At 41.6% G+C, this 144179-nt stretch overlaps 6 protein-coding genes and 1 long non-coding RNA gene across 15 annotated transcripts; 2 read left to right on the top strand and 5 right to left on the bottom strand.

The window, feature by feature from the left end:
* Positions 1-24224: 24224 nt before the first annotated feature.
* On the bottom strand, positions 24225-28833 carry LOC146392092 (uncharacterized). Of its 2 annotated transcripts, none has more exons than XR_014801472.1 (7): positions 28207-28833; positions 26519-26634; positions 25088-25297; positions 24871-24970; positions 24693-24752; positions 24505-24595; positions 24225-24338 (listed from the first exon to the last, which is right to left on the bottom strand). It is a non-coding gene; the product is annotated as an uncharacterized LOC146392092 (long non-coding RNA). The 2 variants fall into 2 exon arrangements; XR_014801473.1 differs by having other exon boundaries at positions 28212-28833.
* Positions 28834-29516: 683 nt separating this feature from the next.
* Positions 29517-39779, bottom strand: LOC146392091 (progesterone receptor-like). Of its 2 annotated transcripts, none has more exons than XM_084941356.1 (9): positions 38735-39779; positions 37604-37740; positions 37261-37377; positions 36970-37113; positions 36634-36840; positions 35899-36043; positions 34849-34979; positions 34548-34699; positions 29517-30739 (listed from the first exon to the last, which is right to left on the bottom strand). In XM_084941356.1, exons 1-9 carry the CDS (start codon positions 39604-39606, stop codon positions 30575-30577), a joined length of 2070 nt encoding a protein of 689 aa, XP_084797482.1. In that variant the 5' UTR covers positions 39607-39779; the 3' UTR covers positions 29517-30574. The 2 variants fall into 2 exon arrangements, with proteins under 2 accessions (XP_084797482.1, XP_084797473.1); XM_084941347.1 differs by having other exon boundaries at positions 36967-37113; positions 38735-39778.
* A 1847-nt stretch (positions 39780-41626) lies between these two features.
* Positions 41627-51997, bottom strand: LOC146392090 (moesin a-like). 2 transcript variants are annotated; one of them, XM_084941380.1, is made up of 13 exons: positions 51914-51997; positions 51739-51834; positions 51513-51635; positions 50706-50857; positions 50519-50602; positions 50268-50414; positions 49735-49831; positions 49015-49178; positions 48708-48838; positions 48350-48510; positions 48005-48097; positions 46968-47201; positions 41627-42306 (listed from the first exon to the last, which is right to left on the bottom strand). In XM_084941380.1, exons 1-13 carry the CDS (start codon positions 51974-51976, stop codon positions 42142-42144), a joined length of 1710 nt encoding a protein of 569 aa, XP_084797506.1. In that variant the 5' UTR covers positions 51977-51997; the 3' UTR covers positions 41627-42141. The 2 variants fall into 2 exon arrangements, with proteins under 2 accessions (XP_084797506.1, XP_084797497.1); XM_084941371.1 differs by having other exon boundaries at positions 46968-47126; positions 51914-51991.
* Positions 51998-55467: 3470 nt separating this feature from the next.
* Positions 55468-67971, top strand: zc4h2 (zinc finger, C4H2 domain containing). Its single transcript, XM_084941321.1, has 5 exons — positions 55468-55637; positions 56286-56457; positions 56669-56841; positions 64299-64461; positions 67271-67971. The coding sequence occupies exons 1-5, from the start codon at positions 55585-55587 to the stop codon at positions 67382-67384; spliced, it is 675 nt and encodes a 224-aa protein (XP_084797447.1). The 5' UTR covers positions 55468-55584; the 3' UTR covers positions 67385-67971.
* On the bottom strand, positions 67270-69500 carry LOC146392088 (uncharacterized). Its single transcript, XM_084941332.1, has 3 exons — positions 68777-69500; positions 68542-68686; positions 67270-68430 (listed from the first exon to the last, which is right to left on the bottom strand). The coding sequence occupies exons 1-3, from the start codon at positions 69050-69052 to the stop codon at positions 68300-68302; spliced, it is 552 nt and encodes a 183-aa protein (XP_084797458.1). The 5' UTR covers positions 69053-69500; the 3' UTR covers positions 67270-68299.
* Positions 69501-70474: 974 nt separating this feature from the next.
* On the top strand, positions 70475-74097 carry LOC146392087 (ankyrin repeat and SOCS box protein 12-like). The gene is made up of 4 exons (XM_084941312.1): positions 70475-70701; positions 70898-71221; positions 72004-72532; positions 73247-74097. Exons 2-4 carry the CDS (start codon positions 70937-70939, stop codon positions 73390-73392), a joined length of 960 nt encoding a protein of 319 aa, XP_084797438.1. The 5' UTR covers positions 70475-70701; positions 70898-70936; the 3' UTR covers positions 73393-74097.
* Positions 74098-74189: 92 nt separating this feature from the next.
* Positions 74190-125162, bottom strand: LOC146392086 (rho guanine nucleotide exchange factor 9). 6 transcript variants are annotated; one of them, XM_084941279.1, is made up of 16 exons: positions 124873-125162; positions 121848-123529; positions 119504-119842; positions 118565-118691; positions 118368-118477; positions 98026-98205; positions 96873-96962; positions 95668-95868; positions 93499-93678; positions 93045-93277; positions 90250-90379; positions 88295-88426; positions 86146-86389; positions 83687-83755; positions 80558-80625; positions 79534-79645 (listed from the first exon to the last, which is right to left on the bottom strand). In XM_084941279.1, the coding sequence occupies exons 2-16, from the start codon at positions 123453-123455 to the stop codon at positions 79640-79642; spliced, it is 3717 nt and encodes a 1238-aa protein (XP_084797405.1). In that variant the 5' UTR covers positions 123456-123529; positions 124873-125162; the 3' UTR covers positions 79534-79639. The 6 variants fall into 6 exon arrangements, with proteins under 6 accessions (XP_084797388.1, XP_084797397.1, XP_084797418.1 ...); XM_084941262.1 differs by lacking the exon at positions 80558-80625 and having other exon boundaries at positions 74190-79645; positions 124873-125160; XM_084941285.1 differs by lacking the exon at positions 80558-80625 and having other exon boundaries at positions 83664-83755; positions 124873-125160.
* Between the last annotated feature and the right edge of the window lie 19017 nt (positions 125163-144179).

Raw genomic sequence — 144179 nt, 5'->3', positions numbered from 1 at the left:
ATGTCTTTTAACAGTTTGGCTTCAGGACCCGGGGTTGGCCAGAGCTGTGCTAAAGCCAGAGCTGGGCCTGATCATCTGTGACGGCAAGAAAAAAACCTCAGGCAAAGTGTGTGTGTGTGTATCCTCTCCATCTCTCTTCCTTCATTTTCTCTGTTTCAGTCTCAGTGTCTGCATGTGTGCGCATGAAGTGTGTGGACGCTACGGGGGACAGAATTACCCCGGACAAAGCCATTGACAGAGGCATTAAAGTGACAATAGAATATTTACAGCGCACAGCACTGATTCACTCGGCTCCCTAATATGCAGCACATCAATATCCCGGAGAATGCTCGTAACACACTGCAGTGCACGGCGGTAGAAATTAGCCCGGCGCGCGGTCTCGCATACACATGTTCACGCGCGTGCACACACTGAAGGAACTGCTAACTGGTGCTGACTTGAAGGCAAACGGGGAGGGATCAGGGGCAGAGCAGAGTGGGGAAATAACTGCTGCTCTGCTTGAGTAAGTTCCTCTCAGTACTGAGGAGAATAGATTGCTGTGTCCCCCTTGCAGAGCCCTACCTCTCAGGTGGCCCACAGGACACCAAGTCACCTTGTCATTTAATATCAGACACAGTAGAACAGCTGTACCTCATGAGTGTTTATGCTGGTGGGGATTGTGTGTGGCTGTGTGTGCGTGTGCGCTCATGCATTTTCGGAAATGATTGGAAGTTCATAGCCCCAAGGCCCGGGGTTACGCAGTCCTACAGAGCACCTCTGCAAAATCTGCATCAGATCACAAAAACATGTCAGTCAGTTTGCTAGCTTTTCTCCTCAACCGCTAACCGCTGGTCCATTTGCCCCGTATTCACAGCCAGTTAGATCATGCTCACATGTTCGACAGACCTCTCTCCTCCTGTCTCAGTTTCACAGTCCATAGCTGCCGAAATAGCCAACATATGTTTGGAAAATAAATGTGCAGCGTAGAGGTCAGACAGTTAGACTGTGCACAGCTCTGGGCTCATTTAGGTAAGTACAGACCACATGCATACCCGACTGATCGAGAAGCTCTTTCTACTGTTGCTCTGTGCTGTTTTTTTTTAAAATATTTTATATCATTCATAATTCACAAGCTCTGGAAATATACGACCGACTACAACAGTTGTAATCTGAGAAAAGAAACAAGTCGGTGGGGTGCTGAATGCTGACAGTGATGTATACACAGCACTGATTAGAAATGTACAAACTGCTACATTACATGCATTAGAGGAGAAATAGAGACTGATGGATTGCTGTTTGGCTTACGAACTACAGTGAAGCACTGTAAATACAACGAGCTGCGGTCCAGAAGAAACAGGGCTATTTTTTAAAGACTATTTCTTTACTTTTTTGGCACCAAACATACCCTACAAGAAGATAGTGGGAAAAGATCTGCAGGCTTTACACAGTGGAACAAGATATCTTAAGCCAGGACTTCCTATAGAGTCATGTAACACTATCTAAAGGGGAATAAGTGTTTTTGTTATCATATGCAGCGCACAAAAAAATCCGTGTATTGCATAGATTACGAAAATAAAACAACTTCCTGACCCCATATTCACCCATGACCCTGATGAAAAACATTTGCAGGCTTCCAAGTAGAACAAACAAAGTGCTGTAAGCTTAACTAACACTTACAGCCTCTGACTCAGTGTTACCTGGGATTTGTGTGCTTGGCGTGGCACTGCGGCATTATGGGTCACTACTCAACAACTTGGTTGAAGCTCCCATTTGTTGGGTTGGTTGAAATGCACATTTTCCTGACAGGCATCCTGCCTCATGACTGCTCCCTCTCTCAGAGGCAGAGGTGGAAATAGTGTGACGAAGCAAAAATTGGACTTTGCACCAAAAATTGCTATTTCCTGTCCGCTACCAACAATCCGTGTCGGTGTCTGTTTAACACTGAGCACAGCCTCGGAACGCTTGTTGTGTTTAAACCTGGCCAATTCTTTATAAATGATAATCTCACAGAGGTGACGGATCAGAAAACACAAATAGGCCGTGAATGTTTTTAAAAGGGAAGAAAAAACAATTTTGGAGATGTTGGAAAGTGATGCTAATGGGATGGGAGCGCTATCTGAAAAGGCAAAGTGAGAAAAATCACACGTACCCCAGAATTCAATACCAAGGGTGCCGGATCAGGAAAATAGCAGATGTAAGAACATGTCGAGCCACACTCCAAACAGCTACCTGATCAGCCTTTTTTCTTCCTTTTTTTTTTTTTTAGCTGTACAGTGCTTACAGTACAATACCCTGCATCAGACTTCTGGAGGTATACACTGAGTATCGTAGCCTCTCAGGGTCTTAATGAGGACTCTGACATTACACCATTTTTCGTAACTGAATACTTCATGACATGTTTCCAACAGTAACACTGGTTTTATGTCTGTGGAAGTCTGTGTGTTTCACTTTTGTACGCTTCATTTTTTGCCTATTGTGTTACGCCTTAAATCCCCTATCAACCTCTGTAGGCTACACAGCCTACAGAGGCTTTTTACAGAGCACAAAGCATTTGGGAAACACGATTTTTATATATATGTATATATGTGCACCTTGTCTATAAAATATTACTGGGGTACATTTATTTATACGCTTACATATTTCACGTGTTTTCTTGTGCTTGTCCTCCAAACTTTACACAGCTAATAAAATCCTTCTATTGGAGCTGTTTGGTGAGGCACCGTCTGAAAGCTTATGGAAGTAATTTTGGACAGATGACAAGATTATACAAGCACCAAATACCTTTGTATTACATTCTAATTGTTTAGGTATATTAAAATTTTGATCCAGTTATGATATATATATAAATCATAGGACTTTAAAGAGCAATTTTAAATGCTCAACAGATAAAGTACAGTTTTACTTTATGTCTAATAAGTGTAATTTGTGTAGTGCAGACTGGGGTTTTTAATGGTTTAATCATAGGGAAAGCAACCCAACTCAAGAGTGACGACAGTACGTTTTTAACGCTATTGTCATAAATAAATAAATAAGTAATAATAAATAAAGAATAAACCACAGATAGACAAAGTCAGGCTGGCTGTATTATATCCACCAGTGAAGAAGGTAAAAAAGAGGACAAAAGAGAATTAATCAACCTAACATAACAAGTTTTTCATTTGAAAACTTTATAATCCATCACAAAATCGCCCTTTGCTTGACAAGTGGAAAAGAAAGCAGGCGCTGAAGAAATACGACCCCTGTCACCGCGCGATGTTTAATTCTCTCCTCCAAGTCGGAGCAGAGCGGCACAGACACCGGTGGTCCAGAGGTGTGGATATTGACCAACAACAGCAGACAGATGAAAGAGTCCAGCTCGTCTGCTGTCCTTCATTAGGACTTGTCCGGGATGCAGCTGGATGTACTTACCTTTAATAGTGCTGATAATTAGCCCTGCCATTCTAACATTCCCCCCTCGACATAAACACACCGCCACTCACACACTCGCTCACACAGCAGAGTTTATTACTTGGACGGGAATCATTATCAGGGATAATTTGAAAGCAATTTTGAGGCTCACCTATTACCTCTGTTTTGGTTCCTTCTGGTCATTAGCAGAGCTGTCAGGAAGATTGAATATTACACATTTAGAGGGGGGTCCCTGACTCCAGGTGTCAGGAGAGGTTAGGCAGAGCAAACGCAATGACACACAAAACCGCTGCACCGTCCCGTGAACTCCACCTACGTTTGGGCTTGGAGCTGAAAAATGAGTTTGGTTAGTAATTTTGCTAGTTTGTGTATTTATCGCGTGGGGATCGGGGGATGAGGGGGGTGTATTATGATTCTGGTCGAGATAATTCAGGATTCTGCTCGGTTAAGCCAGTCGTACAGGAGGAAGTTAAGCACGTCTCGTTTTTTTCTTACCGCGAAAGATTAATCACTGTTTCAGGTGATGTGCCAGAGAGGCTGTGGAATATCAATAAAGGGCCTAATTATGAATCTGAGGTGCGGCCATTGTCTGCAGAAGACTTCCTCTTTGCTGGATTAATTATGAGGCCGCGTTTTACCTGCTGATTTTATTAAACCTTTTCATGTCTCAACTTCCATCTACTCTTTGGGCATTAATATGCAGATCAAAAAGAGAGACAGACTTTCTCTGGCAAACAGTGAGGTCATGCTTCAAATTAGCATATAACTAATCTACATAAAATATCTCCAAAGACAGAGCCTTGTTAGAGACACAGCTCTGGGTGCAGTTTCGCGTCGACCGAACCATGACAAGGTTGAGCGGGCTTGTTATTCTAAATGTAACTCTATTAACTTTACACTGGTACATTCCATGCTGTGCGCTTGCATATATTTCGCTTTAATGGCGACGCATCCACGGTATGTTATTTCCAGCTTTTGCGTTGGGTATCGGTGTGTTTTAAACTTCGCTCACTCTACTGTTTCATCCGAGTGAAATTAAAGACAGAGAGAGATGTCTTTGGCAATGTCTGGAGGATTAGTGAGAGACACTTGTGGAACAGGAAAGTCTAAACCTATGAATAATCTGCCTGAGTGTTGTTGATATTTACAAGCTGAATGCAAATGTCATCGTCTCTATAGATCATCTTTTTACACCCCCCGCCCGTGCCTGGTGCTTTGGTCTGTTTTGTATTCTCTCAGCACTTTAAGGTAAAGCCAGAGAAAATTAAATCATGAAATCATTACTGAGAAAGGTCAGAACATAAATATTTCATAATCTGATATTTTCTGTGTAAGATTGAGTTTATGCATGGCGACGTTAAGGCTGGGAGAATACCGAAATATCAGGCTACTGTGTCTTAATCTCGGGTAAGCAGCTTCGTGGAGTAATGGAGGCAAATATTTTTGGACAACGATAGGCGGAAACCATAGTGGCAGTGCTTCTTTGTAGTCGCTGCTCCAGCTGCCTTGCATAAGTTGGTTCTTTTTACCACTTCAGGCAGATCAATAGGGCTATACCTGCTGGGCGGACTAATAAAATGGTCGAGTAACCCAAGTCTCCGCAGCCTGTCCTGGAGTGTCGAGGCCCACAAGGCGCGCTCTGGCTTCCACACACCCTTTCCTTTCTTAATGATCAGGATTAGAGAGGCTGGGGCCTCTACTGTAGGAGGAAGCAGCTGCTTCCATGCTCATTATAACCTCACAACTCCGGAGAGTGGTAACAGCTGGAACACACGTTTTGGAAGGAGAGGGCTGGGATACTGAGAAGATCTCATGTGGCAAGGAGCATTCCACATCGAGCGGCGAGCTGAGGCGTCGCACGACAAGATGACAAGGCAAACAGAAGTGAGGCTGACTGATGCATTCGCTTGAGCATTTGTTTGGAGATTCTGCTCAACTTCCCATTATGTTCATGCCGTATCATAATCGCCCAAATTTCTGTATAGATGAAGAGATGGCAAAATAACAACAGTGTGTCAGTTAATGGAGCACTTTAATCAAGGGCTGCGGCGCGGTTAAATGACAACCGTTATCTGCAGCAGACGATATCTGCTGCTGATGATAATAACAAGACGAGGTGGGCTAATGAAAGGGACGGTGGAATACGCCGATAAGGCTGCATATCCACGGTCCAGGCTCAAACATTACTTTAATGACTTGATCATCCTTTGCATTTATAATGGGATGGAGCTCGTCTGCGCTGGATTGATAAAACAGTTACAGTTGGCAACAGTGACAGGCCATTTGCTGCACGTAAAGCCTCACAGCCGTACCTGCAGGGAATGCAGACGTATGAGTGCAGCTGGAGGAGGAAAAAAAAGGAGTCAGACATTAGGTTTGATGTGCACACTTCTCACAGTAATGTTTAAGATTTTGAAAGGCAGGAGCCGCCTCACTCGACATCTCCTAAATACCTGTAGAAATGGAGTTTGCTCCCATTTAAGTACTCTGAGAGCATCCATTTTCTTTCTCCTGCCAGCGACTTTGCAATCTCCCCGCTGTGCAAAATGTGTAATATCCTTGCATGGATGGCAAGGCCAAGGCTGGGGCAGAGGCGAGACGGACTCTGTAAATTACCCAACGTCTCCCCTGCTATAATTCTCCGCTAATTGTCTGGAAGGCTCTGCATTCAGGTGTGGAATAATACTGGCCGAGTGGCGTATTGAAATTCCGCTGCTCTGCTCCCCGGGGTCACGTTCACAATATCCAGCCCTACAGAGCTGTGAATCTGGAGTTTAGCCTTTCTGCATGAGGTAATGAATAGCAGCATGCATTCAGAGGAGTTCCTCATCCGCCACGATGAGGCAGTGGCACCAATGGGCCTATTATCGCAGCACCGCTATGACAGGTACGTACGCCTCACACCCAGACACCCTGAACTTTCATTACAGAGAGACTCAGAAGAGGTGCGGGAATCATAACAAGGACTTTTATGTTCCTACATTCATCGAATCAAGCCCGGGATAGAGAGCTCTAATAATAGGATGACACAGAAGGAGAAGAGAAGAGAAGAGAAGAGAAGAGAAGAGAAGAGAAGAGAAGAGAAGAGAAGAGAAAAATAAGCAAGACAATAACAGAGAAGTGGGGAAAAAAAGATTTTGCATAATAAAGTAGCTCGTAACAAAGGCTCCACAGCAGACCTAAAGCAAGCCTCCTTTCTATTGTAACCCTGCCATTCAATGCATGGGCACCATGTGGGTATGCATACATCCTCCACCACCAACTCCCCCGTGATGACTAATGAAGTTGACACAGGGCTTTCAACTATTCATGACTTGAGGCCTGAATTATTTGTTGGGTTGATGTAAGAAGGCAAACTGTGTTTCCAGCGATCAGACCCTGGAAAAAAAAAAGAAAAGAGAAAAAAGGGGGAGAAAAAAACTGTCCCCCTCTGTGGGAATCTTCTGACTAGGCGTGCCTTTGATTTCAAAAACACTGTCTCTGTTTCCTACATCAGCCCCTCACAGTTTACAGCAGCTCCTTGGGGGTGGACGTTCTGTGCAGCTGTGGGCATAAGAGAGAGAGAGTGAGGGAGATGGAGAGAAAGATAAAAAAGAAGGAGAAGAGGCAGAGCTAAAGCTCATTATGCATCTTGCTTACAGGCGTTGTGTGGATATTCTATTAGCCATATCTAAAGTGTAATTGTACCATTGGGGGGGACAGTGTTGTAGGGGTGCCAGGCTTTCTCTCAGCGACTAGCGAAGTGTGGTAATCTCACACACCATCTCATTACAGTTTAAACCCCCAGCAGCTGCTCGCATTAGACTTTTATTACACGCTGCCGCTCACAGCTGTGCTGGCATAGCCCTGGACAGGATGGTGAGAGACAGGAACAAAGACAGACAGACACAGGGATTCCAGCACAACATTTGGCTCCCATCAAAAAAAGGGAAAAAAATTGAAATATCGAAGCAGAGGGGTTGTAATGACCCTAACAGCCTCTCAGTGTGATAACTCTACACCCCTCCCTTCTACCCCAAAACTCTAAACCAAGGCCAAGGACAGTCGCACAGATGGACCAAGTCAAACTCAGTCAGATTGGGATTCAATCAAAACTGCCAGAGTGGTGGTCACGCAAAAGCTTCACGCAGGGACAGCTTTCATAAGCATTTGTCTCATTCTGAAAACAGTATGCGGCATCGCTGCTCTGTTATCTCAGCACATCACATCTGTTTTACGCGAAAGTGTGCATGATTAATGCGTCGCTGTCCTTCCGCACAGGCCACGTTCACGGAAACAAGAGAAACTCGGTAACATGCTGGTTTAGCAAAAAAATACTTCATGTTCTGAGACTGAGATCCTTGAAAACACTGCTAATTCAATTTTCTTTTTGGATGATTATGGGATTTCCCAATATGAGGTAGAGCTCTAGATTTATACAAGTCAGATATGGGTGAGGGTGGTATGATCAGCCTGTTTTTCCTTCTATTTATCCAACAATTTGTGAAGATTGGTGAATATCAATCAGAGTGCCTGGACATTGTTTGTGGAGTTCCACAGGGGTCAGTATTGGGACCAAAGCTGTTTATCCTGTACATCAACGATATATGTAAAACATCTGATATATTACAGTTTATTTTATTTGCAGATGATACAAATATTTTTTGTGCTGGAAAGAATTCACAGCAGCTTTTGGAAATTGTCACACAAGAAATGATTAAACTGAAAACATGGTTTGACAGAAACAAGTTATCACTAAATTTGAAAAAAACTACATTTATGTTATTTGGAAATTGTAAAAAAAGATGCTGGAGCAAAATTGTTAATAAATAATGTTGAAGTAGAGCAAGTTTCTCATACAAAATTTCTGGGTGTGATAATAGATAACAAAATCTGCTGGAAACCTCACATAAAGCATATACAAGCTAAACTGTCAAGAAGCATCTCTGTACTGAGTAAAGCTAAACATTTTTTGCCTTCCAAATCACTCCGGGTACTTTACTGTTCACTTATATTGCCATATTTGGAATACTGTGTGGAAATCTGGGGAAATACATACAAAACTTCACTTCAACCATTATGTAAAATTCAGTAAAAAGCAATCAGGATGATTACTAAAGCAGGATTTAGAGACCACACCAACATTATGTTCTTGAAATTAAAAATTCTGAAGTTTATGGATCTTATAAAATATAAAACTGCAAAAATTATGTACAAAGCCAGATACAATATGTTACCAGGAAATGTACAGAGGATGTTTTTTGACAGAGAAGGGGACTATGAATTGAGGGGGAAATTAAATCTGAAGACTCTTAAAGCACGGAAAAAGGTTAAAACCTTTTGTGTTACTATTTGTGGGGTAAAACTGTTGAACAGTTTTACTGTGGACCTACAGCAATGTTCAAGCATTAGTCAGTTCATAAAGATGTTTCGAAAACTGCTTTTTGAACAATATGAAACTGATAAAGTTGATCACCCATTGTATATATAACTATGCTAAATTGTATCTAAATTATATCTATCACTGTAGCTATGTTTATACATGTCCTCCTTGTTTATTGTGTGGGGTAAGTGATGATGGGAATTAGGGGTAACAATGAATAGTGGGATTCAATAGAATGTTGAGCATGGGGTAGGGATTAATAAGTATGTTATACTTCTTCCTACTCCATTTCAGACTTAATAATTGTCATTTCATGTCATTTAGACTCTGTTTTATTTTATTTATTTTTTTATTTTGTTTTGTCTGAACACATACGTGTGTGTATTTACATATATATTCGTATTTGTAAATGCAAGTATGTGTACTTGTGTATATATTGTTATTTCTGTATGTCTGAAATAAAGATACAATAACAAATAACAAATAATAACAACTCTGTGAAATCCAACTACTCAGTTTTACAGCATTAATACTAGGTGAGCTATTTAAAGTAGACCGAATTTAATTCAACCTTTATTTTAAAAACTTGGGTACCACGGCAACAGGCTGCAAAAAGGACCGGTAAAGGACACCTGGATGAGATAACTGACCATGTTTTTGGTACACTTAGAGCAATGCTGGTGTTTCTGGCTCTTCTTAAAAAGATGGAGACATAACCGTGGAAATGGTTTCTCTGATAAAAATGACAGCCTTTTATCCTGACATACTTTCACTTGTGTTTCTGTAGTAATGCAATCTAGTCTCCTCAACTTTAGCTGGTTGGTTGTGGCAGATGGCTGCTGCTGGAAGTTTCTTCCTGTTTAAAGGGAGTTTTTCCTTCCCACTGTTGCCATCTGCTTGTTCATTGGAGTTCGTTTGATTGTTGGGCTTTTCTCTGCAGTATTGTAGGGTCTTATAGGACCTAGATAGGGCCATGCAGTATAAGGCAACTTGAGGTGACTGTTGTTGCGATTTTGTGTTATATAAATGAAACTGAAATGAATTAAAGCACAAAAACATACAAGTTTTTTGGATAGTTCCACTTGTCACATCCTTCTCCCTGTATATTTAATTTGAAATGAAATAATTTCAGCATTAATTTGAGTGGGTTTGTGTCAGTGATGAAAAAAAAACTGTGTGGGAGATATAGCTATTTTAACCACATGGTGCCCAGACGGCAAGATTCAAAAGTAATTGGAAACTGCCACAATATCCCTTTGAGCCAGGTGTGTGTTTATTCAAAGTTTCCTTCATGCATAAAAGAGCTCCGAAGTGGCTCAGAGAGAGAGGGAGCGAGAGTAAGATGAGATAACATGGCAGAATCTGTCAGAGAGAGATATCAAAGGTAAAATCAACAGTTGGTTTCCTTCTAAAAAAAAAAAAAGCCTGTGCACACAAGAAACTTGAAAATGGCAACCCATTTGAATAGTGCAGAAAAAAAACATTTATGGCTGCATAAGTCCTCGATGGTCTCCAGGATGAAGGCATGCAACATCTGGTAAGACTCAGAAACAGATAGGCCAAGCATCAGTTCACAAAAATGTACAAAAGTGAGGCAGTGTTGTGGAACAAAGTTCTTTGGTCTGATGAAACAAAACTTCACCTCTGTCAGGCAGATGAAAAAGAACAGCAATATGATTAAAGCACCCCCGTCATCATTACGGCTGCCACTAGCGCCGGTACGCTGGTATTCGTTGATGATTTCACTGACGCTGCAAGCAGCAGGATAAATGCAGAGGTTTGCAGGGGGGTTTCTGTGCGCTCAGGTTGAGCCAAACGCATCAAAACATATTGGACGTTTCACAATTCAGCGGGACAACAATGCTGAAGCACACAACGGAATCGGCCTTAAACGTATAGGCGGGAAATCCTCGTCTGCTGATCTCAACCTGATCGAGCTGCATTCCACTTTCTTGGAGCAGACTAAAGGTGGAGAGCGCCCACAAAAAAAAGCAAAAGCTGAAAACGTGTGTGCAGTAGAGAAGGTGGATTGAAAGGATCTGCAGATGTCTTTGGGTCAAAGACTCCAGGCGGTCACTGACTGCAGAGGAAGTTACACAAACTTCCAAATATTATTTTAGTTCATCTGGTATAACTTTGGCCACACTTGTTTATATTGACATAACACTCCTCTAAGTGCAATTTGATGTAAAAACTGGGTTTTTATAATTCAAATTGACTGGGCCTGCAGAACAATGCCAGCTTCTGCAAGCTAAATTAAACCTTTGTCCCAAATGGAATTCATGCTACTTTGTCTCTCTTCTTCTATGCAGGGGAGATTCTCTCTGTGTGGATTTGAATGAGCCCCAGCACCGGCTCTGTGTGTGGGTACACTCATCTTTGTGTCTCACCTTGACTTCGCTGAAGGTGGCATACTTGCAGAGGACACTGGGACACAGAGCCCAGCTGGGGAGGGAGATGAAGCACAGCTGGGAATAATTAAACCCAGCACTGTCTCCATGAAGGGGCCGGGCAGCCAGGCTGGCTTGGTGTCCCCCCAGACAGAGCAGCTTGTACAGAGACTGCATACACAACAGTCTCTCTTACTTTATTCCCCAGTGAGGTGAAAAAAAGGCACAAATCTGACAGTGACTCAGTGGTGGAATCCCAGTCACACAGCCAAGACACAACTTGACTTTAATGTTATTTCCCTAAAAGAAAAATACTCCTACATACTTATTGGCTCTCATCTGTGTCCCTGGAGTGATAGACAAGCGCACAAGTGGAGGAATCTGTACAGATAATTGGCCGGAGCTGTGATAACGCAGAGGTTCTCTGTAACAGACCTGGCCAACTTTATCAGCTCTAAATTTGCCTTGGCTCTAGAATGCAAGCTGGCCATATCACACAGCCAGGGTTTGCCGGCATCAAGCTGGGGCTGGGGTTTGTCTCATTTGAGGAATGCTTTCTTCCTCTTTCTCCTCCACAAACCTGATTAATTTACAATGGCACGGCTCTCTGTCTGTGCCGCGCTGATCCACTATCATTGGAAGTGAAAAAGGTTTACTTTGGATGTTGCGTTAGAAAAGTGAAACTCTCCCCAGATCACTAAATATCTTTTTAAAAACCTGCGCCGCATGCCAACTCAAACACTTTTAGGATGAATGAATTGACTTGTGCTACATTAAAAAAAAAAAGCCTGCTCTTGGTGCGATGATAAACAGAGCTTTTTCCAAGAGCCATCCAACTCCTTCTCAGTGCCAGAACTGCTGAGGTGAATGACCCAGCGTGCAAAAATTCTAGCGCGATTAATCAGGAAAGGCTTGGGAGGAACGCACTGCCGGCTGTGGCTGTGCTATCACCGCTCTTTTCACTCCCCGCTGTTTGTTTGAATAAGTTAAGCCGTTGAATGGATTCATTTGATTACAAAGGCATTGAGTTGGCTCATTAATGATGCTGTTAATGGCATCCTCCATCATTCTGGAATCACTATGTTGTTGCACAGGCAGTCAATGCACCATGCATTTCACCGCCTTTATTAAGTTACACTTTACTGGTCTGTAAAATTTGACTGCAGACATTTTATTTGCCACTTCTTGATAGCTGTGTGTGAAATATGGGCCGTGTGGAGCATGTAGGGGCATCTCTTCAGCCCGTCTTACACCAACTAAGTTGTAAATAATGCTTGGCTGGTTGTCTCCCATCTCGCTTTACCAACTAATGGCTGCTTCATTGCAACCTTCACCTGTGTGCAACTTTGTTGCCTTGGCTGTAAAAAGAGAAGAAAAAACTAGTCCAGTGGGAGATTATTAACTGTGGCTTGGTCAGTCATTTTCCTGATCAGAGCCTCAGCAGTTAGCATGAGAACATGCAATATATCTCCCATACAGAAATCATTGTAATGTATTCCTCTGTAGTGGAGAGCCTGATCTCAACACTTGTAAGCGAACAGCTAAAGGATTTTTGATTAAATCCCAGGGTGCAGACTTAGACGAAATGAGCTTCATTGGCAGCAATATTACCGCTTATTGCCCGAGCTTTCACAAGAAATTAAATTTATAACAAAGCACAGCTCTTTTTACGTTGCAGTCAATTCCACCAATGCGAACAGCTCTCATTGGAAAATACATCAGTAGCTCTGCTGTAATCAACACACACAGACAGACACAAAGACACGTGCACATACCATGACCAGTCAGGCACGGGTTGCAAAATAGACTCTGGATTCATTATCAGGCCGATTAGAAACAATACTGATAAACCCTGTGAGCAGAGCAGTTCACAAACAACTCATCTGTTTGTTCATTTGGCCTTCATGTTTACTCCGGTCTCTGTAACGGGGAGTGAATGAGTACAACACTCATTTCATATTTGGTAACTACAGAGATTAGCAAACACGCTCTCTGGCTTCACTTGCAGTCGTAGCGGTGATAACAGGGCTCCTCGCCTCAGTTTTACACACAACACAGCGCAAACCAAACATTTTAATTTAAGTGCATCTCCATGTCCACGGAGGGATCATTAAACTAAGTCCTAATAAATGTGTATAACCATGATGGATGGCTGAACAACACCGTAGTCCTTCCCCCCCCCCCCGCTTCGATGGAGATAAGTTGTTGCTGCGCTGCTTCGTGTATTGTGACGTCTCCTTCGGGGTTCTTGCAATGAGGAGAACTCACTCCACCCATCGAATCCATCAGGCTTTGGAGGGAGGCTTTATTCAGCTTGTTAGAGTAACACGTATGACCATGTAGGAGCTCTAATGAGTGGGGAGCTAGCCGGGAGAACCGTGTCTGGACGACAGAGAACATAAATCTCCTGTCCTGCTCAGCGCCCTGGGGACTGCACGAACACCAAAATTGTATGAGCCCACAGAATGTGTGTGTGCATGTGCGTGTCTAGGTGGATGTGGATGCATTATGTGTGAGCATGCAAGCACACACATAATGCAGATGACTACAACAGTACCCTCCTGGGAGACTCATCCACCATAGTTGAAAGAAGCAGGTTGTCTGAATTATGATCTAACAATAGTGCTCCACTCCCACTCTATAAAAGAATCCAATACGGGCATATCTATCATTACTGCAGCCCTTGCGCTCAACTCGCTTCTTGTTATTTGGAATGAGTTTTGGAAATCAATCCAGCCAAACTTTGCTTTGCACAAACCACCCTGCAGGTTATGATAATTCTTTCACTCTGTTTTTTAGATTCCCTATACATAAACTGCAGTCTGTGGTACAGATCAGACTCGGTGCGTCTGACTCACTTCCTTCCTGCTTCCTGACAGAGAGAGCTGTGTCTGATATGCTTATCAGCTGTATCCAGTGATATTGAGTAACATATACACTGGTATGCTCTTCCTGAGGCATGCCTTTCTTCACCTTGTGGGACAATTAGCTGCAGCAAGAGGTGTGTAATGAAAGTACGAAACTCCATCAGAGTATTGATTTGTTGGCGACATTTATCTTCCCATGGCGGGATGTGAACTCAAATGCAGTTTTAAATAAAAGTGTGTGCTCATGCCTGGATTTTTTCCCCCTATTAATCCCCCTCGGGGAAATTGATTCTATGTATTTAACCCATCCTAACTGTGAGCAGTGATGCCTCTCTTCTGCAACTGCTCCCACACAATTCAATTCAGTTTTATTTATATAGAGCCAAAAATCACAACAAGTCGCCTCAAAGCCCTTTATATTATAAGGTAAAGACCCTACAATAATAAAGAGAAAACAACAACAATCAAATGACCTCTTTGAGCAAGCACTTGGCGACAGCGGGAAGGAAAAACTCCCTTTTAACAGGAAGAAGCCTCCAATAGAACCAGGCTCAAGGAGGGGCAGACAAGAGACACACTGTGGAAGACAGAGATTAATAATAACTAATGATGAAATGCAGAGTGATGTAAGGATTGTCACGGCGGGGTGCGCCGATAAGTTTAGTTTACAGGACCCAGAAGCAGACACTGAAAGGCGGAGTTGCTGGCTGAACAGAAGACGATCCTTTATTTGGATGTTGGCACATGAAAAAGCATGAAGCTAGGAAAACTGTGAACACTCAGAAAACTAAAGGACTAAGAAACTCAGTGAAAATGCTATGACAAACTATGAACACTGAGTAAACTATGACGAAACACTATGGGGATGCAAACAGACGACCTGACAACGAAACATAGAAAACAGAGGACTTAAATACACACATGAGGTGATCAGGGGAAGTCGAGACACATGAGGAAACAGCTGACAAGGATGAACATAACGATGCACAGGAAATGTAAACTCAAACACAATGACATGAAAACTGGACTTTCAAAATAAACAGAAAAACATGACAAGACAGGCATGACAGCATCAACCAGAAACATGGCACAATATATCATGAACTCAAAATGCTGGGTCACAGACCCAGCCCATGACAAGGATTTTCTGGACTGATATGATGATGTTTTTGTATGGAAAATGTATTAGCATCACTTTACAGGACAGCTTTATACTATTTGACATTTGACAAGTGTTCCCAAGAACAATAGTTTGCATGCTGTTAAATGATTGTCTGTTTATATAACTCCCACCATCATATTTGTACTTTTTGTGCCTCTTTTCTGTAAATTATTTAGAACAAAATAAAGATTATTCAAAAAAGAGTTTAAAGAGCAACAGACAACCACCACGAAGTGCCAAAACTCCAGCTGTAAGCCAGAGCCTTAGTTAAGCAAATACAGAGAAAATATTGATCTTGGCTTAATTATGGCGGAAATGGAGCCCCCAGATGAATCCGCACCAGTGCTAGGTTCAAACCCAGGGCTGACGTGCTGTGAGGTAACAGTGCTAACAGCCGCTGAGCCACAGTGCAGCTTGGGTCTACAGAATGTGCTATTAGAGAAAGAGAGTGAGACAGAAGTATGGACAGTGCGTTCCCATGTGTGCCACAGGAATGTATACCAGTGTGTGTGTGTGTGTGTGAGAGAAAGAGAGAGGGAGAGAGACGGTTTATGTAGCCTCAGGGAGCTGCTATGGTCATATTTTAATAAGTTGCAGTATGTTGGATTAAGTACTGCGAGCTTGTAATATCACACCGTCAGGGGCAAAGCCATAACAGATTCTCTGTTAGCTGGTCCTTAGCACAAAAAAACAAACACACACACACAGATATATATATATATATATATATCAGGGGACTCTCAAAAACATTGTTTTCTGTTCTGCAGCACTTGTGAAAATGTGAGCTCCCACATGATTCCAGTTCAAAGGTACGCCTTTGCCGTTTTGTCTGCCTCAGCATGCAGTGCTCTCTCTCCCAGCCACGATGAACAGAGCTCCAGGTTTAATAGGCCTTAAGTAGCACACCCCTTTGCTGCCTTTGAAGAGCAAACACTTTGCTGCTCTCTCACACACACACACACACACACACACACACACACACACACACACACACAGTCATATATGTACACGCACATTGCTGTGTGAGCAATAAAAAAAACAGTGGAACAGTGGCTCGTTCTCTCTCTGACACATCAAAAGGGGAGCTGAAGGGAGTAATGTGTGGAATGATGTGTGTGTGGACCAAGGCTGGGATGCCATTCATGGTTGTAGTGTTGTGGTTTTAACTGCCTGAGGAGACTTTAAGGCTGTGACTGGCAAGTTCTTTACAGTAGTTTTAACACATGGCCTGTCGCAATCTCAAACGCTGTTTGCATTTAAAAAAAAATGCTGCTTGCTTCAGAATCTTTTTTAAAAAAAACAAAATTTTATTTGAGCAAAGTGCAGAAGATATAACTATATGACTATCATGTGCTTGACAAAATAGCTGCAGTGTCACTTACCCTCATTAAAGCCATGTGCCTCTCTCTATAAAGCAATAAAGACCATAAACAACCTTGGGAATTGTCCCCGTTTTTGAGAAACTGAAAGTGAAGCTCGGTCGGGTGCACACGCACAGCATGGGTGCGTACGTGCGCGTTTAGGAGCACATATGCGTGTTTTCTGGGTCTCGAAGTGAGCGATTGCATAACTCAGGCACTGAAGGAGAAGGGCAAAGTTACAATTAGCCTGCTGCCAAGAGCGTAGCCTCATTGTATGTGGCATGTTTATGCTTTGCTCATGCTGTAATTACATATGTCTTCTTTTGTTTTCTATTCCCATAAAATGAGGAGCATAATGAGGGAAAAAGCTCATTTCTACACAGAACCGTGTAACGCTACACAGTGCTCTTTTTGTCTTCAAGCTCATTTAGGCCTCGGAGAATGTCTATGGGGTTTGAAATGGGAGGAGAAGGGAGGAAGAGAGGACTGTAAACAGCGACATTGCTTCTCCAGATGGGAAACTTCTGTTAAGCTGTAATGAGAATGCATAATGACACAAACGAGCTTGATTAAGCTAGACATGCCTGCGCCTTTGTTGGGGAACATGAAACCAAGAAACCTATTACAACTTTTTCTTTTTCTTTTCTTCTATTATTCTCTGTGATATCCTTTTTCGAGCCATAAGAGGAAGAGAGATGCCTTCATTAAATGTTTGGGAACATGTTTCATTTCTCTCTTTTTTAAAAATTAAAAAAAAAACAAAACAACCCACAGCCATACCCAATAGGGAGAGACGATGAAAAGGCAAGTACAAATGATTAAAAAACAAAGCATAGGAGTGACTGCTCCTAATGGGACTGTTTTCAACAGCTGCATTAACAAGCCTGCTTGATTTCCTTTGCCTAAGTGAAGTTGTCAGCCCATGTGTCCAGTGTGCTATGTTTAGGATGTCTAAAAGAGTTGTGTTTTCTGGCACCAGCAGATAATAAATGCGAAATGGTTGACCTAACGTCTCTTTCCCCCGTGTTGCTTTACGGTCATTCTCAAAACAGACCCGAGAAATCCTCCTGAGTCGAGGTCAAGAATCCATCACCATCCCCCCCTCCCCTTTTCCCTACATGAACATGCATTTCCATACCGGCTCTGTGTGAGAAGCAGGCTCGAGGGAAAATGATAAGAAGTGCTTCTACTTGCACTGAGCCCCTCTCAAAACATCATAAATCCAACATATTGCTTCCAATTGAATCTCTTGTGCTTCAAATTAGGTTAAAATACTTGTACCTCTCAGAGTGTGGATCTTTACATATGCAAATGCAGGAATACCGAATTGTCTGCCTTCATTTCCATAATGTGAATCATGAATAGGCCTTAGATTTGCTTGGTTGATTTCCAGCTATGCTCAGAAACAAAATCCATATTTGGCACCGCAAAAAGGAACAAAGATTAGAGTTTTTTGAAGGAATGCTAGATTATGCACCCTCATACTGTATTAGACCCAGTGTATGCACAAAAACATACACTTTTCATAGAGCAGCATGTTGTGAAAGAGTCCTACGTCACAGATTACTTTACCATGACTCCTTTGATGAAAATGTATTGCTTTAACCTTGGAAACATGGCACGGCAGTCGATATGGTTTGAGAGACTTGGAAATACTCGTGCCTGTGGATTCAACAGACTAAAGACGCTCTTCGACTGATGAAACAATAGCAGGAGGAGGAGGGGAAACATTCTTCTGCCGAGTCGGCATTATTGGATTTGGATTGTAACATAGTAAGTCAGGCTGAGAGGGGGCCTGTGAATATCACGTTGGAATCATAATAGACAAGGGCCGATTGTTATTGCACCACACTTCCATTAATAATTCAATCATTTGACCCGTGACATGATTTCCCGTAAAACAATCTGATCCTCTGAGGGCTGATGGAGATATTCGAAATCTATGAGTGTGTGTGTGTGTGTCTGTTTTTGACCTTCCCAGTATGACACAGAACTGATGCCGGGGGCGGCCACTCTTAGTCTAAAATTCAGAGGGAAGAAAAGACAAGATACCAGAAAGTGTGCACGCCAACTGAAGTGTGCTGCAGCATACCCCCCCCCCGAACTAGATATGTGCCCGCCCCAAGGGTGCGCCAATAAGCACGCCACAGGAATGGAGGGTCTCGCACGAAGCGTGCACTTAAAACTGAGCAGCGCTCTGAAAGTTAAGCACAAAATCAGAACAACGTATGCAGAGTGCATTAGATATAAAAACACTGCGTGTGAGTAAGTGGAAGCAAAGCCCGGTAATATCATAACACATTGTTTCAGCGATTACTACTGACAGGGCAAACGTTGCTGTTCTAAGTCAGGCCTGCTGCAAACACAAAGACTAACACAGGTGCAGACGTAGATGAATGTAGGGATGCAAAAGCACACACAACTGTGTGCACGCCCACAAAATAACAACACTGGAGCATGCACGCGCAAGAAAAAAGCAGGGGTACCATCTATCAGGCTGCAGATGGGAGCCTTGGAAGGGGAAATCTGTCCTGTGATGGCCCTAAATGAGGGCTTTGGCGGCGCTGTCACATTGCATTTGGCTGGGACATAGGCGGTATGAGGGCCTACAAGAGATGGCCTGTGTGTACAGATATAATGAACTTGGGAGGTGTGTGGAGCATGGGCAGGCAGTGTGATTCTGTCACAGCTAGCGGTGCTCCATGCCTGCTGTGAGGATGGAGGGAGGGAGAGATAGAGAGAGCGGCGGAGAGAGACGAGACATAAATTGAATGCGGAGAGGGAAAGAGTGAGGAAGAGGCGAAAGCAATGATCAAGACAGAAAAAAAACATCAGAATGAGAGATGGAGAGGGGCCGGGAATGAATAAGCAGCCCTGCAGAAAAACAGAGCTAATCGCTGCCGGATTGGTGAGGCAATACCGCTGTTATACCAGAAGAATATTTACTCTAATTAGAACCAGCTAATGTGCCTCCAGGTATAAAAGCTGTTGGCGTTTTCCTGAGAATAATGAGAAACACAAAGCTCGCAGTGTCCTGGAGAGAGGTGCAAAACTCCCTTTGTACATCATTAACAGTTCACTGACAACAAAAGTGGTCTTAATAGAATGTAATGTGGTCTCCTCACCTATCTATTTGTTCAAATGTCCATTAGGGGAATGCAGAATAATTCTCTCCTTCTGTGCTTCAACCACAACCCATTTTGTTTCCAAAGTTCTGCCTCAATTTGCTTCTCTCACCTCTGTCCTCCACATTAAGATAATAAATATGATTTCACGGAGCACTACAATCATCAGTCTTTGTAAAACACGCCAAAATCCTCGATAAAAGAATTAAGCTCGCTTTGGAGAGACGGGGCCAAACGTATAGATTTACAATTCCACACTCAAGTTCCCCGCCATGTTTTAATGCATCATAAACACTTGGTGTTTTTTGGTCTCCGTTCCAATAAAAACAGGAGCGCGCGGGGGTGTAATATCTGGAGCTGGGGGAAATTAAAGCCGAAGTTCCTCTCGTCTCCTCCTCCGGTGCAACTCCCGGCTCGCGCGCTCACACTCGAGAACGCGCGCACGCAAACACGTACGCACGGCTAATCAGCAGCCCGGAGAGAAATCTAAGACCACATCTACACCCAGTGGAGGAACCTGATACAACCACGTCTCCTCCTCCGCCCTGCAGCCCCCCTCCGCCACCTTCCCACATACCCCTTTTTCTCTTAATCATCAGCTCACACACACTAAACGCTCCCGCTGATAAATTAGACGCGAGGTTCAGTATGATTAACTAAAGTTAATGAAGACTGAAAGCGATCGCAGGCGATGTAACCATAGAAGGGAGAAGCATTTGAGAAAACATCAAGACTACATTAGAAAACCAGCAGACATTCTTTTTTCCCCATTTCTGCTTCTATTTCCAAAAGTCCTTTCAGTGCGCGGTGACAAACATAACCCTTCTGACTGCTGGAAAAATAAATCATACTTTCAAGTGAAGACAAATGCCTTATCCGTTGGGAGTAGCTGCAGGCTATAGTCATAATGGCCTTTCTCTCTCTCTCTCTCGCTTTCCTCTTCTCTGAAGGCAGGGAGTTTCCCTGAACTAGTTTGAAATGTCCACAAAAACCAGCGTTACGCAGCATAAAGCAAGTTTAGGGCTGATCGGTAGCAGGAATGTTGCTCTTTAAGACTTATTTTACGATGAACCCCGTGATGGTGAGAAGCACTTATGGTCCTGGAAGCAAAACTGCTACTCAGCCTTTTTTTTTTCTTCTCTTCTTTTTTGACCAAACAGCAAAAACGCTCATCGCTGACATCTTTAACCGTTAAAACACGCTTACGCTCAAGATCATTACTCATCATGTCTGATGTGGTGTCACAGTCTCAAAATTCGTGGATTTCCTATCACTGCAACCCCCCTCTGTACGTTTGGCCCTGCTCAGGCTTGGCTCGGCTCGGGGCAGACCAGCTGCAGAAGTCTGTCTCCTCTCCTCTCTCCCCTCCTCTGCTCTCAGTGCTATCAGGTTGCCACTCCTCCTCCTCCAGCCCATTACACAGGCCTCTTTATGCTGCGCTAAAAGCTGCTCATGTTCAAACACTCCTGGGAAAAGCTCCTTAAAAACATGTCAGGATGAGAGGCCCTGTCTGGTAAAATATTAATAGGAAGTTAATTGGTTGTTAATGGACTGGTGCTTGGGTAGGAATCACCCTCCATTAGATAGGCCACTGAAACACCCCATTCAGGGGTGTCATCTTACCACCTCCACAATCTAATTGGTTTCCGGTCACCGTAGCAGTTGAGTTGCGGTAACCCGGTGTTAAAGACATTATCGCTTGAGTTTTATATAAGCTCTGGCAAAGAAAGTATTGTACCAAGCGCAAAGCGCGTTTCCCCACCACTCTGGTATTGTGGGTGTTCAGTTACTTTGGGGTCAAGCTCGGCGCGCCCTTTCTCTTTTAATTGGGCGCCCTTTTTGTCTTTCCTCGTGTTAATCTTTCCTTCTTCTACACATAAGGAAATAGTTTTAACTTTTGTTGTTTGTGGTCAGACTCACTGCGCTTTCTGTGGTCGTCCTTACCCGAAAGGAAAAAAAAAATCCCCTCCTCTCGCAGAGCAGACATGTAATATTGATGCGGAACAGACTCGGAGAAACACAAAAAATCAAATGGAATCCAAACTAAGTTCAAATGTCGACATCAGCGCATACATTTTTGATCATTGCAAACCTACCAGATGCAATTCCCTTCAAGGGAAGCCACAGGGGCACGCCGAGCAAGGGACGTATTTAGAAATAAGTGATATTTCAGCGTGTCTTTCAATCCCGACTTCGTTCAGCTCCGATTCATTTATGAGAGGGACAAATACTTGCTGAAAGAGGTGGTTCAGGAAATGGGACTAAAAATGGCGGCAGAGGTTACCCAGACAGCTCGTTTTTATGGATGAGGCTTTCAAATGTACCACGTAACTAAAATGAGCCAGCTCTTAAAGTAATCTCATTGTTTATCTAGACTTACAGACGTTATGTAAATGCTTTATATATACTGTTTATAGTGTCTCATACCTGAGTCTTTCTCTGGAAAAGGAAAGAAAAACATTTTTTAAATCAGTGATTTCAACATCACAGCCTGGTTAAATGTGAAGGTCCTACACTCAACATTTATATTAAGTTTTTCAATCCTGAATCATGCTTTTCATGCAGCCTTTACTTGCTGTTACCCTTTAATGCACTCACGTCCACTCTCGTGCCTCGGTCTATTTAATGGTAACCTCACTCAAACATTGAGTGAACCCGTGTCCAATTACATTACGAAGCAAATGTCAATGGATCCAACAGATGTTGTGCTACTACACAACTGCCAAGTTTCATTTCACTGGTGCAGGTTATCGCAGCCGCCACTAGATGGTAGCGAAAGGCTGGAGTTACTGATTGGCAGACAGGCTCAACTTATGAAAGAAATCCTCCAGTCCTGTTATTGACTATCCAGCTCTGTGCCGTGTTCTGCTGTAATGTATTACCTGACTGGATGGAGAATGTGTGATAATCCCGACTGTGGGTAATGCAGTACACTGTAAAAAAAAAAAAAAAAAAAAAAAAAAAAAACTGTCAAATTTACGGTAAAATACCGGCAGCTGTGGTTGCCAGGAATACACCGTAAAAAAAAAAGTGGAATCTGTAAAAGACAATACGGTATACTGGTTTTGTAACCCTAAATTTTAAGGTAGACAACGTATTATTTTACCAAAATCATGATAGAAAAAAACAAATATATTTGTCAATTATACAGAAATTTAATGTAAAAAATGCAACTTTCCATAGCTTTTTATGGATATTTGCAGTAAAAAAAAAGTTATAATATAATATTTACAGTAATTTGTTGTTAATTTAACAGTAATAGGATAGACCCTATTATTGTAAATAACTGTAAAAATAACAGAAATATGTTAAACCTTATTAAAACCTTTGACAGTAAAAAACACAGTGAAATTGTATAACAAATTACAGCATTTTATTTTGACCAGATACATTTTACGGTAAATTCCTGGCAACCACAGCTGCCAGTATTTTACCGCTAAAAATACAGTACAATATGAGGAACATAAATGGTTTACCGTACATTTTACATTTGCAACCGCTAAATATAGAAAAATCTAAAGATGCTCATATATAACCAAGGTAGTGAATATTACTGATAAACAATGAGAAAATTTGACATACCATTTGAAAACAGACTAAACATATCATTTTCTCTATTCCTACAAAACAGCATAGATCTTGAGAATACAGCATGTGTCCATATATATGGCTGGTAATCCATGGAGGAATGAATAAACATGAAACAAAATATTACCTGCCCCTGACCTATCAACAGTAATGAGTCACTGGGTCCTGCCTTGGTGAAGGAAAGGACTCAGAGGAGTTTCTAATGCGCATGGTGTCAAAGATACAAGCTCTGCAGGAGTACTTCAATGTCCATCAGGAGTTCACTTTGGACTGGCAGGATCCCTTCTGCAGCAAAAAATGGACAAAGTTTGATCAGTGCTTGAGCAAAATGCACAGAAATGAACAAAACGTGCTGCCAAAAACAGATCTAATGATAAATGATTTCTTAAGTGTAAAATATACAGTTCGTAAAGGATAGCTATTGTCAAAATGCAACCTGGGCTGTTTTTTTGTTTTGTTTTTTTACTGTAAACGAGACAAACATATATCTAAAAGCATAATTACGACAAACGAGCCGTTTCTGAGATTGACCGTGGTTTTGTTTTGTGGTCAATAGCCAGTGAATGGGAATACTAGGGGGCCGGGGCATAAATTTGAGCGCATCAAAATCGATACAGTAAAAAAAACAAAAAAAAAAACAGCCCAGGTTGCGTTTTGGCAATAGTTATCCTTTAAATCTACTTATGTAAAAGTGATACATAGACAACGCAGCCCTAATCACAATCATAATTTGTTGGAAAACGTATTTAAGTTTCCTATTGATTTATCATAGAACTTGAAGTTAATGGCTGAATGCATGGTGATGAGACCTATCATTCAATCTACATTTTATAGCGTATGAAACTGCTCACCTGGACATGAACCTGAGCTCGGCTGATTAAGATTAGTGTTTCCTGTCCATCTTTCTTTAGCAAAACTTGAATAATACCACTGCTTACCTCTTATTGAATCTTTGGGTGCAGACTTAATTGAAGAGCCTCATATAAACAGGCAGGGTGTGATGTTTAGGGAAACCAAAGAATACAGGCGCCATCATTTCTGCCAGAAGACTCATGGGGTGCAACGAAGCTTTCATTGTGGACTGGCTAGATACCTTCTGCATTCAGAAAGAAAACAAGAAGGGCATACACCATAAACAATAATAACTGACAAAAATAATGAGACAAGAAATGAAAGTAACAAAATAAGTGCAAATCAAGTTTCCCTGTGTTGCAGTGTAGCTGAATGTTTTTCAACAATTTGATTTACGGTAAAACACATACCAAATATTTCCAGCCAAGGTTTGTTTCAATCTTCAGCATGTTTTTGCTGCCATTGTCTTGAAACTGTTTCATCTGTCCCTCTCATTTGATGCTGTTTACAAAAACAAAACAGCAATATTGTAAAGGGAAAAAGGAAAATGAATTTAATGGGGAAAAAAAGAAAAAAAGATTATGACCTGAAATCTCACCATTTCCTGAGAGTCACAGGTCCTTTGAGTATCCTTATGGTTTCTGCTCAAATTCAGTGTCTGAAAAGGGCAGGAACAAAACAAACCTTTTTAATCATAATAAAGACAAAATAAGATTTAGAGACAGACAACAAAGAAATGTGTAAAATATCTTCTTGAATCTGTTTACTTTACTAACCTTGAAAGAGACTCTTGGGTCTTAGCTGTGCCACCACCCTTAAACCTTAAAACAGATGGAGACGATATGCTGGCCTGGCTTGAAATTTCCATATTTGGTGCTGTAAAACAATATCACAAACAATAGATTAATTGTACTTTTTGGACCTTGGCCAAAGCATAATAGAAAAAACAGAAAGCCCTTCATGGCTATTGTGCAATGAAATCATAATACTTACTGGTTTGTTTCCAGGCAGCCAGCAGTTTTCTTGCCTGAACTGGTCTCAGGACAGAGTTCAGATCAGTCTCACTGATGAACTGCAAATCCTCAGATGTCTCCACTCCTAATGATTGTAGTGCCTCCAGTACAATTTCAAGGATTGAGGCAGACAGGTCCGGCAGCACCTTAGTAATGGAACTCCTTATGCTGTCCCCCATTTCTGAGATGTCTGATAAAAGAATGTGAATAAAGGTCAATTTACACCAAGTGGTACCTTTGGTCTTAAAATATGAAGCTGATCTTGCTTGATACTACACTTTTATACAGTGTTTCGTAAGTACCAAACTAACAGCACCATTATTGTGACAGCACACTGTGTTTCAATGGAACCATTTGGTACCCATACTTCATGTAAGATGTTAATGGATAGAAATCAATTAAGTCAATGATGTTCACACACTGCATTTTTTCTTTTTCCTTTCTCACTGAGTGCAGATGATACTGAGAATGGTATTCTGTCACGTGCACCGACACCAGAAAATAAACACTGTCATTCTTAATCAAAATGAGAACTACTTCACCAAACTCAACAGAGTCAGAGCCCCCTGTGACAAGGAAGTGTCCTTTCTTGTACTGTGTTCCCTTGTACATCATTTCTACTGTGACCTTTGTATTGGTTTCAGTAAAGTCAAACATTTGAACTGCTTCTTGAATGGCTTTACTGTACAGCACTGAGGAAAATGGAGAACCATCTTTGACTTTCAAGACAGATTGACACAATGACCCTGCTGCAAGATAGGCTTGAAACATCTGATGTCTTTCAGAGAGTGTATGGCAGAGGTTTTTGAAATTTTTCAGATTTCTGGCACACCTCTTGAAATAACTGTGCTTACTTTCAAAGCGCATTGTCCATAATCTTATCAGTGGGCCAAATTTCAGAATCAGTGCTGGGTAATGGCGTAGAAAATGGTGTTTTGGTCTCAGGTTGCATTCTGGGAACAGAGCTTTTCTTGACTCTAAATATTCTTGAATAAGAATATCAAGATATGCTACCTGAGCCACTGAAATTTTCTGAGCACACACCATGTCTACAATATCTTTCAGCTGCAGAGTTAAGTTCCACACATCATCTGTGGGGTCTGTCACTATGTCACCAACTATGAGAGGCAGCAATCGGAGGGAGTTCCAGTTCTGTACAACCTGTCCTGAGAGTTTAGTTGCTTGAGGACTGACCTCAGATGGCTTTGTAGAAGCATCAGAGGCATGGTAACTAAACTGTTTGATGCGTCGGTTCAGAGTGGAGTAAGTGAACCATGCTTTTTTCTTTATGAAGTATTTCAGATACAGTGCCACATCATAAGCCAAAACTCCCTCAAAGATATCATGACCTAGACATGGTGGCAAGCCTGGCATACAAACATTGAAGTATTTCAGTGAATTGAACACTGACCTGAACTTCACTCCTTCGACGTCTGGTGTATTGTCAATCTGGAGGCGATCAACAGCAGAGTTGTAGTTCTCTTTCTCTTTGGTACGTTCTGGTCCACACAGATTTGGGTCAGCACCCTGAAATTCAGATTTCGTTATCAGGCAGTACCTGCAGAAGTACTTTGAAGAACTAAAGTTTTCAGTGAAGCCACCAATACAGTGAGAACTCAGATTATCACCAGCAATGCAAAACAAAGTTCCTTTGACTCTAGTTTCATCTGATGCAACAATCCCACTGTCCTCCAATTCTTTCAAGTCTGCCAGTAATTCAGAGAACACATTAGCATGACCAAACTCTTTAAAATCTTTCTCCCTGCACAGTAAGACAAGAGACATGTGATCTGTGTCTGAGCGTACATGAAGTGGCAAGTTTGCCACTGATGCATATACAGCTAATATCTTGTGTTTTGTCCTTGCAGAGCCTAAAGCAGGGGTGCCCAATCCTAGTCCTCGAGAGCTACTGTCCTGCAGTTTTTAGATGCATCCTTAATGGTTTGATTACCTCTTCAGCATGCCATCAAGTTTGGCAAAGGCCTGATAACAAGCCATTCATTTGATTCAGGTGTGTCAAAACAAGGATGCATCTAAAACCTGCAGGACGGTAGCTCTCGAGGACTGGGATTGGACACCCCTGGCCTAAAGGGTTAACGACTTCAAAGGCATCCTGGTAGAGTACTAGCTTGAGACATGATGGGTTTTGACCAAAAAAATCATTTGATTTAAACAGCTTACTATCACTTATGTCACACAGAACATCAGCAGGAGGCTCAGTAGAGGGCTCTTCTGATTTCTGCCACAGATCAGACTCTAGCAGACATCTCAAAGTCTCTCTTAAAGGCACATAATAGGCAAACCTATCTTTTCTGTTTTCATCTCTCCCTAAAAATATTTTCTTTGGTTCCACATAGTTGAAGGCTTTTTTAAAGGTCTGAGCTCTGGAGTGCACTGTCCTCAATGGCCCGGTATGACATGCAGAAAAAAGATCATAGCTTTTGACAGACTCGCAGACTTTGTTGATGTCCTCCTCTGATAATGATGTGTCATCTTTTAACAGTGATGCAAGTTTACCCAAACTGTATGTCTGTCCCAACTCATGTATGTTCTGCATTTCCTCCACAATGTTCTGTATGGTTGAAGCAGGCAGTAGAAACTGACCCTGCAATTTTAAGTAGAATAGTGAATTAACATGCAGACTCTCTATATAAATCACCAATGCTGCTGTCTGAAAACTGTGTTTACGTGACATGTGAGCAGTAAAAGATGATTTAACTCTAAAGGTATTTGTGCATCCTCTTACTGGACAAGTGACCACGTGCCTGCTTCAATACACCGAAAGAAACAACGTGGCTCATTCCGATGCAGTTTACAATGAAGCACGTAGCCCCCTGATGACTGAACTACCTTACCACAGAAATTACAGGTTAACATAACTCCATGTACTTTGGTAATTCCTCCCTAGCGAATTAAGCACGCCAAACACAGAAACTAATCCAGAGCAATGCTTCCCTCGCGACAGTAATGCTAACTCAACTCACAAATGCTAACTAAATTCACAACCTCACTCATAAAAAACGAACTGCTAAAATTATCTATAAACGCTGGGCTGGTGGATTTTTATAACAGAGATAACTTGAAGTTGCATGTACTCACCTCACCTCGAACTAATTGTAAGCTGCCAGGATGTCTACAAATTCCGAAGATGCTGTGGTCCAAGCAGCAATAAATGGCGCTAATATACGAGTTCAAAACTGTGTCCGTTAGCGAAGCCAACTTGAGTCTCCTGCATGAAAAAAAGAGCGGTTGGCACACAGCTCAGCAGCGCGCCGCGCTATTGGTCATTTTCAGGTGACGTCATCCCGCAATGTAAAGTCGCTCTTTGTTTCTTTAGGAGGAGGTTCGAATTTGATCAGAAGTCATGTCTGCAGACCGCTGCAGCCACGTCTTGCCTTGCTTCCCCTTTTTTTGGTGAAATGGTTCGCTCATACTGCACAATGTTGCTACCAGAATTTTTTTTCTCTGCAATTCGAACGTAAAACGCCTGTACACAGTTTACCAGCAGTTTAGCTACCAATCAACAGCGATCACACAAACTCAAAATTTAAGGCGGACCCACTTAAGGTGGTCTGATAATATGGCGTGAAACACAACAACATAAAGTTGTTTTAAAATAATAATTAAAAAAGATTATTGAAATCAATTTTATTCACAACCATGAACTTTATTTTTAACATCTTCTTTTGCTGTTGATTTTTTTTTATCAGAAGGTTAACAATGATATACTGCAGGCCTAACTTTTAATCTGTATATCAGTATCTGAATTTAAAAAAAAAAAAAAATACTATCAATTTTATTGTCTTTCACTGCTGATATTTGCTTCTTTTTTTTTTTTTTAAATGTATTTACTGGTTGTATTATTACGGTGGACCCTATTTTTTAACATCTTGCTTCTGTAAAAATGAATGTTTTTGTTTGCTTAAAAATCTACAGCTTTATACTGTGAATTCCAATGTGCACAACCCCAAAAGATGTAGTTTTACTCAAATAATACCGTAAAATCTAAGTTTTTCAGACATTTTCAACATTACAATATTTAATTGTAAAATGTATGCATATTTATTTGTTTTCACAGAAAATATTTATAATTTCAACATTTTATTACAGTAAAAAACAAAGTTTTATCCAGTCTCACAATTAACGGTTATTCAATCTATTTAATACAGTAATAGGAAGTTTTTGGTTTTACGCTCCATTACCGTTGGAATTTGACGGTGTTTTGCTGTATATTTTACTGACTTTTGTTACAGTGTAGTAGAAATGTCTGCCTGATGTTTCGTTCGCCCTGCTCAGCCAGTTAAACTCCTCGCGGGCTTGAATTGAATGAGGCGGAGGAGAAAAACTGGAATATTCACCCGTATAATCATCAAGACAATGAGATTAGTAAAAAAGAAAAACCCAGCAGGTATGCACTCAGACTTTGGCTTTATTTTGTTTTATTACATGTCAAGCTGTAAATGTTGCAACAATAGAGCGGGTTCTTGGCTGGACCTTTAGCAAAAACTGTCATAAGCTACGAGGATTACATGGTAATACACAACAAAGCATTTGCAAAGAACACTTTAGGAAACTGTAGAAAAGTTACAACAGTATGAAACGTCCACTGTGGAAAAACTTTACTTTAATAATATTTGGCACTGAAACCCCTTTTTTTTTCCTGATAAAAAAAAAAAAAGTCACCCGTGGTGTTTCTCGACTAATGGAGTCATTTTGTCCAATTACGTCCTTCACTGTGACTGCTGTGACCTTTTTGGCATCAAAAATGGATAAATATACATTTGAAATTGGTGACGCTGCAGTCGCACCTTGAAAGTGCTTTCATTTTGACAAAACAGAAATCTAATAGTCCGATATTTTTCTCAATAGATGATGACAGCTGTCAAAAAAAAAAAAAGTTTTTATATGCCTCCGGGCGAGATAGCTTTGCTTCCAAGCATGAACGTCACAACCACTTATTAACTGTCAGTCACTGATTTATTTATTTTTTTTCTTTTTCGTTTTTTCATCTCAGGTGCACACAGTAACATTCATTGTGAAAAAAAGCTAGTTCAAAATGTCATGCTAATGCACACAGACAAGCTACCGGGATGTGCTGCCTTCAAACTTGTCCCCCTGCACCGGACGCCCCAGAAGAGTTTGTGATTATCCACATGAAGAGCCGAAGAGGTTCACATGCCATGAGGTTCACCGTTAGTATGTGGACAGAAATGAATGCAAGTATTTTAATCAGCCCCCAAAAAGCATTTGTGTATGTGCGGGATACATTCAAACAGGCAATAAGAAGAAGAAGTGAGAAGATGAAATCAGACTACATTAGACTGGAAGAATGTGCTGTCTGCCCTTCTGTTAGCATCTGCTTACACCTTGACTGCGCCCTACTCTCAGGACAGAAGCGTAAAAATCATTGAGAACTCTTTCCGGTCGGTGTGGCTGATGAAAAGACAGTCTTTTAGACTCTCATTCACTAGGCCGCGTTGTGGAAAAGGATGGGCTTGACCATCCCAGAGAGGATTTTGGGCACGTGGACGCGCACAATCTCCGAGATCATCTCTGGGAAGCTGACATGCATTTGCATGGACTGAGCTTGGATGAACAGATCGTAGGTGAACTGGTGTAATTTCTTCACAACCTAAGTCAAGAGACAAAAACATGATACATACATGTGGTGGGGTTATCAGAAACAAAGATAAATAAATATGTAATGTGGAAAACATGTAGATGCTGTCTATTGTCCCTGTATAATAAAGACTAAAAATGCCCAAATAATAATACGAATGAACAAAAACAAACAAGACTTTCATGGCACAGCTTAAAAGGCGGTTTTAGGAGATAACACTTATTGTGACACTAAGCTCCACAGACAGGGCAAAGCTGAAGGAGTCCTCATCAACTCTGATCTTCTTCCTAAAGGGCCCTTCCAGACAATCTCTGGCTGCCCTCCAGCTCAAAAGCCACAAAGCTGAGCATTTAAAGGTAAATCCACAGTGAAAGACAGGAGGCTCAAACTGTTGTGGCTCCTCTCCACATAGCGCTTTAACTCTTCTGGTCATACTCATATAATGATGTAAGGGGTTTTTCCTTTGACAGCTAATTGTTCTCATCATTGAGATAAAAGTACAAAAAGAAAAAAAAATCCTAAAAAGGGTTAAAAGTAGTGCATTTACGCCCCCTAGTGGTTGCACATCTACATCAACACACTTGCCCCTCCTAAACCTCAGTAAGGATGAGATGAGTGATTAGTGTGTATTACAACAACAAAAGAAAGTTAACCAAATAAAAAGAATATAAAAATGCAAGAAATGCACATCGAGAAGTTGGAACAGGAAAACTACATATGTTTTTAAGTAGATACACCTGCGTACCTACAATATCACATCAGTCTTTTACGGCTTAGAGGTAAAAAGGAACAAATATTATTAACAAAATAAACAGAATATAAATCTAGAAACATTAAATACACCGATGGCTATCAGCGTGTGCCTTATTTAGGGTGAATTTAAACTAAATTAAAAACCTTTTATTAGTCATTCGATTCTACCTCAAATGCCTGGACTTGGACTTTTATGCCTTTTTTTGGTTCATAATCTTTCCATTTTCTTTTTTTACTGAAGGTCACAGCACAACTTGACCTTTCTATATTTTGTTAAAATATAATAAAAAGCGCTTTTTAAAATTCTTTTCAGGTGTTGCTGATTTTGCTGGTATTGGGTATATATGTGAACAAATGTTTGACAGAAATAACAATGAAACTCGTTAATCAACCTTCTGCATGGTCGTGCATATGAAGGCAAATTTTATGAACCTGCTTTTTTTTGCTTATTCATTTGTTTCGAGGTTTAACACTACTATGACATCAAGTCAAAATTATGGCCACAGATTAAAGTGTTTTGCATGTGAATAGGTACATGTGGCTTGTAGTGAAAAGTGTTTTGAGTGAGAGTAGAAAAAGCAGTCAGATGCAGTCAAATTCAGTCAGAGGTTGGAAGTAAGGAAGTACAAATACTTTTTATACTTAATACTTTTTCTAGCAACTTTTTACTTTTACTCACTAGATTTTTAAACAAATATCTGAACTTTCTACTCCTTACATTTTCAAAACAGGCTCGTTACTTTTGTTTTAAAATGATCATTTATAGTGTTTATACTCGGGGTTAAAGTGGACCGATAGAAGTGCAGGTTCACGGTACGCGGTACAGCATCTAGCTAGCGCTGCAGAGGAGGACAAAGCAGGAAGGAAGCGACATGTTTTTTGGTTTTCTGGTGGTTAAAAGGTGGTGATTTCAAATTCAACGTTTCTATCAGCTAAGATAAGAAAGACAGGACAGGAAGAAGAGAGGTTTGAAGGTAAGGACTGCTCAGTAATGCTTGATAAACTGCAAATTTAAAGCTTCATTTTAATCACATATTGGATTTGCATATGATATGTTTTGATAAATTATGTGTTTTCATGTTGGGAAATGTCCTGCAACACAAACTAAGCTAAACTCATTTTGTGTTGCATGAAAATATTAGGTAGTTTCGACCAGAATAAAGCTTTGTGTTGGACTTTTGCACCGTGGCTGTGGTGCTCATGGTCAGTGTTAGGTTACATCAAGTGTAACAGAGATGAATTTGAAGTTAAGATGATGATGTTTAGATTCATTGACTGAATTCCAACTTTATACCAAATGTATACTGTGTAGTAGAAAGTATAAACAGTATAGTGTCAGTGTAGGGGATACTCATCAGTGAAGATAGCTTGTGAAACTGTTTACATCTTGTTGAATTCAGTTGTGTAAATCTACAAAGAGCAGCAGGTCAGCTGATCACAGACATAGCACTTACAGCAGGTCTGATTCTTCGTCCTATGCTGACACACTGCACAGATCTGCTGAATCTCACTTTAACCCCTGACTGTTCTCATTTCACTGTTTAGATATGGAGGCAAAGTAACCCTCTACAATGTTTGCAACCAAAAAGTTATTATTATTTTTAATTCCCTTTCACTGCACAACAGATTGAAACTGAGTGGATTTCTTAAAGTTAGACTCTAGATTCAATAGCATTGGTATTCTCATGTACTAACATTATTTTATTATATTATTATAGTGCAAAGTTCAGTTGCCTTTGTCCAAAAATGCTTTTTCACGTTTACTTGAGTAAAGTTGTTTCAGTGCTTCAACTTTTACTGTTTTTTTAACAAATGTATCTGTGCTTCTACTTAAGTAAAGAAAGTCTGTACTTCTGCCACCTCTGTATTCAGTCATGTGAAAACAGCCCATAATTTGGTAGCTTGTAAAACCACAGTAAGCAGCAATAACTCAAAATAATAATTTTCTGTATGACCTTTATCAGCCTCTCACATAATTCTGGAGGAATTTTGGCCCTCTGTTCTTTGCAGCATTGCTTCAGTTCTTTGAGGTTTGCAGGCAATTGTTTAAGCACAGCTTGCTTAGGTCCTGCCACACCATCTCTGTCAGGTTAACATCTATACTTTGGCTGGGCCTTTGCAACACCTTGATTATTTTCTTTGTGAGCCATTCTGTTGCAGATTTGTTGCTGTGCTTGACTCTAGAAAGCTTTGGTATACTGAAGAGTTCATGTTGAACTCAATCACTGCAATGTGTCCAGGTCCTCTGACTGCAAAACAAGCCCAAATGAGTACTATGCATTATGACCAAACATCTCCAGTTGAATTTGTTTGACGTTGAAAACATTGTTTCCAAAAATCTCCAGAAGCCAAATATTCAGTTGCACCTTTTCGAATTAAGCTATTCTGCCATGTTCTTTTTAGAGAGAAGACTTTCTCCTGGCACCCCTTCCAAACAAGCTATACCTTTTCAGTCTTTCTCTAATTGTGCTGCCATGAACTTTAACATTTAACATTCTCACTGAGGTTTGAAAATTTGCTGGGACGTCCACTCCTGGGAAGACTGTGGCATTGTGTTAACACACATGAACGCTTTCACAGAGCTACTCACAAAGGCCTCTTTAAACTTTATTTTTCACATGACTGTAATTAGCAGTTCATTTACTGTGTCTGGGTTATTCTTGAGTCCATATAAATCATCTACAAATGGAAATCATCTTATTGGCTTTAATACAGCAGCATCTGGCACCACTATTCTTTTAAAGAGATACAGATACACAGTAGCTATAAGAGAATAAAAAAATAACAGGCTTAAACCTGTGGAGAAAACAAGGGCTTAGATATTAAATGCAATGTCTGACAGACTCGGTTGAATTAATCCAGCCGTGAAATTTTAAAACAATAAAAATCTTGCTTGTGCGTTCATAATAAGTTTACAGTTGTATTGCAAGCCTGTATAGTGTTGTGTCTGTCATTTTGTGCGAGAGGAAGGAGCATTATTTTGCGCTCACTCTAAAAAAATGACATGTGCATCCATGTCCAGTGTCACAGCATGGTGCATTTTTTGGAATGCGGTTGTGTGTATTACCGACTGGAGGTAGTCCAGCAGCTGCGTGAGCTGAAACAGTCTCTGCATGCGGGTGGTCTCTCCGTGGTGGCTGGCCAAACGGTCTAGCTCCTTGATGTAGGAGGTCCGCAGTTTGTCAAAACAACTCTGGCTCTTCAGGCCCTGCACTGGCACTGTGACCACAAAGCCAGAACACAACAGTAACTCTCACAGACTTTATCCATCCCATCAATTCTCTAAAGTATGGCTGTACTCTATTGCAGTTGTATTTCACATGTTGAGTTGACATTCGCGTCATTACTCATGGTCCCGGGTGACTCACTGATGCTGAGGAGGACCAGGGCCTTCATGCAGAGGAACTCCTCCTGGGTAACCTTGAGCATGCACAGCCTTTGGGATAGTAGCTTCATCCTCACACAGTGTTCATACATGCTGGACACTTGCATCCGCTGGCTGTGAGGAGGGATAAAAAAGAAAAAAGGGGAAAAAAAGCGTGACGCAGGAGGAGGGTCACGTAGTGAGAAATGTAGAAAGGAGTAGTTATTGGGGACATGAAGGGAAAAAAAGGAGAGAAAAAAGGCACCAGAGGTGAGAAAAAACGAGTTAGATGGATAATGGAAAATAGAGAACGACAGTGAGGCACTGAAAAATGAGGGTCAGCAACAAGGGCAGGCGTATCCATTATTATGCAGGTCAGAAACAGCCTAATAGAGTGACAGGGGTGTAACACAGACAGAATGAGTGTTTTGCTAATGTCACGCAAAACACTGACCAAATCAGAGCTGCCACGAGGGTTGGCGAACATCGTCATACCTTCTTTCTTTTTGACACAACAATTTACTGATAACAGCCTGGGGGGGGGGGGGACTCATGTGCAGCGATTTTTCTGACACAAACTCTGGTGTCGGGGTTGCTTTTGGGAGTAGAAAGAAAAAGACAAAGGCTGGAGTTGAGGTGTCAGAAACATTTTGATAATCCCGAGGGGGTGAGGTTGGAGTGTAAATTAAAACTTGTCAGAGTGGAAGTTCTTGGACACTGATGAATGGTTGTGCGATGATGAAAAAGAGCAAAGCATTTGAGGCGATTTCCTCCGCCAGCGGCATTTATCAAATGCAAAGTGACGGGTTTGCTGGCGTGCCCGGAGAGACATTCGCTGTTTGTTTTCCACCTGCCGAAAAACACCAGAAAAGTGTCGCGCCGTGCCTTTCATCGCATTTCACGATGACAAGTGAAGTCTCATGGCATTCCAGCAAACCCCATGCCACAGTGATAATTTCTCGTTTCTTAGTTTGATAAAGATTTTGTGTCTCCTTTTTTTCCGTTTTTGTGAATTTGTTGTTTGATGTTAAATTGAATATTTGATGAAACTCACTCATTGAAAACCAGGTCTGGAGCAAAGTAGAGCATAGAGCTGTTAGTCAGCGTGTAGGATCTCCAGCCTAAGGCAAACACCATCACCCCCATCCATGACAGCTGAATCACTGACATCTGGTCATCCACATGCAGGTCCCGAAACCCTGTTAACAAAAGTCGCTGTTATCAAGCTCTCCTCGGGGTTAAGCATTAACAGTTTTATTATTTTTAAAAAAAATCAGCTGATTTGGCTCAATTAAATAACTGTTGAGGCAAACATGGATACAATGATGGCCATTTTCAGCCTTCCTCTATTTTTTCTTTTTTGCTTAAATGGGAAACATCCCCCTCTAGTGGCTAATATTTGAACAACTTTGTTTGTTTTGCACGGACACTAAACCAGCGCAAACTTCTGGAAAGGTCTCTCATCTTTTGACCTAGATACTGAGGCCTTGCTCAGTGCTGGCAGATTAAATACATTTCCTAACAGTGGTACTGCTCATCCAAACCGCAGGGAATTCTAATGTCATTTTTGATTGAATTACGCTTATTTCTTCTCAAACTGCCCATTTACCATCCACTCTCTTAGTCAAAATTGTTTACAAGTCTGATCTTTCAGGGTTTTGCTTAACAAGGAATGCAAGTGGTATGTTTGAATAGAAACCAAAATGGAAGCAGCCATAGAAATGTGCTCCCTACCGGATTCTCTGGAAGAGCTACTTGGAATTAATTACCTTGGCTCAGATTAGTTTACCTGGTATTGCCTTGGCCCAGTGGACCACGGTTACCAGCTGCCGTTCCCCCAGCTCGTTCAGGCTGGTGAGCAAGGACATAGGGCTGTCTGGCTGGGCAGGATCATGCCCGGCATTGACCAGAGCTGGTTCAATAGCCTGTAGGATGCTGAGCAGGGACAGGCAGGAGTGCAGGGGTGGGGGGATGGCCGCAACCAGGGCCTGGGAAGCTGCTCGAGATATGTAGATAAAAACGACATGAAGCAGAAAGTGTGGCAAGATCGAGTCTTTTCTGGCAAAAGTAAATTTAGCGTTGAATAAATCTGACATTTGAGCTCTGTGCAACTAATCCTTACCACCTTGAGCCCTGACAGCTGCATTTCTAGACTCCAAGACTGCATCTTTCTTCGCTGCCCTCTCTTCTTTTTCTCCGTGTCCCCAGCTAGCTGGCTGTTGCTCCTCTTCTCCATTACTCGCCTGCCCGGTTCCCTTCAGCCTGCGACCTGGAGAGATGATTCTGTTAGAATTCAGCTGGAGGGCTTCTAATCTAATAAATGTAAGGAATCTGACCACGCTGACCTATTTTTTTAAAACTGCAAAATACTTTCCTTTATTTATGTCTCATTATTTCCTCATCTCTGGCAGCTCACCTTTAAGGCTCATTCCTGACATGAAGCATCTCTTTAAGCGACAGGACGCGCAGTTTTTCCGCCTCAGTTTGTCGATGGTGCAGTCGTTTCGGCTGGCACACAAGTGGTTCTGCTTACCTGGAGGCACACAAGAGTGCTGGTGGATGAGGAGTGCAAGTTCAACAATGCCTAGGCTTCCACTCATAGCAACGATATGTGGGCGTTTACTGATAACAAATAACTCGACCTCATAATGTCAGGGTCACTGTGCCCTGTCTACAGGAGAGAGCAAGTGGGTGTAAGAAATTAAAATCAGTGAGTGAGTAATTGTGTGTGTGTGTGTGTGTGTGTGTGTTGCACCCACCTGCAGCGGCCCTCTTGAAGAATACTTTGCAGCTGCCGCAGGTGACTGCTCCATAGTGACAACCCGAGGCGTCATCTCCGCACACTTGACACACTCTCCTTTCTGACAGATACACACCTGGAAAAAAATCCTCATGCCTGGGCGCGCGCGCACGCACACACACACACACACACGATGGTGTTGTTTTAGTGTCTTCCCTCAGTTTTTAAACCCTTTTAAAAACTGAGGGAAGACACTGATGAAGAATTGCAGCAGACATTAAAAAGCACTCACACAGACATTATCAGTTTTGGGTTAGTAGGTCTGCCTTCACTGAGCGTTATCATGCCAATTCCCTAAAATCCAATCAAATTAATTTTTTTCCATCATGTGGTTGACAATTTGTCAGGAAAGGGAGTCAGTTTGCTCCAAAGTAAAAGTTGTGATTAACACATGCCAGAGTGAAGTTTTTTTTAATGAATCCGTAACTTGTAATAAAATAAAAGGCTTTCTTTCTAGAAGCAGAAACAGCAACAGGTGCTGTATCTCTTCTTTATAGGGACACTGATACATTTCCTACTGCTGCAGTCCCAGGGCTTATAAGGACATTTCTGGAAAATCTTAAGAATAGGATAAACTTTAAGTTGCTGTAGCTGCATGCTATAACATGATTTAGAGAAAGCCAAAACAAAACAAAAAAAAGCACACCATGCTGTTGGAGGACAAGGGGTTCAGTGCTGCTGAACAGAGTATCAATAGAAGTCATGGCTGATAGCGATACATAATAATCGTGTTTGCTGCCTTTGATTTATTTGTGCTGACACTTATCCAATTAGCTTATGCTCTGTGGCTCTCACAGAAACGTCAAGAAACTAAGCATGAAATCCGGAAAGACAGTGCACCGTTAAACATCTGCGAACTTACGCCTAAACTCATTACAGCACTCCTTTTAGAAGACAAAATGACCAAAGCCCGACTGCAAAGCGGGTTGATTGAAGCGCAGTTACTGGCACGATGCTCATGCTGTGTGTTTCTCATTAAAGAAACGTGTGAGAGATGGGAGGGATCGGTAGTACTGAATGTACTGTACTCAGTATGAATGGCCTTTTGACCTGACGCACACAAAACAAATCATTCGAATCCGATCTTTACCTTAAACTGCGATCTGTGCAATTCATCCACACCGAAGGCTCGCTCTTGATAGTGGAGAAAGTGCTCTGCCCCTGAGGAATCGCACTTGGGTAACTTTCCATTTGGCCACATTCTTGTGCCGTCGCTCGCATGCCACCTTTGCCACCCTTCTCATCTCTACCGTACCAGATACAGCGGCATTCCTGTCTGTTTCCGCGAGGAGCTTGCCCACAATTACAGTATTTGCACAAAAAATTATGTTCCCCTGATTCTCCCCTCTGTGGCTGTGGCTGAGGCTGGGATCGGTCGATGTATGCGCGCTCATTTGCGCACCACATTTGCGGTGGGAAATCCCTATATAGGTCTGAACTGGCATAGTAAGACGAAGGTGGTTTTAAGGGTACGACCTCGGCCACCTGAGGGGTCGCGGGCAGCTCCAGCGTGGGGTTCATAAAAACATTTGACTCCCTGCAGACGTATCTGGATATCACCGAGCCACGCGTCACAGTTTGCGCACCGTCCATTTCGCCCGATCCGAACAGATCCATACAGCTCACCTGCTGTATGCCCTGGCACACTTCTCCAAAGTCGTCCTCTCTAAGGCTGCTGTCACCCAGGACAAGGAGGCTGCTGTCGGAGTTCATATTTCCAGTCCTTCTCAACTCTGGCACTCCCCGAGAAGTATCCGCCACAGTGGAGTCGCATTCTGCGAAGGCGCTGCTGGAGCTCTGGTTCATATTATTGGGCGGAGAAGACACCGAATCCAAACCCAAAGACACCGACACCGCTTTACTGAGCTCATAAGCCGGACACGCATAGATGGTAGTATCCAACCGATCCCCTTCATTCATCGTTAAAGAGTTTGTTTCTTCCAAAACCGAATGAAAGGACATTTTCGGCTCCGGTTCTCGGAGTTAGAGTGCACTGGGTGCGCGGCGAACAAACAAAACAACACTTTCCAGGATAGAAAACGCCTACCCAGTGACACTACTCTCGTGCGTCTAGGCGGATGGGAAATGCACATCAGTCGTCGACGTAAGTTACGAAAGGGAAGGGACGTCCCGCCGGTCTGATTTACAAATGACAGGGGCTTTTCGACACTTTAATAGTAACTTCCTTTCTTTCTTTCTTTTTTCTTTTTTTCAACGCAGGATTAAAATTCACCTCACGAATTACCGGGAAACCAAAAAGAAAGAAAGAGAAACACCAGCATAGTGAGAATTGGTTTTGGCACAGACTCTTCTTCATACAGCGATTAATGAACCCAGTGTAGGTTAACTTTTAGCAATTTTAAAACCCAGCTGCGTGCCTCTCACTATTTTACGTGCAAGTCTAATGGCGTCTCAAGAGCATAGCCGCGATTAATCATTACATGTATTGGTACGTTTCATGTGTAGCTCAGGCTCAGCGTCGGGTTTCTCTGCAAGCACTCTGTGCAGTAGTTTGTTTTCCTACTTAGAGTTATATAAGCTTGCTTGTGTTTGTCGGTCTGATTCACACAGACAATCAGGTTAAGAACAAACCAGACTGCACAATCATTGATGTGTTTAAACCATATTAAAATAACAACTAAAAAGAATGGGGTGGTCAGTGGAGGCTCTGATAGGTAGTCACGCAGTGCTTTCAACTATTTATTTTTGGATAGCTTGTGATGACTCAGCACACGACAGGAGCTGGCGACTACAAATTAATTTTACCCAGTATATAGAAAAGGTCTGGATTGGGTTGTGGAAAGCTTCCTTTTTGGATTGCAGGAGGAGAAGAAGTTGGGCAGACCCTTTTTTAATGGGGTGACACAAGAGGGAGTGAGTGGCGCACACTCACATTCAGGGTGGGCACATGGGAAATGAGAAAATCCTATCAAAAATGTTGTGCTTTGCAAGACAAGACAAAAAAATTCTGTCCGGTTTTAATCAGAAATATGGTTTATCGTACTGAGTTGGCGAAATTAAAAAAAATCTGTGCACTCATCTTTTTTTTAGGTTCCTCTTTGCAGAGTGAAAGACTTAATGAACACTGTAAGAAAAACCCTGTAAAATTTAGAGTAAAAATATTGGCAGCAGGGTTGCCTGCCCTGTAGTTTTTGTAAACGTTTTTTTTACAGGATGATGCTGTATTTGTTTTACAGGACAATTATGTAAAAACCTAAAGATGCTGTTAAAATAAATATAATGAAAATGTTTGGTATTACTTGCTGAGCACATCAACTTTTATTAATTTAACCATAAACTAAATTCCTGATTTGCAAAATTATGATTCATGCTGAAAGCTGACCTTCTGTATCAGTGCCAACAGCTCCTCTTTAGTCACTTATGATTACATCAGCAACAATCAAGCTAACCTTAACCTTGTTAGCAGACAATGAGCGGTGATATAACATTACTTTCAAAAATGTCGAATTTAAAGCTGCTAAACACAAAGAGTGAAATATTAAAATAACAAATGAATTAACTAAGTCACTTACCACCACTAGAAATCCCTCCACGCATTGCTGAAAATTATCACGACTATTTTAAATCCCACAATGCATCTGTAAATATGGAATTTTACAGTATAGACTGTATCCAAGCTCCCAGAATGCATTGCTGTTTACAGAATATTACTGTATTTTTTTGAAATACTGTAAAATTATATTGTAAGGTTTTTATTTTTACAGCAATTTGTTTTCATTTCTCATATCATAAAAATCAAAATCATCAAATAAAGTTTTTTTTTTGTTTTTTTTTTTATAAATATGCTTACAAAGGTGCATTTATACCAAAAAGGTTCATTTCTACCCTTGTTTTCATTGACAGGGCCAGTTGAATTTATGCCCCCCTCAGTCACATCCCTGCTCCACAGTGGCAAGTTAACTTCGCCTATATCACATTATATTACACAAACATGCATTTAAAATTGATAACCAGCAGCAGATTTACTCATTAGACACCCAATATTGCTCATGTGGAAAATAATGCACCCAACCCACATCAGTTGTGTCTCTCTCTATTTTATTTTTTACTTCTATTTCCAAGATAAAGAAAAGATGATTTCACATTTTGCTAGAATAAAAACATTTGCCTTAAATGTCATTGCTTCAATTAATCAACATTAATAAGGTTTTCAATAGGACATATTGGAAGTGCAGTAGGATGTAATCAGACTGATAAGGGCAACAGCAAACCTGTTTATAAATGAGAAGTGGGAATGTGGGTGTGTGCAAAATTAAAAATGCATCTAGAAGAACAGCTGCTACATTCTCACTGACTTGCTTACTAAAGAAATCGTCAACATTGTCTAATTTGTTTTTGGGTTCAAACTGTCATTCTTAAGCTTAATTTACGATTAACGTGATAATGTTTCCCCTACACTTCTAAAGTCTCTGTGTGTGTCCAGCTCATCCGAACTTAGTCTCTCCTGCAGGCTGAGCTGGCCGACAGCACTTCCGCTCACATGGACTCAAACTCATCGATGCGTTGTTTAGTGTTGCCCTGACGAATCTGACGCAGGGTCTTGTATTTGTCACGGCCCGCCCTCACATTCTCAGCGTGGATCAGGTCATTGGGGGTCTTTTTGCTCTCGTCTACAGCTCGAGCCAGTTCGGTGCTCAGGAACTGGGGAAAAAAAAGAACACAAACACAAAGTGAATAAAATCCTCTTACCTGAAAGTACAAGACTATTCACAAGCCTTACCCCACTCCCCTAGACTCCCCCCTCAATCCCATCTAAAAAACACTCTATTGTGCCCAGTTATAAAGTCTATTTTTGTGTTGCGTTGTCTATGCAGCATCAATTCTCGTCACGTCTGTGAGATAGGGGCACAGACGGGATTTGCAACTTGAATAAAAACAAAAGAATGATAATGTACCGACCCACCAATGTTTAATTATGTAAAGTGCACTTAGCTCTGGTGAAACACAATTTGTGGCAGTAATTATGTGGCCCGTCTTTACAGCAGAGTCAAAACCTCCATACGAATGTGTCAACAAAATGTACAGAAGATTTAACAAACTAGTTTAAATGTTTGTGACAGCACAACAGGACAGCGGGAACTAAAGATGCGATTTTCAGACTGTAGGAAAGAACAATCAGCTGGTTGTCGGAGTAGGTAAGAGTTCACAACCCCAAACAAGATTGCAATGGTTATTTAAAATGAACATGACTGCTAGGTGAAGAGCAACAATCTACACTAGAGGATGAGGCTCACTGAGGATTGGCTTGATATCTATCGAAAAGCATGACTAAGAGAGAATTTGGGAGGGAAGGTGGAACATGGAAACGAGAAAAAAATGGCTGTGGTGGACAGGTATGCATTCGCTGCTGGAAAGGGACGGTTTGAGGTGTGGTCCCACTGTTAAATGTCAAATAAATAATCTCTAAAAATGTAACTCAGCCACTTACTACAAAGTATGTAACACCAATAAAAATTTAATAACAGATTAGAATTCGTTTTTTCACAAAGTTAATAGTTGGAGCTGGATCGGGTGGCCATGAAACCTCACTTAGTTATGCTGCCATGGGTGTAAGCTCTGGAGAGTTCCCATGATGCAATGAGTGTTTTTTCTTCACTCACCTTTTTTAACTCTCTGTGTGCTTTCACACCACTCTGCGTTTACTCATTAGTTATTATTAATCTCTGGCTCTCTTCCACATCTTGTCTTTGTGTTGTCCCCTAACCAACAACTTGCAGCTGCAGATGGCCCCGCCCCTCCCAGAGCCTGGTTCTGCTGGAGGTTTCTTCCTCTTTAAAGGGAGTTTTTCCTTCCCACTGTCGCCAGGAGTTGTACGATTGATGGTGTTTTCTCTATTTTCTGTATTATTGCAGGGTCTTGACCTCACAATATAAAATTGTGATTTGGGTCAATATAAATAAACCTGTATTTATTATATTATATTATATTCACCAAGTGGCACTTACAAGTTTGCAGTTTTTCTCAATCGCTTTCACACATTTCTTGAAACATGTTTGAAAATATTATAACTGATACACAAATTAGTTAAACTACAAAAGCCATAACTTGCTTAAAAGCTTATTTTCATGCTTCAGAATCTAAAGTTGTGTCAACAAATAGAGCAACAGGGCAAGTAACTTTAACATGACACCAAAGTGGTAAAACAATTGCTGATATTCTACGATAATGACAGTGTACTCCTATCCTTCCACTCTTGTCCTACACTGACATTGAGCGCTGTGTATCAAAGGAAATACTGATGGTTTGAGATGCATATGATTTTACATTGTGTTTTGTAAAGCAAAGGAGCACTTTGCATATAATGAGAGGAACAAAGTGTTTATTTTGGAGGCACACAATGCAATGGCCACTCAACATATTGCGATGCAGTAAAGAAAAAACATAAAAAAACAAAATAAAATGTGCAAAAAAAGTGGACAGAACAAAAACATTTAAACTATTGAGACTAAAAAGCAAATAAATAATAATCGGCACACTCTGTGCTACACTACAGCCGCTTGTTTCGGTCACAGAGTCCCAGTGACCTCACCTCTAAAGCTGTCCATTGCAAGGTTATAGTTGGTTAAGTAGAAACTAAAACTAGATGTGAAAAATATTTGAGGGACGTTAGAATGAAAATAAAAACTAACAGAAGTTATTTTGTAAAACTTGTAAAATTAACTAAAATAAAATAAATGTATGTATTCAAAAATGTATGATTTTATTGCTATATCTTGCCTCTGCCTCATGCTTTTATAAAATAATAACTACAAAAGCTAAAAGTAACACAAAACTAAACTAAAACTAAACATCCTGAAAGGTTGATTTTGTTCATCTGGACGTAGCGTTTTCAGAGGGAGAAACGTTTCATCACTCGTCCAAGTGACTTCTTCAGTCTCAGCTGACTGCAGGTTTCTCCAGCCTTATAAACAGTACATTTGCACAATGACTGAAACTAGCACCGAATGAATGAACAATGAGGTCAGTTCCTTGATTATTAATATGCAAACTGTCATGTCCATTGATAAACAACATCAGATCAAAGCTGATTGATCATTGCTCATAAGCTGCTAAAAGTGAACACCCTTAATGTTCCTGTACGTGTCAGGAGTATCGAAACGGCTGAGACACATTTTTTCTAAAAACAGCGTTTCCGTGGCTTTTAAACCCCAAAACCTGCTCCACCAAAAACTGTTCCAGCCCAAGGATCGGGTCCCCCGACACAAACAGAGTAACATAGTGTACGCTGTTAAGTGCCAGGAGGATTGCCAGGATTTATACATCGCGGAAACCAAACAACTTCTGGCGAAGCGGATGGCACAACACAGAAGAGCTACCTCGTCAGGCCAGGACTCTGCAGTCTATTTACACCTACAGGCCAGTGGACACTCTGAGCGTACACATCTTGGACAGGGAGGAACGCTGGCTTTAGCGCGGACTCAAGGAGGCCATTTATGTGAAAAGAGAAAGACCATGTCTGAATCGAGGAGGGGGCCTAAGGGTACATATTTCACCATTGTACAATGCTGTGATTGGAGCCATTCCCAAACTCTCTGTGAATGGATCTCATGGGTTTTGATCAGTGGGCTTTGATCAATGGTCATGACAATTTGCATATTAATAATCAAGGAACTGACCTCACAGCCCATCGTTCATTCAGTGGGCTGGTCACTCATTGTGCAAATGTACTGTTTATAAGATTGGGGAAACCTGCAATCAGCTGACTGAAGAAGTCACTTGCATGAGTGACGAAATGTTTCTCCCACTGAAAACACTACATCCAGATGAACACCACTAATCATTAACTGTGTGGAGAGGGTGGCAGACTTTCGCTTCTTGGGAGTTAATATAGAGGAGAACCCTTCCAGGAGTGTGAACACCTATGAGTTGCTGAAAAAGGCCCAGTACAGACTGCACTTCCTGAGAATTCTCAGAAGGAATTACATCAAACAGAAACTGCTGGTGTCCTTCTACAGAGCCTCCATCGAAAGCATACTAACCTACTGCATATGCACCTGGTACACTGGCTGCACAGTGGCTTAGAGAAAAGGACTCCAGAGGGTCATTAACACCGCCCAAAGGATCACTGGCTGCCCTCTCCCCACACTGGAAGACCTACACAGCACCTGCTGTCTTAAAAAAAGCCCAGAACATTACAAGAGATACTACTCACTACTCACTATGGCCACTCCCTGTTTGAACTGTTGCCCTCTGGCAGACGGTACAGAACAATCAATGTAAGGACAGACATGGATGATTGAGCATCCATCAAGCCTAAAACTAAACATTTTTAACCTGTAAAAGGTAACCTGAAACCCCCTGTGGAAACTAACTGAAACAAAACTGAACTAAAATAGAATGTCAAAAGGAAATTATAAAAACTAATTAAAAACTACTAAACTGTAATAACTGCTCACATGCAGTCTAACAGGAGGATGGCCACCTGCATGTCTCTGCGTCTTCACATGCGCTGTTGTCTTCCCCTTTCTTCACTGTCACACCCTTTTACTCCTCTTCCTTTTCTTTGGGCAATCTGTTTCCCTCCTAAAATCTTCATCTGAGCAGTCCGTGCATGGTCCCACACTGCGACCATGCTCTCTGTTGTGCATATGCTCTGTAAATATGTTTACTTTGGGGCAGATTTTGACTGTTCAGTAGGATTGCTCTGAATGTGATGTCTAACACTGTGTACATACACCATTACATAATACCAGCATATTTGAGAGTAAAGACATTAAACTGAGAAAAAGTACATAATCTATTTCGATCACAAAGGTTTATACAACCGACAGTTTTTCACCCTGTAAACAATTACGCTGAGTCTTTTACTTAAATGTGCTAAAATTTGCAAACGGTAACAAAGAATGAGAAATGCTTTAGGTTGTGCAGAGGACAAAGGGCTTTGAAAGACTTCAAATCCTGTTGTGTCAACAAGAAAAACTGTAACATTTGGATTTACTAATTAATGCAAAAGGTATTAGAATTGATTGCATATGTGTGTTTGTGTGAATTGTTCCCACATTGGTAGAATGGGCTCATTTTAATCCAGACTCATTTTGCAGGAACTGGCCATTTACTCATTGTCACATTAGTCTCAGCATTCAGCTTGAGTGGTTTCTAATTTACAGAATATTATTCAGAGAACCTAAAGCTTTTCAATTAAAAACAACAACAACAACAACAAAAATCGAGGGTATTTTGTGAATAATTTGTCCGCTCTCTTAAACAATCCATGACTGCTAACCTGTAGCTGAATAGGACCTCTGACCAGACTAGATGATGTGTTACTTGACAGACATTTGACTGTGTTCAGCTGACCTCACCTTTAGGTTTTTCTGTAGTCTCTGGTTCTTCTGGGCCTCTGTGACTCTTTCCTCCTCGCTGCGATCTCGGACCATCCCCGGAGAAGTCAGCTCAGCGCTCGCTTCTGCGCTGCTCTCATCCGTCTCATCGTGGTCGAGGATGTTAGAATGGACCGAATCCTGGATGTGGACACCCATGAGTTTAGTCTTCAGCTCTTCTTTTGTTTGCTCCAAATCAGCTTCTACCATCACTGCCTGTTAACAGACATGACTCGTACTGAAGTGCTGGGGTTGGATGTTACATTAAAAGTAACTGAATAATTGATGTAATTATTCACTATTATAATATCACTAACATGGGAGTCCCATTCTTAAAAAAGGCCTTGTGGAAGTACAATCACTGAAATAGCTGACCATGACATCTATTTATTATTTTGCTTGACATTTATGATTATTTTTATTAATGATATATAAGGGGGTAATGACTGATAATTGTTAATGCTTCAGATTCCCTCATCAAACACAAAACACTTGGACTATTTGACATCTATGTTGTTGTTTTTGCTACATTAAATCAACAAATAAATTAATACCTACACATCTAGTATAAATGATTTATAAACGGTATAAACTATAAATGATTTATACTGTAAATCATTTATGTTATAAACATAGCAACATATTTTTTAGTATTAAGGCATGGGTGCTATGTGATAGTAGACTATGTGGACTCACAGCTAGTTTAAAAGGTTTTTCATAGAAGCTCTTAGGTGATCAAAGAAGCCAGACCTTAGCAGAATAAATAAAGAACTATGATGATGTACAGTTTATGGTTTGGATTATCTGTTTCATGTTTTCGTGTTTCATGCAATTACATTATAGTATTTGCAGTATAGCATTTATAGCTAGATAGAGAAATAGATAGATATACTGTATATGATAACGCAGTGACGTGGGCAACACTGTATTTGTCTTTTGTACTCAGGTCTGTTGACAGATATGTGTGTAAGCTTGAAGCCCTTCTTGATTTCTCTCATGATTCTTTGATTTACCCTCACCCTTTTCTGCCATCTTTTCACCTCTTCATCCTTTTTCTTCTTTGCATCTTCCAGCTGAGAGATCTTAGAAGTAAGGTCTGCCAGCTCAGTGGCCTATACAACAATGGTTAGGAATGGACAGAGAGTTAAGAGCCCTCCTGGTATTAGGTCATTGTGCTCTTTTAGTGCAATTTGTAGGAGAGAACGTATGCTTGCATGCACTTTGCATTTAACTGAAATTGAAATTAAAAATCAGATTTTATAAAACAATCTCTTTCCTAGCTTCACCGATTGAATCAGTATGTAGGTTCGTCAATATATGATTCTGACTGAAAATGAATGAAAGGCAGCTGTGTGCAGTTGTACCAGGTTTTCCTGATTTTTGATCTGGGTCTCAGAGTGGTGCAGCAGGGCTGCTTTAGCCTCTACTGCAGCTCTGCGGTCTTTGTCCAGGCGCTCAGCCTCCTCCAGAGCAATTTTTCTTTCCTTCTCTAACTCAAGCGCCCTACGAGTTTGCTCCTCCAGCTCTGAAACAAGCGTGCACGTTCACACAGACACATCCAACACACATCCGTCCCAGCACACCCAAACATGCCCGTTTAAGCTTTACAATCACAAAATATAAAATGTTTAAATTCGCACAGCCGTTCTTCAGTGTTTTGTTTTTTTAACAGAAAAATAAAACCAAAGTTAAGAAATATTTGCATTCAGAAAGTCGTCAGACCATCTTGAGCTCGCTTTGTCTGTTCCTCAATCTGTCTCAATCTCTCCATCAGCTCCATGGTCTCCCGAGCAATCTTCTCTGTTTCCTTCTCAGCATTTTCTCGCTTTTTTTTCTCACTCTCGAGCAGAGCCCTGACAGGAGAATTGTGCATAAATACACATCCAAAGAAAAAAAACATCATCTCCTGACAGTCCTTTCTTAAAGCAGAGAGAACACACTGTAAACTGTAAAAATAAACTTTCATTATTCACTCCCCGCCCCCCCCCCCCCCCCAACACCACCACCATCACCACCACCACTTTCTTACCTCTCCATTTGTCGCTTGCTCTTCTCCTCACGAGCTTGGGCCTTCATCTGCTGCACCTCGATGGTGTCGGGCTTGCGTCTGCGCATGTACAGGTCATGATTCCCCATGCACAATGCCAGGATGCGTTTGTTGATGCGAAGACGAGGTACATAGAAGACAAAGTCCTATACCAAACAGAACGCAGCAATCGTTGAATGTCCAAGGATCGGTTTGTGATAGGCCCCTAGCACATCAAATTCATTTTACCATCAAGGATGGGTTTAAATATTCAAAAAGGATAGTTTTGTTTTTGAGGAAACCATTAGTTTGTCTAAACTCTTGGGCACTTTCCAAGTCTCTGCATGCAGTCAGAAGGCAAATTGGACTGAGGGTCTAAACTCATGTTTGTAAATGAGATCAAGCAGAAGCTCATTACACTACTTGCTGTAATTTATGCGTTTGCAAATTTTTTATTTTGGCAGTAATAAAAATATGGGATTTGCTCACACCTCCTGTTTACAGTCACAGCGAATTATCATGAAAAAAGCCTATGTTTGAATACTAACAGATTATGTACCCTCACTGGTACACAAGGAAAGACTATTTAATACCGTCCATGAGCATCTATGAAGTGAGTTACGATAAGCACACCATCAAGCTGAACAGAGAGGTTGTTGCCAGATTTTAGTTTAGCTTCATGGAAGGCGATGTTGCCACCGTTAACGATACCGTTTCGCATACCGGAGCTTTCCTGTCGATGGGCTTGATGACAAATTTCTTGTCGTTGAAGGAAATATTTCTGATCTCACTCCAGGGAAAGCCAATCTTTGGAGTCAGCCTGCAAAAAAAATGGTGTATGGTTTTTCATTATACTGTGTTGTACAGGAAATGTAACAGATGTTAGCATGTTGAAAATACAAAACAGACGGAAACTGATTGCCTGCTGATAGGAGCTCTGTGACTTTAGCACTAACATCAGCATGCAAATATCTTCACAATCACTTTAACATATTAGCATGATAGAATTTGATAATCAAACAAGAACCAAAATACATGGTAGAGGCTTTTTCAGGCACTTGATTATATGGATAGAAAAATCGACAAAAAGTAGCTCATTTCATTCAAATGAAGAAAAAAAAAATGGTGTCTCTAGAATAAAGAAAAGTCATCTGGCCACCATGAATGCCAGTGGTTGTGATGGACCAGTGAACAGAAAGATTAACAGACTGTGACGTATGTAAATGTCTCAGAGGCATTCATGAATTATGACTCACTTGTCCTTTTTGTCATAGATGTTAAGCCCCAGTGCGTCCACCCCTAACCACAGCTCTGAGCCTTTCTTGTTCTTGATGTTGAAATAGTTGACCCCATACATCTCCAGATCCTGTGCTATCTTCAGGTACTCTAACATTGCATCTTCTCTGTGTGGAAGAAAGTATCATTATGAACAAAACACCAGAGTGCAAAAAAAGTGTATTCAAACCTTTTGTTTTGTTTTGTTTTTTTTGCAGTAAAACTGTAGTACCTGAGTATCCCTTTATGCTCTTTATGCCACACCTGGATTCTTTCCTCCCACTGACTCTTGTTCAGCTTGTGCTGCTCCAAAACCCTGGTTCAGTCAGTAGAGTAGGTATGCCAGTTAGAGTTAAGGTCGCAGAAACTCGAAATTAAGGTGAACTCTGGCTAATGCTAATATTCACAGGATGTTCTACCTCTGTGGCAGCAGCTTCTCTTTTGCGAGATATCCCGGTACGTGATAATCGTCCCTGTAGTCTCCGAGCTTGACCTGAACAGCGTATGAGGCCAAGAGCACCGCAGTCTCAGGTGGACAGTATATATCATCATTTAGGATGCTCTCCTTTACCTAAAATAGAGAACAAAAACTCACGAATAACCCATTTCATAGTAGGACAAGGATGGCAGTATTAATGTGTAAATACACAGAGAGAAATCCTGTGTATTCTTGTCTTTAACTAGTGCACCTGAATGCACACTTTCCAAGGCAAGCACTCTCTTATGGAAACAATGCAAAACCTGTTGTTTCTTTTAACTGAAATTTGTATTATTCCTATTGTTTTTTTTTTTAATCTAAATGCAAATATTCCTTATGTTTCAGTAAATATGCCATTTGCAATAAACTGACAGGTGTGAGTCGTCTTAATGGAAAAAACAAATGGTTCCACATGAATTAGAATGACTAGGAATGCTAGTCCGTGGCTCAGGGGGTTGGGAAGCGCATCTGTAACCGGAAGGTCGCCGGTTCGATCCCCGGGCTTTCTGTCCTGGTCGTTGTGTAGACACAAGACACTCTACCTACTGGTGTTGGCCAGAGGGGCCGATGGAACAAAATGCCAGCCTCGCTTCTGTCAGTCTGCCCCAGGGCACCTGTGGCTACAACTGTAGCTTGTAACCAGTGTGTGAATGCGAGAGTGAATGAATAGTGGCATTGTAAAGCCATTATTATCATTGCAACCTTCCTTTCAAAAGCCGGGGTTTTTGTAAATGTACTCATCTCCAACCTGCAGAAAAAAGAGCCGCTGAGTTGCCTCTTGGATCAGCTCTTCGGCGACGTCCTCGGGGTAAAACTTGGCCCTGAACTTGATCAACAAAGGGTTGTCCCGCTTCACATCTTGAGCAGTCACCTGATTTATTTATTTATTTTACAAGCAGAGGGATGAATAAGTAGCTAATAATTAGCCTCACAATATGACACAGTGGAAAAAATTTACATCTCGTTCACCTCACCCTCTTGTTCAGCTTGAGCCAGGTGGAGAAGCCTTTGCTGTCCTTATACTGAAGCCCAAAGAACCACGTCTCCCTCAGCCCGATTGTCTTCACTATCTAAATACATGAAGGAACACAATCAAAGTCGTGCTTTTGCAAGTCAGATGATGTCTTTGACTGTACTTGCACGGCATACCTGGTCAAAAAGCTGTTTGCCAGTTGTGCTGGGCAGGATGGCAAACTCCAGCTCTGCATCCATGGTTGTAACTCGGACATTTATCTGCCAGAGAAAAACACTCTCACTGAGATACAGGGGGAAATGCTCCCTGCTGTGCATTCATCTGCGTCACTGGAGAAGCATCAAGGAGCATGGAGAGCAACTGGGTGGAAAAAAAAGAGCACTACAAAATCTGTACTAACATTGTTCGTTAAAAAAATGCTAAATGCTAAATTTCTTTTACAGCAAAAAAAAAAAAAAGAGAGTGTTCCTTACATTCTTCTGTTCAACCAGGAGCATCCAATCGCAAGAGGTTGGTGGGGACTACAATCAAAAAATGAAGCCCACAGTGTATTTTAGACTTAACTTGCAACATGTTGGGTTTTTTCCATGATGCATTAGTAGTATTTATAATGATGGGTCAAAGCAGCGACACCATATGTACAGCACATATTTTTTGCAGTTGTTGATATTGACCAGGGGTGTCAAACATGTAGTTTGGGGGCCAATAAAGATTCCACTCTGGTCCACTAGCTGACTTTGGAAAATGTGAAGGAGTGCATACATTTTAAATCTTAACTGTATTTTCAGACGTTTTATATTTTTCCTCCTGATAAAGACATCCCTCATGTTACACTAAAGTAGTTAAACAACAGTTTTTTCACTATCTACTATTGAAATGTCAGTTTTTTCCAAATTTGTCAACAGTAAAAGCAACATTTTCTGTGACTTGAATTTTCTGCTTTATAATTACAGCACAGTCCGGCCAATGAGCTGCTAGATGCTTTTCTGTAATTTTGCACATGTATTTCTCACAATTTAAGCACAAAGAGCTGACAAATTTCTCTCACTTACTATAGCAGCGTTTCTTTATCATGTAGCAAACAAAGATAACTCAGTGATTAAATGTGTAGTTAAACTTTAGACTGACAGAAAGGGGAGTTTCACTCTTCCAGGCCAATCAAAGTGGGGTGTATGTGGCCTACAATCTAAAATGTAAGTTTGACATCCCTGGCATAGATTGACTTGTAAAATAGCCAAAAAAACAAAAAAACACCAACGTGGGGGGAAAATTGTTTGCTCTATTCCCCGTAAGGCTTTTTAAAGCTTTATTAAGCTTCCATTAGAACCTGATTTAATTATGACAGAAACAATAACAATGTCGCACAGCTGATAGTCTCACCGAACACACTGTTTCAGTGAATAGGCTACACATGAAAGAAAGAACAGAAAGCTCAACTTTGCAACTGTTTTGTTTGTATAGAGAAAAAAACGGAAACAATAAGCTTCGATATATGCAGGAACACAAATGCAAATAATCAGAAACACCTTTTTAATATCACAGCTTGATAAGAGCTGCACTAAAAATACCTCTAAGAATCTTGTAGCTTTTACAGATGAGGTCCAATTGCCATACTTAAACCACTTATGTAGCGCAGTATAATAAAAATATAGAAAGATAATAAAAGTCAGATTACTTACAGTTGACATTTGTATTCTGTTTTAACCTATAGCCAAAACACTTCTTCAGAGAGGTGCTTGTAGTTGCCTTTTTGCTGCCGAGTCATATGAAACTGCTTGCAATACCTGCAAGGATTATACTGAATGAGAATGGGCCATTGTATTATTCCCAAGTACTTTTCATTTAGTTAATCCAGTGGCAGCCCTGGCCCACAGGTTTTAAAGTGGCAGCCTTCACCCACTGTCTACGCTTTTCTTCACAAATCATTGAGGTTTTGACCTTGTATCACTCGCAGTATCTCAAAGAGGCATGATGTGCGTCCGCCAAACTTGTCTGTAGACGGATACAAATCACCAGTAACTAACCACAGGCCATTATTTCTCAGTATCAGTGAATGCGGCAGTGCATTCCTCTAATCTATTAATCCTCTCAGAAATGTTCAACGCATATGTTGTTATGACATACAGTTTAAAAAGGGAAGAGTGTTTGTTTTTTACTTCACCTGGAAGTAAACTGCAATAAGCCCCCCCCCCCCCCCCCAAAAAAAAGTTATATTAAATATTTCTTGTTTATGCACTCCATAGACTCTAAGATCATAAATTGTCAAAAGTACATTTTTCTCAGCTTTACAAACACACAACCGAGTATGAGTTAGAAACATCTAAACTTGTGAAGTGAAAAAGTTATGTTTCTGCAGTATTTAAACACCAGCAGTGTGTTTTTAAGTAATTCTATGGCACTGATCCCTCTAACCCCCTTGTGCACGTTGTCAGAAGTCACTGATTTGCATCCCTTTTGCTGAAGCAGTGTTCAGATTACACTCGGGGGGATTCATCAGAGTGTACTCATCAGAGCCTTGTTAAAGGAAATGAGTAGGTATAATATATATATAACAAGAGAAGTCTGGGACTGCATACCTCCTCCAAGACTGAAAATTTCCTTCATAACATGAGTTGAGTCTCCCAGATCCAAAAGGATATCTCGATCTGGATTAGTTTGTGGTATTTCTTGAAGACATCATGATAATGTCTCCCATTCCCCCCCCTTATTTCCATAACTAAAACCTTCTCTCAAATTAGAACAGGCAGCTCAAACTAATCACACAACCTCCTTGGCTAAGGTAAATTTGGTTGTCCTGCCAGTTTCCAGCAGAAAATTTCAAAGGGAAACCATGAGCAGAGTTTGACACCTGCACTAAATCAGCGACAGTCCGACCAAAGAGTAGCACTCAGTTATTTAGGGACATGCTCCACCTTCTAGCTTGCACCTTTGTAGAGAAGGATTCATACTGCAGCTCCGTAATAAGCCCAAACACACTTCCGAGCTGTGCAAGAACTACTTGAAAGAAGACCAGAGAGTGCTGTCTTTTGTGCGCTTTTCTTCCACAGTCACCTAACCTCAGCCCCATCACACTTTCATGGAACATAACAAGCATCAACCCCGCGGGAGAGCTTGGGAAGTACAATAGAGAAATTCTTAATTTCATGAACAAGTTTTCAGAAATTACTCTCTTAATTTAAACTATTAAGCTGGTCTTACTAGCAAAAACTGTGCATGCTATGGATTCAGTACTGCAAATTAATGCTTGGAAATAGCACTTTAGACTTTGACATTTTGGCTTAGATCTGATGTTTCCCACTGCCAGTGCTACTTTGTAAGCTGGAAACTTGAGGCACAGCCATATTTATAACAGGTGGTGAACAATGACTGCATGATGATTTAGCTGAATAAGACTCTGATGAGTACATCAAATCCATCTGAACCTCAGTGAAAGGTTACAACTTAAGGAAACGTGATCTGTTGCACAAAGCACTTAACACAGTCACAAATATATATATATATATATATATATATATATATATATATATATGTGTGTGTGTGTGTGTGTGTGTGTGTGTGGTTCTTGTGCTTTGTTTGCTGACCGAGAGTTTCTTTAAATAGCTTTTATATAGTTACTTTAGAGAGAGGAAATGGACAGTTTGTACTTGAGTGTCTCGCAGGTTGCTTGGGGTTGCTTGGAGCAGGGGGCTCGCGGTTCCACTTGTCATTACGTAGCCACGCTTTTACAGTACGGACGCGTGCTCGTGTGCGCGCTCGCGTTGGCTATTGTGTTTTTATCAACAAGGGGACCACCCTGGCCTCGCGGGTAACTGAGCTGGCCAGCTGAACGACTAGTGACTGGTGAACGATGGCAGACGAACAAGAAATAATGTGCAAACTGGAGAACATCCTGGAGATACGGTAAAACTCAGATGTCGGATACAGTTAAAGGTTGCCTGAATGTTTGGCACGTACTAAGTATACGCTATGTTAGCTAACATTAGCCGACCAAGGTAAAAGCCCCTATAGCTTCGCTTTTGTTACTGAGCTAGCTAATATTAGCCGACCTGCTCTGTGTCCTCTCTTTAAACAGGTTTGAGCGAGTGTAGCTCTGTGTTAACTTGTTTTTGACTAAAGTGGCAGGCGGGCTGAATATGACACATATAAGCAAGTTGTAATTTAACCGCATATTTGAGCCATGTGCATCCACATTCCAGATGTGTGACAACAAGGTGCCAGATGTGCGTTGCTAATTGTTACTGTCTGCCAGCTAGCTCCTTAGCTTAGCAGGCTGTCAGTGTAATGTAGTGTAGTGCAAAGTAATGTTCCCCTTGCTATAACGCTTTGATACAGTAATTATGTATGAATTAATTACAGTGCAGGCTCACTTAAATAGGTCATAACATTACTGCAATTAGAGCTTAGAAATATGCACAAATTCAATACCGCAAAGCAGATGGAAATGTGTTTGTGTTTGCTTTTATGTTTAAAATCTTTTGCACCATGTGCATAGGAGTGACTGAGACAACCTGGCAGCTCATGTCTTTTTCCTTGTCCCACTGCCTGCAGGAATAAGACTATCCAAATGCAGAAGATTAAGTCTCGTCTGAAGATTGAGTTTGAGGCTCTGGAGTCTGAGGAGAAACATTTGAAAGAGTACAAACAAGAAATGGATCTCCTGCTTCAAGAAAAAATGGCCCATGTGGAGGAGCTGCGCCTCATCCATGCAGATATCAATGTGGTGAGTGGGTGCTGTTCTCTAGTAAGTGCCACTAAATCACTGTTGAACTTTCATGTGATTTCACAACAACTTCTAGTCACTGCAGTGTCTGCTGGTGTTATGTGGCAGGATGAAAGTTTCCAGTGGTTATATGTTACTACAGATAGCTTAGGCTGAGTATATTACATGTGCATTTCTCAAAAATCAGCCTTTGCTTTGCTTGTGCTTTTAGATGGAGAGCACCATCAAGCAATCGGAGAATGACCTCAATAAACTGCTTGAAACAACTCGGCGCCTGCATGATGAGTACAAACCACTGAAGGAGCACGTTGATGCCCTGAGGATGACTTTAGGTCTACACAGACTCCCTAACTTGAATGAAGAAGAGGAGAAGCTCTCCTTGGAGTCAGTAAACACACACACACACACACACAGTGCATCCAACGTCATCATATTTATGCAGTAAATCTCATCAAATTTTCTTGTCAACATTAAGTAGTTGTGCATACTACTACTTGTTCAGTAGTTCAGCTGTTGAGTTTGTTTATTGCCCTCTTGAGATATTGCTGTCTAGATGCGACAGGATGGAAACGATAACAAAGAATGCAGTGCTGTTAAAAGACAACGTGATCTACAGTGTGTCATAGGTAGAAAAAATACAGCAGTTTGAAAAACTGAATACAAATTTAGTGAGAATGTTATGACTTCATATTGTTTTAGTTGTGCAGCTAATATCCACCAACGTATGTCCACTTAGAGGGAAGCTGCATCACGAAAACAACATTAAATATGATTTTCTGCTGGAACAGTAGACTTGAGTGACCTCTTGTTTCTTTAGTTTCCTTTCTTTAGACCCAGACTTTCTTGTACTTTTTGTAAAGTGGTATTGAGCAATAGTTCTCCAGGTTTTCAGAACGTTTTTCAAACTTATTCTTTGGATACTGGCTGCATTCTAGTCCTTGTACATAGGGCTGGACAACTGATTGAAAATCAATCAAAGCTGTCATGGATGTGACTTGTGACTTTTGATTTGTGGTCATACAGCCCAGCCTTACCTGCCCATTTTCAAAGGACTGTTGTTTATTTTTTAGTTAAGCCACTGAACACTGAATCATTCAAGCATAGACACCTAACCCAACCAGACAAACCAGTGCTGTATCTACACATAATAGATAAATTAGCAAAACAATAATTTTAAATGATTACTAGCAACCGATTCTTTTAGTTGAATCTACAAAAATACCATCGTTACCACAGTTTGACAGGCATAAAATAGCATTTTTGTACCGACAAGCTGATTCCTAGATATTAGCCAATAACTTAGCATATTTGTATCCTTAAAAAGAATTTAGGAAACTGATGAGTGGGAATTGCATTTGGCCCTTTCAACTGATGCCTTGTAAGCCCTGTGTTGATCCAAAAAACAAGGCTCAAACTGCCTTTCAAACGAGCTTTGGAATGTCCTTCAAGAAGCCTGGAGAAGTATTACTTTTTCAAATTTCAAGGAAGTGATTTCAGGCTCTGTTGAAAAGTAAAGATTTTCATACAATATATTGACTTTAAAGCTAGTTAAAGTGGTAAAAAAACGTTTTGTATACTTGCATGTTTCATTAAATCGCTACACTTATTTCCCATTTCCCAACAAAACATAAACGAACAAGGCACAAAACAAGAGTTTTGCACAGTACTCTATATACATACACCATTTTTTATGCTACATGTGGGAAATAAATGACCAGATGTTTCCAGTCTCAAGTATCCAAATCTGAACAGGCAGCATTTGAATAAAACTTCAGGAAGAAGGTGACAATCTCACTTTAGCTGATGTATTTCGGTGATGTTAACAGACTGACATTATGTTTTGTGGAAGTGCTACCTGTTTACCTTTGGATACTTGACACTGGATTGCAGCTGATGGATTAAGACTACAGATGAGTATGCTAGGAAAGCTCATCCTCTTCAGAGATTGAATTAGCAAATTCCTTGGTGTCTCTCTTTGGCTGCTTTTCCTGCATTCAGAAGGGCACATGGATCTGACCAACCACAATCACTAAACCTTAACTCCCTTATCACAGCCATCAGGTCTAATAGAAACCCGTAGTCATTTAACCATAATGAAATAGAAGTATTTACACATTTAAATGTTGTCACTTGCAATGCCCAAAGGTAACCAGAATCATAATTAGTAGTTAACTTTATTATTGCATATGCAAAAAAAAAAAAGGTCCAAAAGTGGAACCTTGTGGAACACTTCGTGTAATCATTGAATTACAAATGGATGCACTTTAAAAAAAGAATAATTTTCCATTTGGTAAAAAAGAAACAAAAACACTCCAGTTCAAATCTAAGAGAGTCTGTTGCTTCAGGTAATAATGATACACAGGTGTTCAACATTAATAATGAAACACAACCAAGCAGCAGGTTTTTTTTCTCAACAGGCCCCAACTTGTAATTAATGACCCCGATGACAGGATGTGTTTCAGAGACACTGTGTCAGAGGGATGAAGCAACAGCAGAATTCATACTTGAAATTTATTATTGCATTATCCAGTCACTAATGGAAAGTGGTTTGTGCAAAGGCATGTTGTTATTTTTTTATTTTTATTTTTTTTTGGCAAATGTGGCACATAAAAATATTCACACACAACTAAAGGACAGACAGCAATTTGGTTTCTGCACAATTTTAAATGAGCGGGATTCTGTTGAGGTATTGCTGACGGGGCTAGAGGACTTGTATATTGGGATGAATTAATTCACACAGAGGGATCAGTCCAGTGCATCTCACAGTATTTTGATAAGGGTAGAGAATGTCAATAAAGAGATCTAAAAACACATACTCCTAAATTTCTAAGATTAGAAAAATTTCGCTGTCAGTACTTAAAAAGAAAATGACACCAGGATGAGACATAAAATAGTTAGCCTTTAAAAACGTTTATTGTTCTTGTTGCTTTATTGCTCTACTTTTGCTGTAATTAAAACAGAAATTGCAGTAGTTACAGAAAGGAAGATTTATTTCTGACTTTGGATCGCAAACAGCATTATCTAAGCATCAGGCTCAAAGTCTATTCAAGTGATTACATAGTTATCAAAGTCCAACCTTTTGAGCAAACAGGATAGTATTTCAACAGTTGTAATGCAATGTTCATGAGAGAATCTGCCTGATCACGAAAATTTAGTTTGCCCCAAACATGGTGAACTTAGTACAGTCAGTGACTTACGTGGCTATAATTGGCAGAGTAATGGCTCTCCTGTGACTTCTGTGACTTGGCTTATTTAGTACCATCACACAGTAGTTAACTCATTGGAGAAAACTGCTGAGATGAAAGACCATTGCATTGGATAAATATCTACAGAGAATGGCAGCTGCCTTTCCCTCTCATCAATATGGTGGAGCAGGTCCTTAAAGGAAGACTTGACAGTGCTAAAACACAGGTGCGAAAAAGAAGGAGAAAATTCTTTTAAGAGCAGAAATTTGGCATGCTCCAGTGGCAAGGCAGATGATTTCCTGGAATACTGCTTCATTGTGTGGTCTCGTGGCCATCTCTGGTGTGTTGGATGCCTTAGTGTTTTTAATATTTGGAGTATTTGGTTTATACTAAGTTTAGTTTATATACACTGCCGGTCAAAAGTCTTAGAACACCATATTTTTTTTTTTTTAAAAAAAAAAGGTACAGAGGTAAGTGATGAACTAACTGAAAACTGAAAACAATGTATATTTCAGCTATCCAAAAAGGTTGTTTTTTTTCAAGGAACAAGAGATGGGTTAACAATTTATAGCTGTTCTGCAGCAATGGAGGTTGATTGAGCTTTCAAAGTTAGTGCTACCGATTCCTACAGGTGTCCCAAATTTTCTTGATTACTTACAACTCCATATGTCTCCATAAAAGTAGTGTTGGAACACACTGTGGTGTCGTACCTGCGTGAGCATTATTTGAACAGTATTGTACTGCAGAAAGTAGTGTGTTGCTATAAAAATGGTGAGAAAAAGGCAATTACCAATGCAAGAGAGACAGACCATCATAATATTTGAAAGTGTAAGTTTTTCCTACAGAGAAATTGCGAAGAAAGTCAAGGTGTCAGCGAGTACGGTTTCCTTCACCATCAAAAAGCACTGAGAAACTGGGGGAAACGATGACAGGAAACCACAACAGAATCAGAAGACAGGTTTTTGAGAGTCAACCGCTGGTTTGCTAGGCGGCTCACAGGAACACAGCTTCAAACACAGCCTAATAGCAGTTGTAGGCACATCTAGGGCTGCACGATTATGGCAAAAATGATAATCGCGATTATTTTCACTGAAATTGAGATCTCGATTATTTGACGATATTTATTTAACAATAACAATGTATTGAATAATGACTTTAAAGATGTCGCGAGAGTTGAGGCTCAGGTGTGAAATGTATAGTTTTCAGGGTTTTTATCGGTATTCAGCGTTATTTTGTTATCGTTTTTATCGTTTACTCGGTTTTCCTGGGTCTTTTCACGTGTGTTATGAATAAATGTTCTTTTTTTCGGTACCGGTACTAGTTTTATTTTGTTATATTTATCCGCGACACCTTAAAGGCCGGTCCATGAAAATATTGTCGGGCATAAACCGGTCCGTGGCGCAAAAAAGGTTGGGGACCGCTGCTCTTAATTGTTGTGACACGTGTTCGAAATGCAGAGAGGTGCGCTCGATTTGCCACACGGAGCAGCGCGAGAGTAAAGCACGAGGGAGGGGCTAATAATCGGCTCAGTCATTTTTAATGATCGTTGAAAGCCCAGATCGTAAGCGAGATTAAAATTCGATTAATTGAGCAGCCCTAGGCACATCTCAGTTTCATCTGTGAAGAGAAGACTTCATGTTGCAGGTTTTACAAGTCGATTTGCAGCATGAAAGCCATCAGAAAGCTAAGACATCAGAATAAGAAAAAGAGGCTTGTCTGAGCCATGAAACATCACCAATAGACTACCGAAGACTGCAAGAAGGTGTTATGGACTGATGAATAAAAATTTTAAATATTCAGTTCATCACTGAGGATTTAAGCAAAAGGATGGTTCCACAGTGTATGACATCAGCTTTCAAACATGGAGGAGGAAGCATAATGTTCTGTGGCTGTTTTGCTTTGTGAGAGAGTGAGAGGCACACCCTGAAGACGGCTACCACAGCATTCTGCGGTGCCATGCGGTTGCCTCTGGAATGCGCCTAGTTGGTGAGGAGTTCATTGTACAGCAGGAAAATAATCCAAAACATAAGTGCAAGCTATGCCAGGACCACCTTAGGAAACAAGGATAAGGTAGTAAGCTTGAAAACATGGAGTGGCCAGCACAGTCTCTCACCTTAAACCCCATCGAGCTGGTTTGGGATGAACTGGAAAGAAGAGTGAAAGCAAAGCAACCTACAAGTGCCACACATTTAACATAAGCCATTGCCAACATTATAGTCTATGAAAATAGTGGATACCACAGCAATTGTGCCAGCTGTCTCAAACAAAATGGTAATATGAGGTGTAGTCATGCTTTGGATGTTCATGCGAATCAAACTTAGTTACAGGCTTTTAGGTGCTTCGCTAAATTGGAAGTATTCCTCTCTTGGTTCTTGAATTACAGTAAAGAAGTAACAGTAACATTTTTTACATATTGCGTTTTGGGAACTCAGTTAACAGTTCCGCAAAATATCTTTGTACCCCACTCTGCCTTTCTTATCAGTAAGTCTGGGTGGAGCCATTGCAACACATCTTCCACGTGTATTCCTATGCCTGGGCGTGTCTGCCTCCTTCTTCTTTAGCTTGTACAGATAGATTCAAACACTTAGGCCTGTGCTACCTACAGCACATATGGAATTGGGGAAGGAAAAAACAAAAAAACAAGTTCCAGGACATTTTCAGTCTTTCCATTTTTTAAAGTTGTTGTAAGTATCACTTCTGGTGACATCCCTAGACTGTATTTGGATGGCAGCAGAGGAAAAACTGCAGTTATTTGTAAAGACTGGCAAGTTAAATCACCTCAACAGAATCAGCATGACTATATAAAGAGTAACTGGGAAAATATGTGCTATTAGAAGCTGGCACCTAAAATAGGGGTTATTAGAAACTGGCATTAAAACTCTAAAGACCAGTATTTACTTTTTTTTCACACACTTTTAGAGTCTCTGGCAAATGTTCTTGTCTTAGCAGGAACCTTTGAACACTTAGGTGTTTAAACATCAGATAGGTATTCTTGTGATCAACAGATTTGTTAGCCTGTTCAGACATTTAAGTCTAATATAAAATAATTCCACTTGTCTAGATTCCAGTTTCAGATGCTGACAGAAATTTCTTGCTTCAAAAAGTTCCTGTTATCCACAACACCAGAGGTACATCTTGGCGGGGTGAGGGGGGGCTGATAAGTAGACTCCCAGCAGCACAAACTGCAGGCTGACATCCATCAACAGTAGGTGATTGTACATTTTACGATGTGGAGGAAATCATAGTTAATGGTCCTAATAGTGCAGTGGATCCCATTTTTGGGCTAGGAAGTGAAGTATTCCACAGCTTTGGCTTTGTTTATTGTATCCTCTACATTTTGCTGTATAGGTGCAAATATTTTAAAGTGATTAAATTAATACTGCAAATGCATGTTGTTTTTTTCAGGTCTGTGCTAGCACAGCTGTAGAAAAGCAGTCTTCAGTGGAGATATCACACTTGTGTATTTTCACTAATGATTCTACCAGACTGATGATGATCTGGTGTTTCTCTCGCAGTATGTGACATTCCTCCCTATGCAAGGAAAATCTTTCTAACTTGAAAGCACATTGGAAAAAAGAAAGAAAGAAAAGGGTGTCAATATATTTGCTGTTGGGGAAATTCAGCAGGCTGACATTGTTGGCAGTTTGGATTCTTAATTTGGCCGCGTGCTATGTGGAAGCTTAGCTGATTAATTCATTTTTGGCCAGGTGGTAATCTTCCTTTTTTCTTAGTGGCATGCTCCTTCATGTTCATCCTGAATGTATGAGATACTTGAATACCAACTGTAGTACTTGGTAAATGCAAGTTCTGGCTTATACCGCTGTTGTTCTTAAGTGCTTTTCATACACACAAGTCACCACAGTGAGGGAAAGATTCATGAGATGTCGGAGGAGACATTTGAAGCACCATTTGCTCGAGTTTCGTTGAGTAACCGTACTTAGTAGTAATAGTAGCCACTGTAGTTGTATCACAAGTTGTGTTGGAGCGGTTTCTGAGAAAATTAAATCACACCTCACAGGCCTGTGGGGTGCTGCTGGGTATTTTTTTTTAAAGAGACCGTATAAGAGTGATGTCTCAGCACACAAATGAGCACGCTACACCTCCATAATAGCAAGAAAACCTCACACTGAGGTATTAACTTGTATGAAAACAAAAATGGCACATAAACTTTTAGCGCATGAATCGATGCGTGTGTTAATGTGGTTCTTGCAAATGATCTTTATTGTTCGGAGCATTGGTGGATCATCGAGTTTGGTTTGTGAATGCTCAAAGTTCTGCTCTATCGCAGACTTATTTTGAGAAAAATCAGAGCGTAATGAAATAGGATATCACTTCTTTTTTCTTTTTTTTTTTGAAAACGAGCCAGTCAAGTATAAAGTCCAAGGCCACATTTCTTTCCCAGCCCTCCCCTGTCCACACACACGTTTGTATGCATGCAGACAGTCTCACAGCGACTGCTTTTGCTCAAAGTTGTGCATAAAAAGAGAACGTGTGAGCTCCACTATAATGTTCAATTTAAGTCTTCCTTTTGTTCAGTTTTTGCCGCCCCTCGTCTCGTGGTGCACGGTGTAGATGGGGTAATCTCAACTGGAATATGATTCATAAGCATTAAATAGGACTCACTGCTAGCCAGGTTTTGCTTTTCCTTTTGAACAGTTACTTTGAGAAGCAGAAGGCAGAGTGGCAGAAGGAGACGCATGAGCCTGCCATTCCAGAATCCCTTGCTGCCGCCGCAGCCGCAGCACAGCAGCTTCAGGTGTCCAGGAAGCAAGACGCCCGTCAGACAGCCACCTTCAGACAGCAACCTCCACCTATGAAGGTATTACCTACACACAGATAATGATGCCAAAGCACTGTGAATTTAACTGACATAAACTTCAGCTATTTATACACCAATCAGGCATAACATTCTCACCACCTGTCTAATATTGGGTCGGTCCCTCTTTTACTGCCAAAACAGCTCCGACCCGCAGACCCTCCACTAGACCCCTGAAGGTGTGCTGTGGTATCATAGCAACAGATACTTTCACTCCTGTAGTTGAGAGGTGGGATCTCCATGTATCAGACTTGTTTGTCCAGCACGTTCCACAGATGCTCGACTTTGGAGGCCAAGTCAACACCTCAAACTCGTTGTTGTGCTTCTGAAACCATTCCTGAACTATTTCTGCTTTGTGGCAGAACACGTTAATGGTCTGCAACAGTGGTAGGTGGTACGGGTCAAAGTAGCATCTGAATGAAAGGCAGGACCCAACCTAGCAGAACAATATCCAAAGCATTGCGCTGCTTCTGCTGGCTTGCCTTCTTCCCATAGGGCATCCTAGTGTCAGGTATTCCTTGGGTAAGTAATGCACATACAGGGAGTGCAGAATTATTAGGCAAGTTGTATTTTTGAGGAATAATTTTATTATTGAACAACAACCATGTTCTCAATGAACCCAAAAATCTCATTAATATCAAAGCTGAATGTTTTTGGAAGTAGTTTTTAGTTTGTTTTTAGTTTTAGCTATTTTAGGGGGATATCTGTGTGTGCAGGTGACTATTACTGTGCATAATTATTAGGCAACTTAACAAAAAACAAATATATACCCATTTCAATTATTTATTTTTACCTATGAAACAAATATAACATCTCCACATTCACACATATACATTTCTGACATTCAAAAACAAAACAAAAACAAATCAGCGACCAATATAGCCACCTTTCTTTGCAAGGACACTCAAAAGCCTGCTATCCATGGATTCTGTCAGTGTTTTGATCTGTTCACCATCAACATTGCGTGCAGCAGCAACCACAGCCTCCCAGACACTGTTCAGAGAGTGTACTGTTTTCCCTCCTTGTAAATCTCACATTTGATGATGGACCACAGGTTCTCAATGGGGTTCAAATCAGGTGAACAAGGTGGCCATGTCATTAGTTTTTCTTCTTTTATACCCTTTCTTGCCAGCCACGCTGTGGAGTACTTGGACGCGTGTGATGGAGCATTGTCCTGCATGAAAATCATGTTTTTCTTGAAGGATGCAGACTTCTTCCTGTACCACTGCTTGAAGAAGGTGTCTTCCAGAAACTGGCAGTAGGACTGGGAGTTGAGCTTGACTCCATCCTCAACCCGAAAAGGCCCCACAAGCTCATCTTTGATGATACCAGCCCAAACCAGTACTCCACCTCCACCTTGCTGGCGTCTGAGTCGGACTGGAGCTCTCTGCCCTTTACCAATCCAGCCACGGGCCCATCCATCTGGCCCATCAAGACTCACTCTCATTTCATCAGTCCATAAAACCTTAGAAAAATCAGTCTTGAGATATTTCTTGGCCCAGTCTTGACGTTTCAGCTTGTGTGTCTTGTTCAGTGGTGGTCGTCTTTCAGCCTTTCTTACCTTGGCCATGTCTCTGAGTATTGCACACCTTGTGCTTTTGGGCACTCCAGTGATGTTGCAGCTCTGAAATATGGCCAAACTGGTGGCATCTTGGCAGCTGCACGCTTGACTTTTCTCAGTTCATGGGCAGTTATTTTGCGCCTTGGTTTTTCCACACGCTTCTTGCGACCCTGTTGACTATTTTGAATGAAACGCCTGATTGTTTGATGATCACGCTTCAGAAGCTTTGCAATTTTGAGACTGCTGCATCCCTCTGCAAGATATCTCACTATTTTTGACTTTTCTGAGCCTGTCAAGTCCTTCTTTTGACCCATTTTGCCAAAGGAAAGGAAGTTGCCTAATAATTATGCACACCTGATATAGGGTGTTGATGTCATTAGACCACACCCCTTCTCATTACAGAGATGCACATCACCTAATATGCTTAATTGGTAGTAGGCTTTCGAGCCTATACAGCTTGGAGTAAGACAACATGCATGAAGAGGATGATGTGGACAAAATACTCATTTGCCTAATAATTCTGCACTCCCTGTACACCTGATTCATCAGACCAGGCCACCGTCTTCCATTACTCCGTGGTCCAGTTCTAATGCCAATCTTGGGTCTTTTGGTGGTGGACATGGGTCAGCATGGGCAGCCTGATTGGTCTGCAGCCCCGTAAACAACAAACTGTGATGCTCTGTGTATTCTGACAGCTTTCTGTCAGAACCAGCGTTAACTTTTTCAGCAGTTTGAGCTACGGGACCTCGTCTCTTGGATCGGACTACACAAGCCAGCCTTCACTCCTCACATGCGTCAGTGATCCTTGACCATCTATGACCCTGTCAGTGGTTCACCACTGTTCCTTCCTCAGACTTTTCATAGATACTGACCACTGCAGACTGGGAACATCCCACAAGAGCTGCAGTTTTTTAAACTCTGACCCAGTCATTTAGCCATCTGTTTGGCCTTTTGTCAAACTCTCTCAAATCCTTACACTTACCCATTTTTCCTGCTTCTAAAATCAGCTTTGAGGACAAAATAAGGACAAAAGATAAGTTTAATTTGTGACCTGCCAACTTTTCATTGCTTGTGGCTATTTCTGTACAAGTTGATGAGTTTCACTCGTGTCTTTCTTTAGTGGTGCTTCAGTCAACAGACACTATCCGATGGATTACGTAGCTGCATGAAACCTGTGGTGCTTCTTATCTGTACAACACAAGAAAGTCCTCAAATTAAGTTCTCGCACTAACCACCTCCACCTTTCTCCAGGCTTGCCTGTCCTGCCACCAGCAGATTCATCGTAACGCTCCCATCTGTCCATTATGTAAGGCTAAAAGCCGCTCCCGCAACCCAAAGAAGCCCAAGAGGAAGCCAGATGAGTAGACTCCCACCTTTAGCTTCAGAGGAGTATAAAGACAACTGGTCCAAGACACCGTGTACAGTCCACATGACTGGTCTGACAGGTCTGTGTTTCCAGTTTCCACACAGTCCCCCCAGTTTAACAAACTGTCTTAGTAACTTGCTCCTAACCTGTCAAGATTTGGTTGAGCATCTAGTAATGTTATTTTGTAGTTTTTCCAGTGCTTTGGATGTGTTTATATGTAATGTACGACTTCCATGGTAGTTTATTAGCACCTGACAATTGTAATTGTAATAATGCAGAAAATTTGAACTTGTCTGAATAATGTTGCCCGTGTTGCTATTGGTTATTGCCTTAGATATTTTACTGTATTTTCTCGTTTCTTTTGCAGTGCATGCCTGCTGCCACGGCTGTCTGTTGTGGGTTTTTTTTGTGCCAAGATAAAATCGAATAGGTTTAAAAGTGAAATGCAACACAGTGTTGTTTTAATGTTTACAGTGTTTCAGTAACCACCAAAACTGGAGGGGAAAAAAAGGCCAGACTCATTTGCTTTGAATAGTGTTGTGTGTTTAATACAATGATAAGAAAATAAACTGCTGTTTTGTACTAACCCTGTTAGCGTGCACTTTTTCCCCCCCACCACCACTATTACACTCAAAACAAAGGCTGGACATGTGTGTTATTTAGGGGTGTGAATGTAAACACAGCTGCTGCCGAGCAGTGCAAGTGGGTGGGTTTAGCCTGTGTTTGAAAATAAAGAGGCAAGAATATGTTCGACTGCACTTACGCCACTGTCCCTCGCTCCATTAATACCGCAGCTGTCATGTCTGCAGCTATCTGTCTGAAAAAGGACAGCGAGGTCTCCTAAATGAGTTCCTGTAGCTTTTTTGTCAGGGTAACCCCTCATTTCATCTGTTGCCAGGGCAACTCCACGTTCCTTAGCGGTTGCTAAGGAAACCCAGGTTGCTGTGACCTGCATATCTTTGCCAAGTAGTTCCTCTCAGATCCAGAGAGGGGCATTGGAGGGCTTTGAGAGATTCTGTGCCAACTCCCCCTAAAGTGTCCAATCCTATAAGAGAAAAAAAAAAACAGAATCAGATAACAGATGTGATCAGTTACTCTGACATGCATGTAAGCTGGCGGGTTAGCTTAAGATGATCACCACTTAAAAGTCACTTACCCAAACGTGTGTTTAGTCTGCACTTCAGGGCTTGGATCTGCAGTTGTGTCTTTTTCCTCCTGATAAAAGTTTTCAAGGCCAGAGAAGCCTGTTCCTGTGCGCACACGCTGCACACAGCGGGACCGTGCAGCTCTACCTCTGCAGCCTGTCAACAAATAAGAGCACATGAAGGCTGGAACAGCCGTAATGACATCCAGACAGGGCGAAACGGAGTCACACAAGGATGTTTCATAACCAGTCTCATCTCCTCCTTCAAGGTTTTGATCCTCAGCATCGTAACTAGTTGAAAGGGGGCGTGTGGGACAGCGGGACCTTGACCCACATGAGGGGAGACTGGGTCTATGTTGCGTTCAAGAACATGGAGGTGCGCTGATGCAACTTGTCTCTCAGTTTCGGACCAGTTGCTCCCTTTGGCTCCTCCATGTTTGTGCTCCCGGGGGGACTGGCGCTTGTTCCGGACACGAGAAATCATTGTTCTGCAGTAGTTTCTCAGCGCTTCCTCCTCTTCCATTCTGTGCCAAACACAGACGCAGAGCTTCACTGCTATCTATTTAAACGATAAAGTGGCATTCAAGAAAATGAATACCGTAACCGATTAACCGCGACTAAGTTTAGCTTATGGCGCTAAATTAAGTGTTGGGTTTATTTATTTTTTGGAGGGATAACAGAGTATCGAAACCAATCGTTGTTGTTTAGCTAAATCAGGCCTTAGTAAAACAATTGAAAACGTGGCACACGGCTCATTAAGAAAATGGTTTTCCCAACACGTCACTCGCTTCTTTAGTTTTTACTACAGCTGCACTTCCTGCCATCACTGCGCCACTACCGCCATCTGGTGGTCGACGGGGGAATTTAAAGGGTACTGATAAAGCATAATTAGTTTTTTTCTTTTTTCCATTCAATTAAATTAAACTATTTCTAGACTTTAATAAAACAGAACATTATTGTTCTTGATGTTATTATTATTACATTATTGTTTTATTAAGGGCTAGATGAAGTTTCTTAAATTAAGAAACTTCTTACTTTAAAAAAGAGCGATGTTGTGCAGTTAGTTACACATATGTTTATTTAAAATAAATTTAAAAATGGGACTGTTGTGTTTAAAATTTGGTGCTATTTTGTGTGCAATGTATTAATTGTAAAAATTATAAAAGTAGTACAGTCAAGTTTAGTGACACAATAATTTTTTGATGTGATATGTCACAGCAGGGAATGTGACGTGAAGGACTAAACATTTCCAGAAACTGCATTGCTTTCATGGTCTGCATAGTTTATTTTCAATCTGTCTCACTGATGTTATTAGTTTGGCTGTGGTAAAAAAAAAAGCCCACTGTATTTCTTATTGCATTTTTATTCCAGCTTGGAGATTGCGCCATTTTTCAGTCCCTGTTCTTGAAGTTTGCATTAAAAGCCAATCCTCCATGTCTGTATTTAATTGCTCTTTGTGCTCAGATAAATTAAAACCTCTTCGTGGGGTTTGAACAATGCTAGGAATCTGGTGTCTTGTGCCATCTGCTGAAAGAGTGCTGTGTGTCAGAGCCTCCCTTCTGAACGTGGGACAGCATGAAGACATGGGTGGGTTTGGCAGGGTAACAGCTGACTGGCTTCCTCTCTGAAGACCCTGACAGTCACACAGCTGACACTCACCAAAATGGCTCCCTCAGTGTGAACCAGGCAAAGCGGGGTGATGACAGGACACATGCAGCAGAATAACCGCTCTTCTTCGAAAAGAAATATAGAAGCGCAGCGCCTTCCAGCTTAACATGCCTCACACGCTGACCTGTGTCAAAGAGACAGCAATGTCCCAGAGATAAGTCACACTGGGCAATCGCTAAGTGTCACAACTCTATCACCTTTCTAATTATAAACATGAGACTCAAGTCTCCAAGAATGGAAGTTTAGTCAGGCCCATCTGTGGCCTAAAATTAGCCCCCAAACACCCCCCACCCCACCCCAGAAAGGAGCTCTGGCACCTTTGTCAGTTTAAGCACACACATACACACACACAGCGCACAGTGCACTTTTCTCAACTCGTTGCACCAGTGGAAGCATTGGGCATTCCTCAAGGACCTTTACTTCACGTGACTTGTGTTTTATTGGAGCTCTGAAAGGGTTTCGACTTCTCCCGTTGGAAACACCATCAACAAGCAACAAGGTAAGGTAGGTGTCTTCCCAGTGTAAATCCCACACTGCTGCAGTTGCAGTTGGCACAAACTGATTTATCTCGTGATTGCGGTGTATGCTTGTGAGCGAAATTCTTTCATGTTTGTGCTATTCTGATGTTAAAAAATTAGTCTTAACAAAACATAAGCCGAATGACAAGTTATGGTGTTATGGTCTTTCTCTGCTGTTGCAGATGAAAGGGTTTTAACTTGAACTAGCCTGGAGTCCCAGTATGGTTCTGGGCCGAGCTGCCAACATGAGTTTGATGGACATTTCTAAGATCTTCTCCCTGCTCCAGCCCAAGGAGGAGGATGAGGACGGCGAGCAGAGTCAGGCTCTGAGCAACGCCGTGAGCAGCAACGATGTAGCTCTGCTCTCAGAGCTTCTGTCTCAGGAGGATTACAGAAAGTCTATCAATGCTCGAAGTGGGTGGGGGGTCCCCGTAACTCCCTTGCGCACTGCTGCTGCACTGGGACATCTGAGGTGCCTGGAGCTGCTACTGGGGCACGGAGCAGAGGTGAGACTTTGTGGAAAGGATGATGAAATGTTGAGGGTGTAACAAGTTGCCTTCATTTTTTTTATTAACAAAAATGACATTTTGGACTTGGACATCATGGATTTTCTTTCTTTTTATTTTGTTCAAAGGGAAGAGTAATTAAATACGGTGTGATATTACAATATATTGCATCATTACATTTTACAATTTGGGCATTAAAGCTGGCGTAATGATTTTTTAAATTCGAACAATAAATCAAATTTTTAAGTGCAGTGTGGAAGCAGTTACTAGGAGTCACAAGACCAACACAGTCCAACTTCTATTAGATGCTTCTTTGGGTTTTTCAAGCTATTAACAATGTTTCTCTTTGTTTCCAGTGCATTCAGTGCACAAGCTAGCAGATGTATATCAACAGATTTGCAGAACGAATTGATTATCTTCAGTCAAAGCCTAATCAGTAGTCTTGGGGGGTTAGATTTCCCACAGCAGCAGAGCAGAGTCAACATTGTCAGTTCAGCATTTCACTTACAGTGAGCTACAGAGCTGCTAACCATGTCGTACTGAAGTAAAGATGACAGCTTGCGGTGGCACACATGTGGATGTTGGGTTGTGCAAATGATACCTTCACTTAGAAGGGCGTTAAACTGTGATCCAGTCACTTACTCGCATGCACACAGGACGGTATTTGATACTTACTCAGGGGAAAAGTACTTGCGGTGATAAATCAGTGGCGTACTTCTTGTATCAACAAACGTTGTTTCTACTTTTAAAAAAGCCTGTTGGTTTCTTATGTCTGAATCCAGGTTGACAGCTTGGACGTGAAGGCCCAGACGCCTCTGTTCACAGCTGTCAGTGGGAAACATCTGGACTGTGTAGTTTCACTGCTGAATGCTGGAGCAGATCCCAATGGCAGCCAGTACAACAACTGCTCCCCGGTGCTGACCGCTGCCCGAGAGGGTCACGTCGACATACTCAGAGAGCTGCTTCGGTTTGGAGCTGAGGTAGATGTGAAGCCCAAAGTCCCCGAATGGGCCTCCAACGCCACAGCGTGCAGAGGGCCCCTCTACATCTCAGCTGTGTATGGACACCTGGACTGCTTTAAACTGCTCCTTCTTCACGGTGCAAACCCCAACTACAACTGCACGGATGAGAAAATGTTGGCCAGGATCAAACAGCCGAAGACAGTTTTGGAGGTGTGTCTCCGCTACGGCTGTGGGGTGGAGTACATTCAGCTTCTTATAGACTTTGGAGCAGACGTCTATCTGCCGACACTCATCATTGACAAAACCACTAAGCAGAACGAAGCTCTGCTTCTGCTCCTCAAGGAGAGAGGTGAGAGCGAGTCACACCTGAATTTAATTTAAAATCCTTCTCCTCACATACAAAATCTTGAATGATCAGACCCCATGATGATAGAGCTTGCAATGATAGAGCTTTGCTTTCACACTGCAGCCTAACTTATTGTTCTTAGAGTTTCTGAAGTAGAATGGGAGACAGAGCCTTCAGACCCCTCGCCTCTGGAACCAGCTCCCAGTTTGCATTCAGGGGACAAACATCCTCTGTGCTTTTGAGATTAGACTCAAAACTTTCCTTTTTGTTTTTTTTAATAAAGGTTATAGTAAGGATGGATCAGGTGACTTTCAACCATCACTTAGTTATGCTATAATAGGCTCAGGCTGCAGGGGGATGTCCCATGATGCATTATGAGGATTTCTTCTTTACTCTTTACACTTCACATGCGTTTATACACCACTGCTGCATGCCATTCAATTTTATATTCTCTCGTCTTTCTTCTTTACACGAACCAGTCATGGCAGAAGTGCCGCCCCTCCCTGAGCCCGGTTCTGCCAGAGGTTTCTTCCTGTTCAAAGGAAGTTTTTTCTTCCTACAGTCACCATGCGCTCGCTCATAGGGGATCATCTGATGGTTGTGGTTTTCCCTTTAATACTCTGTGGGGTCTTTACCTAAATTGTTGTAAGGTGCCTTTTGTTATGAGTTGGTGCTGTAATGCCTCAGCATACAAATGTTGTTTTGTTTCTTCAACAGTTTGCCCCAAATCTCTGATGTCACAGGCTCGACTGGCAATCAGAGGATACCTCCCTTTTGCTAACAAGGAGCCTGCAATTGACAGCTTGGACATTCCTCTGATCCTGAGAAATTACTTGAAACATGAAACCTCAGACGTCATGTGATGCTTTTCTTCTTTTTTAAAAATTTTCTTTCTTTTATACATTTTTTAAATTTTTACCAGAACAAGCTAAAGGACTGTTTTTCATCCGAATTGTTTATAGCTGTGAAGTCAGATGATTTTCTTTCATGTCTGTGAAGCTTTTAGAAGCAAAAGGAGGGCTCCATGTTGGAAAATCCACTGTATCTTTGGGAAGTGTAACAACATCAGTGGCCACTAGAGACCACAGTAACACCATACATTGTGGATATCAAAATCTGAGGCTCCTCACAGGCACTATTGTTATTCTGATATTACCTCACTAAATCCACTTTGGCTCACTCCTTCACTCGGGTAACATTACACAGACACATGTAGTCACCTTACTTATTTAGACATCCAGACACACACACACACACACTGTCTGCACCACAACAGGATGTCTTAGATCTTGCCTGAAAAACATTCTTGTGTCTTTGGACTTCAAAACACCAGGAAGCAGAATGAAAAGCCTCCACTTCAGTGCCTCCAGCTGGGAGAATATATTTGCATAACGCTCATTACTTATTGATTAGAGCATAATTATTTTCAGGATTCAATTTTAGTGTTTAGAAGTTTGTTGATTTAAAAAAAAAAAGTTTTCTTTTGTGTGTGTGATTAGTGATTACCACTGTGATATTATTTATCTTACATAATATATCCTGGAGTTAATGTGTCAGCTGTTAGGAATGGGCCCTACAAACAAACAGGAGATGATGTCACACGACAGGAAGGCCAGCACAATGCTCTCACTCACAGACTGATGCCTCGAACCCTCCCCCCCGCAGTTCTGTAGTTTTATTTTCAACAAAAAGTACAGCTATATCAGATATGGATTGATTTTTTTTACAGCAAAGTACAACATATTCCCAGTGCTTCTGATTACATCAAAACATATAATGTACATACAGTTGACATTTCCACTCTCCCATTCACAGTTTCTGGATTGAATAGGCATTATTTTTCAGGTTTTTCATCTCTACAACAAATAATCAAACTCAAAAGCCAGCAAGAAAGAAAATGACAAATGTTTGCATATGATGACAAAGGATATGGATTCTGTGAGTACATTTTTCACTTGAAAAAAAATCCAGACCCCCCCTCCCAAACCAAACCCTGAAACCAGATGGTAATATACAATGAATAGTGTCCAAATGTGGGATGTCAGTCTTCTGTTTGTTGCCATTGAACACCAACATCGGCATATGGCTCATTGAAGACTTTTACCCTGACTATTCTGGAACAGCACGGGACTGCATAACCGACTCCAAGGAGTTCCTACTGAAGATGTTGCTATGCTAACTGTGAGTGAACGCGTCTACTGGCTCACCCTGGACTAGAAGGAATTACATAAATCTGTGCAACTTCTGATGCATTCAACTAACTTGGCTGCCTTGGTTATATGACTGGAAAGAGAAAGCGAAAAAACAGAAATAAATTTGCACAGAAGGCTATCCTCTCAGCTCGGAGCACAAGGTCAGATTGATAGCTTTATAAGAAAACTCAAACCAGCGTATATACATCATTGAAACCATGTGGCCAAAATGGTACTGTTTAATACTGCTGTCAATAAATACAAGCGAGGAACTGCTTTGTAATGTCAAGTCATTGTACTTAAAAGGAACAAGAGTGTGATATGAACAGCAATGAAATACTGTGTGTGTGTCTCTTCAGGATTATGTTTATTTTTAGCCCGTCCCAAGAGGTTTCGAATTTATTCAGCTCTAAATCTATACACAAACACCCAAGATCAGTGCTAACTCATATTTGGTTCACTGTTGTCGTAGAAAAATGATTACCCGTTTTGCCTCTGCACATAATGGCATTCCACAAAAAAATAAAACAAACCAAAAAAAGTCATATATTTAGGAAAAAAATATTAACCAGCAGTCTGTAGCATAGCAGTGTGGGTTTAAAACGATGTTAGAGTTTATAGTACCCATCATATCTGGGCTAAGAGAACATCAGTGCCTTTGATTTTCCCTATCAGCAGTTCAGTGTTTTATTCAGGAAAAGATGTTCCCCTCTTATGTGTCAATAAATAATAATAATATTAATAATAGTAATACAAAAAACAGAAGCTACAACCTGTAATGCCAAGTGAGCAGGAGACAGGTGGACAGAGAAAAGAACTCCCTTTAGTGAGATGGTATGGGTACACACAAATGAATGGTTCCGTGTTGCCGGGGGAAAAAAAAGAAAAGAAGATTCAATTGGAAGTTAAACAAAACTAAATGATCTCGTTAAGTGTTGCCTTAAGTCTCATGCAAAATATTGGATGCCACAAGCATGCAATTACCTGGTACTGAGATCTACCGCACGCTAGAACTGGAACAACATTCGTCTCCAACGCAAAATACCGATATCCAAATATATGATCTGTTCTTTTTACAGTATTTACAGTGTGTAGCTGATAAAGGTAAAATAGATGACTCTTGATTCATAACTCACTTTTAATAATATAGATCGACACGCGAACCTAAGTTGACTAATGGAAATCTGCTTCCTACTATATATTCAAATGAAACTGTTTTTCAGCGTGTTAAATACACAATAAAAGAAGTCGATGCTTCTAAACATCTGAAATTGGAATAAATTTCTAATGTGCAATAAAACTGCTCCTATGTAAATGTGCGATAATATATGAAAATGAGTCGTCTTTCAATTTTTAAATGGGTCTCAGTCAAACAGCACAGTATCTACTTATATGGAAAAAGTGGCCTGACCTCTAAGGCTACGTTCATACTGCAGGCTAAAGCGCATCAAATCCCACTTTTTTGACCCTATGCGACCCATATCCGATCATGGTCTGACAGTGTGAACGGCACAAATCCGATATTTTCAAATCCGATCTGGGTCACTTTCGTATGTGGTACTGAATCCGATACATATCTGATGTTTTAGAAAGTGACTGCTGAATGGTCATTAATTAAATGGTCATGTCGCATTAAATCTGTCTTTTACGTCACTGACACAAGACAGACACCAATTATCAGCGCCGGAGAAGACATCGTGAACGCTTCCTGGCCATCCAGTGTAGATGTCAGTGAAACTGTTGGGAAGACAACGTTGGAGAAACGTGAACATTTTATTTGTACTGTATAATCTGCAGATTCTGACAGAAATCTGCAACTATCCTTGGAAGCATCGCTCCTCTAAAACAGCAATAAGGATCATTATTAGGCCAAATGTAAATAACAAAATAACTTTATAACTTAAAGCAAAATTGGGAAACGTAAAGTCTGAAACAGTCAAACAATATTGTTTGCTCTGGGTCTAAACAGAGCGCGTTGTGCGTGACGTCTTCTTTTGCGCATGCGGCCGCTTTGAGCGTTCACACTAGAGCGCGTTTGCTGTCGCATTTTATTTGTAGTGTGAACGAGCAGACAAAAAAATCGGATTTGATCAAAAAATCGGAATTGAGCATTAAGACCTGCAGTGTGAACGTAGCCTAAGTTTCTGTCCGAGCGGCTCTCGTGCACTGGGGAACGAGGAATTCCCAGTGTGCATGAGGGAAGGGGCGGGAGTTGTGGGAACAGAACGGAAGAGAGAGTGAGAGATGCACTGAAGGGAAAATACATGACTAATTCAAATCTGCCTGTGAAACTGAATAGATAATCACTAGTGGAATGCTGGAAGGCACTGTTAGATAGCATCTCTCCTCTCCGCAGCAGAACGGGCCAGCAAGTAAGCATGATTATTAGTGTGTGTGTTTGCCTGCATGCTTGTATCTGTATGTTGGTACTGGTGGTAGTGTTAAGCAGGGAGTTGGAGGGAGCAGGGAGGGTGGGCAGAGCGGGCCATAGCAAGGGACCTGAGGTTACGATAGCCTAGGAACCATATCTTTTTTTGCCGTACCAGCCAGGAGAACTATCTTCCAAAACAATCTCACTGGGAGCCATCTCTACAGACACCAGCAGCCAACTCACCCATTTCTCAACTTCCTTTACTGAAACAAAACATAAATTACAACATACAAAGCAATTGTAAGGTCTGTTTTTTCTCCAACAGGTTATAAGGCCTATAAGAAGGCAAACAAATGACATAGAACAATATAACTCTTTCATATCACGCTGTAGTGAATAGTGATAGATATAGAATGATATATCACATTGCACAAATTGTCAAACTGTATATGTACTGTCCATCTGGTGATATAATTCAACACAAAATGTACTCCTGTGTCTGAGGTCAAAACGTGGTCACAAACCGTGGACAGATGTTTCACTTACATTCCAAGTGTGGGAAAAAAAGAATACGTCTTCACGATGCATGTAAAATTTTCCTCTTCACTTCCTCAGATCTTCTCTTTTACTGCTGAAGGACTCTATAATGCTAGGATCTCTCGCAGACCACGGCTTCACGCACTTTTTTGTTGATTAAACAAAACCAATCTGATCATGCCACAGTCCTTTGGAAATCACTTAAGCAGAGCTGGAGCTAACTGCCAGATCTGGGGGGAGTGGGGCAACGTGAGGAGGGGTGAGGCAGAAAGCAGAGGTTTGGAGCTGGAGTCTATAGAGATGTATGAATGTGTCAGAGGAAACCTGCATGCTACAGATTAAATTCGCCTTTCTACCTCCGTATACGGTATCGGCTTGCGCTGCTGCAGTGGACTTTTTTGTTTCCCCAGTTAGTTTTGGTCCACTTCACAAATCATTATCACTTTTTAGACACCCCCCACCCCCTTGAATACTGGATGGGCTTCTTACTTAATGGTCACACTGACGTGTTGATATTTGTCTCGCTCATACTCAAAACGGGAGTACGTGCTGTGCTTTTTTACAGTGGGAGTGACACAAAATAATTAACCGAAGTCTTTTCTTTGACAGCTGACATGTTATTCTTTTGGCCAATGCATCACAACTTCACTTTTACCGCTCGTTTTCTGGAGGTAGGCTGTGCTTTTTTTCCTCTTTTCCACCCAGGTGCCAGCACAGTGCTACAGGGGTGGTCTCTAGGGAGGGCGGGGTGGGAGAGGGGCTGTGGCACGAGGCAGGCGGACCGTTGCCGGCCTATCTCCTGCTCCCAGCTGCTTCATCTAAGTTCACTGCCAAATCCAGTGCGCGCACACACCCCCTCAGCGCGATCGGACATGAATACCCTGTCACGAGTGGTTGGTGAACGGATGTAAATATACTATTGATGTTCCGCCTATTGATTTGTTCCCTGACCCATCATCACATCACGGCCAATGGCAGGTTTCCAAAAGAGTGAAACTCTTCCTCTGAGAGCCACTGACTCACAGAGGCAGAGCAGGTGGATGGAGAGATAGAGAGGACGAGTGGGATGTGGAGAAGGAAGGGAACACCTAATGTCAGACTGTGAAAAGAAAGAGAGAGGAGGGGGCTATTATATGCAAGCTGCTACAGAGAAGAGAATGAAGCTCTGAGTGCGAGGAGGAGGTCCAGACGCAGACATCAGCAGCGCAGAGATGGCTCGATGGGTGCGTGATCAGTGGCAGGATGGAGCTAACTCAGAGGTGAGGTTGACAGCCGAGCTTGGCAAGTCCTTCACAGGCCGCAGCGATCGGCTGAGGTCGTCGTCTCGCATTCAGAAGAATGCATCAAACAATCTCACATAGCAGCACAGCAAGATCTCAGCTTTTTTTGTAGTTTTTTTGTTTTGGTCACAATCATACTACTGGGAATGACTTGGCTTGGCCTCGTGTTTCTTTCCAGAAGATGGATTGAAAATGATCTCATGTAACAATCTCGATGACTTCAGGACATTCAGATGGCGTGATTATCCAGAAAGGGGGGAAGAGTTCGTGACAGTTGACTCAGCCGGAGAAGCATGATAACTAAGAATGTTACTAACATATATGAACTGTAAAGTTGTGTTTATTTTTTTATACGTTTTTTCTTTGTTTTAAATCCAAGTCTTCAGTCCTCTCGCAGCTTCCAATCACACTCTTAACATTGGTCCTTAACTTCAAAGTCTCGTGTTTGTGTGGGTTTTTTTTGTATTTTTCTTCATCATGGGGGGGAGGGGGGACATGATCATCCAGTGTTTAGTGCTTCTAAGAAAAATAGCTGGTCCATCGGAAGAGTCTGTGTATCTCTATTTCTTAAATGGAGCTAATCTACTAAAATTCTGCCAGAAAGGAGCCTGGCCTCTTTTGGATTGACTGAATTCAAAAACCTCTCCTTGTGCCATGTCCTCCGTTACCTCATACTGCCCCACACTGAGGGGGTCCTGTGGGGGCGGGTATGAAGGGGGCGTGCACCTGTTTACACCTGGGAAGGCAGGCGCCAAAAAAAACCAAAAAAAGAGCAAGAAGGTTTTGTGGGGGAGGGAGAGGGGACAAGGAGGCAGTGCAGGGCACAAAGCAAAAGAGAAAAAAAGAAGAAGGGAGGCAGATAGCAAAGAGGAAACGTTATCAGTACTGCATCTGGAACAGGCACAACAACACAACATCAAGTCATGCTTCCACAAAAACAGGCACATAGACATACAAAATGGGCCTTCACTGTTAACATTCCTGCATATTAATCCCGAAAATACGATGAATATATGATGAAAGCTGAATTGGGAGATTCAGCTCTAGCAATGACACAAGGGAGACTAAGGATGCTATTCAATCAAACTCTGTGGCGGGCAAACAAGAGAAGCAGCAGATTACAACTGATACGCCGATGAAATCGAGCATTTGGACAAAGGGGCGCTGTTCCACCATGTTTGTTAACAGCACGTTTGTTTGAATAGCACCCTCGACACTTGAGAACACAAGAGTGGCGAAAATAGAGCCAACAGAAAGCTGTTAATATGCATTTAACTACAGTCTACAATGTTGTCGAGCTACAGTCTACAAGCATCACAACTATGCTACTGTCATTATTAAATACAATCAATATTTGGAGATGAAATATTCAAAAGTTGCCATGGCATCTTAGGAAAAGAATATGAGAAGATGAGAAACAGTGTCTTTTGTTTTTGGCCAGACGCTGTTTTAGCAGTTAGAAGGGTTCGATCTCTTTGTGTTAGTGGAACCTGTTTATCTGTTTATAGACAGCATAATGCTTGTAAACAGATTGGACAGTGACCGCATGCTCCAATGCCAACGTTAAACACAACACCTCCCAATGCTGCTTAGCAGTTGCCATGGCATCTTATTGTGCTAGCTCTAAGGAGAACTCTAATGCATATACCTTTATCATTTTCAAACCATGTCCATACAACATGGCCCTCTTTCTCAAGATGAAATCTATAAATGAATCTGAAATTCAAGAGAGTACTTCACCTTGTGCCAGCCAATGTACACATATAGCACTTAGAAACAGACAACATTTACTTCTGACAGACATCTACTGGGTTCCTAATGTCAGAGAGAACATTCCAGCAGTGGTCATTAGTTCATTAATACCTTAATGGATGGTCATGCTTATTGTGAAACTGGCAAGAACATCAGTAATGGTAAATGTACAAACATCTAGCCTAGCACTAAAATGGCTAAATAGTAAAGGATGATACCGGCAGTTTGGACATGTGGGTGCTTTGTCGCCGATGCTTATTATCATTCTGAATAACTTGTTCGACGTCTTCCTTCTTTTACCGAGATAAGTGGCAAGTGTAGGTCTCTATGCAGTTTTTGATACCACACATGTGTCATAGATTTTTAATGTCACATATGTAGCATTAAAACAGAACACTTTCAATCTGTACATTAGAAGAAAAGGCATAATCTTCCTATTTTATTATAAATCATGACCAACTGTGGAACATGTTACGAGATATCACAGCGTTCAGTGTTCATCAAAACAGCTACTGTTTTGTTTCTGGTTGCACCAGAAGCACCAACAACCACTCTCATGGCCAATTCCCACTGAATGCAGCATTTGTCTTATAAAATTGCATGAGACAGACAATAATGTCTGATCATTAAAATCAATTGGATGTCACTGTTTGCATTTCAACAATCCTTTAGGTAAATATAGGATGAATCAAAAAAATCATATGATTTCAAAATGCTTTAGTCGTTCACTATCAAAACATGTACTTTTAGAGGGAGGAGATTCATGAGTCTCACGTGGTTGTAATTAGGTACTGTAACAACAGCAGAGGCTGCAGTGACTCCAGACATGCTAGTATGTAAAGAATGGGATAAGTTTGACCAATTTACACACAAATGTATTGTGTCTGGGGAACAAAACACGTTTTGTATGCAAAAACTTTAAATCAAGCCATGTATTTTAAAATTCACCACAAGCTTGTGTGTCCATTCCTTAAAAAAAGAATTCTGATGATTCTTCTCATTACATTTTGTATAACTGTGAATACCCAGTCTGTTATTCCAGTGCTACACTCTGCAGGCTTTGCACATTTCAGCTATTGTATAACCTCTCGGTCACATGCAGCATCTACTGCAATCAAGTCCCTCTGTGATGATATAAAAGTGTGGATAGGAAGTAGGGAAGCTCACCCTATCAAACAAAAGAAATCAAATAAGCTAAGTTTTGATCATTTTATTAGATAATACTTTTACTCATACATAAAAATTACGTAATCAGGTTGCCCTTGTAGTTCCAGTATGAGCTTTGGGACATGTGAAGCATCTAGTAGGATTGGTGAGGCACTGTTATATACACTATATTGCCAAAAGTATTCACTCACCCATCCAGATCATTGAACTAAGGTGTTCCAATCACGTTCATGGTCACAGGTGTATAAAATCCAGCACCTAAGCATGCAGACTGCTTCTACAAATATTTGTGAAAGAATGTGTCGCTCTCAGGAGCTTGGTGAATTCCACCGTGGTACCATGATAGGATGCCACCTGTGCAACAAGTCCAATCGTGAAATTTCCCCACTTCTAAATATTCCACAGTTAACTGTTTGTGTTATTATGACAAAGTGGAAGCGAAGTAGTAGGCCACGTAAGATCACAGAGCGGGGTCACTTGATGTTGATGTGGGTAGAAGTCGCCAACTTTCTGCAGAGTTATTCGCTACAGACCTCCAAAGTTCATGTGGCCTTCAGATCAAGATCAGTGTGTAGATTGCTTCATGGAATGGGTTTCCATGGTCGAGCAGCTGATGCGTCACATGCAGTGGTGTAAAGCAGAGCGAGTTTGGTGTGGAAGAACTTGAATGGCCTGCACAGAGTCCCGATCTCAACTTGACAGAACATCTTTGGGATGAATTAGGGTGGAGGCCTTTTTATCCAACCACACAAATGAGCTCCTGGAAAAATGGTCAAAAGTTCCTGTAAACACTTCTAAACCTTGTGGAAAGCCCTCCCAGCTGTTAAAGCTGCTAACGTTGGACCGACATTAAACTCCACGGATTAAGAATGGGATGTCACTCATGTTCATATGCGTGTGAAGACAGACAAGTGAATACTTTTGGCAATATAGTCTATATCCTTAATTGTAAAAAACAGGTTTCAAGATTTTTCGTATAAGGGGGACAAACTGGATCCGGATTAGGATCACTTTTCCTTCAAAGAGGGATCAATCCTGCTGTTCCTGAATAATCGGATCCCTGTCATATGGCACTTCACTGTACTACAGTGTGTGCTTTGCTATGTTACGAGTCCTGAAGTTCTTATATTCTATACTTAGCAATGCAAATTAACTTATTAGCTCATGCTGTGCTGCGCGACATGGTTCATGCTATGTAGTCCCTATTCGAATAAACAAATAAATAAAAGGTCTGCATTGAATAAAAATAGACAAAACAGTAGTTGGCTCAGAAACCAAGCAGTTTGTTTAAATCTAACCGGGTGTTGAGTGTTTCAGCATTAGAATTACAAGTGATAAAACGTTTTTCAGCACCTTCTGCGAAACATGTGCAGTGGGAAGAGGCCTTTCCTCAGTAAGAGAAGAAAAATTCAAGCTCTGTGCGATGTTTTAAATCACTTTCAAGGCAAGCGTGACACAGGACCCACATGTCATGAACACCGGCATCCTCCTTTAAACTCAATACTTCATGCAAACAGCCCTCTGTCTTTTCATTGATGCTTAACAGCTGCTTTACAACTCATATCAGGTCATATCTTCAACGTCGTCTCATGTATAGGCTGACAGACATTTAACTTAAAAGGAGATACATCTGAAGTAATATAGCGAGAATGCGTGAACGCTCGTAACTTTTCTAGCTTACTTAGACTTACAAGGCTAGTCTAGGTCCATCCATAAACAAAGTATGTGTCAAAAAAGGTGTAGAAAGCAAAAAAACAGAGCAGGTAAAGGGAAGAGTAAACAGCGATGAGAAGACAGAGCACACCAGCGAAGAAAAAAAAAAAAAGGGAAATCACCTGATATCTTCTTGTTGCCTCACCTTTCTGTTTGGTCACTTTTCTCACTGTCATGGCTGCCTGTCGCTTCTGGTACTCAGAGATCTCAAAACCTAAAAGACAACAGCGTTATGTGCTGGAGAGAAGTTTCACACAGGGTCTGCAGATTAAAAAAGTTTTATTTAAATAACTTTAAAATACAGTAAAACTTCTTTAATTTGGAATTCACAGAGCTCCTGAGAGCTAATTTTACTGTATGTGGAAACTAGAGGAAGCATCATTCAGTCCCAGCAATAAACAAAATCCTGTCCAGTCTGAAAAACACTTTGTAGTTTATCACCTTCTGCTACATTTTGAGCACAGCCCAGCCAGCCGGAGAAAAGCCCAATTATCACTTTGGTCTTTCAGATTCAAAATCTACAAACCTCAGAGATAAAAAAGGTGCATCACCCTGCAGACAGCAATGGCCCTGTAACCATCACAAGAGGCTCATGCTTGTGACAAGAAAACAACACTGATGTCTGCATCTGCTGATCTGTAACGTTAGCTACAACCACGCTCCTTTTGGTTGGAAAGAACAGGTCGCACATGAAACTGCTGACAACAAGGTTTGTAGACATTGTGGGCTATGCAGGTCATGATTTCTAGGAAGTGGCGCTGCTGCAATGTTTTCAAACATTGTTTTGTAAAGCTTTGATTACCTGCATCTCCATTCAATTCAAGGGAAGGCAGATAGTTCTAAAACTTGTATTTTTAAAACTAGACAACTTGCACTGAAACGATCTAAATGGATAAATGGCCGAGGAAGAAAAAATGTAACTTTTTGGGTGAACTGTCCCTTTGATGTTAGCTCATGTTTTTTGCAGTGAATTCCAACAAAGTATTTGCCCCTTTCTTATTTTTTTTCTTATTTTTTTGCATATTTGTCACACTTTCATCTTTCAGATAATATGGGAAATTTTAATATTAGACAAAAATAACCAGAGTAAATACCAAATGCAGTGTTTAAATGAGCATTTCATCTATTAAGGGAAAAAGCTATCGAAAGCCTACCTGGCCCTGTGTGAAAAAGTAGTTCCCCCTAAATCTAATAACTGACCGTGTGACCCTTGGCAGCAAGAACTGTAATAACGTGCTTGCAATAACTGGTAATGACTCTTTCACATCACTGTGGAAGAATTTTGGCCCATTCTTCTTTGCAAAATTGTTTTAATCCAGCCACAGGGGAGGGTTTCAAGCATGAATGGTTATGCCAAAGCATCTCAATCAGGCTGAAGTGATTAGGCCACTCCACAACCTTAATTTTTGTGTTTTCAGAAGTGGACCTGCTGGTGTGTTTTTGGATCATTGTCCTGGTGCATAGCTTAAGTGCTATTGAGCTTCAGGGCATGAACTGATGGCCAGACATTCTCCTTCGGGATTTTCTGGTAGAGAGAAGAATTTATGGTTTCATCAATTATGGCAGGTCATTCAGGTCCTGAAGCAGCAAAGGTAAATGGCCTGTATTTGTATAGCGCTTTACTAGTCCCTAAGGACCCCAAAGCGCTTTACACATCCAGTCATCCACACATTCACACACTGGTGATGACAGCTACAATGTAGCCACAGCCACCCTGGGGCGCACTGACAGAGGCGAGGCTGCCGGACACTGGCGCCACCGGGCCCTCTGACCACCACCAGTAGGCAACGGGTGAAGTGTCTTGCCCAAGAACAACGACTGAGACTGTCCGAGCCGGGGCTCAAACCGGCAACCTTCCGATTACAAGACGAACTCCCAACTCTTGAGCCACGATCGCAAAGCAGCTCCAGACCATCACACTACCACCACCATGTTTGACTGTTGGTACGATGTCCTTGTTAGCTCCTTGCCAGATGCAATGGGGCTCAAACTTTCCAAAAAGTTCAGCTTTTGAAGATATTTCCCAGTTTTATGGATCATCAAAATGGTTTCTGGCAAATGCAACAGAAGATTTTGTGATCTTTTTGGTCAGCAGTGGTTTTCGCCTTGAACATTTTGCCAAGCCTCTTTCTTATTGTTGAATCATGAATGCTGACCTTAACTGAGACGAGTGAGGCCTGCAGTTCTTGTTGATGTTGTTCTGGGTTCTGTTGTGACCTCCTGGATGAGCCGCTAATGCGTCCTTGGAGTAATTTTGGTAGGCCGGTCACTCCTGGGAAGGTTCACCACTGTCACCGCTTTCTGAATATTAGCTCTCACCATGGTTCGCTGGAGTCCCAAAGCCTTAGAAATGGCTTTGTAATTACTTTTTCACACAGGGCCAGGTAGACTGGCATAGCTTTTTTCCCTTAATGAATGAAATCACCATTTAAAAACTGCATTTTGGATTTACTCAGGTTTTCTTAGTAAAATATTAAAATGTGCTTGACGATCTCATCTATGTAAATGTGATAAATATACAAAAGAATAAACTGAAGTTCCAGCATTTTGTGAACAAAACTAATAGTTTTCAAACAGGGAGGTGTAGAGCGGTGTGTGACTAACCGATTTTCTCATCCTCCTGCACCATCTTCCTCTCCTCGGCGAAGGCCCTGAGCCAGCGGATCTTCTCCTCTGGCTTCTTGGCCAGGAAGATGTGGATCTCCTCGCTGTCTTTGTTGCACAATTTAAAGGCATTCTTCACACTAACGTTGAAGTCTTCGTCACGCCCGTCTATAGTGTCCCGCACCTCGTAGCGATCCATGTCAATGCGGCCCTTATAGTACAGGATGTCCCGGCGTATCAGATCCTGGTGAAGAGCAGATAGATTTTTGTCATTGTGTGTGTGCTGAATCTTAGAGGAGCCGACAAACACGGTATCTCGAGAGTCTGCCTTACGCGACACCTTTCACTCACACGCCGCAGAAAACAGCTCTATTTTTCAGTTCTTTGCCTAATATCACAAAAAAGGACGCATGGCACTAGATTATCAGATACACCACTAAAACCAGACGAATGACTGTAAAATGACACCGCCATGAATCGAATCTTTGTATAGCAGGGGTCTCAAACTCATGTAACATCACGGGGTGCATCCAGTGTAATTTCATATTAAATGGGCCACATCAGTGAAGGTGCCTAATAACGCCTGATAACAGTGCCTAATAACTTTTTTAAAAATGTCCATTTACTAAGCACATGAAGACGTTCAACTACAAATGTAATTCCTGAGCTATTTTAAGATGAAAAAGCTTAATTTTAGCAATATCTCTGTTTTTTTGCATGAAGAGAAAATTTTATTAAATCAGAAATGTTTCAGGACGGCCCATTGGGTTTACACTGTAAAGGAAATAAAGAAATAAAAGAACCTGAAATTTAAAAAATACATCTCATGTGAATTCATAGAAAATATCATATTTTTTTTACTGTGTAAAACTGAAAATTCTGTTGTAAATTGTGAAAAAGGCTCTTTTTGGTGTATGTCAGGTCATGGAATATGTCCTTTTTAGTAAGAAGAAATTACAGTTAAAGGTTCAAAATTTATGTTCTGAAATTTCAACTTTCTATCTATTAATTTCTGAGCAACATGATTTTTGAGTACCTGAGCCCAACACACCAGCAGCTATAAAACACATACTGCAAAAGACACAAACACAACTAATGAATGAGTATTGACTGACATTGTTATTGCTTTGCATTTCAGCTCTCCACGAGCACACGCAGCACAATAACTGTAACCCTTCCAACTTTCATCATTTGCAGGAACAAGATGGCCACATGAAAAATTCTTCGCCGCGACCCCTCCCTCAGGAGGAAATGAACATCCCGTTACGCTGCGAGGTCGACGAAGGTACAAAGAAAGGATCGGGTGTCTTTTAATAAGTATGCAGAGGCAAATGTGCATCTTTGTGCTGATAAGGAAGAGATGAGAGGAAAAGAAGGCAGGCAACATGTAATGTGCTCCTCACGCATCCCGAGGGCTCTTAGGAGCCGATGCATATGTAGCACTGAGGATGCTGGATAAGCAAGAATAAAAACAAAGACTGGAATTTATAATGTAGAATGACTCGGAGCAGATTTTTGTTAGTGGACCAGAACAGCAGGCACACAGAGAGGTCTGAGGACGTACCTGAGTTCATTTCTGGTGCCAGAGATGTTCAAATGTGACAAGTCAGGGGAGGGTGTGTGTGTGCGTGGAAAGACAATATAACTCCAAGTCTTTGTTTTTTGTTCTGGTTGTGTGTTTGTCTGTGTAGTGATAAAACTATTGTTCCTCTGCTTCCACGCGTGTGTGTTCGTGATGCAGTTTTTCAGCCTCTGTGTGTGTTTGTGTCTAAGTGTCTGCCTGCATTTGTGTCTGTATCTCTGTGCGTGTATTGAGTCAATCCAGGCGTGAACATTCGTCTGACAGGCGAGCACAGCCTTGGTGCATTAGAGCCTAAACTACCAAAGCTCCATTTTGTGAAAGGCACTGAGGATTTGAACGCATCTTCAGCGAAGGCTGGTGCGTCTCATGCAGCATTATGTAATCTGTTTTCAGCTCTTGACTCAGGTTGTAAGAATTCACATTGTCTTCAAGCGTCTCTGTCACCAGCCATGTGATCTTGCAACTTCCAAGAACACGAGTGGAGGCTACATTTCAGCTTCTAAGCATGTTTTCACTCAATAAAGTCTTTAAATAAAGGGAAGACGTTGAAGAGAGACACAGCCTTACCTTCTTACAGAGGACCAGCTGGTGATCAAAGAGGAAGAAGACTCGCTGCTGGCTGCGTCCATACGGCTGATAGATCCATGACAACTCCCCAGTGTAGATGAGCTCTGAGCTCCTGTCCAATATATCATCCCCCTAGACATAAACGCAACAGTTAAAGAGTTAACGAATGAAAAGAATACTCCTGCTACAGCAAAAATTCATTTACTCATCACCGTTAGTCGCACTCAGCCTGTGGAAACAGTTACATAATATATTTTGTGGTTCACAAAGAAGTCTTGGAAATTAAACCTGATAATGTCATAATCATGTCATCAGGGATAAATCGGAATTATGGAACGTTTTTTACAGGCTGAAACATCTAAATGTCTCTCCAGGTAGGAAGGGGGAGTGCTTGAAACCAACCAATCTTGAAACCAACTAGTAAATAAAATAAAATCTTATTACAAGCTGCACAACTTTGCAAAGTGCAGTAGTGCTGGATTAATCCTTTGGAAATCAGTCAACACACAGTTACGTCCTGCTCTGAAAATCAAGGTGTCTTTTTCAGTTATTAAACACTCGCTTTCCTGCTGTGTGTGTTTCAATCCCAGATCATCTGTTTTTTGGTATGTTAGTAAAAAAGCGCTCGTCGGCCTACAGGCATTTAAAAAGAGACTAAGACAGTCACATCATTTAAACATAAGATGGCAGTCCAGAGTGTTCAGCTGGCAAAGTCAAAACAAACTACCTTATTTATGTTATTTACTTTATTGCAGTCATTACTTTGTAGCCCAGCGTGAGAGTCTCTGCCTTATTAGTCTCCTCTGCTCTGTGTTTCACTGTGTCTCGACTATGTGTGTAACAATGAAAAAGGAGCAGAGGAAAGATGTTACTCAACTTCAAGTCAAGCCACTACGTTACTGTAAGTATAACTAAAACTTCCCAACAGGTGTTCATCTGTCAACTAAAATGCACCAGGATGCCTTGAAGTAGTTATAAAGATTTTATTTGTTTATTATTTCTTTATTATTTAACACTTTTTGCAAAGAAATGAAAAATTACCGGCACAAGTAAATGTTTTTATATCCAGTCTCATACACAGATTAAATACAAAGGACACATCTGAAATGCAGCAGGAGACTATAACGTGTTTTGCGTTTTTGCTCTTTTTCTTCTGCTTGTTTATGAAAGAGAGAGCATAAATATATTATGATATGTTCTTATTGTTATTATTGTATGTTACTGCTTTTGTTGGTGGTAAAATAAAAAGTATGCTCTGAGTAAGTGTGTGTTGCAGTGTGAATTTCTGCAAGTGAAACTACTACCATCAGAGTAAATTAATTATTATCAACAAGCAGCACTGTTGCCCCCAGGAAGGCCTGCGCTTGATTCACAGAGTTTCTTGAAAAGAGTCTGCAGATCAAATCATCTGCATTCATTTGTTTTCCTTTCTCAAACAAACACTTTCTCGCACACGTCAGTCTCAAGCACGTTAACGGGCAATTTAACCGCTTTAATCTCTCTGTGTCGCTGTTCTTAACATTTTTTCTCCAGTTTGGCACCTCATAGTTAACACTAAACATCTGAAAATGCCGCCAAAATATCTCAGTATTCTAAAGTCACTCGACCCGAATCTGCCATGAAAAAATTAGAGAAAAGCCCACAGGGAAAAGCAGCGGCGGGGGAGCTTACTGTAGCATATCACAACCATTCAATGTAATTTACATTGCTACTATGGGCTGCTGGCCATGGCTGGATTTCTTTTATTGCCCTTTGTGCAAAGACCCTTTCTGGTGGTGAAATGAAAACAAAGGCATAGGTGTTGCTGATGGACCCTTTTCTTTAGTCTGAGATGCTTTGGGTGTAAATGCTGTCTACGCCCCACATTTTAGGAATTAATGGCGCCATTTGGGGAAACATAAAAACATAAACATTAAGCTTTCGTTCAGTACAGTACGGTACATTCATACACATACCTCCCAGTCCAGAACCGAGGCTTGCCACTGGGCGATCTTGTCAATATTCTCCAGCCGTCTCTTCCTCTCGTTGATTTGCTGGGTGACGTTCCGCATTACTGCCAGCGCTGCTGCCACGTATCGATAGTCACTACAGACACAGTGCACACATAATTACTCTTGAGTGTTTAAGAGTGTTGTAGCTCTTGGTGGTTGGCCACTCAAAGGCATGTAATGTTGTAGTAGTTAATGATACAGAGTAGCCTATTAAAGAGCGGGGTTATAAACTCAAGTAACAGTAGTAAATCTGCTGGAACACACTCAAAAAAAAGGAAAAAAGACACTGCTATTTAATTTTAATTAGCCACTTTCTCTATTCACAGTTAGCTCCGGCTGCGTCTTTGTTAACTGAGCTGGATTTATCCCTCTGGCTTAGATGTGCTGCAGATCCAATCCTCACTTTGGAAGATAATATGTGTGTGTGTGTGTGTGCTTGTGTGACAGAGAGAGTCCTATATCTGGCAGATTCTCCACTGCTCCTAACAGTCAACACTGCGATCTGGCAGGCCTCGCTGGCAGAGATGGCACCTGTCCCTCTCTGGCTGAGAATGCATGGTTTGTGAATGACCTGGAGCTGGCTGAGACATGCTGAATCACTTACACCATGTTTCCGTGGGTTTGCACGCATGAGTTTGCACATCTGGATGTGCACATATGTGTTTAATGCATGAAAGCTCATCAGCAAATGTTTAGATTACATACTCTGCTTCTGTGCTGCAAAAACATAGATTGTTGTGTGTGTGCCAACACCCGAAGAAAATAATCCTCAATTCATATTTAACCTGTTATCTCACTCTCTCTCCATATATATATATATATATATATATATATATATATATATATATATATATATATATATATATATATACACACAGGGAGTGCAGAATTATTAGGCAAGTTGTATTTTTGAGGAATAATTTTATTATTGAACAACAATGTTCTCAATGAACCCAAAAAACTCATTAATATCAAAGCTGAATGTTTTTGGAAGTAGTTTTTAGTTTGTTTTTAGTTTTAGCTATTTTAGGGGGATATCTGTGTGTGCAGGTGACTATTACTGTGCATAATTATTAGGCAACTTAACAAAAAACAAATATATACCCATTTCAATTATTTATTTTTACCAGTGAAACCAATATAACATCTCCACATTCACAAATATACATTTCTGACATTCAAAAACAAAACAAAAACAAATCAGCGAGCAATATAGCCACCTTTCTTTGCAAGGACACTCAAAAGCCTGCCATCCATGGATTCTGTCAGTGTTTTGATCTGTTCACCATCAACATTGCGTGCAGCAGCAACCACAGCCTCCCAGACACTGTTCAGAGAGGTGTACTGTTTTCCCTCCTTGTAAATCTCACATTTGATGATGGACCACAGGTTCTCAATGGGGTCCAGATCAGGTGAACAAGGTGGCCATGTCATTAGTTTTTCTTCTTTTATACCCTTTCTTGCCAGCCACGCTGTGGAGTACTTGGACGCGTGTGATGGAGCATTGTCCTGCATGAAAATCATGTTTTTCTTGAAGGATGCAGACTTCTTCCTGTACCACTGCTTGAAGAAGGTGTCTTCCAGAAACTGGCAGTAGGACTGGGAGTTGAGCTTGACTCCATCCTCAACCCGAAAAGGCCCCACAAGCTCATCTTTGATGATACCAGCCCAAACCAGTACTCCACCTCCACCTTGCTGGCGTCTGAGTCGGACTGGAGCTCTCTGCCCTTTACCAATCCAGCCACGGGCCCATCCATCTGGCCCATCAAGACTCACTCTCATTTCATCAGTCCATAAAACCTTAGAAAAACCAGTCTTGAGATATTTCTTGGCCCAGTCTTGACGTTTCAGCTTGTGTGTCTTGTTCAGTGGTGGTCGTCTTTCAGCCTTTCTTACCTTGGCCATGTCTCTGAGTATTGCACACCTTGTGCTTTTGGGCACTCCAGTGATGTTGCAGCTCTGAAATATGGCCAAACTGGTGGCAAGTGGCATCTTGGCAGCTGCACGCTTGACTTTTCTCAGTTCATGGGCAGTTATTTTGCGCCTTGGTTTTTCCACACGCTTCTTGCGACCCTGTTGACTATTTTGAATGAAACGCTTGATTGTTCGATGATCACGCTTCAGAAGCTTTGCAATTTTGAGATTGCTGCATCCCTCTGCAAGATATCTCACTATTTTTGACTTTTCTGAGCCTGTCAAGTCCTTCTTTTGACCCATTTTGCCAAAGGAAAGGACGTTGCCTAATAATTATGCACACCTGATATAGGGTGTTGATGTCATTAGACCACACCCCTTCTCATTACAGAGATGCACATCACCTAATATGCTTAATTGGTAGTAGGCTTTCGAGCCTATACAGCTTGGAGTAAGACAACATGCATGAAGAGGATGATGTGGACAAAATACTCATTTGCCTAATAATTCTGCACTCCCTGTATATATATATATATATATATGTGTGTGGAATGGAATTTAGTATTTTCAAGACAACTTAGAGTTCGTAATGAGATGTTTTCTTCAAAAAAAAAAAAAAGGAAAAAAAAAAAGAGTACAATACAACATTTGCTTCAGTTCATGCATGGATAATTACCGCTTCAGTGGTTTAAACCCAACACCTGCAACAGCTGCATTGCAACACAATGCATCTGGAACAAAATGATGCATCAGTAATGACTTCACTTTTAGAAGCAAATGCATTTCTATGAAAGGGCAACAAATGAAACAGCTGAAAAGTTATTCGTGGCCTCGGCGTACTGTACCTGTGCTCCTGTGCAGTGTATTTAAGAAGCTCGGCCAACTGGAGTGGATATTTGCAGATTTTCTGGACGGGCGTGAGCAAGAAGCCATCTATGGCGATGTCAATCATTTGCTGGAGGAGGCGACAGGCTTCGAAGAAGTGCTGGTACCTGCCATCCCTCATCAGTTTGCTCAGCTCCATACAGGCATCCAAGTGGTTGTTACAGTATTCTGAATAAATCCAGAAACCGTCTTGCTGTAGTGCAAAGGAGTAGAGATGGACATCGTCAGGATAATTAAAAAGAAAAATCATATAAATAGGGGAGTGATTATGGTTTCTAAAACATGCTGTTAGCTGGTTAATTAGCTCCACAATTTAAATATTATCTCAAGATAGCGAGACGAGATAAAAGAAAAATCTATTCTCTTCTTCTTCTTCTTTCATTTTTGGTCTAAGTTTGTCTAAAATATACTCACGTGTTCTAAAAAGCACGGCCCGATTTCAGAGAGGTGCGGCTCCTCTGTGTTGTACTGTTTCTCCAAATCTCTGACAAAACCCATCTGAAAGCGGTAGATGTCCTCGATGTTTCCAAAGATGACCTTCAACTGGTCGTCGTTAAACATGTCCACGCGCTTCCTGCACTGGCGCAAGTAGCCCTGCAAACAACACCAGTTACAGCTACAGTGAGGCTTTGACAGATGATCCTGTTCAGATGAGCACAAACATTTTTCAAAATGAGTATCAGGTCTCGAACTGTGCCATGGCTGCTTGTAGTTAATTAAAAGCCCTGAAGCTTTGGCACTTTGGGAACAGATCTGATATAAGATAGCCAGACTTCTCCCTGCTGTCATTGTGAAATATGCATGCTAATCCTTTTTGTTTTGTTTCTTGAAGTCAGGCTCAGTTCAAATATGCATAATCACAACAGGGACTATCTGAGAAATGTGATATTTCAACGATCAAGTCATTTACTGGTGACGAATTAAAACATCTGAGAAACATAAAAACCATTACAGGCATCTAATAAGTAATTTTTTAAATAATAAAAAAAATCTTAGCATCATTTTGAATTCAGCAGTGCAAAATTTCTTCTTCTCTGTAACTTTTCTAAAACACCGAAGCAACTTACTTTAATGAACTGACCGGCTTTTTAAATCCAGAATATTCTACATCTGTATTTTTGATTGCTTGGTCTGGTTTTTAGCTCTTCAACTTCAGTTTTTATTATTTAAAAGTGAGCTTGTTCAAATCTGTTCCTCAGCTCAGAAATATCCTTTGCCCGTGCATGTCCTTGAATATTTGGAAGATCAAAGTTGCTTACATTAGCAAGACGTGCAGAGGTAAAATCCACGCTTTATTGCAACTATTCTTAAACAAGATGCTTACCTAGATATGACCTGGAATACAAACATGCATAGAGCAGTTTAGGGAAAGATGATTGGAAGACGTGTGATGGAAATCGTCTAAGTTCAAAACTGTTTATTCTAGCATATAGCACTGCCGTGTGCTGTGCATTACGGCCAAACATCTCCACTTTGGTCTTGTCTGTTCAAAGGACATTGTTGCAGAGGTCTTGTTGTTTTTTCAGATGCTTATGAAAACATAAGCATGTTCTTTTTAAAGCGAAGAGGCTTTCTCCTGGCAAACATTGCAAACAAGCCATACTTGTTCAGTCTTTCTTTGATTGCACTGTCATGAACTTTAAACATGCTAACTGAGGGCTGCAGAGTCTGAGATGTAGCGTCGGGGTTTTTTGGAGGTTTTACGAGCATCACACAGTCTGATGATGGAGTGAATATGCTGGGACATGTACTCCTGGGAAGATTGCGGGATTGTGTGAGCACACACCTGAACAACAAAGTGCCAAAACGTCTTCTTTTAGGTGCTCACACTTGCTGATGATTAATCAGTCAAGTGCCTTTTATCATTAGTGTGGTGGCCAGTAAATAACAGTGATTGTCACTTAGATTAGTGAGTTAGATACCACTGTTTAAAGACCAGACACATGCCAGGGAAAAGCAGGCTGTATGTAGTGTATGTTGTAAAGACATTTAAATCAAATGATGCAGCATATAGAGGCAAAATTGTACTAGCTCCAAATATTTTAGAAATTAAGTTATTAATATATTCAAATGTTACAATGTGTGCACTTTATAGAGGATACATGTCTGTTTATTATATATTAGACTGAGATTCCTGGCTTGGGAGCATTTTCAAAGAGCTGCAATTCTAATAATATAAAAAATGGCCAGGGTTTTGTTTATTTTTATTAGGTGTGAATTTTAGCTTGTCACTTCAGGATGATTCATAATATAATGACAAATTTAGTCTGGACTGCTGGGACCACTGTGTACAGCTGACATATTGCGGTTTTGCATTTAGCTAAAAAAGCATTATTTTTGGCCTGTTTAGCAAACGAGAAAGAAAAAAAAATGCCTGGAATAAAAGTGTGAATGTGGGAGTGTTACGAATTTATGCAAGATACTAGATGCGTAGCATCAAAAAGACTGCTGCTTTTTAATTAATTCAGCTTCATACCATATACTTTATAACCTGTCCTGCTCTTACTTGACATATTAAAGCAAAGCCGGGAACAGCAGTGTATATAGATGTGTGATTTATGAATGTGTGCCGATGTTTAGTACCTCACAGATGTCCTTGAGGTGTTTGATATAATGTCTCTCTGTGCTCATAATCTCATTTATAACGTTAGCCCTCATCTGGTCTCGGTTTTGGAGGGGTGAGCCCAGACATAAGCAGTCATTGGTTGAATCCAGGTGCCCGTTCTGTACCTCGCTGGTTCCCTCAGCTGGCTCTGCTCCACCGTCTTCCTGGTTCACCCACAGCTGAGGACAAATACATTCATGCACACACAAGAGCCACATGCATTCGAATGAGTAAAGAGCTTTCTTAAAGGTTGGGTGGGGGAAAAAAGGATTAGACAACATATTCATATATAATGACCATTGTTAGTATTAACAGGTAATATTAGCTCTCCTAATGTGGTACCAGTCACACATGAAAGCATACACACCCAAACATCCCACATATAAACACAGCGCTTCATTAAGAGGTCCTCTGGTAGTTTAGACAGTGAGTCGCTCTCTTGGTCCAGCATGTCAAAAAACACACTGCCAAACACTCCAGAGTATAAAAAAGCCTCTCTCAGAGACCGAGCACATATTCTGAGGGCATTTAATGTGTGACTCAAAATCTGCCCCCTACACATATGCATGCATATACGCTCAAATACCACCTCGTGATTTCACCGACACTCACGCACACACATAGAGATCCACATACATCGTGTATTCCACTCTCGCTCATAGAAAGGGCCAAGTGAGCGTGTTTTCAGATGCCCAGCAGCCAACACCTGATGACACACAGTTTGCCAAGAGAACATCAAAGAACCGACGGGTAGAATGTCAAACACAAGATGAGAAATGTAGCGCCACAGACAAGCAGAGTGACGGGTGGTAGAGCACTGACTGCAGACGAGAACTAGTAGCACAGCATTAAGACTGAGAAATAGTCAGAGTCAATAGTAAATAGAGTACTGAAGAGAATGATCCATAATTGAACTATAAAAAAAAACGAGTAATTTTTCCAAAATCCATCTAATTCTACGTGAATACATCTGCACAATTTTTTTTAGAATGGCCCTTTAAGGAGACATTTCACATTAGCTTTACTTTTGACTCATCAGTTCTGCCTCTCTATCGACCCCGTTGAGGAATGATGTGATAACGTTAATGTTTGGTAATGTCGAGGGCACGTTGCGTGGACAGACTGGAGCGGGCGGGTGGGCGGGCAGGCTGGATGGGTAGATGAAGCTGGGAAAAAAACGCACCTTTGACGTGGTGTTTTGGAACCGTGGAGTTGCTATGGGGTTGATATAGAAAACCTGTTTTGTTTGGGGCTGAGGAGGGTGGGGTTCCACCTTGGAAAGAGAGAATGACAGAACAGAAAGATACTTTTTGGTTGACAGTCAGTCAGCCTGTCTGCCCTGCCCTCTCAGGAGTGAATATGGAAGGGTGGACAGGTGGGAATGACCATGGAAAGTGTCTGGGTGGGTGCTCTGCTGTGGGATCCCTTCAACTGCAGCAAAGATGCTAATTCTTCCTTCCTTCATAAAGACACTAAACCATATCAGGAATGTTCAACGATATATTCTACTTTGCATCATAAATTGTGTCTTTTTAAAATATTTTTCATTTCAAATTTTTCATTTTCAGAAAAAAGTCTTTTCCTGCTGTATCTGAAATGTATATTTCAGGGTTGCCGCATCACAATTTTATGGATTTCCACTGCCATGCTTCACTGCTTGCTTCCAAATTTGCTGTGATGTCAAATATCATAGTCGCAAATATATGCCTTGGACTAAGACTTCAGGCGAGAAGCCTTCCGCTTTCATCCAAAGAAATTTCAAAAACATATCGCAGAGTTAAACTATGAATATACATCTTCCTGTACAGTCACGCTTCACCATTCCAAGAGAAGTGCAATTACAGAAAGCAGAAGTAAAAGTAGTAGGGAAAGGCATTCAGCGGCAGCGTGCAGTTTTTGGATTCAGCTGAACTAAGACATGGGTGCTATTACATAATCATGATGTAATGCGAGGATGTTGTAAATTTAATTGGATTTCAAGGATAGAAGTTGAAGGTGATGCTACGCTACAAAAAAAAAAAAAAAAAAAGGGGGCTCATCAGCATCTTTGTTTTCTTGTCCCTGAACATCCGATAAAGGCACCTTGCTAGCTGTTTTCTCCTCTCTTCAGTGTTATGTATTATTAAAATAAAGCAGTGGAACTGTGGAACAAGCATATTAATGTGCGTGCTTTGTGAAAGTGTGTTTGTGTAAGGCGGAATAATTGTGCATGTGTACCTTCCAGTATGTTTATTTATCAGCTCGGGTGCATATGTTCATGTGCCTCCATTTGTGTACGTGTGTGGGTGTCTGTTGTGTCTGTGGTCGCTGGCCAGCCATGGCTGCAGCTAACTCACCCGTACAAAGCTGGCAGGGAACCATCCTTCCTCCTCATCAATCTGGCCCCACCACCAGTCCTTGTTGGAGGCATCCAGCACCTTGATGACGTCACCGGCCTTAAACGCCAACTCCCGGTCCGCCATGGTCACATGGTCCCATACCGCCTCAGCGTTGACGATTGAACCTCCACTTATCAACTGTAGGAATTGGAAGGAGAGACAAGAAATACCTTATGTATTATTCTGATCACGTGAAGCCGTGAAGCAGGAGTAAATACTAAACATTGATCAACAGAACACAATCCAACGTGATCCAAAACGGTAAATGAATCAAATCTGAAACTGAATGCAGTACAGTAATATGCCAGATTTTGGCTTCGGTATGCGTGAGTCCTTGTTGTTAAACCCACTCAGATTTCTAATGGAGTTAAACATAGGCCCTCAAAGCCAGGGCCCGCTAGCAGCTCGGGGACTGCACAGCAAATAGAACGGCACAATAGCCAACACAGATCATAGTACAACACAACAATAAAACAACGATACAAAAAAGGCAGAGCTGTTAGTGGGGAAACATTCTGTGTTCAGTGGCACAGCACCAGTCTCCACACAGGGACGGTAATTGGCCCATTATGACATTAGAATAATTACATGTGTTAATGTAATATAAATGCTAAGGAGCAAACAAATGTGAAGGGATAATCTCCTTTCCTTCATGCTGTCACTGGGGCTTGTTATTTTATCTGCAGCAGTCTTCTACCGAACATGAAAGGATGACTCATCAAATCTTTTCTATTGACTTTAAAATCATGAATAAATAATGTGGACATTATGCGACACTAAAAGTAAAGATTGAATTTGTGCAACGTACATGAGCAAAGTTATTTGATGTGCATCAATTAGAGATCGTAAGGTGATCAGTATTCTTTAGGGGGAACCGGAGAAGCTAAAGGTTGTTCTCATTAAAAGACATGTTCTTTAGCGCCTGAAATCATCAATCTAAAGCGTCACCATCTGTCACACTGATCACTTAGCTCTGTTACCTTGTGAAGCACAACCCCATGCATGCGTGCAGCCCCACGTTTTTACTCTGTATGCATGAAACCTGTGTATGCATCCGTGGAACAAATCCAACTGTTTGTCCCAATTGTTCTCTCCACAGTAGTGTTCATCAGCATTCTCCAGTCCGGAGCTTAACCACGCATCCAGTCCCTGGGGCTGTGGGCAGAGCAGCCAGCGCTAACCAACCCTGACAAGGGATGCTGTGGCTCTAGGTAAGGACTTATCAAAGGCCTGCAGAAATAGCTGTCACAGGGATGGCTACAAAATTAGTTCCTTACTTCTCTTAAGGCCTTTGCATAATCCTATTGAGCTACTTTCATTTTATACATTTAGCTAATTGTTTTTTTTTCTCTTTAATTATCTAAGATTATTTTGTCTATTGTAAAAGACAAAAATGACCCTCCTACCTCTACCTCAGTCTAGCACAAAATTGCATTTCTACCTTCCTGCCGATGCAGAGAGTTTGCAGTGTGTCTATAAGAAACAACACAGTGTGTGCGTGTGTCAAACTCAGCAGCTACATGGGCCCTCCAACCTGTAGACAAGACCACAACCCTGATGGATTACTGAGACAGCTACAGGGGCTATAAGCCAATCAGGGCAGAGAAGTGAATACAGGGAGGGACGGACTTCCATGCCTGGAAGTGAAAGAACAGCCGTCGTCATGGTGACAGATGAGGATGCTTCACTGATATTGACAAGATGATGGGATGAGGCAAGGACATTTCAGGGTGCACCACAATATTTACACATTTAGGCGCGTGTGCGTGTGTGAGAGAGTAGTCACACACAAAGAGTGACCACCGAATAACTGCAGTATCACTCAGCTATTAAATATTAAAATCAATCACAAACTGCAATTTCAAATTAAATCTAAAAATGCAAAGGAAAACAGCACGGGCCTCTGCAGACAGTTCGGAGATCAAAGATGCCATCAAGCGGGTCTGTTTAGCCAGGCATCACTTTGGACAGGTAGCTGGGGTAACAATAGCTGTAGCCTATATCTCAAAGTGCTCCACTTCAGGAAGAGAGGAGGGTTACCGCAAAAACATGTGTCACGCTGCCATGGAAACAGGACCAATAAGTAGTGCTCAAAAACATTAAAAAAATCATTGCTGGTTCAGGAAAGGGAATTTAAATTATCTATTAGGGAAAAAATCACCTGAAGGAATAACTAGTGGAAGCTAAATCAGCTCCACTTGACTTACACCATAAAAAGAAGCCCATAGAAGAGATGAGCCTTGGCACTGAGGTCAGCCTTGCTTCTTGCCCTCCCACCCCCTCGCCGTCCCTCCAGCACCACTCCATTTTCAGCTCCATTCACTACAAGTGCAATCTCTCTTGTCCCCATCAATCTGCTGTAATACGGGCAACAGACAGAAAGAGCAAAGGAAAAGAGGGATGGAGATCCATTCACAGTGTTCCTCCCTCCTCAGTTCTTTCCGTTTATCCCTCCATCTCTCTAATGAGATCAGTACTGCCCTCTCCAATATACTGCATCCTTTTTTCCCTCTACATGTCTGAATAAATTAAAAGCATTACATAATCAATCTTCCCCCGTTCCCGCCTAAGCACGGCCCCATACCTAGCTGGATAATACAGTAAACACACAGAGCCAAGCACAGAGAGGGCTTGCTCATCATACTCATCATTACATGTGTGTCTATCAGCTGTCATGACCTATGTCATCATTATGGGCACACTGCAGTTCCAACGTGAAAGATCAGAGGGCTAAGCAGATATCTCTGAACCGCAAAACCCGTATTTGGGTCAATGCAAATGAATGCAGAGGAATCTTTCCCTTTATATAGGCGTATGTGACAGTGCTTTCTGTTACATGTCAGAGCACAGACATGGAGCCTGACACGGAAATGTGTACGAATAGAAAGCAGATTCACTTGCTTATATCATCTTTGCAGCGCAACACATCAGCATTCACTGCACTGGCAAAGCCACTGCATTCCAACATCCTCCTCTGTACCCAGCCTTAGCACAGCTGCACCAAAGTACCAATAGCATCCCTGAACAAGCACGCATACACACACACACACACACACACACACACACACACACACACACACGCCTTTAGCCAACCTTACCATGTTTGTGGCATGTAACTGTTCGGAGAGTGTATGCATGGAGAAGTCCGGTTCATACGATCATGATAATCGAACTCCTGTTTTGGAATAGGTGACGGTCCTCCGCGAGAGCCTGAGCTGTGAAGTAACAAGGTAGTGTATTCCAGAAAGAGGCTTCTCTTTCCAATGCACCGAGTGAGTCTCGCGGTCCGTCCTCCCTGTGTCTGCCAACCCTGTTATGTAATACACTTATACCCTGAGTCTGGGAGCCAATCAAAGATGCTCTGCTTAAAACCGGTGCGAAATGCACACACATCCTCACACACGCCGCTGTCCCACTCGTGCACACCATCTGCACATTGACACTTCTGACTGCACAGCATTTAACAGAACTCTATTAGAAGGCACCTGCCCTGGAGGAATTACAAACGTGTGAACGCTCGGGATGTGCGCAGGACGCAGACTGAAAAGGCACAGCAGATAACACCCACTCGAGACTACCTCTCACCCACATCACTTAACATGCTCGCATACTTACATGTGAGCAACACATCTGTAATTAGCACTCCGTTTGTTGGCCATGTGACCCATAACCACTGCGGTGTACGTTACGATCTCGTGACGTTGTGACGATTTGCATGCTTACAGTCCTGCGGGGGTCTCCGAAAGGGGGATGCTGTTTTTGCGTTTGTACCAGCCACAGAGATGAAAACACCAGCCCTCATGCAACAGCATGTGATGGAGGTATCTGTGTTCATAATACACATCTCACAGCACCTGCAGTCCAACATTTATCACTTAACTGCACACGCACAGAAAACACACAGCACTTAGCAGTGAGTGTGAGGAAGCACATACAGTATCTTCAGAAAACCTGGCGAGTCTAACATCCCTATTAATAGGACTGTCATGGACAGCTCTGGGATACGGCTTTCAGAATATCTATTTCAGACGTTCATTCAACATTCATGACACCTGCCTCCAATCCTTTATTAGACTATGGCGGTGCACTTGGAAGGGAATGGAAGGAAAAAGACTTTTTTTTTGTCATCTCCAGCTGACAAGCCTTTTCACTTGGACTGCATTTCATCTGAAAGAAATATATACTGATGCATTTTTTATTAGTCACCATTTAGTGCCTGGGTGACATAACGTGTGGGCTTCAGAAACAGGTGCTACAAGTGCAAGAGAGAAAACAGGGCACAATATGGGGGGGCTGTGAAATGGGAGCTCAGTTTAGCTGAATCTAAAATGGGGGAAACCTGGAGTGATGAGGCCCTGCTTTATTAGGCCTACCCTGCCATGCTGTTGGTTACTGTTCAGCTGAGACTACAATGATGCTCTAGAGTGTGTGATCAGCAGCACAAACCTCTCACTTGCACCGCTATTTGCTACAAATATCACACTGACTTGTGGGGAGATATCACAGCACAGCTATTAGCTGCCATATTGTGGATGAGGCTACAGTGGATCACAAAAGGGAGGAAAAAGAACAAGTCCTTACGCAGCAGTAGGACGTTGTTAGAATGATTTTTAAAAACACCGTCACATTCATTTCCCATCTAAAAGTCATATTATTATAGAATAAAATTCATCAATGCGCATAATCCACAATATTCAACATGGAGGAGAGGGGGAGATCGACGTGGGGTTGGGGAAGGTGGGTTGGAGGGGAGATGTTTATACTATTATGCGGGGAAAATGAATTTCCAGTCACCACAGAAAAAGGTAAGCGCATCACAGATCTGTATCCGCACAACTACGACCACCACCAGACAACACTAGCTATCACAAACGGGGGGGAGGACACAAAACATAACGAAGGATTGGAAGGAGGGAGAGGGTGGGGGTGGTGGTAGGGTGGTGGGAAGAAACAGAAATACATTATGTTGTACCAACGTCATTCATTTCAACGCGTAGCCGTGATGGAGCGCCGGGTGTCCCCGCTCTCGACCAACGCGCACTGCTGTTCTCTCCTCTCCTGTGTGAAAGTGCGCTGCGCTGCGAACCGGGCCCCAAGCGCAGATCCATTTAACGAGTACCGAGGATGAACATCAACAGCACGTTCACAAGCACCAGAACCGCGATCACCGTAAACACCGCGCAAGTCTGGACGTCCAAGGCCATGGCGCAGCGCTGCGGGCCGATGCTGAGCTGTGCTCTCAGTTACGGGCGGTATTCAGCTCTCCACACTTAGACACGCAGCCTCAAAGCAACCAGAAATCCTCCATTACAGTTAGGCAAGAAATGACGAAAAGATGCCCCTACTTCTCTCCACACAGCGCGATGCGATTCATAAAGATAACGGGAAGAGATGCATCATCCTCACCATCATCATCGTCATCAGTCTGCACCGCGATTTCTCCCCGCTAGTCAACACCTGCCGGTGTTTCGCCTCTTCCCTCAACCCGACCGTCTCTCAGGCCAATAGATTCTCAGAGCACACAAGAGGGAGGCTGTGCGCAGGCTGTTCGCAGCTGCTGAGCTGCCTTCCGGTGAGTGGGGGACCAGGGAGAACGGCTGTGAGCCTGAGAGGCGGTCCTGTGTTAATAGTGATCAGCTCTCTGCCGCTAGACTACCGGCGTCAGCCATCACCTACAGCCGGGGGAGGGGCACAGCCAGCCCCTCGCTGACTACATCGACCACTGAGACCAGAATCATAACCTCATTCATCTCCCACCCCATCTAAAAATATCGCGGTGGTGCCGTGGTGATTTATCATTTACCATTAACAACCCCGGCATGAAGGGGAATAAATGTCAGAGTAATGGATGCATGTTCCTCAAAGTGATCACCATCTTATAATTTTATTGGCATAATGTCTGCCAATTTATCAGTGGCAGCAGATTCATCAGACAGGAGCTGGTTTGATATTCAAATAAATGCACTTTCTGCATTACCACTGGTGCACCGGGCGCACCTCACTGATGCAAGAAGACCGTTTAAAGGTGCCATCTCTCGGACATGCAACGGTTTCTCGGGGATCAAAGGTGTCCAATTCAGTCCTGCTGGAGTGGATGAACCTCAAGAGATGAACCTCAAGTTTTAAGTCCTAAGATGAAGACCGGTCCAGCATGCACTTAACTGGAGAACTTGGACTAGATGTACTCTGTGGAGCTAACCTTAAAAGTTATTTCTTTCATTTGCAGTGCAACCTTTTTTGCATATGCAGTTCAAAATCCAAGTCACATCTATGCTACATTAATTCTGCCTGATGCAGACTTACCTTTGCTCTAGTATCTAATAAAGTGCTCCAAAAACAAAGGAAGTGCATCCATAAAGAAAGAGTTCCTTACATAAAAGACGAGGACACTGACACTACTCTCCATAGAGGGCAGAGATAAAATTAAGACCACCATTTCCTTGCAATTATTATTTTTTTTTTCAATTTCTGTACAGTTTTAATGTTACCTGTTGCTGTTGTTGCTTTTTTAAAATGGAAGATGCCTCCACAAATGTAGTATTAAACAATTAAGTTGCAACAAAGTAAATTTTTTTCCAGTAAACTAGATTTTTTTCTGAATGACTTTATTGTTAAATCATACACGTTTAACCATGTACAAGTCTTCAGTAGTCTCACTATGGTGTTTGTCACGTCTCTTGGGTGGACCCTTGCACTCCTCACTGGTGGCAAATTTCTCACCTATGCCCCCCAGATATCCTGTTCATGGGGGCCCAGGATTTAGAGTGGGTTGCATAGTTTTCAGAAGATTGGTGAGTCGATCCCCAGCTCCTGGATCTATATGCTGAAGTGACCGTGGGCAAGAAACCGAACCCCAAGAATCCCCTGATGTGTGTTAGCATTGAAAATAGGCTCTCTCTAGAAAGAGAGAGCATATTTCTCCTGTTTTGGCTTCCCTTCATTGGCTTCCTGTTAAGTCCAGAATTGAATTCAAAATCCTGCTCCTCACATAAAAGGTTTTAAACAATCAGGCCCCATCTTATCTTAATGACCTTGTAGTACCATATCACCCTATTAGAGCACTTCGCTCTCGCTCTGCAGGCTTACTTGTTGTTCCTAGAGTATTTAAAAGTAGAATGGGAGGCAGAGCTTTCAGTTTTCAGGCCCCTCTTCTGTGGAACCAGCTTCCAGTTTGGATTCGGGAGACAGACACCATCTCTACTTTTAAGATTAGGCTTAAAACTTTCCTTTTTGCTAAAGCATATAGTTAGGGCTGGACCAGGTGACCCTGAATCCTCCCTTAGTTATGCTGCAATAGACGTAGGCTGCTGGGGGATTCCCATGATGCATTGAGTTTTTCCTTTCCAGTCACCTTTCTCACTCACTATGTATTAATAGACCTCTCTGCATTGAATCATATCTGTTATTAACCTCTGTCTCTCTTCCACAGCATGTCTTTTATCCTGTCTTCCTTCTCTCACCCCAACCGGTCGCAGCAGATGGCCCCGCCCCTCCCTGAGCCTGGTTCTGCCGGAGGTTTCTTCCTGTTAAAAGGGAGTTTTTCCTTCCCACTGTCGCCAAAGTGCTTGCTCATAGGGGGTCATATGATTGTTGGGTTTTTCTCTGTATCTATGAAGCGCCTTGAGGCAACTTTTGTTGTGATTTGGCGCTATATAAATAAAATTGAATTGAATTGAATTGAATTGAATTGAAAATGTATCTGTGGATGCAGCCTGCAGTGTAAAAAGTGCTTTGAGGGGGAAAAAGGGGAAAACTGGTACTACATGAACATTAATGAACATGCTGTATGTGTCATTGCCATCATTTTATTTTACTTGAAAAGGTCTTAGAAACCTAGGCTCTTAGGTGCTTAGGTTTCTAAGTTATAAATTTGACTTCATAGAAATTTTAAATCAAGAGAAATACCTGTGAAATGTATCCAGTGGTTGAAATTGTGTAATAAATCAGTTTCCTTAGATAGAAATGATGGGTCAGTTGGAAAACTTTGAAACTTCAAGCGGCTAATGGGAGTTATAAAACTAATGGCTCCAGAGGGACAAACGTGTAAATTTCAGCACTGGTATCCACTTTTGAAAAATTATTTCAGTTTCCTGCTGCAATAAAAAGGCTGAAACTGATCTCACGGAGGAAATGTCAGTTCCAAGCGGTGCCTAATTAAAAGAAATCACCCATTGGATGTTTTTACATTTTAATATCTTAGACATCAAATGATTGGGTATTTGATGTGCTCTGTTTGACAATGATCTATGCAAACATGGATTTATGGACATGATATGTTAAACCTGACAGTGCTGGTAGACCTCAGACCCCCAGCTAGAGTTGAGAAAAACTAAACAATATACATCACTTGTAAAAGAACCAGATCATAGTAACTGTTTCCCAAAAATAAAGGATATTTTAAAAAACAACAACTGTAATTATACCCCAAAGTGTATCTTAAAGGCCATAATGAGCCATGTGACATCATTATTGTCTTAAATTATGTTTCTGTAGTAGTAATAACTGAAGGTGCAGGCACTAGAAAGGGCGATCACAAATCTCCCGCCCACACTGGCTCAGCGGCTCCCTGCAAATCACTTCTCCTTCGATCCCCTCCCCTCGACACCAAATGTGCTTAGATGCCACAACTGCATGTCGTTTCTCTGTGTCTTCTCTCTCCTCTTGTTTGTGTGTTGTCCTGTTTGTTACTTGTGATCTCTGTGCTTTTCTTTTTGCCCCCCCAACCGCTCGTGGCAGATGGCCTCCCTCCCTGAGCCTGGTTCTGCTCGAGTTATTTCTCTCCACTGTTGCCAAATGCCTGCTCATTTCTCGTTTCTGTCATTTTTGTAGCTTACGCTGTAAAGTACCTTGAGATGATTACTGTTGTGATTCGGTGAAACATAAGTAACAAAACTCAAGAACAACTTTCTGACTCTACGGTCACCGGGAAATGAGGAGGATTTCAACAGCAGCCCACTGTAGAAATAAAGTATTTAAAAGTCAGTAGCAATATATTCTAAACTGTCACATTTGCAACAGAAATATGTGAAATACAGACTGCTGTTACTGCTAGCTTAGTTAGCGTTTTACACCCACGGCCAACATAAACAAGTGCAGCTGTGGTTTGATAGCTTTTAGTGTGACTGGAGCATTTTGAGCATATTGATTGAATGGTTGAAAAGGAGGCTGTGCTTGTGGGGTTGTTCTGTTAAGTTTCTGCGGATCAACAGCAGAATCAACTCTAACTGCTAGAAATTTGTGCAGGAAACAGGTGAAGTCCTCTGAAAAAGAGAGAGGAACAACTACTACAACTACAGAGCAGCCTTTCAGACCTAAAGGAGACTAGTGTCTGGTGTGCAGTGCAATGTTTTTCAGTGTTGAGTTGTTTTAAGTTTATCGAAAGTGACAGGACAAAATGGCCCAAGCTCCGATCTGATGCACGTGTTTGCCATTGGCATGCACATAATTTTGGCCTTCATGTTCACAGTGATACCTTAGATGAACATGAGCACATCCCAGCCTGCGGGATTGTTGGCAGATTATGAGTGGAGCACGACGTGATTGTGAATAAATTAACATAGGAGAATCACTTCAGTTCTGTCCCATCTCCCTAGTCAACCATCCTACACACGGATACACACTCCCTTTCCAAACTACACTCTAACTTCACATTGAGCTGTGAGCTTTGGAATGAATCAAAAGACCTCAGAATAAGTTTAAGAGAATAACACCAAAGGAGTGCAATATATCAGTATTTTTAAAGCCATAAATAATTTCCAGGGCACTTTCTGCACATACATGCTGATAAAAGCAATGGCTCCTGAAAGCTTGGCTTTCAGAGAACAGAGAGCCATACAAGGCATCACAGCTGAGATATGACAACCGTCCTCAAACAAGCTTTTTCCCCCCCCCTTCTCTCTGCTTGTGTGTGTGCAACACAGAGTGAGGAGATTACATAAGCCTGCCCTACCTCTGTGGGCTCCCTCTCCAATCTCCCTGACATTTAGACAACAAAGGTCATATCTGAAAGTCTAAATCTGCACAGACACCAATGCTAATATACTCATACATATACAGAAGAAAAAAAAAAGAGATGGTATAAACGGCAGAATATTTGGCAGAGAATTACGTTAAATGAGTCTGAAATTACACTTAGTGATTGTGCATTACTTAGGGAACGAGCACAGACGCAGCTCAGTCGTATGACTTGCACCAATTTCAGGACTGTCAACCACTAAACCGAACTGACAGTCAATTTAGTGACATCACTCTTCATCCTCTCATGTGAAAATGACCCTGAACTGCTTTCACAGAAGCAGCAGCTGCTGGATCCCCACTTCACTGGGACATGTTTTACCCATGAGAGAACAGCTGACACAAACAAAGGTCTATTTTACTAATCTACAAATAACTGCCTTTCATATTTACCCGAGTAACGATTAGGAAGTTCTGGGATTCTGCCCACAGACATTAAAAACCAAACCAGATCAGTATTTATCCGATCCTACTCCGAAGGTGATCTTATCGTGCACCTCTGGACTTTCTCCAGGACTGCTGCTATATTTAGATCCCATCACGACTACCTGCACTGCACGGTTTGCAATTTTACAGTGAACCTCAAATTTGCATCTAAGGTTAGAAGCAAAACCAGGATCATGGTTATTGTTTTTATGAAGTATTCACAGGGTTGTACAGTATTAATTCGTTCTAGAGGGTCAGACTGCAGCATCTGAGGGAGACAATCATCTTTCTGTGCACTGAAAACATAGGTTACTTAAGCCACGCTAACACAATTCAGGGTTCAAATTCAAGTTGAAATGTTGCTGTTTTCACATACTCGGGAAGATCCACTGTGCATACCAATGACACAAGTGCAAGGGGACAGAGCAGAGTGATCTAAAAATAGCATCTGTGTGGAAAGCAGTCCAAAGGGCCATCAGAAGATGACCTTGAAGGAGAGATGAGTGAAATTTATAAAAGGTAAATTGTGGGAATTTTTTTTAAATGGGTGAAATCCAGCCTCAGTAGGTCTGAATATAACTACTGATTCATTTGTATATCGAGTTGTGAAAAAGAAAGTGCACCCTTTTTCTATTCTATGGGTTTATTGAGAAGAAAAAAAACATTGTCTAGACCTCAGCAGATCTTAATATGAGATCAATAATAATGTTTAATATTTAGTATTTACAGTTATATTCCCATATATCATCGTGATGTTGTTTACTCTATTGCTCTCGTTTTCTTCTGCTTGTTTTCTTTTTTCATTCTCAACAGGTGAAATTAAAAAAGTATCTACTGTTATCTATTGTTAGCTAGTTTATTGTGATGGTGTTGTTTTTATTATGTTGCTCTTTGTTGTTTGTTTTCTCTTCTGGTTTTTTTTTTATCTCCATACAGGTGATCCAGGTGTTTTGTTAGTTTTTTTCTTTTTTTTTCTTCCCCCCTTTCTCACCATCTCTTCTCCCCTCTATTTTTCTTTCTCTCCCTCCCTTTCTTTCATTCTTTCTCCCTGTCCTATCCCCCAGTCATGTCTGTCCCGTCTTTAAAAAACGAAAATAAAATAAATACATAATTATAATAAAGGTCAATCAAATGGACCAATATGGCAAGGACATGATGATCCACTTGGTAAAGTAAATCCACTTGGCATCTTTCTTGGCCTTCAGACAACAATTCTGATGGCTAAAGATCCAAACGGGACAGGCAAAAAACTAAAAACTAAAAAATATGAGATCAATACAACCTTATAACATAATGTTCATGTTCACAGTGACTTTGTACTCTCTGAAGATATTATTACTGTAAAATGTTTTTTCTGCTTACTGTGTTTTAATAAAAATAATAATAATTAAAAGCCAAAACTAAGCACCAAAGGAAGAAGATTCCAATGGTGACAAGTTTTTGTAAAATATTGTGTTATGTTGCTAACGAGTCCCAAACTATCTCCATGACACACTGTTGACGATCCATTTGCATGCAAGTGATCAAGTTGTAACAGCATGTAGAAAGCGTCATTCACACAGACTCATTTACTGTGTAAGTTCCCAGAAGTTAGTAGACAGCAGCCTTGATAAAAACACAGTGAGTCACGTGACTTTTCAGTCAACTGTTGCTGTCATTACACACCCAAAGACTTGACAAACAACTCAATGCAATTAAGGAGCATTTTTACATTTCCTAAGCATCTTTACAAATTTCCTGTGAATTGCTTCTTCTTCCTTCGGCTGATCCCTTTAGGGATTACCGCAGCAGATTATCTGCCTTCATCGAACCCTAACCCTATCGTCCTCCTCTGTCACACCAACCCTCTGCAGGTCATTCTTCAACTACATCCACAAATCTTTGAGGTCTTCCTCTTTTCCTTCTGCCTGGCAACTCCATCTTTAACATCCTTTGTGCAGTATAGCCACTATCCGTCCTCTGCACATGTCTAAACCATCTCAGCCTTTTCTCTTTAACTTTGTCTCAAAGCCACTCAACCTTAGCCGTCTCTCTAATATTCTTGTCCGTTTACTCCTAATGAAAATCTTAACATATTCAGATCTGCCACCTCCAGATCGGCCTCCTTTCTTTTTGTCAGTGCAACCATCTCCAAACCATACATCACAGCAGGTCTCAATACCATCTTGTAAATCATCCCTTTCACTTTTGCTGCTGTTCCTCTGTCACAGTGTAAATTGCTAACACGTGTAATGCTTATTAAATCTAATACTAAATATGTGCCGTTTGAGATAAACTGCTTAAAATAGGTAGACAGACTTTTTTCCCCACAGGTCTGAATACATTAGGGGATACTGATGCCCCTGATCAATATGGTAGCTGTGTAAACGCGTCGGTCCAATGAACAGCAGCTAATGCAGTGCATGTTTGTATATCAACTTGGTGGTTAAATAATATTAGAATAAAGCTAAGTAAAAACTGCCGTCCTTGAACAAGGCTGGCACAATGTGGAAAAAACACCCTGCATATGACCGAACATTAACCAGTAATTTATGCCCCAGGGTAAAAGCTGGATTCTACATGATATCAGTTTAAGACAAGAGCTGCTCATTTGCTGGTCTGGGATCAGCTCTTTTGAGACTTACTTTAATTCTTACTTTTCATTTTTGGATTAGCTAAAAGCCGCCACTATCTTATGCCCTCTCTCTCAAAAAGACTGCAAAGTTTCAGTGCTAGCAAATGAATCTGTTTGTGGTCAGTAGGTATTTAGTTAATAGGAGGCAAAGCCCACCACACCCATTTCCCTTCTGTCTGCTCCAATTCTTTTCTTCTCCTCCCATCCCCACGGCAACCACACTGACTTCCTGCTTCCTCCCAGGCCTTTCAGCCACAAAAGCGCCCTAAAAATAAAGTGCTGGACTTTTCCTGAACGCAGTTTTGTCACCATTGTTCAGGCATCAGCTGTTTATTCGTTCAACTCAATATGGCTTTTAGTGTATAGTCGAGTCAGTGGGTCAGCGCATGGAGAGATTTGAGAAATAGAGTAAGATAGATGCCAAGTAGGGCAGACAAAATCACAGATACATATTTCAAAAGTGATATCAAAACACTCCAGGGTCTAATAGCTTCAAGAGAAATAGTCCTGCTCATGCATGATACAGTCATGAGAATGAATTGCTATTTAATGACAAATCAATACAGTATCTGTGTGTTCTTGAGACTGCAAAACAAACTGAATCTGTCCAGCGACTGTGGTCTTTGGGTCAGTCCCTGGTGAGACTGCATAGCATTGTGCAGCGCTAGCAGAACTAAAGACGGAAAGTCTTTGAATAAACACAGGCTGAACTTAGGGAATGCCACATCAAGTCTCTCTGTGGAATGAAAGCAAGCTTTTGAAGATTTTTGAAACATATAAAATTAGAAACTCATTTGATGCACGCCTCACCTGTTTTCCGCACTTCTGTGACAGAAGCTTACCACGCTCCTGTCATAACCGTATAACACAGAGTAATTTAATTGTGCATTGATATCTTCAAAAATGCAATAAATAAATGAATCTCAGCATTATCCTCCCGCACCTCTATTAAGAAAAAATCCTAATGAGATTGAAAGCACTTGCTCAAGCTGTCACTGTTTGCTGTAAGCCACACAGCTGCTGGCTGTAGCTTCACATTTATGTGAGTTGTAACGATAGTTTCATCTCTCTTCTTTGAGAAATACGTGTAATTTCCCAAACAGACGATTAACGAAGATAACAGAAGTGACCATTTCATCAAATGATGCCATTAAATTATCATCTTGATATCCCTTTCACTCATTAAGCTGCCTCCCTGAATCATCTCAGTGATAAAACATGCATTTAAATGACCGCTTTCAAATGTCTTCTAATAGAGGGGAGAACTCTGTTTCTGTTAAAATATTTACTTAACGTAACAAAGTGTGTAATGGTGAGGCAGCTTTTGAGACATTGCAACCAATAGGAAGCACTGTTGTAACTGCAGTTTCTTAGTTATGGTTCTGTTCAGCGTGAGAGTCAGTGTGTGGTTTCATGAAGCCCACAGACTCGTCGCTGGAGAGACCCCAGCTAAGGTGTGAGGGATAAAGTCAAGTGGCCTTTGCTAGGTTGGTTGTATAAACTGGCATTGCTTCACTACACTCGACTGTGCTGGCTGTGTGTGTAGTAAGCATGTGTTATAGTAACCATTCATCAAAGCCACTGGCTGCCACCTGCAGCCCAGACCCCCCGGAAGCATGTAGAGAAGTGCCTTCCTGTTCTTCCTGACTTTTCCAACTCAGGATGATTTGCATGCGATGCTTGTTGGGTACGGCTTTTCAGGAGTAAAAAAAAAAAAAACGTCCATGTTTCGATTTTTCCTGTAAAACATTTCTCACATAGTCTGTGGGACAGCAGTTAGCAGTGATGAGTCCATGCTTTTACTCTAATCTACTATCACACAGTGCATGCCATAGATATGCGACTAGCTACAAACTGCAGGGATGGTTAGAAACCTCCACCTGCCCTCCAATTTTACATTCTCACTGCTTCCACGCCACAAGAGTTCAAAAGCAGAACAGCAGATTGAAATGCAAAACTCTGCAGTGAAACCATATTTGGGTGAAAGCTTGTTTGGCTTGTTCTCTGTTTCTGAGCACCTTATTTCTTTTTTTTTGTTTTGTTAGGGTAGCTCTTGCCATCAAAGACTTAATAGACTGTCTGAGAACCATCTTCCATTGAAAAGCTAAAATATACGACTGCACACAGCCATGGATGCGCACTAAAACTTTGTGCTCTTGTGCTCACACACAAGCTTTCACATCCACACAACAGGCCACAGGAAGCAGGTGTTTTCACATGCCTGGAGGGAGGAATAGAGGAAGAGGGGGGAGAAGGTAAGCAAGCACAGAAAGCAGTGGGGGGGGGGGGGACTTGATGTGAACAGAGGAGAAAACAGAGATGGACGTGATGGAGGGAGGGATGACGAGCGCTGAGGTCATGAAGAAAGGGAGGCGGATCGAGACGGGGGGGGGGGGGGGGGGGATGAAGAAGAAGAACTACAAGGAGCAAGGAGATTGCATAATACGTGGATGTGATGGAGGGTTTTCTCTGATGCCGCATGTGGCGTAGCTGGGAGCCAGGGAGGTCAAAGGCAGAAAGTTAAGCTAAATAATGTACACAAGAAGTGGCAGCTGCCAGAAAAATACACCCCATCTTTCACAGAGGCCTGCAGGATACATTCTAACTAGGAGAACACTGTACAGACAGTTAGCTTCTGTCTCATTATTTTAATGCAGGATAAAGTGACCAGGGCCAGAACTATTTCTTTATTCAGACTCCAAACACTCAGCAGAGTAAGTTAGTTAAAGTAATTCAAATCAGAGCAACTGTCTCTAAATGTCCACAGAGAGAGTAAAGAATCACAGATAACATAGCATAGGGTTTCAAAGAGCTGACCATCAATATTAACTGAATACATCCAGGATCAGCTCTTTTAATAAATTGTTAAATATAATAAATATATTTTACACATATTCCTTATGAATATGTGTCATATTGAAAGTTAGCTACTTTTTATTTATTGACATTTGTATTTTCTAACCTATTTCTGTATAGGCAATTCAAATTACAGCTTTCTCTGCTAAACCTGGCATCATTACAAGTCTCTCTCACAAACTTAGTTTAATTGGTTTTATATATTATACAGGACAATGCAGTGCACCTTCAAGGTGCTACACTAGCACTAGCAGTGGACAGTGATGGCTGTGGGTAAAATCAGCCAGGGAAGACTTGTACACATGAAACTACAACTAGTGCTGGATAACAAGCCCTAAGTCCTTTAGGTCTGAAACAGTCTCATAGGTGAAATGACTGCATGTTGTGATATTGCTGAAATCATCCACCAGTATTTCTCCATTGTCCCACACTGTCAACAACATATCACAGCTTGAGAGATAGAACAGTGGAGTGTTTTTCAAGAAAGCATGAATGCAAATCAGTACTTGTACAGGCATGCATGCTCTGACAAAATACAGAGTGTAATGCGGAGCTACTGTAAAACAGGATACACCAGTGACTCAGAGAATTAATACGCAGGTACTGTTCTTCCAATCCCAGGGAACGTGCAGCCATCTGAAAAGTGGAAATGGGTTTTGTAGGGAGTGAAGGCAACGCTCTCCTCAGTTATATAAGAGAAAGGCCCTTAGCCTCTCTGCCTCACTCGCTGACACGCAGAAACACACACCCATACATGTAAGCACAGTCACATGGGCATTTATGCGCCATTAACAACAACATGCACACACCTGACAGGCAGAAAATCATTCTTAAGAAGAAACAGCCTGGGGAGGCTCTGACACAACCATCTACTCGGGTTTAGTCAGTGGCACTGCTATTTATCAGATTCTACAGCGTCCTACAAAATAGCATTAGCTGGTGGCTGCGGTAAGTTACAGCACCTTGACTGAGGAACAATGCTGAATGAACACTGATAAAGGATTCTAGGTCGCCACTGGCTCTGAGTGCAAACTGTACAAACGTGCAGTTATTTTGAGGTGGAGCTATTCCCATGGTTTCTCTCTCAGGACTCTAAAAGAAAGCCCAGGGTGAAACAAACGCTACACATTCATAGTGTGGTTGACAGAAATATCACTAGCTGGTGCCGTTCATTCCGCACCAAATAATGAAGTTGTCAATGCAATGACTCATACATCCTGACAGATGAATACTGAATACATCAGAAGAGCATGTGAAGTGTGTGTGTGCATCAGAGGGTTGCAAAGAGGGTGTATCACATGGGGGCCAAAGACCCAGGATGCAAATACAAACGAAATCTGCGAGTGTGTCCGATTAAATTAGCGAACAGAAATTTTGAGCACTGGTACTCCCCGCGTGTGTTTAAGTGTGTGCATAAGGACGTTGTCCTTTTTCATCATTGCTCCATTTCTTGCCCAGCTAACCACTGCCTGCTGAGTCATGCGTTCATAATAAATAGATAGCATTGCATAATATGATTATGTCCAGACAGACCTAGGTTCGCCCAAACTTAATCATAGAAGATTTCTGTTGAAACTCTTAATCTGCATGAAACTGTTAATAAGACAGTCCCCTTCACTGACAAGCTGACAGCAGAGCTTCAGGCACAGCATTAGTAACACACAGGAAACTGTCCTCTCATCTGCATAGGAATTAAAGATGCCTATTGCCAGAGTTTGTCAGAGGAGAGGAAAGGAGAGGAGAAGAGAAGAGAGGAGAGACGAGGAGAGGAGGTTGACTGGGGGAGAAATCCATTTAAATGAAAGGGAGAAGAGAGGCGTCAGCATTAGCAGTTAATCCACTGCAGTGAGAATGCTTTCTCTGTGCCTGCGGCCTCCGGCCTCTACCAGTCATCCTAACAGGAAGACTATAATATACACTACGCTGTATCACACACAAGAGCTTTTTAACAATGAAGACCCGGAGAGATCCATCCATCAATCATCTATATACTATCAGGTTAAGTCACCATGCACCCCTTTGCTTTTTAAGGAGTCATATGAAATTTTGTTAAACAGTAACTATCAGTAAGCTATCTTTACTGATTTTATTTGGATTCCAGCGTTTGAGCCTGCTCCAAATAAACTTTTCTCACCACTCAACCGCACACATAAGACACTGCCAGTGTTATGTGTCCATGTTTCCTACCCCAGGGGAGGACCACGACAAAGGGAGCATCTCTCTTCTTTTCTCTCCCACCCCTTTTTCTCTGCCTCTCTCTCTCTCACCCACACACTTTCTCTATTTAGCTCACGCTTAAAAAGGCTGCCTAAAGATAGAAGCAAGAAGATGAACTGGAGCCAGTGAGTGTCATGGCAACAGTGCGCAGTGTTTCACAAACACTATTTAGATCAGCAGGAGAAAAAAGTTATAATCAAAGCCTATAAATGCAGTAGTGTCACTTCTTCAAAGGCACAGCTTACAAAATTTCAATGGGAAGACATGCCAGGACCGAAAGCCCGGGGATCATAATTCAGCAGCTGAGCAGACAGCATTACTGCTATGAGAAGAGACTCCTTAATGTAATTCATATATTGTAGTCAGTCCTCATTGACTGTTTGTAAATAACTGGAAATTTGAGACTGATGTGGAAAATGCAACTTGTAGCAATATACCTTTGCAACTAAAAGCATTGAATTATTTGATTTCTGAGTAAAAAAAAAAATACTTTTCTGATACTACAAATAAATAATATTCTTTGAAGTTTCCATATGTACCCCAAAGCAGGCTGGTAAGCTGACTTTTAAACATGTAGCTCCATTCTGATATAATGTAAGAAAAATCTTTAAAACAAAGAGACTCTGTCACAGTGTGGTCTAACCGGTTTTACACCGCAGGAAATGCAGATTCTACATTTAAATTTTGGCCCTCTAAAGCAATGAAAAGGCTTAAGAGCTGTCTCATCCAAACTGTGATGTTAAAGACCTGAAGGATACATCTGATCTGAAAAGAAGCCTTTTTTTATTTTGAGCTTTTTAAAAAACACATAAACATAATTCACTCACTACACTTGTCGAAATAATGATGACAAAAGACTGTTTCTGGGGAAAAACATATTTTACGAGTTTATATCGAGTTCTTTAGAGACCTAGAAAAACTGAACACACATGGAACAAAGACTTGGAACCTGAAATCTCAGCAGAGGATTGGAAATTAGCTACTCAGATGCGCTTCAGATTAAAGCACTTTAATTATTACAATAAATGAATGATGCACAGAGGTGAAAGGAACAGTGAGTTTGGGAGTGCAGAGAGATTAAAACATTCTGGAAAAATAATGTGAGCAAATTATTAAAAATTTCATTAGACCCAAAGTGATTTCTACTTGGATTGTACCCACAAAAGCACAGTTATATTAAAAAAGGAACAAACATCAGTGAACCTAATTTTTTCCCTTTTTGTGTCAAAAAGCTAAAAGCATAATTTTAGTGGTAGAAAAAAACCCCTCAAATGTTGCTCAAAGTTAGACAAATCATGGCAATTTTGGGGGGTAGAAAGAATAACATAAAGAAGACAACCAGACAATGTATGAAAAGGTTTGCAGACCCTTTTTGGGCACTGTTTGCTATATTGGGTCACATGTATCAAAAAGAGGAGTGGTTTCCTGACACTTGACCTCTATTTCTGTTGTTTTCCTTTTCTTTGTTTTCTGGATGGTTTTATTTTTAGTCTTAATATTTTTCAAAACAAAAAACAGTGTTTGTCTTGTGCATTATAGTTCTGTAAGTAGAGCTGCTGGACCCAGCACTAGAAATGTGTGCCACTACCCTGTCAGGATGTATCAGAAGACTCTGTATCTCCTTTCACTAGAATCCTCTAGAGGCCACTTCCACTTCAAAGCATCGATTCCGAAATGCCTGGTTTCACCTCCCGAGCAGCGTTATTCCAGCATACTCTACAGCCAATTTTACACAACTGACACTCTAGACAGTTTTTAGAGAATCCAGCATGCAAAGAGTATTATTTAGAATTTACTGCTATTTCTCTATCTGCTGTGAAAATTAACAATTTGGTCTGAGTGAATTGCACTCGACACATTAAACAACACATCTGAAATGTTGGGTGTGCAACTCAGGATGAGTAATGGCCAAAGAGTACTGCGTGACATTAATCCACGTGGCCACCATCTTCACGGATCAGTCCCTTCATTATCTGATGAAACACTGAGCAACGCCTTGTAAACTCCAATATTAACGGTATCAGAGAGAAGCTATCAGTCATCATACCGTCCACTGTGTGCAGTGGGTTTTTTTAAAATAAATCTGTCCAAAGGCCTGAAAAGTCTAAAAGAAAATAAAAGAAATAGAAATACGCAATGCCATTATTTGCAAGTGTGTGTATATCATACTCACTATGTTGACCTGTAGCGGTTCTGACCCAGGTCTTAACAGCCTCCTCCTCCTGCAGCTACCAGAACCTCCAGACCGCAGGCGCACTGAAGATGAGGACTGACCCATGTCTCCTGGATAGAGACAAGAAGACACGCAGAACTGAGCATACATCAATTAACAATCTGCATATTTAAACGAATAAAAATATGGAACAATACCTGACTGTGGCAGGAGCAGGGCCAATGCAGTGAGAGTGCTGGGGGGGAGAGGCAGGGAGCGACACCGCTGGAGAGACGCCCTGTGTGGGGGCTCTAACGGTGACACACCCGGGGGGCGAGACAAGGCCTGGAGAACACTGACTAGTCAGGACACCTCAAATATTCCATACACGGTTACTCAGATGCACGCACACACACACAAGGCTGAATGCACACTCTCTCCTGCCCTTCACATTACTGCCTTGTCCCCCTTTTTTTTCTTTTTTTGTGCAGAGAATTAAAGTATTTCACATCCAGCAAGTCTATTCTGGTGCATTGGTCAGTGTGCATGCCCTGCAGCAAACCATGAGAGACTATACATCATGCCAACCAGGCAGTCTCTCAGGTTAAAATGAACTGACTCTGAGTTAGGGCAATGAGAGGTAGAGCTTATGGAAGCGATGAGGCAGAAAATTGGCCACAGAAAAAGAATGAGAGTGAAGGAGAGAGAAAGGGGAACCACAAGGGAGGACAGAAGAAAGTAAAAAGAAAGAAAGAGAGAGAGAAAGGCAGAAAGGGAGTATGAGAGCTAGGGATAAAAGCTGCATCCAAAAGTGCAGGCAGAGGCTGAGCATTGTTGCAGCTAAACAGTGAGTGGTATATAAATACTGGGTTAGTACTGGGATGCCCTTCATAGTCTGTGGTGTGTCTTTGATTCATTATGGGCTTGTGCTATATTTGTCAATGAGTTGGTGGAGACTACTAGTGAGACTTGGCCTACCTATTTTCCCTTTTTCAGTGTAAAAATGAGATATATTTATGTGTAATAGACACACCTACATAGACTTTATATAGATGCATGTGTTGGTATATTTATGGGACTACTTGTCGTGTCTATGTTCATATTTATATGTTTGCTTTTAGTGAGTTTTTGCATGAATGCCTGTGTTAACATCTTACTCTGTGATGCAGTTCCGTGGACTGCGTCTCCCTAGTAACACTGGTTTCTATGACAGAGCAAGGCCTGGCGCGGGAAGCCATCCCTCTCTGCCCCAGAGAGTGTTGCACTGTGGTAGCAGGCCTGCGTCTCCTTCGGGAAAGTGAGCCGACCTCACTGTAATGGCTGTCGAGATCTCGGTCCGGGTTGGGTCTCCAAAGGTCCAGGACAGCTGATGCCGGGCGAGGACGAGGGCGCAAGCGCTTCTGAGGTACAGAGGTCTTCTCTGTGCTCGAGTGGGGCAAGGCCGGGCCAGGCTGTCTTACACTGCAGCCTGTCTGGCTGGCAATCTGCTCACACAGCTGCGATTGGCACAGATACTCAGCAGTTTGGCCCAGATAAAGGTGCAACAATGCATTTCTTGTGTAGGGAATTGAGAAAGATGTCTCTGCAGGTTCACCAAAATATACCTCAAATTTTTTTTATTTTTAAAGCTTCTACCCGATAGCTTAATTGCAGTGGATCAGTAGGTAACTGAATGCCAAGACTGTTGGAAAATCAAGGGAAACATCAGCACAACAGACATGTGGATTTCATTTTTAAATAATTTGTGATTACTGAGAAGGATTTTCTTGTCACACGCCATCACGTCCCCTAAACAGGGCTTTGCAGTGTAAATGTGACAAATTATTTTGGCACAACTTTGAGCTGTAATGCTCTTTTTAGCAAAGCTCGGTGTACACAGCTTCACATTTTTTCCTGTCCATGTGCAATGCTCTTGCCAAACTTGTGTTAATTCAATAACTTATCTTGATGACAGGCCAAAACACATTTGTGCTGCTGTCAGGTTTGTATCACCTTGACAGCAGGTGATACAAACCTGATAGCAGCAAAAACTTTGTAACTACCAGCCTCTCACGTTCAAAATCATGAGCGCATGGCTGAATTAAATAGATCAATTTCACTTAATGAGGTACCACAATACTTGAAGCAAGGCTTTAAGTATTATGGTACTTGTATTCGTAGGGAAACAAGTTCCCCCAAAGCCAGTGGGTTGCAGTTAAGTCAGTGTGTGAATACATAATCAGTGTTTGCAGTTTTTCTTCTACTGCTGATCTGTGTACACATTTGGCACAAACAGTTCTGCCAAAAAATGAAGTTGTGTTTTATTCCATTCTCATGCCACAGCTACTTGGCTTGTGAACCTTAATTAGGCTGACATTTATCACCCTACAGATTTCAGCTAGCTCTTTTAAGGCTTACTTGTTTAGTTTTTCACTAACTTCAAAAAGCAGAACTCTCAACACTCTAAGCGCAGGTTTACTAAGCCCTTTAAAAGGATTTGGGTTAAATAAGTGAAATTCTGCCCTTCTTAAGGCTCAAAACATTTTCCATCTTGAAATTCTTCAGTAGGCTTCAAGTTAAGTTACATCTTGTAATACTGTTAAACATGAATTATTTTTATCTGCTAATTCCTCCTTCTGCCCCTATTATCTTTTCCATTTAAGAGTGTCATCAGCGTAGAACCCTGCTAATTTACAGTGGGACCAAACATTAGCACCCTTCCCAAAACACATGCTCCCAAAGCCCTTGCCTTTGCATAATAAGCCCCTATGAAAGTGTGCTGAGTACTGAGATGTCATATCTGATTTTGTCATTAGGAGCTGGGGCCAACATGTCCTGACTCGTTGCTGTGACTAGAAGGGAGATGACTAATTCTGCCACTGGAGTGAGAAGGGAAGGGTGCTGTCATGATGCGCGGATGTCACAGAACTCTGGGCTGCCGCAGTCCCACACACACACACGCCTGGCTCTGTGGGAAACGTGGGGTTTCGTTGCAGGCTACAAAAGGCCGACTAAGCAAGAAAAGGCCAAATTCCTCCACTATGATGTTGTGCACCTTTACAGTTACTATTTCCTCTTTTCTCCAACAGATGGGGCAAAAGGATAACTGCAAAGCAGGTGCCCAAATCATGTCATAGTCTAGCTCTTTGAATGGTTTTTGTTTTTTTCTGACACGTATGCTACCTGCATGCAACCAAATCACCCCTGGTCCCTTTTAGCTTCTACGTTTGTTTTTTTTCAGAAGCAAAAGAATGACCATGATTAAAGCAGTTACATAAATGATATTTTCAGCATTTATGAAGTAATGACATGACGCATGCTTCTGGCAGTGTTAATATTGTGAATAAAAGCCTGCAATGGAATGTAGTTATGGCATAATAACGTGACCCTTTACACATGAAAATGCCTTTCTCTAAAAAATAACAGAAAAACAAAGGTGGTTTAACAACACAAAGTACACACTTGTTTACTGAATGCATTCATTTGAATTCGGTGGCTCATTAGCTATTTAAAGTTACCTACCTTAAATATTTCCTCTGTGGAATCTGATGCTGGTACGCTATTGGTTGTGCTCTCTTTATCACCTTGTTGTGATTGGACATTCACTTCCTGAATCTGGTGGGAGTCAAGCGGAGCATCTTGGGAATCCTGCTCATTTCCTGTCTGTCCCGCTACATTTTCCTCTTGACAGAGAGATTCTGATTGGTCCCTTTCAACTTCTGCTTCACTTTCAGCCTCCGTGTTTAAGCCTAAATGAGGGACATGATTTTCTACTATGGCCTTGGACCGGAGGTTTGTCTCTCTGTCAGCAGGTTTGTCTGTAACTTCAAAACTCTGAAGGCCATTGACAGCCTGAGGTCCTGAGCAGGGCCTAAAGGCTTTAAGGACCACTGTAGGTGATCGTCCACCTGTCACAGGTGCTGGAGTGTCACCATCAAAGCTATTGGAGTGTAAGAATTTACTAGTCACTGGTGATGAAGGGGTAGGCTGGGATGTTGGAAGTCCTTCATTGTGAAGTGTCAGAGACACACTGTGAACATTGTCCACTGCGCGCTGTGGGGCCCGTGGGGAGCTCATCGGAGTCTTCTCCCCCTCCGGAGGAGAGAAGGAGCGTGATGTTGTTCGCCATCGTCTAGCTGTCTCTGCAAAGTTGTTGAAAAATTTGAAGAGACCACCAAAGTGCCCCTTGGTGTCCGACTGTTTTGGGGGAGGTGGCTGAAAGTCTCTGACACTCTCAAAGTCCACAGAGCCATAGTCTGAGTCTATTGTTTTGTCCAGCGAGGGAAGCTCAGAGTCAAAGCTCCTCTCTGAATACACAGGATTGGTCTTCCCCAAAAGGGAAATCCTCCTCAGGTAACTCCACACATCTTTGTGCCTCCTTCCTCCACTCCGGTGGGTCCTCGGGCTATCTCTAGTGCTTAGTTCTTCACAAGCTGCAGCAGTTTTGTTGCAGTTGGCTGAATTGTTGTGGCTTCTTTTAGTATAGGAAACTTTTTCAGATGGTTTGCAGCCATTCTGAGTCACAGCCTCGCCCGTTACAGCGGATTGATGGCCATCCATAGAAGTTGAGAGGTCAATGTCTTCAAACAAACAGTCAAACTGTGCTGTATAGCCAGCATACGAATGCCTCTGGCCACGCTGTCTAAGCGTGCCACCACTGGGCTGCTGAGGTGTGCCAATATCGCGGCAGAAAGACTCCTCATCCACCAAAGAGCTGGTAAACTTTGCAGTGGACAATTTCCCTGCCTTCCCTCTGAATACAGCTGGGGATTTAAGCTTCTTGAAGGATCGAACTTTGTCAGCGAATGAGAGTTTCGGGATGGAAGCCTCCCCTGGCAAAATCATGGAGTGGGGTCTCCTCTCCAGCTCTGAGACAGCTCGCTTTCGGTTCAGGATCCTCCAGATGCCCCCTGTGGCACGAGGCCTCCTGTTGACCTCCTGTCTGTCCTTGACAGGGGTCTGAGAAGAGGCGGCCTGGGTCTCTCCCTGCCCCTCTGCAGGCCCTGTTCCAGTCTCCTGAATATAAACACTGCTGGTCTCATTCTCCACATCCAGAGAAACATTAAACACTCGGTTGACAAACCCATTAGGGTTGTTGCTCTCAAGGGCAGGGTTGCCTGTCTGCTCCATCCTCTCTCATTCTACGGTGTCAGCTATCAGTTCCAATGGACATCATGTTTCAGGCCCTTCCCTTTCTCAATCACCTAGAGGAACAAAACCACATTTTTATTCAGGAGTTTGACATTAAACTGACTGCTTTGTCATTTTATATCACCCTTACTCCAATGTAACTCTCTCAGAATGCCTGCCTGTAGATGGGCACCACAAATGTGGGAAATATCAGCGGAGGATATTAAATAAACTGAATTTTATTCGCAGGTCAAACATTCAAGAATAACCAATACAATGAGCTTAAATACTGAAACGCCATGACAGTATTCAAAGTCTCATTCTGTGATTGCGAGAGGCAGACGTCTGTGCAACAAGTCAACACCCAGCGCCCCACTTTCCCAGTATTTTGCTCATATTATTCAAAGTAATTATTTCAGACACAGTTGCCATCCACCATTTAAACCGGGAGGATGTGTTGTCATGGAAACACCCACTACAGAGATGTGTGGTTATTTCAGGCCTGCTCCAGCTGTGACATCATCAGAGCTCAGATAAGCTCCCTCTGAGGAAGAAGATGCTTGGTGACACAGCGAACCCACCACATGCTAATAGCACCCCCTCCTACTGTAATCCCTTTAAATGTATGGAAGCATTTTGTGTAATTGGAGGCCCCCCAGCACAAATCTTTGTTGTTCCCTCAGATCACAACGAAAGATGCGTTTCAATTAAGCTGGCCTCTCAGCACAATTTTACAATTCAATTCACTGATAAGCCTTTCAGAGGGCTATTTAAATAAACAGTAGCTGCGCAAAAAGTAAAAAAAAAAATAATTAGAAAAAGAAGAAATGACAGTTTTACAAGCGCTGTCTAATTACACACATTAGCTAGTATTTATTTTAGCATTTAAACAGAAAAGTTCATGTACTTTTTTTAAATGGCTTTAAAAGACTGTTATTCTCTGATAGCAGCATTATGAGTTTTGCTCAGTGTTATACACCCTGCTTGGTAGTTATACTGTAATGAGATATACACTAAGTTTCACTAAGTTTTGGCTTTCAGTATTTATCGTGTCACAAAAGTTTTAAGGGCACCAGCAGCTCGCTCTACCCCGCTGTCAGTGAACGACAGACGGCTGCCGCACTGGGCGTTTAAGTCATTTAAAAAAATGGCGTCAATAAAATTAACGTTTGCCTAACGCTAGGCTGAAGTGTAAAACGGGCTTTTAAGTTTTTAACCACCTTAAAAGTGTTTTAAAAGGTGAAAACAAGGAGTCGAGATAGCGCAAAAGTCAGCCGATGTGGGCTTCGCTGTGAAATTCACGAACTTCATAAACTTGCTTGTCAAGTAACACCCGCGAAAAACGAACTGTCTTCTTCTCCCTTACAGTTCCCGAGTCTTCCTGAAGAGAAGTTAGCCGTTGGAGCTCACAACTTACCTGAAAGCAGAAAGCTTCCCCCCTCCGTGTCAAATAGGCATCGTCGCTGCTGTCGTCAAAGTCAATAACAGCAGTCGCTATTAACGTCAGCCAGACTTATCCGCCGTCCTCTGCGGGCTTAACTTCTATCCATGAGTTAAGTCGTGGACTGCAGCGACTCCTTTGCCGATCACGTGTGTTTTGGGGCTTTTTTGTTGCCTGTGAAGTCCGTCCGCTATCCTCAAGACTCCGAGAACGAGTTGGACAAACCGGTGAACTCTTGCCCTGTAAGCTTCTACAGACGCCGACACTCTGATTTGTGATAAAGCTCTCACGCAGACAGAGAAACACACACACACACCCCCTACACACACACACACACCTAGACACACATGCCTGCACACCAGCAGAGCAGCTGTAATTATTTGAGTTAAACAAGCTCATAACAACGCGTTTAGAGCTAAATTATGCTGGAAACATTTCATTTTCTAAATAATATTTATCACATTGTTAATCCCATTTTAAGTCTTCAGCTCATTAAAAACCCCTCATCTGTTTTCCACTGGCTTTTTAAGCACATATTTATGTATGTTTTTGTTTTTTCTCTTCTATTTGTTGGGTGGATTTATGAGAAAGCACTTATAATTTCTAAAGGAACATCAGTGAAAACAAGTGATTGACTGAACTCTGGTCTCACTAGCTGATCCTCCTTTGGGATTTGCTCTGAATGTGAAAATCCTTCTATTGAAATGACACAATGGGGAGAGGGAGCTCTGGAGAGGCAGGGAGGTGGTGGTGGGGGGGCTGAAGGAATTCACAAAACTAAACAGCTCCAGAGCTCCATAGCCGTGAAAGAGGAGATGGTGGAAGAAGGGGGCCTAAATTTAAACATTTCCTCTTTGTCCTGTTTTTGGGCCCATTGTCATCGCATAGCGTTCTCCCTTCTGCACAGGAAGGAGTGGATCTGACATCAACGCTCTCGGGCTGACAATGCCAGGAAGTCTGTCTGACTGTATGTAAATATCTCTGCGTGTCCATGCTTCCCTTGCTTGCCCATGGAGCCGTACTCCTCTCCTCTGCTGTCCCTGGAGTGCTCCAGGGTGTAGCGGTTGTAGTAGCAGCAAGACGGTGATTTACATGCTACACTTCCCCAGATAACTCATAAGCAGCTGTCACTGCGAATTAAAGCCACCTCATCTTCATATGACCCCCTCGTATGATGGAGCATCTTAGGTCACGTCTTCATTTGCCGAGCTAATGGCTTGCCCCCCCCCCTTTTTTTATACTATACATATAGAAAGCTACATTTGACTGATTTAAATTAATGCCTTCTGTCATTTCTTATGTGTTCTGTTCATCTTTTCTCATAAAGTTAACTTATGTCTTTGTTCCTCTCCTTTGCCTCCAGTCCCTCACTCCTTTCCTCCCTCCCCTTACTCACACTTCCTCAGAACCCCAAGCAGTCTTCCTGCTGTCCCCGGGCCATCACAAAAGACATCCTGGCTGAAACGGGACAAATGTTTCAGCTCAGATCTGGTTTGTACAGACAGAAAAAGCAGCCTCTGATCTTTGGAAAATAAACTCATTAAAGCAGCATCTTGTATGAGGGAAAAGAAAGCGGGGAAATGGGCGATGAATGGAGATGGGCTTCTGCCTGAAATGATAAGTTCTGTTGGTGTCTGGCGAGCCGCGTGCATTACAGCGAGTTTATTTTGTTGCCCATTTACCCCGAGTGTTGAACACTCGGAACAGAGCTCTTTGAAATGATGTCACTGGCTTCTCGTTTTCAGAACAATCAGCCTCTTCCTCCTCTTCCTATGACACGGTCCGCACTCATTGGTTTTTGGTGGAGATTACTGGAGACAAACCCAGTTTAGGCCCAGCTGTAATTATTTCGCCAGTCTTTGTCAAAGCCGCTGAGTGAAAACAGGCTGCCGTGAAAAAGCCAGACAGACAGGGAAGGGAAGGAGGGAGGGAGGGGTTGGCCGATATGTTGTGATATCAAATGAAAGGCTTACTAAAAGCCTGGGAACTGGATTCGGGAGGTGTAGGTCATGTGAGAACAGCTGGGAAGTCGGAGAAATCTTGTTTTTCGGTGCAGGTGTTTGGAAAACACTGTGGAACTTTAGCACATGTCCCTAGATGGCGCCGATTGCTGGCAGGAGAAGCCAGTGGGCTGTCACGACCGTGTATAAGACTCCTTATGCATGACCATGCTCTGATGTAAAGTCACACACACACACACACACCCATATTTGCCCACTTTTGGTGTAAAAAGTATTTCCAGGTAGCACTCGCCTCCGGTGGCAGACAAGAGTTTGAATTACACTGACATTCCTGACATTCCCTCTGCACTGACCTGCATATTTCCTTGGCTTGGGTGCACATGGCACAATCCCCAAATCTCACTCACACACACACACACATCTGAGCTCATCCTACAAGCTAACGCTTTGACATTTGACTCTTTGAACCTTCCAATCACTTTGGGTTAATCAATCATGGTCCTTTTTTTTTTTTTTTGCACACTTACACACACACATAAATACCACCTCAGTCGGCACACGCATACGGACAGCTGGAATGTGCTGAAAGGTCTGAATGTTGCTGGTGATTGGAAGGTCTCACAAAATGACTTATCTAGCAGTGATCTGAGAGACAGCAAGAGGGAGAAAGAGGCGCAGGGAGGGAAGAAAAAAAGGAATGAGGGGGATTTGACAGTGTGTGTGTGTGTGTGTGTGTGTGTGTGAGAGAGAGAGAGAGAGAGAGAGAGGCTTTCAGCTGGGGACTTTCAGCCATTATCAGGATGAATCTGAAAACAGGAAGGCGGGTTCCAATAAACAAGACGAGCGGAAGGCAAGCACAGTTCTACTTCCTGTTTTAGAGCAAGGGAGGAAACAGCAGATTTTTTAGGAATTTAAGTCATAAGTGCACTCTGGATGGACTTTCTTCATAAAACATTAAATGTTCTTGTTTTTTGGCATTTTCGACATTTTTAGCATTCAGCATTTGTCCGGCCTAGTTTCGCATGTAGCTCAGTAGGTTCCTGCTTGTCCTCTGTGTTTTGTGGCTGTCAAAAATCTAAACTTCGATGATGCAGATATTCACCCCAGTTCTTTATCAGTGCGTTGTTTATTTGTATCTTTCTATACGGGCCCTCGGGGTGAACTGAATTTGGCTGTGTTTTTGGGTCAGTAAAAGTGACAGAAAAGCACCCTGGCACCATTTCCACTCATCTGGGTGCTTCCAGATTCTTCAGAGAGCAGTGTTTCTGACTGGGAAAACCCAGGGGACTTTGGAAAAGAAGGGTGGGATTATAGTCAGCAGAGGAGGGCTGAGGAGAACAAAAGGATAAAAACTTTGAAGATCATTCTGCATCTTCTCAGCACAATGTGTCAGTACAGCTGAGCTGAGTCAAGGTCTGAGATCTTAGGCGAGATCTCCTACACGATCAGTAGTATGATTGATAGTAAACCGGCATTCCTCGCACTGATTCGTCACTGGAAAAGTCCTTTTAGAGTTGTCTGTTTTATCTCCGTGATGAATGTTGACCTCTGACCACGTCATTGTTTCTGGTCAGTGTCCGCTGTGCTGGTTTAGCTGTTGAAATCAAGTTTAACCAACTGTGTTTTTAACAGATACGAAACAATAGCTCTATAATGAGGCCTATCATTTATCTCCCTTTCTTCTCCCTGTGTCCTCTCAGCTTTCTGTGAACTGTCTCCCGGCAAAGGGAAATACATGGAAGTGCTCTTCCAATCATCAGATACTCTGTATAAAGGAAGGTGGTAAAAGGATGCCTCTATAAGTAGCATAACAAAATTATTCTTTTGTAATCCCACAAAACTCATCCAAAAGCAAATGCTGCTTATCTGGTAGTCACTTACTAAGTATTGTCTGGAATTCTAACACCCGCCTCATTTCTTTAAACTAAAAATTGTATTTTTATTCACTTAGTTGCAGTTTTTATGTCTATGGGCCAACCCAGCTCTGTGTGCTATTTCTATAACCACAGCAGACCCTTAGATTACAATAGCAGAACATGGTTCAGCTCTTGGCACTGAGAAGAGTGCATAAATGTGCAAATGCCAACATACCAGTATTTACAATATATGGAAAATGGACAGACATTGTATTTTCTGGACTTTGCATGTACTTGTACACTCAGTGCCATCTGAACAACTGTCCCCCCCTAGATCCTCACTGTTTGGGATTGTGTGATTTCACAAATATGCAAATACACTTGGGTAAAGAGAGACATCTGGAGGAACCAACTGAAACTGTCCTCTTTTTACACCAGGGACATGAGGGATGTTTTTTTTCTTCTTCTACTAAATCAAGTCTCTAAACAGAAAATACACAATAAGTTTCAAAAAACAATAACTTAGGTCACTGAAATATGCTGTCACTCCTGTAAATACTTTTAATAGTGTAACAGTTTTATATAATGCAGTCCACACAGCACCCTGCAGTTAAATATGTCCTCCACATGATGGCACTCTGGTTCTTTTAAAGCATGGCGCTTCATCTCGCGAGTTGCTTTGGATTACAAGACAATCCTTTATTATTAAAAATCAGATATACAATGCATTTGAGAATATTGTCTATTTCAGGAGTAATACCACACAGGCAAATCCAGTTTTCAGGGGAATCAGAATGATAAAGTGAAACTGGAGGAATGGATCTAAAATGATGAAATGAAATGAACCAAATTTCCAATGAGGATTTTAATTAACTACCACAGTTCCAAGGTTTATTTCACTCTCTCATCAGATTATTGGCAATTGTTGGAGGTTCAATAAGAAACTGCTACCAAACCTGATAAAGGGGTTGTGATTGTGTTCAGCACTAGTCTGCACCTGAATCTAGGCTCGCTATAAATGAAAGAAAGTTGTCGTAAGGCTTTGGGCACCATACTCTGTAATAAATATCTCGTTACATGTGCAGTAATTCCACAGAAACAGGCAGGATTCCTGCTACTGTATGTGCTTTACGAGGAATCCTCTCCAGTGGGATTCAGCCTTTAGCCGTGTGTCAATCAATGGATCATGGCCGTACTGTTCAAGCTGTGACCACAGATACATTTTTTTTCAGAATATGTGCCCTGGGCTAAAAAGTAATTTGGTGTGAAAGTAAAGCATTAGACCTCGGAGATGTGGCTAGCATTAAACTTAGATGTGATTAAAGCCACAGGCATCGATTGGATCTCTGTTACAAGGTACCGAGCCTCGGGATGTTCTTAGTGGAATAGTGGAATCCCTCCATTCAATATCATGATTTCCCCATGTAACGCTGTGAAATCATTTTATTTGCTTTGCACGTTTGCAAAAATGTTGAGAAAAATAACAGTAACATGATCTGCCACTTTTTTCCTGGCCAGTTCCATAGGATCCAAAGATGCCTAATTGATGCAAGTTAGGTAATGGCTTGGTTTAAATTAAAAACTACAAGTCAAGTGGAACTTTCTCGTTTATAATTCAGTGAAGCACATCGTCCTTGCTTAAAGGCTTTAAGAAGCAAGATAAGAGGCTTTTTAATCTGTATATGGAGAGACATACCTCTGTTTCAGCTCTCAGTTCCAATCAGCCAAGACGGAGCAAAACCAGTAGAGATGGTTCTCACATGTGTGTTTGTGTGTCCTGTATGTGTTACCTGGGTTCCACATTCATCTTTTCATGCATTCTTATTGAGGTTATGTGAGAGGAAAGAGATATCCTGGTTATTAGGGGGAAAACTGTTGAAGAGGTTATAGAGCCCAGCACTCCAAGCTGAAGCCACTTTTGCTTTCATGTTAGCAGCTGTCCAAGTCCAAAATGGCCAATTACCATCATTTTTTGCTGCTGGTGGTAATGTTAGTGAGATTCAGAGAAAGAGAGCGCGAGAGAGGCAGAGACGGGTGTGAGATGCTGAGGGAACAGGGAGCAGATGAGGTAGAGGCAGTCGAGATAAGCCGGGAAATAAAACCATATTTCCACCAGCATGGAAATGTGACAACATCCACCATGACAGAAGGTGAATCCATCATCTGCAAAGGAAATAGATTCGATTAGATAGGTCCCTCTGGTGTGTGAATATACACAGAGATTGCAATTACATTCATTATTACCATAAAAACAATGTTTTTATATATATATATATATATATATATCGATATACACGTGCATGCGTGTGTGTGTGTGTGTGTGTGTGTAAGATACCCTAAAAGAAGAAAGAAAGTGATATCTTTGCATTCTCGACTCTGTAACCATGGATGTTATTATCATTGGGAGCAGGAGGGAGACTTACTTTTCCCCAGAGACTCCTCCACTGATCTGTGTCTCAGGCTCTCAGCCTGATCTTTGCTTGAAGGTAAATGCTGCTAAAGCTCGCGTGTATTCGCGTGCATTATTTCATATGGGAAATATATGATATTCACTTAGAAAAGGCATTATGTTTTAATCAGTCTTTCTCACAGTGTGCTCAGCCCAAGCCAATCAAAGGTATGTAGCATGAATTAAAAAAAGAAGAAGCAAATACCACTTGATCATTTTCAACTCTGTTAATTTGAATAATCCCTCAAGGAAACACATATCTTTTCAGCGGACGATCAGTAAACAGAAATGACAAACAAACTTCAGCACAGGCAAGGTCCCGCTGAAAGAGATGACATTTCCCAGGTGAGATGAAAGATTGCCTCGTGTCTTTTCATCAGGATTGATAATGCAGCGCACAGTATTACATGTGGGTGGCTTTGGTTGCTACTGAAAAGGAATACAGAGTCTGTCTTCTGACCTTTCATTCGACTGGCTAGACCTTACCAATGGATTGACATCAATATGAGACGGACTTGTCTGACAGAAATAAAAGAGCGAGAGACAAAAACAACTCGCACCCTTTTTGTGACACAGTAGGATTGTGGAATTAAAGCAAACAGTGGTAGAGCTCTAAAAAAAGAGGAGAAAGGAGGAAAGAGCCAATTAGTCATTAGTAATTTAATTTATAACAATATTTGCATTAAATAATCTGGGGTGATTTATATAATCTATAGGGTTGAATGGTTTTACACACACCTGTTTAAATCTTGTGAATGTTTAATGTTGCCATTACAGGCGTCTCTGCTTTGACAAACAGGTAGCAGTCTTCTAGCTTTCATCTAGGCTCACTGAATGAACTGAAATGGACCTCTTCACCATGTTTGTGTTGCTAGTGATGATGCATAATTTTTAAGGCGATAATCAAGCAAGTAATATGGCTCGTTTGGTTAATTAACACCCCGTCTAATAAGCCTGCTCCACCGTTTATGAGTCAAATTCTAGTATTTCAATAATATATTATTTAGCGGTAATTAGAAGATCTCTTGCTGTGTGATACATCCTTGCAGTCTGTGAATGTGTCATGCTAGCTTAACTCCAAATCTCCTTTTTCTTTCGGCTCTTTCAGCATCTCACCCTATCTCTGGCATCCTCTTCTGTCACACCAACCCTATGCATGTCCTCCTTCATCACATGCATGTGTCTGCCCTGGGGTCTTCCTGGCAGCTCTATCATCAGCATCCGTTGGCCACCATGTCAGAACCATCCCCACCTTGCCTCTCTAAGGGTCTCCAAAACGCTCAACGTGATATCTCCTTTTGATATTCTCATCCACAATCAACCATCACCTGCCCGTCTGCATTTTTCTCCTTAACTCCACACCTACCCAACACCTCATCATCTCTGGTCCCTTTACCTACACATCCATTGACGTCCACTCCAATCACCACTCTCCCAACCCGTGGGGGCATACGCACTGATAACACTCAACACTTCAAGCTCATGATCCTGTCTGATTCTCACTTAAACTCCACAAAACTGTTACTGTTACATACTTTTTCTTCAGGATTGCCCCTTCTAGCTACACCATGGTAGAACAGCTTGAATCCACCCCCAGTACTCCTGGTCTTGCTTCCCTTCCACAAGGTCTCCTGAGCACGCAATATATCTATCTTCCTTCTTTCTCTCTGTCTTATCAGGCAACTCTCTCCCTTTACTAGTCAAAGCACTTCTTCCTTTCCTTCTTTCTTGCTGCCTCTGGACTTGCCTTCCCCCTGTCCTCCTCCTTCGTCTTCAGCCAACAGTCTCCACTGCCACACTGTTGGCCAACAGCACCGGAGGCAGTCGTTGTTAACCCAGGCCCTAACCGATCTGGTATGGAAATCTCATTCTTGATGATCCGCATGTTTGATTTGGCAAAGGTTTTATGCCGGATGCGCTTTTTGAACACAACCCTGCCCATTTATCTGGTGGTTTGGGCACTAGAAGGACTGGCTTGTGGCCCCTCCATGGCTGGGTTCTCCCTCTCATCCAAATACATCCCTTATTCTGGCTCCAAAATACCAAGGTGGCGACAGCTGTACAGGCTATCTTGTATTGACACATAAGGTCAAATATACAGCAGTAGCAAAAAAACTATTATTTGTGAATACTCTACTCTCTCTGCATCTTAACTGTAATAACTTTGATCTTTTAATTCTCATTTTAGGTCCTTGCATGATAAGTAATGAAGCCCTCCTCATGCTGAGTTTATTTTTGTTTAATTAATTCTAATGCAGCTTTGCCCAGTCTGTGATAACAATGAGGGTTGTATGTCTCACTGCCTCCATCTGTCCTACTAGAACATGTCTGGGAACACAACATCACCAGAACAACAGAACGGTTAATCTGCCTTATTTACTTCGCCCAATATGGCTGCTTTGTCACACACATCATTTGTCCTCCAGGATAAATATCTCTCCAGCGTTGCTGCACACTAAATGTTGATTTATCCTCAGCCTGTTAAACTGGCCAATCTGCATATGGTGTGTTTGTGTTTTGTCAGGATGCATCCACTGTGACAATATATACTATAATTATCATCTAAGTGTGGCAGCAGAGCTGGAGTCCATTCCCTGGTCTGCAGAGACCTGCGTTTGTGTGAACTTGGTTTTCATTTTGTGAATTATGTACTGAAAATATCTCGTCTGATAAAGGGCTGATTTAATAGGCGAACAATTTAATGTTGTCTGATTTGATTGTAACGAACAAGATTTTGACTCATTTTGTTCTCCTCAAAGGGAGCGAAAGTGGGGAGTGGGAGAGAGAGAATGAGAAAAAGATGAAGATCTGATTTGTCGTCGAGCTATTTATGTTGCTGAAACAAAGAGAATTTGGAGCAGGCCATTTAACTTAATGCTCTCTCATCTTTGCTAATGGTCTGATGATAATTACTATTACTAATCAAGACACTTGTGTCTCCTCTCCCCTGTTGTGTCACCATCCCCCCTGGGCCATTGTAAACTGTCTATTGTTATGAAGGGGACTCAGTTGTTCCTTTTATGTTTCCATTGGATATACATGAGCACAATCTAATGTATTTCCCATCTGCACTGTCTGTTGACGTGGCATTAATGGTCTTATTTTTTTGTTTCGTGTTAGCTGACAAATAGCAACTGAAACACCTAAATCATCACTTCATTTTCCTTGTTTGAACACTGCAAACAAACTTAATTTGCTGGATGTGAGTTGGATAGAATCGAGTGTTTCATGAAAACCAGGTGTTCAGAATTTAAATACTTAAGTGAAATACAGAAGATTCATTGATTGTCTGTATGCCGTCTTGAGTAGCTAGTGAAAAATGAATAACTATTTTCAATTGATGGGTGAAACGCCTGTTAATTGACTGATTATTTAGAGAATTTCTGCCAGTCTCATATGTGATGAAATTGATTTTATATTGCAGTCCACAATGAAGCTGCTTCATGTCTTGTTTGGTCCACAAAACACTGTCCCTGAGGAGTCTCACATTTTTAGAAGCTTGGACCAAACACTGTGTGACATTTTTCAGAAATTTCCAATAAAGCTAAAAGTTTGAGGCTTGGTAACCTTGCCTGAAAATGAGAGACTGGGCCCTCTCCTGGAGCAGGTAAGCATTTGGTGGCCGAGCCTGAGTTCATGGGGCTGTGGCAGATGCATTAGCACCCTGTGGAGCCACTAACCACAGGGAACGGTTGGAGGTGTTGGGAGGGAGCCACAGATTAATTATGACTAATGGAGACAAACTTCAAGCAAATAGATTGAAGTGACTACGAGTGCATGATTGATGCAGGATACTGTTGATTGAGCCTGGAACTAGCTTTAGTTTAGCATGCTAGCATGCTAATTTTGCTAATTTATCTATAGCAGATTTCACAGCAATCCATCAAATAGAAGTCTGAACTCAGAGAAAACTACAACAAAAAATCACCATGTGAATCAGAACAGGGGTGTTGTTATTGAGAGGCAACACTGATATCCCCTGAGCCACTGAAGAAAAAGCAAAAATATACACAACGCAGCAAAGCTATATACATAAAAGATGAGCAACATTCAACAAGATGAATTACCAAGCACATTTAACTGAAGAGGGCAGGAAGCCGACTGTATATTTGCTGGCTTCTCCAGAATCTGCATCTTTGTTGTAGCACGGTTTCCCTGTAGATTATACTTTACTCAAGGTGTGGATATTGGCAGAGTGGAGAAGAATCACTGTGTGTGACTTCATCTCAATAAAATACAGCGTGTCATGGATTACAGATTAATTAGTTTGTCTTTACCTGAGAGCAGTGAGTGGAATCCAGCGAAGAAAAGACCAATTTTACACATCTCTGATTAAATAGTGTAAAATTACTTTTTAGAAATATGAGCCAAAAGGAAATTGTGGATTTTTACTTACTGGGGTGCATCATGAAGTCTGACTTGGAAAGCAGTTCTGCGTAATGTGAATTAATAGCATGAATTAGACTTAAAATGAAAGGAAAATACCATTTGTGCTGACAAACTTTTCTTCCGAGATATGCCACTGGTGGGAGAAACTTGTCTTCAAGGCTTCCTGCCAGAAAGCCTTCAGGAAGTCAGGTGAGCTAGTAGAAAAAGTGTACCAGAGGCAGAAGGGCCGCAGAGGCAGCAGGCTGCACAGGATGACTGGGTTAAACACAGGATTTACACCCAGGAGATATGGATTCTAGTTCAGAAGTGATTAAAAAGTTATTATTATTATGAACATATGAAGTTTCTTTTAATTCTGGTTAATTTAGACAACAAAACAAAATGGTTCGATTTTGACTGGGGGGAATATGCTTTTGATTAAAACACACCCTACAGCAACTTTTAATGTGCTCTAGACCCCTCTCGGCAGAAAGCCCTCGTGACCAAATACATGAATGCGGGAAAATGTGTAGCATACATAACAAGAATCCTTTCAATATGTTTGGATGCAGTCTGCCTCCTGCCTGATTGTGACTGCAGTGCCAAGAATGAAGCCATATAAAGGTTTCTTTTACTGAGAAACTGCAGTAGAAGTAGTGCACGTACCTCTGCCACAATACAAGTCATTGACAAATCAATGGCTTTATAGGAAGAGATATGCCATTTAAAAAACCCCAGGACAAGCCATGAGCGTTTGTCTCTTTCGACATCACAAATCCCATACACTATACTTTCTGAACTCTTAGTCAGCACATAAAACCAGCAGGCAAAATGCCCCCTGCCAGAACAACCCCTGGGGATGCTACAATGTAGCTGAAGTTTGTTTCAATATTTCTGACAAATGCATATTATAAATATTGCTTATGTTGGGGAATGGAACATCCTGAGAGCTTTTATTATATTTATATAGTTATTTAAAAAGGATGAACTCGGAGATTCAATTTGGATGTGATGAGTGGATTTGATACTGAAGTTGGAATTTATGAAATGCCATCAAAACCCAACCCACAGTGCATTCATCCAATTTTCAGCCAGTGGTTTTTAGCCTCTATATTGTTATTGTTGTGGTATGAACACACATTACCATATTCTTTAGTGTCTCCCGCAAGCCTTCTGTCAGGCGGTATTTTATGAGGTGCCGTAAGGGACATTATTACTGAAACGCTCTCACGCACACTACTGAAATGCTCTCACACACACTACTGAAATTTTAGCTCTCACACACACAACTGAAACGCTCTCACACACACAACTGAAACGCTCTCACGCACACTACTGAAACGCTCTCACGCACACTACTGAAACGCTCTCACACACACTACTGAAATTTTAGCTCTCACACACACAACTGAAACGCTCTCACACACACTACTGAAATTTTAGCTCTCACACACACACAACTGAAACGCTCTCACGCACACTACTGAAACGCTCTCACGCACACTACTGAAACGCTCTCACGCACACTACTGAAACGCTCTCACACACACTACTGAAATTTTAGCTCTCACACACACACAACTGAAACGCTCTCACACACACTACTGAAATTTTAGCTCTCACACACACAACTGAAACGCTCTCACGCACACTACTGAAATTTTAGCTCTCACACACACTACTGAAACGCTCTCACGCACACTACTGAAATGCTCTCACACACACTACTGAAATTTTAGCTCTCACACACACAACTGAAACGCTCTCACACACACAACTGAAACGCTCTCACACACACTACTGAAATTTTAGCTCTCACACACACACAACTGAAACGCTCTCACACACACTACTGAAATTTTAGCTCTCACACACACACAACTGAAACGCTCTCACACACACTACTGAAATTTTAGCTCTCACACACACAACTGAAACGCTCTCACACACACTACTGAAATTTTAGCTCTCACACACACACAACTGAAACGCTCTCACACACACTACTGAAATTTTAGCTCTCACACACACTACTGAAACGCTCTCACACACACTACTGAAATTTTAGCTCTCACACACACAACTGAAACGCTCTCACACACACAACTGAAACGCTCTCACACACACTACTGAAATTTTAGCTCTCACACACACAACTGAAACGCTCTCACACACACTACTGAAATTTTAGCTCTCACACACACACAACTGAAACGCTCTCACACACACTACTGAAATTTTAGCTCTCACACACACAACTGAAACGCTCTCACGCACACTACTGAAATTTTAGCTCTCACACACACAACTGAAACGCTCTCACACACACTACTGAAATTTTAGCTCTCACACACACAACTGAAACGCTCTCACGCACACTACTGAAATTTTAGCTCTCACACACACTACTGAAACGCTCTCACACACACTACTGAAATGCTCTCACACACACTACTGAAATTTTAGCTCTCACACACACAACTGAAACGCTCTCACACACACAACTGAAACGCTCTCACACACACTACTGAAATTTTAGCTCTCACACACACACAACTGAAACGCTCTCACACACACTACTGAAATTTTAGCTCTCACACACACACAACTGAAACGCTCTCACACACACTACTGAAATTTTAGCTCTCACACACACAACTGAAACGCTCTCACACACACTACTGAAATTTTAGCTCTCACACACACACAACTGAAACGCTCTCACACACACTACTGAAATTTTAGCTCTCACACACACTACTGAAACGCTCTCACACACACAACTGAAACGCTGTCACACACACTACTGAAATTTTAGCTCTCACACACACAACTGAAACGCTCTCACACACACAACTGAAACGCTCTCACACACACTACTGAAATTTTAGCTCTCACACACACAACTGAAACGCTCTCACACACACAACTGAAACGCTCTCACACACACTACTGAAATTTTAGCTCTCACACACACTACTGAAACGCTCTCACGCACACTACTGAAATGCTCTCACACACACTACTGAAATTTTAGCTCTCACACACACAACTGAAACGCTCTCACACACACAACTGAAACGCTCTCACACACACTACTGAAATTTTAGCTGTCACACACACACAACTGAAACGCTCTCACACACACTACTGAAATTTTAGCTCTCACACACACAACTGAAACGCTCTCACACACACAACTGAAACGCTCTCACACACACTACTGAAACGCTCTCACACACACTACTGAAATTTTAGCTCTCACACACACAACTGAAACGCTCTCACACACACAACTGAAACGCTCTCACACACACAACTGAAACGCTCTCACGCACACTACTGAAACGCTCTCACGCACACTACTGAAACGCTCTCACACACACTACTGAAATTTTAGCTCTCACACACACAACTGAAACGCTCTCACGCACACTACTGAAACGCTCTCACACACACAACTGAAACGCTCTCACACACACTACTGAAACGCTCTCACACACACAACTGAAACGCTCTCACACACACTACTGAGACGCTCTCACACACACTACTGAAATTTTAGCTCTCACACACACAACTGAAACGCTCTCACGCACACTACTGAAACGCTCTCACACACACAACTGAAACGCTCTCACACACACTACTGAAACGCTCTCACACACACTACTGAAATTTTAGCTCTCACACACACAACTGAAACGCTCTCACACACACTACTGAAACGCTCCCACACACACAACTGAAACGCTCTCACACACACTACTGAAATTTTAGCTCTCACACACACTACTGAAACGCTCTCACGCACACAACTGAAACGCTCTCACGCACACTACTGAAACGCTCTCACACACACTACTGAAATTTTAGCTCTCACACACACAACTGAAACGCTCTCACGCACACTACTGAAACGCTCTCACACACACTACTGAAATTTTAGCTCTCACACACACAACTGAAACGCTCTCACACACACTACTGAAATGCTCTCACACACACTACTGAAATTTTAGCTCTCACACACACAACTGAAACGCTCTCACACACTCCACTGAAACCAGAGGCATTTTCGCTGAACAGGAAGTTGTTTCCTGACAAGGAAACTGATGGAAAAAGTGGTATATTTCAAAACACTACAAGGATGTCTACTCAGCAACCTGCTAGTATAGCAGTCCCCAACCTTTTTTGCGCCACGTAAACGATATAAAAATAAAAAAACGATAAATACCATGAAAACCATAAATTTCAAACTCAAGCCTCAACTCTTGCGACCCGGTACCAAACGACTCACAGACCGGTACTGGTCCAGGACCTGGGGGTTGGGGACGGCTGATCCTTGTTTAATAAAATAGTATACAGGATTAGACTTTATTTTGAAATGTGATTTTGCGGTAAATAAAATCCCCATAAAGATATCAAACTTTCCAAAACAGACTTTGCATTTTTGGGAAAATGAGATTTACCCACAACCTCTCCCCATAATTCAACCTTATGGAATAATAGGGTAATAACACTTAATCAAAAATCAATTTTCGAGAGTGACTGGTTTGAACAAAAAGATTATATTCATAACAGATTTGTTGGATGATAATGGTGTCATTCTAAGTTACACAGACTTTTCAGAAAAATATTGTCTAAACTGTTCTCAAAGTGAATATAACAAATTTTTGTGAACTGGTCCCACTGCCTCTGCTTCATTTGATTAAAATTTTTATGATATACAATAATTTCTCATCAGTGCTCCCAAATTTATTGCTAGGGCAATGTCAGCTGTTTGATAAAAATGCAATAAGAAATTTGTTAGTAGTTTCTTCAAAGACAAAATATTTCATAGTTACAACAGAATGGTTACATTGCATGGTTCTAATTTAGTTATTTCATATACACTGGATAAAGCATACTAAAAATTTATGAAATAGCCTATTCTACCTAAAGTTAAAGAAACACACTTTAAACAAAATTAATCCTGTGGCAGAATTTCTAAAAAAAAGAGAGATTTGGCTTTGAGGTGGATCAGTGTTCTTTTTGTACTGATGAAAATGAAACCCTAGAACATCTTTTTTTTTCCTATGCCCTATCACACAATGTATTTGGTGCAACTTAAAAAATTGGATTTCCCTAAATATTAATGATGTGCCAGTATTTGAATTACATCATAATTTTTTTTATATGGATCATCTAGCATTGGGTGTCCCAGAAATTATTAACATCATCATACTTTTGAGTAAATATCATATCCATTGTGCTAAATGGAGGAACGCTAAGCCTTCTCTCCCTGGTTTTATTGATGATTTTAAGATATTTTTTTCTTTGCTAAAAAAGACAAAAAGCACATATGCCAAAAAAATAACCAGGATAATGCCCGTCTCCTGCTATTCTAAATTTTGACTTATGCTGAGGCTAATATATTGTTAAGTAATGCAGCTGTCTCACTAAGGTCCAGAATCGATTTGTTCCACGATTCGATTGAATTCGATTTGATTCAATTCAATTCGATTTGATTCTGGGAAATTTTGACAGTCAGAAATATTATAATTCAGATCAGTACATTTACATATTTTTGTATCTAAAAAAAGGAAGCTGACACACGCAAGACTTTATCAAAGGTATAAGCGTCACAGCAGATGCCTTTGTGTAAAAGTAGCTGAAGATAAAACACAGAAAAACATGAAGGTGATTTTTCCTGGCCTGGGATTTTATAAAAAATATTCTGCAGTACATCAAAAACGAAACAAAACCATTAATCAACATATGAACGTTACCTCTGACGTTCCAGCGGTTTTATTAGAGACACGGCTAAGCGTTTTGCATTTTGCATAATTTTAAAAAGTTTAAATTTGTTCAGTATTGAACGGCAGAAATTAGGTTTTCTTTTCGGAAGTATGTAAAATGAAAAAAAAAAACATCGGCCGACAGCGCTGTAAACAACGGTAGACTTGTGTGTAACAAGCAAGCGAATAATGCAGAAAACAGATTTTTAGACGGGAAACTGTTCTTGAAGTACGGAGAAAGAGAGAAAGAGAGAGAGAGAGCTGTACATGAAGTGTGATTTTATTGTGGTGGAAGCAAAACAGTAAACGTCAGAGGGAATTCATGACGATGTTTATGTGAAGCTCAGTTTGGATCTTCTTTTGCTGCTGGTTCGGTCAATATTGTTTGGAGAGAGATAAAACTAACAGCTTTAGAATCGGCGCAAAAACGGCGTGAAAACAAAGCCGGACCCTCGACAGATCAGAATCAGCTAGCTGTCGGCTTTCAGCCCCGACCGTTTCCGTGCCGTCGGGGGAGAAAGGCGACATCTCACTGATTCTGATCCGCGGGTCCGCGCTGTGTGTTTACGTCTTTGTGCAGAATCCGTGTACCTGCTCTCATTTACTGTCTTAGCTGTTTGGTGGTTGTTGAAATTTTGTGAGGTTTCACCTGAGATTCTGGCATTTCGGGCAAAATAAATTTATATTAAAAAAATCGATTCAGGATTTTAATGAATCGATTTCACGTTATCCAAGCTAGAATCGATTTTAATCGATTATAAAAACCCACCCCTAACTAGCAGGTTGCTGAGTAGACATCTGTGTAGTGGTTTGTTTGAAATCTACCACTTTTTACTTCAGTTTCCTTGTCAAGAATTAACTTCCTGTTCAACTGAAATGCCTTCCTGTTTAACTGAAATGCCTTCCTGTTCAACTGAAACGCCTTCCTGTTCAACTGAAATGCCTTCCTGTTTAACTGAAATGCCTTGGTTTTTCAGTAGTGTGTGTGAGAGCGTTTCAGTTGTGTGTGTGAGAGCTAAAATTTCAGTAGTGTGTGTGAGAGCGTTTCAGTAGTGTGTGTGAGAGCGTTTCAGTAGTGTGCGTGAGAGCGTTTCAGTAGTGTGTGTGAGAGCGTTTCAGTTGTGTGCGTGAGAGCTAAAATTTCAGTAGTGTGTGTGAGAGCGTTTCAGTAGTGTGTGTGAGAGCGTTTCAGTTGTGTGTGTGAGAGCGTTTCAGTAGTGTGTGTGAGAGCGTTTCAGTTGTGTGTGTGAGAGCTAAAATTTCAGTAGTGTGCGTGAGAGCGTTTCAGTAGTGTGTGTGAGAGCGTTTCAGTAGTGTGTGTGAGGGCGTTTCAGTAGTGTGTGTGAGAGCGTTTCAGTAGTGTGTGTGAGAGCTAAAATTTCAGTAGTGTGCGTGAGAGCGTTTCAGTAGTGTGTGTGAGAGCGTTTCAGTAGTGTGTGTGAGAGCGTTTCAGTTGTGTGTGTGAGAGCTAAAATTTCAGTAGTGTTTGTGAGAGCATTTCAGTAGTGTGTGTGAGAGCGTTTCAGTTGTGTGTGTGAGAGCTAAAATTTCAGTAGTGTGTGTGAGAGCGTTTCAGTAGTGTGCGTGAGAGCGTTTCAGTAGTGTGCGTGAGAGCGTTTCAGTAGTGTGCGTGAGAGCGTTTCAGTAGTGTGCGTGAGAGCGTTTCAGTTGTGTGCGTGAGAGCTAAAATTTCAGTAGTGTGTGTGAGAGCATTTCAGTAGTGTGTGTGAGAGCGTTTCAGTTGTGTGTGTGAGAGCGTTTCAGTAGTGTGCGTGAGAGCGTTTCAGTAGTGTGTGTGAGAGCATTTCAGTAGTGTGTGTGAGAGCGTTTCAGTAGTGTGCGTGAGAGCGTTTCAGTAGTGTGTGTGAGAGCATTTCAGTAGTGTGCGTGAGAGCGTTTCAGTTGTGTGCGTGAGAGCGTTTCAGTTGTGTGTGTGAGAGCGTTTCAGTAGTGTGTGTGAGAGCAAAAATTTCAGTAGTGTGTGAGAGCATTTCAGTAGTGTGCGTGAGAGCGTTTCAGTAGTGTGTGTGAGAGCATTTCAGTAGTGTGTGTGAGAGCGTTTCAGTAGTGTGCGTGAGAGCGTTTCAGTTGTGTGTGTGAGAGCGTTTCAGTAGTGTGTGTGAGAGCAAAAATTTCATTAGTGTGTGTGAGAGCTAAAATTTCAGTAGTGTGTGTGAGAGCATTTCAGTAGTGTGCGTGAGAGCATTTCAGTAGTGTGTGTGAGAGCTAAAATTTCAGTAGTGTGTGTGAGAGCGTTTCAGTAGTGTGTGTGAGAGCATTTCAGTAGTGTGCGTGAGAGCGTTTCAGTTGTGTGTGTGAGAGCGTTTCAGTAGTGTGTGTGAGAGCATTTCAGTTGTGTGTGTGAGAGCGTTTCAGTAGTGTGCGTGAGAGCGTTTCAGTTGTGTGTGTGAGAGCGTTTCAGTAGTGTGTGTGAGAGCAAAAATTTCATTAGTGTGTGTGAGAGCTAAAATTTCAGTAGTGTGTGTGAGAGCATTTCAGTAGTGTGCGTGAGAGCATTTCAGTAGTGTGTGTGAGAGCTAAAATTTCAGTAGTGTGTGTGAGAGCGTTTCAGTAGTGTGTGTGAGAGCATTTCAGTAGTGTGCGTGAGAGCGTTTCAGTTGTGTGTGTGAGAGCGTTTCAGTTGTGTGTGTGAGAGCATTTCAGTAGTGTGCGTGAGAGCGTTTCAGTTGTGTGTGTGAGAGCGTTTCAGTAGTGTGTGTGAGAGCAAAAATTTCAGTAGTGTGTGTGAGAGCTAAAATTTCAGTAGTGTGTGTGAGAGCATTTCAGTAGTGTGCGTGAGAGCGTTTCAGTTGTGTGTGTGAGAGCTAAAATTTCAGTAGTGTGTGTGAGAGCGTTTCAGTAGTGTGTG

Source organism: Perissodus microlepis, chromosome 2, assembly GCF_051167445.1.
Source record: "Perissodus microlepis isolate ML-2025 ecotype Zambia chromosome 2, ASM5116744v1, whole genome shotgun sequence".
Classification (NCBI taxonomy): domain Eukaryota; kingdom Metazoa; phylum Chordata; class Actinopteri; order Cichliformes; family Cichlidae; genus Perissodus; species Perissodus microlepis.
This window is presented reverse-complemented; position numbering and strand designations above follow the sequence as displayed.

Coding starts and splice junctions, on each gene's coding strand:
- LOC146392091 (XM_084941347.1), bottom strand. CDS start 39,606: ATGTCCTTTCATTCGGTTTTGGAAGAAACAAACTCTTTAACGATGAAT. Junction 37,741..38,734: donor TGCACAGATCGCAGTTTAAG/GTAAAGATCGGA, acceptor GCGCGCGCCCAG/GCATGAGGATTTTTTTCCAG. Junction 30,740..34,547: donor TGCTGGACTACCTCCAGTCG/GTAATACACACA, acceptor CTCTTGACTTAG/GTTGTGAAGAAATTACACCA.
- LOC146392090 (XM_084941380.1), bottom strand. CDS start 51,976: ATGGATGCAGAGCTGGAGTTTGCCATCCTGCCCAGCACAACTGGCAAA. Junction 51,835..51,913: donor GCAAACAGCTTTTTGACCAG/GTATGCCGTGCA, acceptor TCATGTATTTAG/ATAGTGAAGACAATCGGGCT. Junction 50,415..50,518: donor GAGCATAAAGGGATACTCAG/GTACTACAGTTT, acceptor TCTTCCACACAG/AGAAGATGCAATGTTAGAGT.
- zc4h2 (XM_084941321.1), top strand. CDS start 55,585: ATGGCAGACGAACAAGAAATAATGTGCAAACTGGAGAACATCCTGGAG. Junction 55,638..56,285: donor GAGAACATCCTGGAGATACG/GTAAAACTCAGA, acceptor CACTGCCTGCAG/GAATAAGACTATCCAAATGC. Junction 56,842..64,298: donor GAGGAGAAGCTCTCCTTGGA/GTCAGTAAACAC, acceptor CCTTTTGAACAG/TTACTTTGAGAAGCAGAAGG.
- LOC146392088 (XM_084941332.1), bottom strand. CDS start 69,052: ATGGAAGAGGAGGAAGCGCTGAGAAACTACTGCAGAACAATGATTTCT. Junction 68,687..68,776: donor TGAAGGAGGAGATGAGACTG/GTTATGAAACAT, acceptor ATTTGTTGACAG/GCTGCAGAGGTAGAGCTGCA. Junction 68,431..68,541: donor CAGACTAAACACACGTTTGG/GTAAGTGACTTT, acceptor TTTCTCTTATAG/GATTGGACACTTTAGGGGGA.
- LOC146392087 (XM_084941312.1), top strand. CDS start 70,937: ATGGTTCTGGGCCGAGCTGCCAACATGAGTTTGATGGACATTTCTAAG. Junction 71,222..72,003: donor TACTGGGGCACGGAGCAGAG/GTGAGACTTTGT, acceptor GTCTGAATCCAG/GTTGACAGCTTGGACGTGAA. Junction 72,533..73,246: donor TCTGCTCCTCAAGGAGAGAG/GTGAGAGCGAGT, acceptor TTTCTTCAACAG/TTTGCCCCAAATCTCTGATG.
- LOC146392086 (XM_084941262.1), bottom strand. CDS start 123,455: ATGGAGCAGACAGGCAACCCTGCCCTTGAGAGCAACAACCCTAATGGG. Junction 118,692..119,503: donor CCACGGAACTGCATCACAGA/GTAAGATGTTAA, acceptor AGTGTTCTCCAG/GCCTTGTCTCGCCCCCCGGG. Junction 83,756..86,145: donor GCAGGAGGATGAGAAAATCG/GTTAGTCACACA, acceptor GTTGTCTTTTAG/GTTTTGAGATCTCTGAGTAC.